Below are 144179 nucleotides of genomic sequence, written 5' to 3'. Positions count from 1 at the left end.
AGTGAGTCTGAAAGTTAGAGGAGTAGTGGACAGGACAAGGTCTGTATTGGCCATGAGAACAGACTGCTCTGTGATTACTTGTTGGAATAGCTATGGTTGTCAGTAAGACCAAAGAGAAGTAGCTAGAAAGGTCAATAACACCGTGTCCCCTCGGGTGGAGTCTACATATGTATCATCGACACCAACGGCCAATGAGAACTGAATGCAAAGAGCAGCACGAGCAGGGACCACACTGGCTGATGAGGTGTGTGGTCCAGACTTGATTCACACAAACCAGGGAAAATGGAACTCCTCCCAGATCAATAAGGCTATACATCTTATTGCAAACCACAACAGACACATTTGATCAGCAGAAGTATCTTCACCAGCAGAGCAGGACATGCAAATACATGGAGATGGAGCAGTTAGATGAAAAATAAGAGCAAAACCTGGAAAATAACAGCACCATGGCAGAAAGAGCCGGACAGTCTAAACTAAAACTAAGTGGACACAGAGGTATTTGATGGACTGCGGCAGCGTGGCAGCATACTTCTGGAGACGTTGTGATTCACATAAGACAATCAGCCCAGCCAGGATGAGCATGGATCCAAGAGGAGATGAGGCAGAGAGAGGGGTCCAAGACTAGGTCTGAAACTGCTTCTTTCCATTTCGGGCTCTAGAAAAACACCTAGCCTTAAAGAAATCGTGCGAATACAGTGAATTGGTTGTGCTCAAATGACCCACTTCAGTGGACCTATATGCCATTCACTCATGTAGGCATAGTTCCTTACCAATTCGTGTTTCTTTGTTTACAGTGGCTAAAGAGATCTTCATTCAGGTGTTAGAATAAAATCAAAGGAATCTTCTGTCCCAGATAAATTTCAAGCCATGATAGTGGTTTCCACCAGAACATTTAATTGTCAGGCTCCAGTTTCACAGACTGCTGCAATTTTGCAGTTACGGGAAGGTAGAATGGGAGGCTGTTGTTCAGATCCAGAAAGGCAATACCACTCTTAGCATTCATTTTTCAGCTGAGCATTGTATGAGCCACAGGCAGGGTAAGAGTTAAGTGTGTCAAACTGTATGCACAAAATAAGAAAGGGGGAGAGAGAAATGTTACCAGCATATTTTAAAACAAAAGACGTGAAAAGGGAGGCTCTTCTAAGTATAAAAAAATTTTCCTTCTCATACATATTGGCAGCCGGGGGGGTTATTATTGAGAATATGGGTAAAGTTACTGCCAGTTTCTGCTGGTACTCATGCTTAAAAAGAAACTATGGAAACCAGGAGAAGGAATATTAATTAAGTTCAAATTTGGAATGTCCTTGCCAGGAGTAGATGAATGAATTCAATGAAGCAACCTGTTGGGTTGTAATTCAGCGTTTTTTTAGCAATTTAATAGAATGCTGAACTTTTCATAAATTAACACTTTGTTTTAATAATCTTATTAAAAGGTTATTTTTTTTTTATAAGATTAGTCCTAGAATGTGATTTTGTTTTACATTTAAAGAACCAGGACATATTTTCTTTCTTTTTTCACCATTTTAAATAACCACATTCTTGGTTATTAACAAAAAATGTTTAATACATTTATATGTTAAAAAGCACAAAATAATGTAGACAAGTAACTGTCTTTCCCATTCCAGATTCTCAGTCTTACCCCACCACTAACTGAAGAAAACCATTACCAATTTCTTGTGTATTTCTTTAGAGATGTTATTTGTACATCTGTTTCATACAAATTCACAGAATCTGTTTTTTTTTAAGACCTCTTATAGCTCTTTTTAAAGGTTCCCTAACATATATATGTATATATGTTTATATATATATTACATGATTTATATATATTTACTACCCTTTGATGATTACATCTTTTGGGTATTATTCATTAAGAACACTTGCCTTTTAAAAGAATATTTTCTAATAGTGAAAGTCATATGAATGTCTGGAGCTGGTAATGCTAATGAGAAAATATAAAATGGGAAAATTATTCACCTGAATAAACCTGGAGAGTTTACAAGTAAAGCTTCACTGGTCACTGCAGGGTTTAAAGTTTCCACTTTACAATGTAAATATGTTGTGGTTGTCTTGGTTCTTAGACTAATTTGCTTCTTTCTGGTGGGGAGGATAGCAACGTTGAGAAAACACTGACTAAACTGAAAACCAGCTCCATTTAAATGTGAAGCTGCATTCGAAACACCAGCATAGCCTGCTGAAGGGCTCTGAACATTAAGCTGCGTGCCTTGCTGAGTTTTATTCCAAATAGACAACAGCAGATGGTAACAATGCACTTCTCATAGATGGTAGGAGGGAGGCAGTCTTGTTTCAAGTAATACTATTTCTGGGCGATAATCCAAAATGCGCAGTAGGCAGAAGTTAAAAGGAAGCGCTTGCTTTTAGGTTTTTAAAATATATCCCTTAATCCTGGGTGATGATTGACAATCATGATTTAGAGTATGAGGGGCCTCTCTTTAATCTGGCAAGTTTGATGTTATTTGCGTATCTAGTAGGGCTTTTATTCAACTAAAACTAAGTAGAAGCCTGTGCAATTGATGCCGCATTTCAGAATTGATTTCTGGCCTGGTGCTCTATTTACAGATTAGTAAGTACACGGGATCCGTCCTCCTCATCATCTTTTTGAAATTTAAAGTCTCTAAAAGGCACATTTACAATTAAAATGTTTCTTGCTGTGTAAGACTATGACCAGGAGATGACGTTTTCCCCTTATAATTTAATTTCTTGAGAAGAGAAGCAGTCTGTAAGATTATATTAATCCTGATTCAATTCTTAAAATATAATACTAGCCATTGGTATTTACAAATGGTCAACATGTTGTCATTATTGGCTTCGTGCAATGTGCTGTAAGCTCTTGGGAGAAATTTTAGGAATTACCTCCAAGCCTCCTGCTCCTATTTAAAGGTTTCTAGCAAAGCCTTTGTAAGGAATACATCCATGTTCTGCTATTGAATTCCTATTGTTTGATCAGTTTTGATAATAAATTGATTTAAAAGCACACAGTATTAAAATATAATTAATCATAAACTCCAAAATCAAAATATAACTAAGAAAAGAAAATGCACAAGGATGAAAGTTAGGTGAATTTTACAACAGTGACAACAGAGCAATTTTCATTAAGGCATTTAAGTCCTAGCATTAATGTCTCTCTCACAGTTGCCTTAAACAAAGCAAAATGGGGCTCATAAGAAGTGAGAGAGAACTAGATATGAAGCTCAAGTGATTTAGTATTTAAAATATCTCATTATGATATTTTAAATTATGACTTGAGGTAAAATTTTAAAGAAATAAATTCATTCATTACCCCAAAAAGTGGAAGGTACAGAAAAGTATATGAAGAAGGTAAATATTGCCTTCAATCCTGGTTTTCAGAGATAGTCACTCTCGTGTATAGTCATATTTTTTTTCCTCATTGTGTTGCAAAGATCCAGATTTAAGGGCTAAAATATACTTCCCGGGAGACATCCTGGCTGCTGGGGGCATGGAGAATTCAAAAAGGGAACCCTGCAGCCTCTGGAGTGGGGTGTCACTGAGTGACACGAAGTGCTGCAGGTTTGGTCTGTGTTTCCTATCTCTATCCGCAGAGCTTTCTTCCCATAGAAACCCCAGTGATGGGATCCTTTGTGTTTAGAATATATTCTAACCTAATAAGTAAATGTTGATAATACTTCTTTTTGTTAACATTTCAAAAGCCTGTTTTTGCTGCAGAATCATGTGTTTGATATTTAAAGGCTAATAAAATAAATCCAAGTGATAGAAAAGTTGTATGAAAACCATATTGGAATATCCATCGCAAACAGTTATTAAACTCAAATTTCCTTTTTGCCCTTGGTCTTGCAGTTTCTTGCCACTAAATGATTGAGTGATTGCAAAAATTTTCTGGAAACACTACTTGCCTACAGCTTTACTCAATTTATTCATAAGAATTGCATACGGTGGGGTGCCTGGGTGGCTCAGTGGGTTAAGCCGCTGCCTTCAGCTCAGGTCATGATCTCAGGGTCCTGGGATCGAGTCCCGCATCCGGCTCTCTGCTCAGCAGGGAGCCTGCTTCCCTCTCTCTCTCTCTGCCTGCCTCTCTGTCTACTTGTGATCTCTCTCTGTCAAATAAACAAATAAAATCTTTTAAAAAAAAAAAAGAAAGAAAAAAAAGAATTGCATAAGGTAACTCATCAAATCTCAATGAGGATTTTCTGAGACATATAGGAGGTAAACGTTAAGTCTGCAGGCTCAAAAATTAAATCTCAACTCCCAGAATGCCAAATCCAGGGGAAAGTTAAGGGCCTTCCTTTCTGGTCAGCGATCAATGGCCGTCATCTCAGAAACCTATCTTGTCACATGGCTTTCCTTCTGCCTGCCATCCTCTTCGCCTCCCTGACTCCCACCCTCACATCACTGGCTACACATTTCCTATGAGATGATGCTCTGATATCTCCTGTGCCATGAAACCAATGCCTGCTGCCCTCAGCAAGGTCACCGTTCCCTCCCTCTGCACTGCCAGGACGCCTCACACACACACACACACACACACACACACACACACACACACACACATACACTGCAGCTCTCATCACTATTTATTTATTGTCTGTTTCCCTTTCCTGTGAGCTCCCACAGCCTAGCACAGCATTAAAGAATGATTTGTTGACTGATTAAATTACTAAATAGATGAATAAACACATGGATGGGTGAATTTGCTCATGAGATAAAGGTGTCTGGCACCACCTCTAGTTCATACCCATAGTAGCCATAATAACAGTCTCTGATACTTATTACTCTTACTGAAGACTTATCAAACATTGTGTTCAGTATTTTAATGAGTTGCTTGTTTGTGGTGACATATCCTTGTTGCACACAGAAGGAAACTCTGGTTGGATGGTGTCAATCACTTGTCCAAAGGCATAGGACCAGCAGCTCACTGGGCAGGGACTCAAGTTCAAGCTGTTTCATTCCAAAGCCTGTGTACTCACCATTGTCACACGCCTTTTTCTCCAACAGGCAGTCAATACAAGTTGAGCAAATGAATAAAGGGGTGAATGCGTGCTCTCCCTGTATGGAAAGAGTTTTAATAAGAAGTAGGAGGTTGTAGTAAGATTTAGCACTAGAAGTGTAGTAAGTTCTCAGTAAACGATAGCATTATTGGCTTTGTTATATAATCATATGATCTACCTGGAAACAACCAACCCAAAGAGCATCAGTGAAAATCTGATATGAAATTAGGGCTGGATTTATATATGGGAGAACTGTGGCTGTCAAACATACTTGTTCAACATCTGTTTAGTGATGTGGGTCAGTACTGGCAAGAATGCTTTCTTTCCTATTCCTTTTTCTTTTCATTTCTTTCCTCTCCCCTGCCCTCTTTCCCCTCCCTTTTTCTCCCCTGCCCTTCCCTCCTCTCTGCTGTCTTCTCCTTTCCTTTTCTCCCCCTTAATTTCTTCTGGAAGGTCATCTACTTCAGTAGAAATGGAACCATGTTGCATTTTACCCTATACGACAGGAGGTACGTATAGAGACCTGAGTTCACTGGCCATATAGTCTGTGGTGTTTTTGACACTTCTTGATATATTGGTACCACAGGTGGTTGTCTGGTTGGGACACCTCACAATCTGTTTTGTATAAAGATCGATGTTGTGACAAGTGCCAAAAGATCTAGGTAATCTATGTGGCTCAGTGATTCTCTCAACCTTGGCTTTGAATCAGCTCATCTGGGGAGTTTGAAAAACCTTCAAATTTCCAGCACCCAATTTCAGTGTTTCCGCTTAAGGAGACCTGGGGAGGGCTATGGCTGACTTATGCATTTTTAGGAAGCTCAGCCCTGTGGATTAGAGTGTGCAGTTTATATTCAGAACTAATGAGACAACATACGTAAAGGCCTCTGCGGTGTCTGCCATATAAATAAAAGCTTTCCTTACCCTGAACTCTCCCAAACAGGATGGCAGACAGAAAAGGGAAGTAAGGGATTATTTCCAAACTTGTCTAAGGAAGAAGGGAATCTGACTGTGAATATGCCAATTGGTTTAACCTAGTTCAGGGGTTCACAAACTTGGCTTTTCTGGGGGAGTTTAAAAAAATAACCTGAGTTCACTAGAGACACATTTCTATAGCATATTTAGAACCCCTAATATGTTGATGTTCTGGGCTTCCACCCCTAGAGACACTGATCTAGTTGGTCGAGAGTGTGGCTTAGGTATCAGGATTTTTTAAAGCTCCCAAGTGAATCTAATGTGCAGAAGGGTTCGAGAACCACTGGTCTGGTTGGAGAGACTAAATCAGATACCGAGTAACTGATTGTCTTCGGCAATGTGCCTCAACAAAGGTCTGCTCTTGTACTGATCCTTCCACCATTCCCCAAGTCTTGACTTTCAGAAAGCAGGTCACTACTTCAAAGACAAGGATAAAAAGAGGCAGTGAGTATGGCTAAAATGTTTTCTAGAATTTCCAGATGGGATCTCAAAAAGTATGTTGTGGAGGCACACTGCCTTATTATGTACTTTTGCTCTACCTTTATTCTAATAAAGCTCTTGACCTTAATTAAATTTTCTAAGCTGAGGCATAGCCTGGACAATGGGAGTAGTCCATTTTGCAATCAAATATCTCAAAAAAGAATGAGTCCATTGGGATTATGACTTGTGTGGTAAATTAGTATGGGCCACCTCTTGAAGGCCCGATCACTCTCAGGTACAATAATAAAACTGAGGTTCAGAGCCCACAAAGCTGAGAGCCAGACCCTGCTTTCTACCAAATTGCCACCCCATGAGATTTGCCCAGAAAGTGACAGCCAGCTTTTATTTTTCTCGTTACAGAAAGACCTGAGAACCACTGCTGCCACATTTACCATGTTAAAGAGATTGGGACCCCTTACGCTAGTTGAATGCTGGGAGTCATGGACAGGTATTTGAATCAAGCCTACAAAAGAAAATAATCTGACAGCATGGAGAAAAAATAGAGATAAATGAAGGGGCTCCGATCGCAGGCAACATGACACCAGTCAAGGGGCGGTTGCTTGAGAGGTGAGCCGTAAGATAGAACAAACGTAAGCCACATACACATTTGAAGGACCCTCCAAAGGCCAATCCCACAAAGCTCACAAGGGAGATGACAACTGTGGGAGGCAGGGAGTGATTTCAACACAAGGGTCTTCTCCTCGTCCTCTAATTCTCCTTCTACTCTGCATTAATCTTAGGGGCTCCCTGAAAATGCCAGTACTAAGTCTGTGTTACAATACAAAATACAAATCTCTGGAAAGGCTTATATAATAAACCTTTCCATTTATGTATATATAGTGATTCTCAACCCTGGTTATATGGAATCAGTTGGAGGTTTTTTTTTAAATAGTGAAGCCAGGGTTCCATGTCAGAAATTCTGATTCAGTTACTCCAGAGTGGAGCCCAGGCATCAGTATACACACATGCACACGTGCATACACACACACACACACACACACACATCAGTATATATATATGTATATACTGATGTATGTATGTATATGTATATATACACACATCAGGTACTGATGTATGTGTGTGAATGTGTGTGTGTGTGTGTGTGTGTGTGTGTGTGTATTTATATTATTTTTAAAAACATGATTTTCGTGTGCAGCCAAAGTTGAGGACCGTTGGTCTAGAGGGTGAAAATTTTGATCATATCCTTTCTGGAGGGCAGATTTTGATTGGGAAGAAAAGAAAACTGAGTCCTTGGGTGAAGGGACGTAGGAAGAAGTACCTGGGGTTTTTAGAGGAAGATGGGGAGAGCAGAGATTAGGAATGAGGAGGTAGAGCTGAAAATAAACTTCTATTTGTCAGTTTTGCCTCAGGCTGGCTCTGACCCAGGACATAAGAGAGATAAGAAGGGAGGAGGAAAATGAGCTGACGGGAGAAAAGCATCTTCATGAATACATATTTTAAAATTGGCTCAATAATCATTCTCAACGTCACTGGCTCTCAGAGGCTGACCACTTCTAAAAGCAGTTTTAGTTCCTGTAGTACTGAGTCTTCCTGGAAAATCCTAAAATAGAAACTATCACAAAATTGAGCATTAAATATGTCTGTGGGAGTAGTGATGAGTGAGAGATCTGTGTCATCTGTCAGGAGATGGCAGATCCCTTAGGATAGCTCACGTCAGAACCTTGAAGTGTGCCCTTAGAGAAATGTCTTATTTTGTTACAGTGAAATCACTGTGTAAATGTCTTTTAACAACAACAACAACATCAATCCAATTTTATCTGGCGTTTGTTTGCTTCTCCATTATTTGCTGGCCAAACGGCTTGCCCCTTGCCTCATTCGCTTCTCACTTTGCTTGGCATGGAGGATTTTAAGTAATCTTGCTGGTTGTCCTCCTGACTTGTTTGGAACACTTTCCAGGGCTGCGGCTGTACCTCTGTTCATGGCCTCTGAGAGGCGCTGTGGCATCATGCCCTGAGCCTGTGTGTTGGTGGTTTGACTCTTAAGTCTTTGAACTTGGGCAAAAGGTACTGATGGCCATTTCCTCATCTGTAAAATGGGAACAATGTGAGTACCCTTGCAGAATTACGAAAATTAAATGACAATATATGTGAAAATTGCTTTGTAAACTATAACATGCTGGGCAAGGGATTTCCATCCTCTTCTCCAGCCCGTCCTACAGGAAAAAGACCTGCTAAACAATTCAGCATAGCATGAAAGAGGGCTGGATTATTTGCGGATATTTTCAATGTATCTGTTCTTGGTTTATGAATCATTTCAGAACAAATGTGCTGAGATCACCCTCTGGTCTGCCTGAGGCCTCGACTTGAGAGTCATTGTCAGCAGCCTCTGGTGATATCACTCACTGAAGGCTCTGCCCTAGAATCTGACATCAGAAAGATTTGTGTGGATTCCTGGGTCTGTGGATCTGACCTTGGGTAGGGCTCCAAATTAAGCCACTATAGTCTGTGATCATCAGAGTGAACTATGTAAGCTTTGAGGATATAGGACCAGTTTCCTCTTAAGCCATCTTAGTGGCTTTGGGTCCACCCATCTCTCAGCCCTTGAAGGGCCCATTTCTTTGTCTGTAATTCCCTGCAGGTGTCTCCCAAGAGTCTCCCAAAACATCAATCCAAGGCAACCTCAGAGCTAGAACTACATTAGTAGGACTTGTGATTGTTCATCCGTATTGTATGATGGAATCTGCCATACAAATACAATTCAATAGGAAGTATAAAGTCTGTGTTCTTTTTATTTAAGATTTTATTTATTTATTTGATAGAGAGAAAGAGAGAGCACAAGCAGGGGGAGCGGCAGGCAGAGGCAGAGGGAGAAGCAGGCTCCCCACTGAGCAGGGAGCCCAAAGCAGGACCCTGAGATCATGACCTGAGCCGAAGACAGACACCTAACTGACTGAACCACCCAGACATGCCTAAAGTCTGTGTTTTAATAAGCAACCCACCTCCCAAACCCCCAATGATTCTGATGCTCACTGAAGTTTGAGAACTACTGGTCTAGAAATCAGCTACCTGGGAAGCTGTGACACCTGTGTTCTCTCCTGGGTACATTACAAGTAGACATGATGATCTTGAGGGGGTTCTCTTAGGTCCCCTCACGGTAGTCACCCAGTGAAGGCGTCGTCATCAATGGCCCTGTGCTCTGAAAGCAGCCTGACTGGCTATCACTGGGCTCTGTACCCAGCTGCTGCCCTCTCAGATCTTCGCTTCATCAACTTCCTCGATTCAGCGGCTTTTACTTTCAGCCCTAACAATTTTGGGAAGAAAGGCCTATGATTTCTCTGCCTGGGTAAATGTGCATTTTGTTATCTGACCTCAAGAAATAGCATGAAATTAACTTATTTTCCCTACCTTTGGTTAAAAGAAACGTAAAATTTTGTTCCATGGCTCTTCACACATCTGGTAATATCTGACCATAAATAGTTTTAGGACTAGAGAGGGTCAAGCAAATAAAACAGCCTTGCCCATAGGCTGGGGGAAAAAAAATTCTGCCCAACAAATTTAAATTGCCTTTCCTTTGATCATAATGCATATTGGTGGCCTGAAGGAGGATAGTACCGGTGTGCTGAAGGCTAAAATTTCCATTTCTATCACTTTTTCTTTACCCTCTAGAGTGGCTATCTGAGACTGTTGGTCATACTCTCTAAGTGAGTTCTGTGTCAGTTTCTGCTTTCAAAATGTGCTGGAAATCAGTGTAAGATGGCACTTTTTACCAATTGCTAATTGTGGTTATTTTCTTGTTTTGCATATGATTGCTATTATGATATTAATATCTTAGTCACATTAGGAAGACACGGGAAAAATATTCTCCTTGTCTTGTTATTGGTCTTGAGCCCTAAAAGGTTGTTTCACAGTTCTGATTGGTAAAGGAAAGAGACATACAGGGAACCACAAATTCAAAGGTGGTTTCTGATAGCTCTTCAACTCCAAGATTCAATGAGAGACTTCCCCCACTAAACAAGATCCCCTCTTCATTTGGTCATGAACTCAGGATTCTACTGTGTAGCAATGAGCTCTTCACCAAAGCTTTATCAATAAAGCTAATACACTAGATTTTTTTCATTTTCTCCCCACCAAGTACTTCAGAAGAGAGCTAGTGATCTCTGACTTCCATCCCATTTTAAGTCGATTTCTGTCATCTCTCTTCATCATAATGTGACGATTGGGGGCTGAAAAAAATAAATGGGCTGAAATACGAGTGACAGTATCACAAGGAAATGGCCCAGGCCGTGGTGTTCACCTAGCTGCTGGGTCCCGGGTGAAAATGAACAATTCAAATCTATCCTTTTCCCAACTTTGGTCGTCACCTGTGGCTGTTTTTCACCCTGGTTTATATTTCAGTGAGGGTGATTCTGGGTCTTGTGGCTGTGTGGGACTGAACAGACAAGGACAGCAATTCCCAAAAGCTCCCGGATAATTACCTCTGTTGCATTGGTGTAATAGTGGGAGATTGGGCTGGGAAGATCTGGGACTATGAGGCTCCGCCCTGCTCTGCTTTCCAGAGTTTCCCCTAAAGCTTCACACCCTCCCCACAGAAGGTTAGAATTTGAGAATGAAGGCTGGAGGAAAACAGAAGTCAGTTGCTAATCTTGGTACATCCAAGCTAATTAGGGTTTCCTGTATTAAGACTATCAGTACACTCAAGGTGAGAAAATATTCAATTTATGTTTGATAAATTGAGTTAAAAATACAGCCAACATACCCTTGGGAGAAAAGGTCAATTTTTATGAAAACTTTTTAAAGAATTATTCTCTATCTTCTACCTCATTTTATTCCTGCAGTTTTCTATTCTTGTAGGTTGGGGCCTCTTTTGTGATCTACATTTTTCGGATGAGGAATGTAGGCACAGAATAGGCAAATGGCCTGTCTGAGATCACATGACTAGAGAGCAGCGGGAGATGGGACCCAAATCACTGCTTGCAATTTCCAGCCCAAATTCTTTTCCACCTCTACTTAAAGCAACATCGGTTTTATAGCAGAAATGCTTCAAACCGTATTCTCTTTTCCCTCGACCAAAAGAGTAATCCAAACAATGGTCTTGCATCAGCAAAACAGAAGCACCTTTGGAGACGGGAGTAGAATGAACAAAATAAGAACTGGACTCAAAGAGGACAAATTTTTATGCATGTGCTCAAGGGTTTGGAGATGGTTTTATTCATAGTCATGAGCCCAGCACATGCTTCATTCACTTCCCAAGCTTTGCTTTCTTCAACATCAGTACTGTATGGTCTTGGGGAGTCCCCTTTTTCATCCTCCTTAAGTTAACAGGTAAAAGCATGTTTCACTTTGTTCATTATGAATGTTTTAGAATTACCTTCTGTGGCTAGAAGAGATTTTAGAGGGGCAGAAACCACTAATTTACAGACCTATCTCATTCTTAGTCAAATGTTATTTAAATGAATAATTTTTTAAAGGTTTTATTTATTTATTTATTTATTTGTCAGAGAGAGAGAGAGCGAGCCAGCGGGAGAACACAAGCAGGCAGAGCTGCAGGCAGAGGCAGAGAGAGAAGCAGGCTCCCCACTGAGCAAGGAGCCCGATGCGGAACTCAATCCCAGAACCCTGGGATCATGACCTGAGCTGAAGGCAGCGGCTTAACCAACTGAGCCACCCAGGCATCCCTAAATGAATAATTTTTTAAAAGATTCTATTTATTTATTTGACAGAGAGAGGTCACAAGTAGGTAGAGAGGCAGGCAGAGAGAGGGGAAGGAAGCAGGCTCCCTGCTGAGCAGAGAGCCCGATGTGGGGCTTGATCCCAGGACCTTGAGATCATGACCTGAGCTGAAAGCAGAGGCTTAACGCACTGAGCCACCCAGGCGCTCCTAAGTGAATAATTATTTAAATTAGTTGGAAGCAGTATTTTTTTCCTTTAAGAAGAAATAAAATTTTATCACTATTTCTTTCCCCAACTCTTCTCTTTACCTCTACATTTTATATTAACCCTCTGAGTTCCTCTTTTCCAGTTATTCTTCATTATTTAAGTCAACCAGGCAAATATGTACTCTTGCTAGTCTGAGAATACGTGAATAAAGAATGATGATTTGGGGGCGCCTGGGTGGCTCAGTGGGTGAAGCCTCTGCCTTTGGCTCAGGTCATGATCCCAGGGTCCTGGGATGGAGTCCCATATCGGGCTCTCTGCTCAGTGGGGAGCCTGCTTCCCCCGCTTCTCTCTCTGCCTGCCTCTCTGCCTACCTGTGATCTTTGTCAAATAAATAAATAAAATCTTAAAAAAAAAAGAATGATGATTTTATTTTATAACTTGCGTACCCCCTGGAGAAAGTAACTGGCAAAAATGTCTTGGTGTTTAAGTTCAAGGTTGAATTTTTCAATGATTTGACTGTGAAATACATGAATTAAAAAATCAGCTATTTGGAACAGTCTGTCCTGAATTCTGGACATCAAATGTGGTGTTTTTATTAGTCTTAGTGTGGACATACTAAAAGGCTTCTTTTTGATGGTAAAATCTATGTTGCAAGCTATTCATATAAGCTCCCCCATATTATTCATCGAGGTCAGGTGTCAGCAAACTTCCTGTAAAAGGCCAGATTGTCAATTTCTCAGGTCTTGCACGGGGAGTGTAATACTATATTTGATCTTTGTCCAGGTTTCTAGCACAGAGCTCCTAAAACCTTTGTCATTTCCTGAATGATGGGATGCTAAGAGCATCTCCAGTTCCAATATTTGATCTTTGACTCAGGTTCCTGACACAACAGCTTCTAGAACCTTTGGAATTCTGGAGTGGTAAGAGGGTCTTTTTGTATGTTAATGAGAGGGCTGGTGCTGGGGCCCCCCCAGATAGTTTCAGGATTGCTGCTGACCACCAGAAAGACCAACCCATGTTTAGAAGCTTGGACCTTTCAGTGACTCCCCCACCCCATTCTCCAGGGATGGAGACTGAGTTCCATGATGCCTGCAGGATGAAACCTCCACAAAAATCTCTAAATGACAGGGTTTGGGGAGCTTCTGGGTTGATGAACACATCCACATACTGAGAGGACAGTGCACCCCAGTTCCATCAGGATAGATGCTCCTTTGCTTGGGGAAACTTCCAGACCTTGCTCTATATACCTTTTCATCTGGCTGTTCACCTGTATCCTTTATAGTAAATTGGTAAAACCTAAGTGTTTCCCTGAGTTCTGTGAGCCATTATAGCAAATTATTGAGCCTAAGGAGGTTACATCCCATTGGTCAAAGGCACAGGTAACAATTTGGGACTTGTGACGGGCATCTTAAGTGGGAGAAGTCTTGAGGGGCTAAGCCCCTAACTTGGAGGTCTGTACTAATCTGGGTAGTCAGTATCAGAATTGAATTGTGGGACACCCAGGTGGGATCTGGAGAGTTGGAGAATTGGTTGGTATGGGGAAAAATACCCACACATTTGGTGTCAGAGTGTTATGAGCAGAAAAGGAAACCGAGTTTTTCCTTTAGTGAGTCATACAATCTCTGTTGCAAGTACAGTTCAGCCATTGTAGTGGGAAAGTAGTGTAGACGGTCTGAACAAATGAGTGTAGCTATGTCCCAATAAAAATTTATTTACAAACACAGGCAGTAGGCTAGATTTTGGCCCAGGGGCTGTGGTGTGATGACCTCTGATCTAGGAACTTCTTCGAATAAATTTGTTATTCTGAACTTTAGGAAATTATATCAGATAAATGTTAAAAAGTCAGCCAATTGTAGGCAAGCAGCTTTATGGTTCTAACGCTTATGATTTAGGTTCCAAAACTTTACCTTTGAAAGAGGGACTTTTTTTCAGGGTGCCTGGGTGGCTCAGTGGTTAAGCATCTGCCTTCAGCTCAGGTCATGATCCCAGGGTCCTGGGATGGAGCCTGATGTTGGTCTCCCTGCATAGTGGGAAGCCTGCTTCTCTCTCTCTGACTCCCCCTGCTTATGTTTCCTTTTTCCCTCTCCCTCTTTCTGTCAAATAATAAATAAAATCTTTTTTTTTAAAGAGCGACTTTTTGTCTTCTCATCAGGAATTAAGAGAACTTAATTTAAGTGCTTCATTTTAAAATACAACTTTTAAGTGTATATTTCTCAGGAAAATATATATGTACATGTTTGCGTATATATATTCATATATATTGTATCTAAGTATCTAATATAGTCATACATGTCTAGTATGCTGTGAAACCCTACAACAACATCTTCAAACTTTATTTTTAGTAGCTACTTTCACAAAGAATAAGACTAGATCCCTCCTTGGTCCTTCTCTGGACTCCAAGTGAAATAATCATCCCAGATCCACCAAATGTCTGTTAGCGATTCCAAGGTTGGTCTATTCCCGATGAGAGCTGTCCATGGGGGCTGGGCACAGATATCTGTGGCTTGAAGGCCACCCCCTGCCAAAGTGATTCTTTGCCAAGTTGTTTGATCAAAGGGATGGTAAAGGGATTGGTAATCACACCCCAGGTCATGAAGACAAAGGCTGGAACTGGCAGGTCAGATAGATGGATAGGAGAGGTTTAGCACACTAAATGGGGGTAAAGAATAGTCAAGAGGACAGTTTGGAGGCAAATTCTATGAACCCTAGGCATCTGCTGGGACATCCCGTCTCAAGGGCAGCCTGGTCCCTTGCTGGCTAGAGGCCAATTTTTACAGGGAACGAACCTGGTGGGTTACTTAGCCACCCATTCTAGGGATCTGTAGGGTCCTGAAGGAACAATTCCCCTTGGACCTCACAGCATAAAGTTGACTGGCCAAAATGAAGGTCAGTAAAACTGTCATCAATCCACCACCAAATCTCCTTTAATTGTTTGTTAGTAGCATTTTCAGCATGACTTAGGGCTTTAGCTATCCTTGGAGGCAGTCAAGGTTAAAAACAAGGTTCTGAAATTCAGCTGTCAGAGTTCAGCCATCAGCTCCACTGCTCATTAGCTTTGTAGTGGTACTGTGTAAAATAACCTAATCTTTCTAAAATGGTTGATGTTTTAAGATCATCTTTTCGTCTTTGTAAGATAGCATATGCTCCTGCCAGCCTCCTCTGCTTCTCCCACCCTGCCCCCCACATACTTTTCTCTGGCTGCCACCAATTGCTGGGTGGAATCATACGAATCCCAAATTGTTTTTAAAATTTGACGTTACTTTGCTGTAAGCCAACTACTTCATAAACTGTGTCAGCTAAAGGTCTCCCCACCAGTTAGTCTGAAGAAGTTTTTGCTGTCATGTCTGTCCTGTTAATTTAAGCAGAAACTGTAATTAGATGTAAGTGGTCCTGTTCCCACAGAAATGAATGGCAGCATCTGTAGAGAGACAACCGTTCCAAACCCTTTTGGCTACCGGGACTCTACAAGTTAGCAGTATGGAGCGAGGCCCAGATCCAGACTTCTGTCGGCCTAATTTTGTATCTGTGGATGCACAACACTAAATCCAATATTTCTAATGCCTTGCTGTGATGGGTGCAAAGCCAAGCACATTCCAGACTTTTGTGCTGGTGACTCCTCCTGAGAAGGACACACTGTGTGTGAGTGTGGGTGTGTGTGTTTTATTTTTCTCAATCACTTAGCACAGATAGGAAAAATAGAGGTTATCTAAGTAGCTATATACAAAACCAGAAAATTAGAAAAAGTAGTAAGTTGTGTTAATAACTGAGCCATGGAATCACATGATATTCTGAAGAAAGATGCTTTGCTCCTTTGTTTACCTCTCTGATAAAGGAATGAACGGCTTGTGTTCTGGAAGGCTGGCCAATTGTAGAGTTAAGTGCCAGAGCCCCCTGTGCATGTGGGGATGTATTAGGGGTTGGAGTATCTATGGGAGACAGTTTTCTATCCAAGCAGTTAAAGAAATCTATATTGAGACAATTCACACTGTACTAAATATTCAGTAGTGCAATAAAACGTAGTTGTTGAATCTTTACCCTTCATCCATACCACACGAGGCACTGTGAGGTATATAAGAACTATGGGAAACATGATTTCTCTTCTTAGTGAACTTGGAATTTGGCTGGGAGTTGAACATAAAAGCTCAATAGTAACACTACCTAAAATTGAGTGTAATAGTAAGTAGAGCAAAACTCTAGCCACGTAGGGTCCAAAAGATGAGATGTAGGATCCAAAAAATTCACTTGCTTAAAACCTGGCATCATATTGCAAAATTAATGAAATGACCAGAGTAAGGTTGCCCAACTAGCCATCTGGGACTTCCAGGGGTCTGTGCCATCTAAATCCATCCTGGTCCTGGCCCCAGTTTGGTGCCACCTGGTGGCAGTTGTCCACTCCAGCTTGAATAGACGTGGATGATTCTGGGCCTTGTGGTTGACGGGACTTGGAGAAAAGAGGTAGTGACTCCAGGAGTCCCCCAGATAGTTGGCTCCCATCTTATTAGCTCAATCCAGGGAAACTGGGACTTGGAGACAACCCTTGGCTTCCCTGCTTCATGATGGGGGTACCTACATAGGTTCCTCTTTCCCTTCCTAGCAGCCTATCTCCCCAGCCACCAGCATCTTTGAAGACAATGCTGGGCAGGCAATGGCAGCCAATCGTTACTTTTATCATATTCAAATTTGCCTTTTCATGTTTAAAAAAAATTGTTATTCTTTTACTTTACAAACTTGAAGGGGAGTTATTCCAGTGTAGCAGCAACGATTTCTTGAAAGTTAGATGGACACCTTAATGAAAATGTGAAATGCAGTTGTCCCAGGTGATCGTGGAGACATTTCAGGAAAGAGAAGCTTCACAATATCAAGTAAAAAAATATCTCCTCTCTGATTTTGCAGCTTCCTAGAAAACATTTACCTGATTTAGCATGTATATGACCAAATAAGATACATAGGGGGTGGGGGAGAGACTTTGAAATCTCTTTGAGTGGTAGTAAGCGACAAAAGTGTATGCTATTCTCTGTTTTCAAAATATTTGAAGGCCTCTAAGCACTTTTGTCGGTAAGGAAAAAGCTTCTTTTCACAGATAGATATGTAGCTCTACTATTGCACAAATTAAAACACCATCAATTGTTACAAGTTTGATGTGAGGATCAACACATGACAGAGAGAGATGGAGATAGGGAGACAGAGACAGTCAGGGAGAGAGAGAGATAAAAAGTGCCCCAATACTCACCTAAGAATTAAGTTACCTTGAATGTTTCTAATTTTAAAAATGGGCCTGCCCATTATATAAACACAGCAGCTTTGCCTGGAAATTTGATTTTAGTTAAGTCTCAATCAGGCAAACTACAGATACTCCAGGGATCGAAGCAGGAAATTTAAGTTTGTATCAATCGTGTAGCTCATTTTTATTGAAGGCTTCCCTTCTGCTTGATTCACTTGTTATTACTTTCCCTTGGTGATTTTCCTATTCCTCCCTATGGTTAATGCTTTGCTTTTTTTTTTTTTTTTTTTTTTTAATGTAGTGCATTTTAATCTTTAAAGTGCCATGCAGGCAAGATTTAATCTCTGGTGGCATTTTTTCCATTTTATTGATGGAAGAGGTAGCAGAGGAGATGTGGATAGATTGTCTGGAACTCCAAAGTGGAATGTTTTCAGAGCTGGGATTTGGTAAGCAGTCCAAGCCCCAGAAATCCTGAGGCAGCACTAACAGATCTGTTTTATCTTGGATTGTAGTTCCTCTTGAACCACATTTATGAATATATGTGTCTCTATGTTGCTAGGGGAAGAGGATGAGAGGTGATCAATGGATAGAGTTAAATCATATGTTTTCAACTGAGCCAATTGTAAAAAACCTACACCCAAACAAGAAAACTGCCGATGGCTTCAGATATAACAGAGCTCTGGGCAATTACTTTATCCTTTTGAGGTTCCATGCCCTTATTATCTATAAAAACAAAACAAAGAAAGAAGTATTTACTGAGCAATTATGCATTACCACAAAGGCCTGATACCAAATTAGGTGTATTCATAATGGTCACTGAATTTCCCAAAGTACAATAGCTTAGAAAAAGGAAACCCGGGGCACCTGGGTGGCTCAGTGGGTTAAGCCGCTGCCTTCAGCTCAGGTCATGATCTCAGAGTCCTGGGATCGAGCCCTGCATTGGGCTCTCTGCTCGGCAGGGAGTCTGCTTCCCTCCCTCTCTCTGTCTGCCTCTCTGCCTACTTGTGATCTCTGTCTGTCAAATAAATAAAATCCTTAAAAAAAAAAAAAGAAAAGAAAAAGGAAACCCAGAGAGATGCCATGACTTGTTCATGATTTGTCTTGGTTCATTGAACTATGAACAGAACAGTCTAGTCCTGGGACATAGGTCTAGTGCTCTTTCTGTCACATTATTGCTACCTCAGGAGCTAGCTGATCTTGCAGGTCCTGGATGGCTCCAATGTAACATGGTCCCATGATGACTGAGAGGGTACAATTCAACAAGTCTGAAGGGAAGATAAGAAATGAGTAAAGAGCTGATCCTCATGGTGATGGCTCATTGAGTCTAGAGCAAATGTTCTCAACCTTGACTTTACATCAGCATCATTTCATGAACTTATAAATAAGTAACCCTAACACTTACGTCTATCTCCACACACATTAAGTTATGGGGGAGGGGTCCGGATATCAGTCTTTTCAAATCATCCCCAGTGATTTCAATGGCCAAGATAGAGTACAGCTCTTTAGACTCAGGAATGAACCTCCTTGTTTGACACCGATACACTCCTTTCTCCTTCTCTCACATCTCATCTCCTTTTGCTCTTGCAAGCCAATGGGAAGGACAGCAACATCCAGCTTTCTTGCTTGTTCTCCTTACCGTTTACAACAGAGCATGATTGCTGTAGGGGAGGGGAAGAGGGAAAATTAATAACAACAGGCATGAACAACAAACATTGGCAACAGGTCTATTCCTGACAAAGACTTAGCAGTGCATAATCATGACATGCCAAAACATTAACAAGGAAACTACTCACCCGTGACTTGCTCGGGTGGCTTTGCCAGCAGATATCAACGGGCTCTTGGGAGTGGCTTCCACCCAGCCCTTCAGATAGAGGGTGTTGTGGCTTTCCTTTAGGGAAGAAACAAAAGTGATACACAATGTCAAAGTATTCCCATGTTCAAAATGACCCAACACCATATGGGATTCTATGAGCTAGAAAATAGTTGATTAAAATTTCAACTCTCCTCAGACCAAAAGGGATTTTATCCCCAAATCTGGCATAAACTGTGGCTGCCTCTAGAGTTGGATTATATCCTCATGAAAATGGGTCTTAACAATTTCCATGGGTTCTTATTCAGAGTCAGGCTCCCTGTTTTGGAATTTGATTTCAAACTCTGACAGATGGAAATCCACGCTTCTTGAAAATAAACATGGCAGAGTTATAGAAAATATCTAGATCACCTAATTAAGTTTAAATATATATATATATATATATATATATGCACATTTCAATAGTAAATTGACAAAAATGGGGCTGGGTAATATTTGATAAAATGTTTCCAAGATTTTCCTAAATTTTAAACATGTGATGAATAGTTTTAAAATGAGTCAATCTCTTTCTGATATTCTCAACTGGTAAGAAAGAGAATGTGAAAACGTAGATGTTTCCAATTTTGGGAGAGGTTTCTCAACTCTCAGATTATCAAAGGGAGTAAATGTACTCTCATTTTTTTCCCAAGCATTTTGAGTTTCAATTATCACTGACCAACACAGTGAAGAAATGCTTTTAATAATTTTTAGCCTTTTTGTTGTGAAACATACACACCCACATCAGAAAATTGCTAGATATATGATGTTTAGCTCTAATGATCTACCACAAATAACATTTGTAGACCTACTACCAGTCCAAGGAATATAGCAAGTCCTTGTGTAGTAAATTTTTCAGGTAGAAAAAGGCCATCATTTTGACATCCTGTCTTTCTTCCTGGAAAAGTAAGAACATAAACATCGGAAGCTGGTTTTGAAAGATTCCTAAGAGGGAGAAAGAAGGAAAGCATGTCAGTGGGCAATGTTAAGTTCATCTGATATGTTGAGGAATCATCTCTACAACAACTGGGATGTCCCCTGTTGCCTAAACATATTTCTGTGCCTCTGCCTCTGCCTCTGCTCTTCCTTCCGTTTAGAGAGCCATAACCCTGTGGAATGTAAAAAGGAGTTGATATGCCTTTCCAACCAGAGGCTTATATAATTATGTGACTTCAATATTAATGAAAGCTGAAGTAGCCTGTCTGTGAGGAGCTCTACTCTTGAGAAGCCCAGCAACCACAAGAAATTAAAGGAATTCTAATTCTTACTTCAATTACTTAAAGAACAGTTGAGAAGGTATATTTCATATGTCCTTCTGACAAACATCCCCTTGCTTCTTCTCACTCCTTCCATAGTTGCCACAGTTCCAGAGTACCACCTCCACCCCAGAAATAATTTCTAGACACCTCATACTGCAGTGTTTTCTCTGTTCTTTACTGTGGGGACCAGTTAGGCCATTCATGCTCCTTTAAAAAAATTTTTTTTCAAAGATTAAATTTTTAAAATTTAATTTAATTAAAAAAATTTTTTTTTAATTTTAAAAATTCTTTTTTTTTTTAAGATTTTATTTATTTATTTGACAGAAAGAGACATGGGGAGAGAGGGAACACAAGCAGGGGGAATGGGAGAGAGAGAGAAGCAGGCTTCCTGCTGAGCAGGGAGCCCGATGCGGGGCTTGATCCTAGGACTCTGAGATCAGGACCTGAACCCAAAGCAGATGCTTAACGACTGAGCCACCTAGGCGCCCCTTAAATTTTAAAAATTCTTTCAAAGCTTTTCCCATCCCCTAAAACAACACAGGAGAGCAATGGAAGCAGCCCTGCTAGAAAGATTCTTTTCCACTCTCTTCTTTCTTTTGTTGTTGTTGTTTTTTGTTTTTTGTTTTGTTTTCTTTTCTTTTCTTTTTACTCATTCCCCAAATTCTGTGCAGCAAAGAGCCCAGACTGGTTTGGCAAAGTCCAAAAATATGCGTTAGAGGTTGCAAAAGTGGGAAGAAGTGCATAGCAATCTTCTAGCTGGTAAGGGTATGGTATGTATGTGTGGATGGGTGGGAGAGTGGGTTTGGAGACTGAAAATGCTCACATTAATAAACATTATCCCAGAAATGACTCATTGACTTGAACTGGATTTTTAAAACAACATAAATTGAATGTGAATGAAGGTTGGGGATATCATACCTTAACCTCATGTAATAAAAAAGGACAGTGTATTAAAAGGTTAAAAAGTTTAAAAAAAAAAAAGGTTAAAAAGTATTGAGAGACCTCCCTGTCCCAGAAAGAAGGACTTTGTCCCTGGGAGATTTCTGAAGATCCATGTGGCAGTGGTTGAGGGTAAGATGGGGAGAGAAGGGTCCGAAAGGAAGGAACAAAGCTAAGTTATCTCTCTGGGTGATGGTTGTCTTCCTCCTGGTTTTTTGCTGAGATTCTCTTCTTTCTCCGCTCAAATCTGCAGGGACCATATGGATATGGTCAAAACCTGCCTCATGCAGGACAAAACCAACAGTCAGTCAGACAAGCAGGACTGAGGTGGTGCAAAGAGTCCGTGTGCAGCCATTACTATCTGGCTGTGACCACCTGTGTGGGGAATATGATGAGAAAAAAAAAGTGACCTGTCAATCATAGAGCTGAGTCAAGGTAGACAGTGGTTACTTCCTTTCTCTAAGGTGTCAGGCAGCCTAAGAGAAAAGTGTAGCCCTCATACAAAATCTGAGGAAATGAAGATGAGGGCCACTGAGTCCCCATAATGTAAGACAATGCCCAGATGTATAGGCTGCATAAGAAAAAAAAGAAGTGATTTTCAGAGAACAGTAACAAAAAGGATCTAAAGAGTTCGTTTAATAAAACTTGCTTCTAAGCAACCCCATGGTATGATTTGGGAATTCTGAAACCATGCCAATGTTTCTGAAATCTCAGTTAAAGAATCACTCTAGGATTGTCCATAGGAGACATACCTGAATTTGATTCCAACCAACAGAGCATCTGTTCACTCCAGTCATGGCGTCATGGCCCATCAGAGACGGTTGTACAAATGATGTCCTCCCAGGGATGATGTCAAGGTCATCCTCCCATTATTCCTGACTGATAGTACTGATTCCGAACTTGCAGTTCCTCAGCTTATGTCTGCAGGTTTATAACTAATTACAACTACTCATGCTCACAAGGCTTTATCACAGGACAGATGGGTTCAAGTTTCCCTCTTCAACTTCCCTCTTTTTGTTGGTGTGACCACAGATTCATATCTTTGTTATCCTTAACATCTCCATTTCCTTTATTCCCCTCATCTGATTTTAGATCTTCCTTTTTAATGTGCTTGGAATCCAGGACTGCCCCTGTCATTCGAGGGACCCAGAGCAAGAGTAAAATAATAGTGTTCCATATACCTTGTGTCTAACATTTAGAAGTTATGAAATTTTGAGCCCACAAACTATTGAATAAGATACGATCCCTTTTGTGTGAATAAACAATACCTTCATAATAACATAATAATATGAGTAAAGCTTTGGTGTATATGTGACTGAAAGTTGGCAAAATGTCAAAGACAACTGAATTTAATTATAATTGCCCATGGCTGGGTCTATCGTTGATGGGCTGGCAATGTTTAGGTGAGTGACAAAATAAAGATACATATAAGTTGTTTTATATATACTCAATAAAATTTATTGTCTTGCCTTTATTTTAGCAAAATCACCAAATATGTTGCTATAATCAAGATTTTTCACTCAATTTGTATTCTACTAATAGAGGTGACCTAATGAATTAGAAAATAAAGTGTAATTGTATTTAAGTGTATGAAATTTGAATAAAAATAAACATTGAAAAATTAATTTGAAAAATTAAAATTACTTCTCAATGCGTTTTCAGAAGAATTATTTTCTTCTAAAATATTTAAATTTATCTATTAAAGGCAAAATACAAAGAGTGAATTTCAATGCTTTAAAGCAAAATTTTTAGATAAAGCTAAGCTTTATATTTAATTTTTAAGATGAATACAGTTTTATTAACTATTCTTTTTTTCTTTTTTGGTGCAAAAAAGGTGATTTGATTAAAGCACAGGGACAGGATCCATGGGCAGAAGGAGCTAACTATTCTTATCAAAATGAAATTATTAGCATTAGTGAGTAGTCCTTATTACATACATGTTATATCTAGATCCTCAAGTTGAAGAGTGATATGAATTGTTTAATACTGCAAAATGTTCTTCAGCTCCCAATGCAATTGTTTTTAATATACATTAATTCATGAGGACTCTGAAACCACAAACTAGGGCACAAAGAGAAGCAAGAAAATGGATACTCAACACTACTAGGAAAGGATTTGTTTTAAGCAAGAATCTGGTGCCGTCATGCTGAGAAGAAGGCTTTTTATAAGTTATTGTATTTTCTTGAACATATGCCTGCTGCTCAAACCCTCCTATACTCCATAGTTCGCCTCCATGTAAGCACTAGGACAACTGACAACCTTCATGGTATTGGACACAGGTGGCGGAACATCACTCCAATTTGTTTCAAGAGCTTAGGGCAAGAAAGGTGGAATAGCATTTCCCTGGGACCTAAGAGGTGTTAGTCAGCAGAGTAGACATTTAGACTTAAGGGTTGTGCTGTACCATCACAGAACATTGAATTCAGAAAGATACGTCCATGTGTTCTTAATGAAATTTAATTTTTTTTTTTAACTTTGTGATATATGGGGCCCTCTACAGCTTGGGATCCCAGTCCTTTTGCCTGGGTCTGAAGGTGGGACTCTTCTATTATGTCTCTTTCTCTCCATTTTTTAGCCCAGTTCTCATTATCTAATGCCTTGATATTTGAAAAGTTCCAACCACTTATGGGCTCTTCTCCTTCCAAGCCATCTGAATCATCTATAAGATGAATTTCCCTACTATTCTGGGGCCTACCATGTCATTTCTTTGTCTTAGAACTTACAGTAGTTACCTGTTGCTTACTGGATCAAGTCCCAAGTGTTAACAGACTATCTCTCGTCATCAAATTAATTTTCTTTGTTTATGAATAAGTACCCTTTGTTTAACCAAGCTGTTCTCTTTGTATCTTCCAGACTTGTAGTTATCTTTCTTCTCTGAGCAAATTTGCTTGCATGCATCCCACTTGTTTATCCATGACATCTTGGCTAAGACAATACCAAGCATCTTCACTTACCCATGTTAAATTCTATTGGATGGTTTGTGGATGTTTTTTCCAGCTGGGTTTTATTATATCTTCCAAATATTAGTAAAAGTAGGGTAATTTTATTCTTCTTTGTTCTTTTAAAACTGTAATCCTATTTTAATTTTGTGAATATTTATTTTTTTAAATAAAAATTTAGAAGTACATGAACTACAATGTGAAACTCTCTCTCTCCATCACTTTCAACTCTCATTCCCCAGGAGAAAGTCCTGTCAATAATTCAGTTTCCAGTTCCAGACCTTTTTCTTTCTACAAATGTTTGCAAACATTTTTGTGTACACTTTTTTATTTTTTTAAAGTTTTAAAAAATTTTATTTAAGTAATCTCTACACCCAGTGTAGGGCTCAAACACACAACCCAAGATCAAGAGTCACAGGCTTCTCTGACTGAGCTAATTAGGCAACCCCATGTATACTTTTTTAAAAAAACAAAAAAAGGTGATCATCCTAAATATTTGATTTTCTTTACTTGCATAACAATAATTATGGACATCTGTCCATGTCAGCACATCAGACTGCATTATTACTTCAAAGCTGGCTATGATGAACATTACATGAATGTGGTATCTCAATTGTAAACAGGTAGAATAATAGCGTGTACTTCAGAGAGTTATGCTGGGGATTTGAAATGTTAAGGGGGGTGCCTGGGTGGTTCTGTCGATTAAGCATCTGACTTTGACTCAGGTTGTGATCTTGGGGTCCTAGGATGGAACCTCACCTTAGACTCTACTTGGTCAACGGGGAGTCTGCTTGTCCCTCCCCCTCTGCCCCTCCCCATGCTCATACTCTTTCTGTCTCTCTCTCAAATAAATAAATACAATATTTTTTTTAAAAACCCTAAGAATCATTTGAAGTGCTAAGAATGGCATGTACCGCATGTAAGAACCAGTAAATTTTACCTACCAATAAAAACAGAGGTTATAATAGTAATAATAATTATTAATTTACTTGCCCATTCCCTGCTGGTAGACATTTATGTTTTCTTAAATTCTCACTTCTACAAATAATACTACAGTGAACTGTCCTTACAAATACTCCTACACTCTAAATCATGCTAATCCACCTTTCCATCAACAGAGTAAAAGAACACAGAGTGTCAATTTTTAAAAATTCATTGTGTTTCTGATTATAAAAGTAATATGTGCTTATTCTAGAGAATTTTGAAATTATCAAAAATGGCAAGAAAATAAACCCCATCATAGCCCTACCATTCAGAGATAAAATCACTATTAACATTTTAATGTAATTTATGAGATCATCTCATTAAATTGATTTTTTTTCATTCAATTTTATAGAGAAAGCACTTGCCAATGACATTAAATGTTTTATCCCAGGAAATTACCATCATTTACTTTACTATTTTCCTATTGCTGGATATTTAAACTATTCCTAATTTTTCACCATATAAACAAGTCTGCAGTTAGCTTTTCAACATATATTTTTATCCATGTTTCAGTTTTACTTAAACATAAAGGATACAAACTTTTGGGGCACCAGGGTGTCTCAGTGGGTTAAGCCTTTGCCTTTGGCTCAGGTCATGATTTCATGGTCTTGGGATCCTTGGGAGCCTGCTTCCTCCTCTCTCTCTGCCTGCCTCTCTGCCTACTTGTGATCTTGCTTTCTCTTGTCAAATAAATAAATAAAATCTTTTTTTAAAAAAGAAGATTTTTTTAAAAAACTTTTGATTGCCAAAGTCCTTTCTAGAGAGGTTGTCAGCGATGTAAGAGAGTGTCTCTTCCAGGAATGGCCTGCAAAGTCAGCTTCCACTTTTCCCATCTGGACCCATCCCCTGGATCCCTACTTCTCCACCTTCTCTGGTACTAGACTGCTCCTGGTGATCTCAGCCACAAGTAACATTCAAGACCCTTGACAGTCCACAGGCTGGGTACCTGCTCTGTATTTAACTTACCTAATAATATCATTTCTTGTTCTTCACAAAATTCCTTTCTAATTCTTTATGGTGACATTCCATCCTCTTTTTGGATATCATTGCAGTAAACCATAGGTGATTGGAATCTCAGCAAATCTAAATTCTATTTTCTGCTCAGGCAGGGACCAGCTGTGTGACATCGGGAAGTGATTTATCCCCCCGGTGTCCGGGTGTCCTAATCAGTAAAATAGAGGTATGTGTCATAGGCCTTTTGGCAATATGATAGTTATGATATTTTTGTAGTGAGCAAAATCACTGCAGAATGGTTTGAAAGCTGACAGTTCACTTGTAAGCATGCCTATAATGACTATCTGTGGCTCATAATTTTGTTGCCCGGTCAATGGAAAAGTCTACTTTGTTGATCAAGCTGGATTTTTGCATTTCTTTTGGCTTGGAAGGAGACAGCTGGCCTGGCCTTTACTCTGTAGTAAAGGCCTCTTATAAGGAGACAGGCAGGGAGAACGGCGTGAAGGCAGAGAGGGGGCTGGCAGGTCATGACGGAAGCTGCTGGAAGCACAGTCTACCTGTCAGGTGTGTTGATAGGTTTGGCCAAGAATTCACATACCGGGAAGTCAGGCACAAATACCACAATTTCTGTAGCCACAGGCAGAGAGTTTGTCAGTCCCCTTCTTCCTGCTTTCATCCATATGCAAGCAAGTGATAACATGTACTAAGTTAAATAATGCATGGTACTTCAACTATTCTTACTTTCTATGCTTTGGTTATTGTAATTACATGTAATTTTGTGACGGATTTTCTATTTTTTAAGAAATCGCACTTTTGTACTTGATCCAGCTAACAGGATTTTCTTACATTACTTCATAAAGAGACCATCTTTTAAACTTCTAATGTTATTTCTTATTCATTAGTACATTTGCCTGTGGGGTATGTTCATAAATGGGTTAAAGTTACAAAGTTATGCTTATAAAAGCTCATGGTAATTTGGAGTATCAGGAGGATTTATTAATTTTGAAATCTTAAAAGAGCAAAAGCTAAAATGAGATTGGATTAAGTATATTCTCGCATGCAGTTATTCTAAACACCCTTAAGGACCAAAGACTAACTTACAGAGGACATTATGCAAATGTGAATATATCTCTAAGTGCCTCGTAGGCTTGCTGATGTAATATTTTACATGGTTAGTTAAGTACATCAAGTAAAAGGTTTGACCTTGATAGAGTAGAAAGGTGCTTATTTCAAAACAACTCAGTGTTTTCCCAGCCATTGCAGAGCCATCAGTGTCAAGTGAATGAATCTAGAATCTCGTCATCAGCCTCTCAGTAGGCTAAACATCTGCTAAGCAGGAAACCAAAGGTTTTCTTGGAAGACACCCCTGTCTTCTTGTTTCGCATCTAAATGTTCCCTGTGCTGAGATGCTTCTTAGGGACCCCACTGTCACAATGTGAAGAAATAGATCCCAGATGTGGCCGATCTCAAGAAAGAAAGTTTAAAAAAAAAAAATAGATCTCCGGTGTCACCAATATTCAGGGTTTTTTCTTTCTTTCTTTTTTTAGGGTGGGCCCAAGAATATTGAGCTTTTTAAAGAAAAGCTTCCCCACATGAACCCAACGGTCTGGTTTAGGAACCAACAGAGGCCTCATAAATTGTAATTTGACAGACTGCTGTGGTATTCTTTTATCCTTCCATATTATCATCTCAGTATGATAAGGAGTAGATACACTTTCTGGGATTTATGGTTTCTATGTTAATATGAGAGGAAGAGAGTGTTAACAAGAGTATCATGACTAGACTCTAGAAACTTGGAACAGAGGGGCCGTTCTGTTCCATTCTGGCTCACCCATTATTAATTGGTGTTTACCTGTGGTGTCTGTATCTAGGGTTGGCTGAAGGTAGGATCTGGGGGAAAATGTTACAAAGAAACCTAGACATGCATTACCTTACTTCTGCTTCAAGTAGAGTTTTTTCCCAAAAAGAACTTAAATCCATTAACTGATCATTAATCACTAATTGATCACTAGTTTAGGTAAACATTCCTTTTAAAAATTTAGTCAACGTTGGAGCGCCTGGGTGGCTCAGTGGATTAAGGCCTCTGCCTTCGGCTTGGATCGTGATCCCGGTGTCCTGGGATTGAGCCCCACGTCGGGCTCTCTGCTCAGCAGGGAGCCTGCTTTCCCCCTCTCGCTCTGCCTGCCTCTCTGCCTACTTGTGATCTCTCTCTGTCAAATAAATAAATAAAATCTTTAAAATAAATAAATAAATAAAAATAAAAATAAAAATTTAGTCAACGAATATTTACTGAGCATGTACAAGGTCTAGAGTTCTGTGCTTTCCAAAGAGCCAGTGTTTGAGGAACTTTCTAAATGTTCTCTGCCTTGTTCATTAGTCACGGGCAGGGGGAAAGTAGAATGTACATCTGATCGACAAATTCATTTTAGAAGAAATTATTCTGAATGTGTGTGGCCCAGGAGGGATGCAAATTCCCATTTTGAACTAAATCTATTCTTTCCCATCTTAATAAGAACGATTCTGTGTGTGTGTGTGTGTGTGTGTGTGTGTGTGTGTTTATTTCTCTCTGATCATTTCTTTGATCATTTTAAGCATCACTAATGCCCCAGCAGACTACAATGGGGACAACTGGCAGGTGGAGAAAACTGATGACGGTACAATCGAAATGTAATTTCTTCCACTATAATTCTCTACAAGCTGTGTAAACTCTCCTCAGTTAAACAAACATTTTTAAAGACAAAGATTTTACATTTTCATCCAAACACTGCTGGTAACAACTGCTCACTTTCACTCTTTTGGAGCCTTCCCAAACAGCCAGGAGATTTGCATTTTCCTTAATAGTCTCAGCAGTATGCTTCCTTCCAAAAAGAGAGAGAAAATGAAAACCCTGCATTTCCCTGAATGCTGAGTAAAATAACACAACTATATTCCAGGTAGCCTAGTGGATAAATATGCAATTATTATTATTATTATTATTGATTGACTTATACAGCAAACATCTTAAGCATTTGAACTTCACACACCACTATTTAAAATGACATCATAGCCTGGATACCAAGAGAAAAGTAGATGGTGTTTCAGTGTCCATATATGAGTGTGCCTTATACTCTATGAGTCCTCAGCATCTAAATTCAAACTAAATCCTGAGCCCATTGTATAAAGATGTAATGAAGAGGAGCCCCTTGTCTGGTTCACAATACATCCCAAAGCAAAGCTCTCTCCTCTTTGGCATATGTTTTTATTTTGCTGATTATTTTTATGTCTGTAAACAATGAATAGTGAGGAAATCTTCAACTTGACTCCATAATACCCAGTGGGAGCTTACTGGAACATCAAATGGCATGTTCACTGTATTTGAAGGGAAATTAAAAGTTAAAAAAAAACAGTTTAGGAAAATTATGGGAATAAGGGGCACACAGCAGAGGGTAATTTGTTCGAGATCGCGATGACAGTCAGGGGCAGAATCTCAATATGGTGGCTCCTAGAGAACAGGCCTTGACCGTGAGCTGTCACCGTTATTTCAAAACAGCGGTTATACTCTTGCACTTAATGGTGATACCCTAAGAAATGACTCAGAGCCCAAATATTCTGAGTAATCAGCAAAGGTCCTCCATGGATGTGCTGTTGTATGTGGCTCTCCTGGCTGTGATGAAAGAGGCCAGGCTGTGATGAAAGAGGCCAGCCTGTGAGTATAGAATGCCAGAAATTCAGAGACCTAATACAAAGACTGTCGACATAACTTTGTGTGGCGTTTGTCTCCCTGGCTTGCAGCTAGAGTTGAAACCTGACCTCCAAATGTTCCACTGATGCTCTCTGCCTACCAGCAAACTGCTTCTGTTCTAGATTCCCAGAGCAGGAGAATTGGATGAAGCCAGGGAGAGCCCCTGATCATAACTCTTCAGTTGTAATAAAAAGAATTCCAACTTCAATTAGATTATCCCCAAAACTCTGCTCGTGTTACCTGGAAGGCAGGGATTGCTAGATCCAGGACCTCAAAGATGAAGCCTGCTCTGGTCTCTCTACGTCTCTTAACAGTGTATTTCTTCTTTTCATGTTTTGGTCTCATTCTTTCCCACTGCCCAGTGCTGGGCATTCAGTGGCACCAATTACTGTCTTTCCTCGGCCAACACAACTTCATGGGTGGATTGCTTCTTTCCTGCAGGCAGACTCCTCCCCTGAGCATCCTGCTAAATGTGAGTGAATGGGGTGAGCTGCACGAGGGAAGCACAGGGCAGGGTTGTTTCCTCCTGGGCAAGTATGGGAATGCTGTTGGCTGAATTCATTGCACAAATTCCATCTTTCAGAATGGACAGTATTCTGGTCTGTGACGAGCAGTAAAGTCAGTCAGCTCCCTTGTCTTTGCATAGGCTGGTTTTGACTCAGAGTGCCGGTCGTTCATTCAGTAATTATTTCTTGAGTTGCTACTGTGTTTCTGGTATTACCGCATATGTTGTTACATTGCTCTTGTCCTCCTGGAGCTTACAGTCTGTTAGAGAGGATAGACATTAACCAATGAATTAACCAAGTTACCTTCTCAATTTTGTTATCATTTCAACTATTGTTCCTTTACCCATTCTCTGTAAAGTAACCAAACTGATCTTTTAACAACCTAAATCATGTCATTCTTTTGGTTGAAATTCTTCAATGACTTTTTTTTTTTCTGGGAATAAAACCTTTGTAATGTAAAATTTTTTCCAGCTTTATTGCCATATAACTGACAAATAACACTGTGCAAGTTTAAGGAGGACAATGCGTTGCTTTGATACATTAGGTATTGCAAAATGTTTATCGCCATAGTGTCAACTAATACTTTACTACATGACATAATTACCATTTCGTTTTGTGGTGAGAACATTTAAGGTCTGTTTTCTCTTGGGGCGCCTGGGTGGCTCAGCCAGTTAGGCGTCTGCCTTCAGCTCAGGTCATGATCCCAGGGTCCTGGGATGGAGCCCGTATTGGGTTCCCTGCTCAGCGGGGAGCCTGCTTCTCCCTCTCCCACCGCTCCTCCCCATGCTCGTGCTCTCATCTCTCTGTCAAATAGGTAAAGAAAATCTTAAAAAAGAGATCTATTCTCTTAGCAACTTTCAAGTATATAATGCAGTATTATTAACCATAATCACTATGCTGTATAGTATAACCCCAGAACTTACTCATTTTATTCCTGGAAGTTTTTACTTTGACCAGCATCTCGCCATTTCTCCCACTCCCTGGCTCCTGGTAACCACCACTGTACTCTGTTTTTATGGGTTCAACTTTTTTAGATTCCACATGTAAATGAGATCATACAGTATTTGTTTTTCTTTGTGGGACTTATTTCACTTGGCATAATGTTCTCAAGGCCCGTCTACGTTGTTGCAAATGGCAGGATGTCCTTCTGTCTCATGGCTGTATATTTATATATATCATACCTTCTTCAACCATTCGTCTGATGTTGGACATTTAAGTCATTTCCATATCTTGGCAGTTGTGAATAGTGCTGCAATGAATATGGGAATGCAGATATCTCTTCAAGATCCCGTTCTCATTCCCTTTGGATGTCTACTCTGAGGAGGGATTGCTGGATCATATGGCAGTTCTATTTTTAATTTTTTTGAGGAACCTCCATACTGTTTTCCACAGTGGCTGCACCAGTTTGCGTTCCCGCCCACCCCGCACAAGGGTTCCCTTTCCTCCACACGCTCGCCAGCACTTGTTATCCCTTGTCTTTTTGGTGATAGCCGTTCTTGATTAAGTGTGAGGTGATATCTCATCATGGTTTTGATCTCTATTTCTTTTTTTTTTTTAAAGATTTTATTTATTTATTTGACAGACAAAGATCACAAGTAGGCAGAGAGGCAGGCAGAGAGAGAGGAGGAAGCAGGCTCCCTGCTGAGCAGAGAGCCTGATGCGGGGCTCGATCCCAGGACCCTGGGATCATGACCTGAGCCAAAGGCAGAGGCTTTAGCCCACTGAGCCACCCAGGCACCCTGATCTCTATTTCTGAGAATAAAATTTACCTAACATTTACCATGGGCTCGATGGCTCTCTGGGACCTGGTTCCAGCTAAGTCCCTCGCTTTGTCCACCTTGCTGTACCCAGCAAGACCTACCTCCCCAATGCTTCTTGCCTCTTCCAGCCTCTTTGGGCCTGGTACTTGCTCTTCCCTTAGCTTTGCATGTGAATAGCTCCTTGTCATCCTTCCTTTTTTAGGTCATAACTTAAACATTACCTCAAAGAGGCCTTCCCTACATCTCTATCATTATTTCCTTCACACCACTTACCACAATCTGCAATTATCTTCTTTGTTCTCTTCTTTAATGTCTGCTCCCTCCTAAGAGAATGAATTCAAGGACCATGTTGGTCTTCTTCAGGGCTTTATCACTGGTCTGAACAATTGGTAAGTTCTCATGTCTGTGGGGGGCCCACCTCCTCCACCATGAAGCCTGCCTTGGGCAGAATTAATTTCCATGTCCATGATGCCACCACTGTACTTCGTGCATAGCTTGGTTACAGCACTTGCTCTGCGAGGCTGTAATTGCTTCTCTCCACACCTGGCTTCTCTGCTAGCACATAGATCAGTGACATCAGGGACTAAGACTTATCTCTGTATACCCAAAGCCTATCAGTGGTACCCAGAACATAGCAGGGGCTCTGCCACTTAGTGGTGGAATGAAAGCAACCCCAATTAATTGGCAGTCCGTATCTGTGTGTCTGTGTATTCATCAGGAAAGGGAGGGGCAGAGAGCTGCAGAAAGGAACTCCATGCTTTCAGCTTTCTTTGCTCTATGGATGGGGAGGGTGGAGAGGGATGAAGGAAAAGCTTTACGAACAGAAGACAGAAACAAGGAAACTCGCAAAGAAAGAAAACATATTGTCAAGCATTTAGATTCAATTAGCAGCCTCGGGTGGGTGAAAAAGAGAGCAGTACTAGGGGAGAACCAGAAGACAGGTACTTGACAGTATTCCTTTAATGCTTTTCCTATTCCTTGATGCATTGTCTTCTGTGCAAGTATCAATATTGTGTGTAGACAGGGGGAAACGCATCATCTTCACACTGTAATGAATCTAAAATGAAAACAAGCCACACAGTTGGCCAATACTGCTTTAAAATTGCACATCAAGAACACTTCCAGGGACAAACACTTTCAAGGCAAACAAACCAAACAGAAATTAAAAAATCTCTGTGGGGTATAAATATGTAATTACACTCACACAGGGAGCATTTTATCAGGTAAACCATCCCACTTTGTTAATTGAAATGCTCCAGCTCTGAGCTTTTTTGACAAAGCGTCTGAATATGTATGTGTAGGGTGTAGACACGCGGCTTCACCTCGCCCTTCCTCGCTGGGGCTAACCGCCTCAAAGCCATTCTCCCCCTGCAGCTGCGAGGTCAGTTCTGAAGCCTTCCTTTTGTTTGTTTGCTTCTGTTTCCATCTAGCTGAACGTCGCCAGGATGCACCCTCGTTCGGAATTCTAAGTATCTGTCCAAAACACAGCCCGTGTGGAAATTAAGATGGATATACTTCACCTCTATATAGCTCATTTGAAATCCATAGATAAGCCATCCTGTTTAGTAATTTAGAAAAGTTAAGGCAAACGAGCAGAGAGCTGTTGGAGGCATCTGCATGTGTGTGGTGATGTGGAAGAATGCCCAGCTAGACTTCCGGCGCCCGAGCTCCACGTGACACGACTGACTCCATATGTGGCCATGGGCCACCAAGACATGGCCGCCTCATTTCTGTCCTCTAAAATAAAGATTGGCCTGTGATTGCTAAAAACTTCCTTTCTACTCCAACAAGGCTTAAAATCCATATCCAAATAGTACTGCCTTTTCTGGAAGGTTTTTTTTGTTTGGGTTTGGGGTTTTTTGTGGGTTTTTTTGGTTGTTGTTATTTTGAGCCATTGAATGATCAGTTCCAAACGTTTGAAAGGTCACCCAAAGAGGCTCTGGAGTATGTGGGGGCTCTGGTCTGTTTTCAGGCCCCAGTTCGGCCAATGCTGGCCCATGGGCGCTGTGGCCACCATGGCGGGTCTCTGCTCCTGGTCCATATCCTCATATCCTCATACCCTGGTTCTGCCACATATACACTGAATGATCACAGGCAAATTAGCTCACCCCTCTCTGACACAATCCCTTCCTTTTTTTTTTTTTAAAGATTTTATTTATTTATTTGATGAGAGAGATCACAAGTAGGCAAAGAGGCAGGCAGAGAGAGTGAGAGGGAAGCAGGCTCCCTGCCGAGCAGAGAGCCCAACGTGGGACTCAATCCCAGGATCCTGAGATCATGACCTGAGCCGAAGGCATCAGCTTAACCCGCTGAGCCACCCAGGTGCCCCTGACACAGTCCCTTCTTATTATATATGGTACATATATACATACATACCTACATATAGTTATACTATATATCAATAGAAGTTAATATATCATTAACCATTGAGCACAATTTTTGGCTCAAAGTAATGCCCAGTATTAGCCACGCTTCACATCCTTATCTCATTTTCACAATCATAAATTTGTCCCTGGGTGTCATCCTCTGGGAGGCTGATCATTGAGGTCCCTGTTTCCTCACCTTTGTTGGCTCTCGGTCAATGCCTCCATTGCCTCCATCTTGGGCTGGCTTTTCCATCCTCCTACCTGGAGACTCTCTGGACCTCCCAGGTGTACAACAATCCTCCCCATATCTGCACTCCTCTAGGGCATTTCTCATGGGGAGCAGAGTTTATGCCATGTGTTGCATCATTAATCTTCAGGCCACATGTGCATTTTTGGCCAAATCCAGAATCAGGGAACATGATCATCGTCAGGTCAAAAAGGAGATCAAACATTGGCGATGATGAACTTAAACCCGTGATACTGAGGTGAATATCAAAGAACAGATAACTGTTTACAATAAATTCAGGTATCTCAAACATTGGAGATAACTGTTTACAATAAATTCAGGTGTCTCAATCTAGATGAATTATATACCAACTGCTCTGTTCTTACGTCATTCCTTTCCTTGCTTTTTCCACCAGAGCACCCTTCCTCCCAGACAGAACTTCCCAGAGACCCTGTATTATTTCCCTCCTTCCCTTCTTCTCTCTCTAGGTTCCTTCCTCATCCTGGCCTCTCCCGCCTCCTCTTGTTTCTTTTTTCACAACTATTTATTGAGCAACTTCTATGGGCAGGGCCCTGGAGACCCAAGGGTAAGCAGAATGAGTAAGACCCCAGTCCTCATGGCACTTTAGCTCAACAGGAAAGACCGCAGTGTGGTTGGACATTGAGAGGAGGTTTGGGAAGACATAGAGTACACGACTGGGCCACTTGCTGTCCCTCTCCAGTGAGGGAGGGATTTCCCAGAAACACCCTTGGGCCCATAGAGAGAACATAAGAAATGAGAAAACTGGAAGCCTAGTAGGTGGAGATAAAAGGAACTTCAAGCCCCTACCCAGTTTCTGTTCTCTTATTCTTTACCTTTCTTTCACAACTTTTAACTACTGGGTACCTGCCATTGACTGATTCAGCAAATACTCAGGGAATGACTGTTGCATGTCAGGTAACACACTGGGAGTAGGGAATAGAGCAGTGAATAAGACAAAGAGTTTCCTGCCCTCAGGTAGCTGATGGTTCTAGCCGAGGCCTCGGGCCAGGCCTGAATTTCGTGATTTATAGGACAGTGTGCGTACTCTAAGAACTTTGCACATACTAAGTAATTTAATCCTCGTATTTGCCCTATGTGGTAGGTACTGTTGTTGTCTTCATTTCATGGATAAGGAGATTGAGGCACAAGGAGGTCAAGTAACTTGCTCAAGGTCCTATAACTAGGTGGCATCTGGCCTCTCCCACTTATTAGTTATGTGACTTTAGCTAAGTGACTTAATCTTTATGCAGCTTTATAAGACAGGGATTATTACTATCGTCCACATCTTATAGGTGAGAAAACTGAGGCACAGAAAGATTAAGTCAGTTAGTCCGTCCAGAACCCTTAGCATGATGCCTAGCAATGGTTGCTATTATTATTATTCCTCAGAGAGAGAAAAAAAAAAAAAGAAGAGATAAGGAAGTTTCAGAAGCCTGGAGATGAGCCAGTATGATTCCAAATTTTCATAATTGTGTCCTTCTACCAACTGTAACGTGATGAGCTGACACGAACCGTGGGTAAGATTCTGTTAAATTTGATGGAAAGAGTTCTTCACGAAGCATTTAAAAGGTGGTGTCTAGCACTTGCCTTCATGAAGAGCAAGTCTCCCCATCTCTCTGTCTCTCATGATGCTTCAGGTTTATTAAGTAGACATGGCTTCACAGCCGCATATGAGGAGGGAAAATGTAGACATGGCAGGTGATTGACAACAGATGACTTCTATTAGTCTGCTGAGGCTGCCGTCACAAAACACCTTAGAGTTGGTGGCTTCAATGGCAGACATTTATTTTTCTCACAGTTTTAGAGGCTAAAAGTCTGTCATCAAGGTATCAGCCAATTCAGTTTCTGGTGAGGTTTCTTTTGCCGGCTTGCAGATGGCCGCCTTCTCACTGCAGCCTCACACTGCTTTTCTCTGAGGCATAGAGAGAGAAGGAGCTAGTCTCTTTTCCTCTTCTCATAAAGATACCAATCCTATCCCATTAGGGCCCCCATGACCTCATTTAACCTTAGTGACCTCTACAAACATAGCTACTTTAGATGTGAGGACTTTAACATATGAATTTTGGAGGGACACCAGTCAGTCCATAACACACAACATTAGTCATCTGTGTGACACAGCTGCAGAAAACACCAGCCTTTGGTGAAGGTATTGGCCCATGATGTGAATAGAAGGAGAGTGTCCCAAACACTGTATTTCATCTTATTTGGTTATGGGTGTCTCACTTGAAGATGAGAAGGGAAAGTCAACATTTATCGGGCATATACTGCATTTGATACTTTATGTAGTCCTATGACAGTCCTGCAAGTTGTTGGTATTATGGTTCTCACTAGAAAAAACCAATAAACAATCTGTTACTTAAAATGATACCAGCTCTCTTACCAAGGTCAGCCAGCTAAGGAGGTGGTAGGGTTTGAACCAGAAGGGAGGTATGGGAATAGGGGGTCTTAAAAAGAGAAACTCTGAAGAAAGATATTATGGATAATTATCCTGAGAAAGGGGAATTTCAGTGTGATTCCACAAGACAGTGTGTAGATGAATTGGTGGAGATCACAGGGAAGAAGGTTTGGAGCAAATGCATGTTAAAAAAAATTAAAGATTTTATGTATTTATTGGAGAAAGAGAGCATGGGAGAGAGAGAGAGCAAGAGAGAGACACCCCGCTGAGGTGGGAGCCTGATGTGGGACTCAGTCCCAAGACCTTGAGATCATGACCTGAGCCGAAGGCAATCACTTAACTAAGACACCCAGGTGCCTTTAATGTATGTAAAAAAATGTTTAAAGCTACAACTCTCCAACATGGAATGGATTATTTTAGAATGGATTATTATTCCTTCACTCACTAGCAGAGGAATTCTAAAACTAGAAAGTCTTGTTGCAGGAGAAAATCAGCTAGAGCCAAGCATCAGATGGAATGAAATGGAGAACAGGCTTAAACGTGCTCCATTACTCCAAGTTTGTTGAGATTTTCTGTTATCATAGAAGGACTTCCCCAAGGGCAAGTTTTGGTATCTGAAATTCTAAATACCTTAACCTCTCAGCACTAAGGTGGTATGAAAAACTTATCTGATGCATAATTTTTGCTCAATATTTTCATATGAAAATGCAGTCAATTCAGTCAGAATCTATTTGAATCAAGTTATTAAAATAAAAACAAGCCATGAGAGCCATTTCCGTTTATGACAGCTGGGAACCATATTCCAAGAATGCCCTTGTAATGGCATTCGGAGTTGCTTACCTAGGGCACATCAAAGAATTAGATGCAAGTCGTCATTGCACTAATGAAATGCTTATCTTTCTCTGTTCATTAGGCTGAAGAGCTTTTAGAAATGGCTGATATTTGGACTCTTTTTCCAATATTAATTAACTGAATGGGCATCGGGGCTCCTAAACTCTATTAAATTAAGGATGACCTAGATTAATTCTTTTCCTGTGTAATAAGTATGTTTGGAAGCTAGCAATTTCCAATATAGTCATAAAATAGACGTAGGTTGGGACACGTCAAGGAACAACACTACTTGCCATCAGAGGTGCCTATTTTGTAAAAAGTAAAAGCAAAGGGGGCCTTGAGACCTTGTTTCATGGGGAACCTGAAATGTAACTTACATCATTGCCCTTACAATAAGTATCTTTTAGAAACCTGAGATTTATTTGGGTCGTCACAACTCTCCAGGTGTATTTGTACTTCATGTTCTAATTCTGTGTGTTTGGGCCTGACAGCTCTTGGTTAAAATGAGTCCTGAGGCAAAAATACTTCTGGCTGCTTTGGCTGTCCTACTCCTCCAAATGTTTCTGGCAAATAAAGCTCAGTGGGCAAACGCTAACATTCCCCAAGAGCTCCTGGCCTGGCGAAGTTTTTGCCAAAACTTTATTTGTCCTTAGTACCAAAACAAATACTGGCTGTAGTAACAAAGATCACAGCAAGCTCTCCCAACTGGAGAGCACTGGGAAATAGAACAAAATTTCCAGCTGAAATGGTTAGACCACTGAAAGACACCCAGATGGAGTAAAACTTAATTATTCACAGGAAATTTTGGCTTCATATGGCCTTTTGGTGTGTCTGAGAGCTAGAGGCCAGCTTTTGCTTTTTTCAGCTCTGCTTTATAATATGCCAGAAAAGTCCAGCCTCCTTTCTCAACTTGTATCTCAAGCCTCCTCTCATCAGTCCTTCTTTTTTTTTTAAAGATTTTATTTATTTATTTGACAGAGATCACAAGTAGGCAGAGAGGCAGGCAGAGAGAGAGGAGGAAGCAGGCTCCCTGCCGAGCAGAGAGCCCGATGTGGGGCTCGGTCCCAGGACTCTGGGATCATGACCTGAGCCGAAGGCAGAGGCTTTAACCCACTGAGCCACCCAGGAGGCCCATTTTTTTTTTTTTTTAATCTAAAAGAAAGCTTCAAGCACCTGGTGTAGGAAAACTCTGTATGAATTGCTCAGCATGGGAACTAATTATTTTAAGTCACATTGTTTGTTGTGTTTTACCTGCTGCGGTGAGCCTCACTTCCCAAGCAAGCTGCCACAGGCCAGCTTTTGCTCAGAACTCAAATGTGTGTTGATTCCACCCTGACCCAAAGACTTAGTGTGGGGAGCACGTTTGTACGTTTTATGCAAACCAAACATGATGTCAGGTTTCAACAGTTTCTTTTGAAGAAGTTAGCCTTTGACTGAACTTAGAGGGAAAGATTTATGCTCAATTGAGTAACTTGATGCTGACTGGAGTGGTAAGAATATCAATGACGTAAATAACTTCAGGGATGCTGGAGGGCTCCCTGTTTCACGTTCAGAGACTCTCAGGTTGGGTCAAGTGTACAGACTGATTACTACCTGGTCAGGAAGTAGTGAAACCTGATATACAAATACACCTGCAATTTGATAGGCTCCAGGCATGATCTTTACAAGCAAATTGCTTCTTCAGAACTGTCGTATGAAATCGCTTTTATCTACTTTTCTTTTGGAATGATGGGCCAAGTGAAGAATCCATAATCATAGAGTTCTCTTTGGATGGCCTGTGGGCCAAGTCTATCAAATAACCTGTTGTGATATTTGAGGGGCTCCGAAACCTTCTTACTGCTCCCCGTTTCCCCAAGACTTCTCCCTTGATAACCCCATGAAGGCCTAAAATATTTTGACTCATAATTCTCAGGGCTGGAATGAGCTGTCTTCCCTGAATGGTCATGTACTTCTACTTTCTTCTCAGTGGAGGGATCTCCTTCACAACAACCTCACTTGGTAACGCACATTTCTTATGCTGCAGTGATTATCTGGAAAAGGACTCATACCTGAGGATGGCAAATATTCTGAGCAACTTTTACCGCTCTCCTCAAATTTGCCCATGACAGACATTACCAATTGATCCTGATCCTCTTTCCAGTCGAGCCAGACACAGGGTTTAGAATCCTTTCTAAGACAGTTTTGTATGCAGCCGCTACCCTGCCTTTGGTGCTGGGACAAGAGAAGAGACCTGTTTCCTGTTCTGGTTTTAGGACATTAAGTCCTTCATTTACGTCCATTCATTAGTCAAATATCTCGTGACCTTAGAGAGAAGCTTCATAGGACATGTGGATTTTCCTTCCAGTAGTTTTCCTGAGTAAGTTTTTGCTTCTTTTTTATGTACTCCTTATAATATATGTGCACATTTTGTATTCTATTTTTTTATTTAACATGAAAGTTTTATTTTAATGTTATTATAAATACTTGATACATATATTAAATGAATGCATAATATTTCATATAATTGGCATGAATATTTACATAACTATGTTGAACATTTAGTTTCCTTCTGATGTTTTGTTACTACAAATAATATGATATATGACAGAATTAGTTTTTACACTTAGAGATCTTTCTATATTTGGGAATATTTTCTTAGGTTACTTTCTCAGAAGTGGGTTATTGGGTCATGAGCATTTTATGATGGTTAATAGATTACTCAACCACTTTCCAAAGGATTTATATCAGTTTACAATCCCACCATGTATTAAACTACCTAACTCAGCTATTCCCTCCCTGCCAATTTTGCATATATATTTAAATTTAGCAGGGCTCATGGCATGTGAGTTGCTTCTTCTGAGTCTCCTGACATCTGCTCTGTGGTTCTGTGGTGCTCACCACTCTGCTGCCATGCTCTGTCATCTGCTAGGGGGCTGTTGAGGTTGCCTAGGTCCCCAGGGGATTTATAGCTTTCCCCAGGTTCCCTAGGCATTGACCTGTGAGTTCCTCTGTTGCATTGGCCAGAGGTTACCATTCTCTTGGCAGTAGTTATAATTAACAGCTTGGTCCTCTGCTCTCCAACTCCTTTATCTTCAACCCTAATAGTAAGAACAGCTACCACTGCTGTTACTATTACCACTTACTGAGTACTGGTTAATCACTGGGCATGATTCTAAGTACTCCACATGTAACATTTTACTAAGTCCTCACCGAAGTGCACTGAGATGGCTGTTATCATCCCCGATTTACAAATGAGTGGGTAATTGAAACTTAGCAAGCTCCATAACTTTGAGAGCACCCAAGTGCTAAGTAGAGTTGCTGAGAAGTAAATGGAGGCTCTATCTTATTTCCTACCCCAGGACTATAAGCATTCTATGTAATGCCTCTATGTCCCCCAGCCACCCCCATCTAGGCTCAGTCCATTTGTTGACTCAGAAACCAATTCAGTTCTGAGTTGGGGGAGATGAAGGAACTCTAGCCCAGCATCTGAAGTCGCTCTTGCTGCAATAACAGCTCCAATCTGTACTTGATTTATGCTAAATGGACTTCTGCTCAGTGATAGAGCTGAGAAGACATAGCGCGGAAAGGAAAGGCTAATGAGAATTTTCACTGAAGTGAGTTTTTGTGAGCACTGAAAGAAGGTCATCTCAAGGTGGTGACATATTTTAGATATTTCCTCCTCTGAATGGTAAAATCTGGCTAACTGCAGCTCCTGCTTTTACCTTCCCTTGTCACCAACTTTCCACTTTGTTCTCAATTCCAGCAACCATACTCTTGCCTCAGTGTTCCATGACTGATTCCTGGGCTTGATAAATTTCGTTAGCTCAGTTTCTATAAGATCTGCAAAGGAATAGTAAGAACTGGCTCTTAGGTACTGGCAGGAAAGGGGAGAGCCCTTGCAGAAAAGATCTCAAGGGTTTTAGACGAGGAGGTGGAATAGAAGTCTAAATTCATTGGTATGGGTATTTTCACCCGTAACTCAGGACTCAGCATACATTCAAAACCCTGGAGTACTTGTAAAGCTAATCTAAAGTTTATTGGGATTGTTCCTTAACATCTGGGTTTGAAACTGGTTTCTGAAACAAAGTGGAGATGCAGAAGTTCCTTGGCATAAAAGAAGGGGTCAGAAGGCTCAAGGATGTGCAAATTTTAGGATATACTTCTGATGCATAAACTCATAACCAGTCACCTGACTATATTCCCTGGGAGAGTCTAAAAGACACTGTCATCATTTTAATAATAAGAAATTCACTGGTGAGGGAGGCACGCATATCTTTGATAAACTTGGTAGTGGCTGTATTGTATAACCACGCTGAGTTCAGTGAGTGGTATACTGCCTTGGAACTGGATTCCCCAAAAGCAGATGGGGTCAGTGGGGTTGAGGAACAGTGAAGATCAGGTGGAAACTTTAAACTATCTGTAGCAGACACTGTGGTGCTCTCCCAGGGCCCTTGTCTGGAGCAAGTACAGCTTGCTGTTGGCAATATTGTTGGCTAACAGCTCAGAGATGTGCCTAATTTGGGGAAATACCTCACCCAAGTTTATGCCCATTTGCTGGGGTTTCCAGAGAGCCCAATGTAAGATACTTGATGCCACAAGAGTCCTAGGAACCAGACTCTAAAATACGTAGATTCTGGAGATGGATGCTCACCAGCCTACAAGCAATAACTCTATCACTGGCAGTATGTAGAGTGTGACTAGCCCCCACATGCAGTCACAGTACAATTGTTAGCACTTTCACCAGTGGTAAGTTGGGTGGGGGGACAAGTTGAAGGGGACGTACTGTCTTGTGCAATGTCTCTATTGTGTAAGGGGCATGGGAGAAAGGATTCTATGAAGACAATGGAATTGTATGGCTTTGTTGAGAGCCACTGATAAGATGAAAGGAGAAAAGATCAGGCTCCAGTCAGTGATCAATACCTAATTTGAGGCAAAACACAGAAGCCAAAGGGCCTGCTTGTTAACATTTCAGTGGACCCTAACGTCTAACAGCCAAAGTGTAGGCAGATGGAGGGCCAGGCTCAGGACTTAATCATAAAGTAGTGGAACTTTACACCAAGGTCCAAGTGGGACCCTGTGATTTGAGATAGAGCTATCTAGGTATATATGTTTGAAAATGGACCTTCCAAATTCCCTGAAGCCAGCAAGCCTATAGAAGGGGGCCTTCCTCCTTGTCAGAATGTAGTGGAACCCCTTGATTGGAGAACATGCAGAAGATTCAACTCATGCAGGTGCCTTGAGAGACCATGTAATCTCCCTCTTATCTCCCTCCCTGCACTCCACCTCCCCTCCTGGTAACCAGACCAATAATCTCAGCATAGACTGGGGATATGCTAGGCTGAGTAAGAAGGACAGACGAAACACAGAAGGCGCTATGGCCAGGTTAGTATGCTTGGGACTGGTTGCTGGAGTTGCTAACTCAAGAGAGTAGAACCTAAAATTAAGTAAGGGAGAGTTTGAAATGAAAGTAATCTCTTGCAAAATTAAAATTTAATAGACCAGAAAGGACCCCAGAGACTGTGCTGATATAGTGCTGGGAGTGCTCCTAGAAGCTTGGGAAAAGGGATGGCCACACTAAGTGGAGAAGTACCAGAACTGGCCTGGCAGGTGGTAGAGGAAAGTTTAAAAAGGCACAAAGAAGTGGGTATGCAAAGATAGATATACTACTTAAATCTTAAAAACTGCTACCAGCCAAATATATTCTATATTCTGCGGGAAGGCAAGGGGCACCAGCATCATTGAGCAGCTTAGTGGTGGCTGTCCTCTTCCCCAGCTTAGGTCAGGGATGATGGTGGAGATGCTGTTACAGAAATGGGCTCTCTGAGAACAAAGAGGGATTATAGTTAGCTGTCTTTAAACATCAGAAGCAAGGTACATACAGTTACCACAACTAGCGACAAGTTCAGGGTGGTGCCAAGGGAGGGCTGTCTGACTTGCAGGACACTATGAGATGGTTAATTATCAGGAGCAGGCAGGGAAGAACATGGTTGGTGTTCAGTATGCCCACTGCTGTATCTCTGGTGCTTCCATGTCCAATTTTAACTATCAATGGACAAGTGCAGGACTAGGGCCTGAGAAGAACATGATAACCAGGGACTCGGGTCCCTTAAGATGAGAGTCTGGATTATCCCATCAGACCAGCCACCTACACCAGCAGAAACTGAACATCAGGAGTGGAGGAAGGGAATGAAGACTACTAGTTAAGGCATCCTAAGTACATTGTGTCCACTCTGCGTGGAGGTATATACGTGGTATGTGCATGGGCTCCTGGTCGTGGCAAATAGTTTGACTGATTAGTGAGGGGCTCTAGAAGGAAGAGAACTGGAAGACTGCTGACAAGGAAGTCTGGGGAAGAAGTAGGTAGAAAGCCTGTGGGTGTGCCACAGAATGTATGCACCCCTGAGTCTGTTGGGACAGACCTCCACAGAAGATGCTTTTTGCAAACAGGTGAAGAATTTGATGCATCCAGTGGATGTTAATCAGCCTTTCTCCTTAGCCGTCCGAGGGTTGCTAAATGACCCAGAATTAGTGATCATAATAGAAGGGATTGAGACTGTACATGGCCCAATGTCATGTGAGTCCCTCTCGTTAAGTCTGAGCTAGCTTAGGCTACTGCTGAGTCCAACCCCACCACCTACAGAGATGAACACTGAAATTTTAACCCGCCACCATTCCTCAGAGAAGCCACATCATGGTCGTTCAGGCACATCTAACCCCTGACACCTGAGAGGGGACAGTAGTTGATCTTACAAGATCCAATGTATACTTTGGGTAAGAGTTTGCCTTGCCTGTTTGCAGTGCCTCTGCTAGCACTACCTTTGACCCATCAACACTGAAGCTCCCACAAATTACCTTGGGCTACGGAGGCCTTTTTTTTTTTTTTTTTTTTTTACCAAAAGAAAGAAAGAACAGTGACAATAGACTCACGACCAAAGTGTTACCATGTACTTTACCCCCGACAGTAGCCTGCCTGATTCAATGGCAGGACAGCCTGTTGAAGGCTCAGCTAAGATGTTGGTTGACTAAGGGCAACCTCTTGCACTGTTGGAGCGCTGGATTCTGGGGAGTGGTAGAGATATTGAACCACTGACTGATGGTGCTAGTTTATCTCTAGGAGCTGGAATATATGGGTCCGTAAAGGTTGAAAGTAAGGGTGTCCTACTGACTATCATACTCAATGACCCACTTGTGAGATTTGTGCATAATCTGTATCTACTACACACAACATATATGGGTACGTATGTGTGTGTACACAGGCACGCACATATGTAATGAATATAATGACCACGCTGTAAAGCATACATTCAAGACCCTGGAGATGGCACACATGCCTTCCATTTAAAGCAGAGTGTTACATCTATGCTGATTTAATCATTAACATTAGTAAGAGGCCAATTATACTGCTCAAGAGTTAAGATGTTTTACGAGAAAATGACAAAAAGATACATGTAATCATTGCAATGCCGGTTTACCATCAGATAGGATGTGCAGTAATCCCTTTAGCAAGCTTAAGCTTTTACATATTAATGGCAATATTGGAGAGCAGGAAGATGCTTTTTACGGCATTGCTGAGGTCCTTACAATAAAGAAACGCCTTTGCTAGTTGGCCCTATTACTAGAATGTATTGGGAGAATAATGCGGGTTTCGTGGGCTCGTCCCTCCCCACTACTGGGGCCTGGAGTGGTTTTTTAAAAGCGATTCCGTATAGCAATTAATAATGAGGAGGGGGAAAATTCATTTAGACGTTTGGCAACATCTTTGTGGCACTCAGTATGGGACTCATATAGAGTAGATTTGCCCTGCAGAGAAATGCTGGCAACGCTTTATTCTTAAACATACGATTTACCAGCAGCCAGAGACAATAGAACATTTAAAACTTCTATTCCAGGGACCAAGTTACCATCTACAAGTCTCAGAGCTACTAAAATGTATTTTAAAATGAGCTGCAGGGCACAATGCGTGTTTCCTCATGGGTAAGACAATGGCCTTGGGTTAGACTATGGCCTCGCCAGTCCCCTCCGGACTATAGAACTTCACAAGGTAAAGGCAAATCAAGCAGCAAAGGAAAGCAACCTGTTGACTTTGTGAGTCAGAAACTAAAGAAAAGAAGTCAATAATAAGTCTAAAGGAAAACGTCTTTCTTGGTTAAACAAGGATAGCTACTCTCATCCATTCTGGAAGATAAGCTGAGGAAATATCTGGACATATTCTTTCCTGGGTATCACAATATACCGGACAAAGTATCTACCTTTTCTTTTGAGCTTAAAAATTGTAGAGATGACACCCCCTGTGTCAATCAAGAATGAAAAGGATAACTAAATGTGGAAGTCTATTCAACAATGACAATGAGCAAGGAACAGCACACGTGCGTCTCATGAATACAACATTGCGAGAAAGAAGGCCACAGAAGAGCACGGACTGCGCTTGTTACAGTTCAGAAACAGGATCACTGGACTCCCTCCATTGCTGAGGATGCAGACACGGGGGGTGGAATCGTGGGGGAGAAATCAGGCCACCAGCAACACACTGCTCAGGATGGAGATGAGCGCTGGGAGGGGGGCGGGAAGCCACCACAGCTGGGAAAGGAAATCCGTGGTGCTCCCCAAGTGCTCTTACATTCTTTTTCTTGACCTGGGTGGCAATCACATGGCATTTGCTTAATAATTGTTTGCAAAACCTTACAGATGTATTTTATGCCCTTTTCTGCACATACATTGTTTCACCATATGAATTACAGAGGAAAACATACTTAAGAACATTGTATGCATTACCTAAAACTATTTGATTTTAACATGCTATCCTTTTAAAAATAAAATACGTGGGACCCGAGAGCTACAAGTAGGATCCCCTTATGTGCTTTCCAATCCCCCTCCCCCGCTCTGAAGCAAAGATGCCACGAACTTGGTGCGTATTCTTCCTGTCCTTGTCTTTATAATTTTCTGCCCATGGGCTTCGTGACTAACACATTTCCTTGTGCATGTTGGAACTTCACATCAATTATTGGATGCATGTATTATTCTGCCAACTTGTTTTTTGCACACAGCCTTGTTTGTAAGATCTGTTCGTGTTGGTACACGTAAAGGGGTTCTGCTTCTCCATGCCCTGTTTCCTCATCAGCAAGTAATGATGATAATAATGGGCTTCATGAGGTTGAAGTGAGTCTAATCTAATTAGTTAATCTAATTTTACCTGCTGCATAGAATGCCATCATTTCTTTGTCCAGCTACTTATCTCTTTGTTGCTGACGGACATTTAGGGATTTCCAACATTTGGAATTATAAGCAAGGCTATGATATAAATAAGTGTATATTCCTGGCTTTTAAGAAACATCCATTTGGCATCTCCTCTAGACTTCATGGGCCAGTGTGTTTTCTGGCTCCAACCTTGGCGGGAGGGAAGCCCTAGAACAGAGCAAGTCTTCACATCTTTGGAATTCAAGGGCAGTTGTGAAAGCCTAGGGTTTTTAGGATGAAATTCAAGAAGAGTTGGGGGAGGAGAGGAATCACTGAGAGCTGGGCTTTTGTATTTTGTCTATGCTATCTCATTGATATAGACAGCAAATAGTCTCTGCATTTTTCAGATGAGGAAACTGAGGCTGAACAGTTGAGGATGAACTAGAATAGAAAGGATCATTGGGTGGACCCTTAAAGCCTGTGTCTTGGAAAAATCCTATCTCACTTGAACTGAGGCCCAGGTAGGCTTTCTCCTTCCAGATGACCTTGATCAGAATCTTTGCCTACCTCTGCCCTTTGCAAAGGCCCAAATGGTCGGGGGTGTTCAGGGAGTGGAGGGGGAGAGGAGACAGGGTGGAAGAATAGAAAGGGATATGCTACAGAGATGATTATGGAAAGTTGACAGCTGCCCAACACACTGTGTCCCTGGCAACACCTGTTGAGTCTGCCACAGTGGTGGAGAGTCAGATGAAGAAAGACAGCTGTACACATGCCAACAGCAGCAGGAAGCTGTGCTGGGCTTGTGCTCCGCCAGCAGAAGACGTGCCAAACTTGCTGGCCCTGATTCAAATGGCTGGGTGTCCAATGGGTTTGCCAGCGACTAAGCCCAGGGAATACATTTGCATTAACACTGCTCACCACCTCCCCCTGCTCCGGCCTCCTTGGTCCCTCCCCCGCCGTCCAGAACAGAGTTCCTCTTCCCAGAATGTCATCTTCAGGCTGCTTTTCAGAACCTGTATTTCAGTGGAACATGAGGTAAGCCAGATGCTGTCCTGAATTGCCTTGAAGGAAGCCAGCATCAGCAATCGAGAGCAAGACAAAAAAAACTCCATTTCAGGTTTTTGGCAGTTGGCTAGAAAAATATGCTGGGTAATTTTAATTTTTGGTGTGCCTGTGAAAAGAAAGAATAGATGGGGTTTTACATTTTATCTCATGCAAACATTAGGCTCACCCAGACCCTTCCTTTATTCGTGCACCTTGAAATTCAGGGGATTCTTGGCTAAGCAGGGAGAGTTTCACAGTTGCAGTGGGATGTTACAGGAAAGTTTGGCTCTGCCTACAAAATTGCTTCTGAAGATGGAGAAGTGTCAGATATGTCTAATTTCTTGTTATCTTTTCTCAAGACTCGAAGGATACCCTTGAGAAATACAAAGTCTCAGATCTGGATGAGGGAATTTTTTTCTCTGCACAGATCCCTGTTTATGATTTAGAAAAGAGATCTATCCTAACTATCTATCTCTTGCTATATTATGGCATGCCATAATTTCATCCACTTCATGCCAGCATGCAGTGGAGGTGGTGGGAGCCGTAAAGCCTTAAGGAAGAGAGAAGCTTTGTGGATTACTGCTTTTGATAGCCTTTCTCCTAGAGGTCTTAATGGGTAACTAGACCTCAAATGATAGAAATTATCCTGACCTTCTGACCTTCTAACATCACACACACACACACACACACACACACACTCGCATGCATGCACACGTGCGCACACACCCCATTTCCTGATCAAGGCTCTCACTTCATTTCTGTGTGGCATTGGGGAAGGAAGATCATTAACACTCCTGATTCCATTCCCTCTTAATGATGATGAATCTTGCTTGAATACCTTTTGGTTGAAATAATAAATCAGGTCACAAATTCTTAGTGAAACAACATGTTTGGAGTCACAAATTTTACTTAGGGATTTATTTCCCAGATATACTTACCTACAGGCATAAAGGCACGGGTCCAGTGATGCTCAATACGGCATTTTTCAAATACTAGCAAAAGGCTGGGAGAACCCATCTGTAGGGCACACCTCATTGATAATACACCTATAAAAAGAACACTCTCAAGTGTTAAGAAGCATGAATGAGTTCGGTAGGCTAACTTGCAAGACACATCAAGGGCAAAAGGCAAGACGTAGAATAATCTGTGTGGTATGCTACCATTTAGATAAACATAGAAAGGAAATACACACATATGCATATATATGTGCCTATCTATACATAGACTCCATCTAGAAGGATAAATAAGAAGCACTTAACAGTGCTTAACTCTGGGAATGAGGGCCAAGTGATCTGGTACACATATTTTATTATGTATTGTTTTGTACTTTTTAAATTTTTTCTGTTATTGTGTACATACACCACATTTTCAGAAGCATAAAAAGTAAAGTAATAAACATTTCTCACTAAGCTCTCAACTTGAGTACTAGATACTTAATTTCTAAGTTCTTTTAAGCTGCAAGTGACGTCACACACAACTACTTTGACCATGATTACAGATTAATAACTCAATGAAATGTAACTGCCTAGTGACTAGTTAGAATATACGAGTCAATGTAGTCAAAAGATCCATTGTAACTATAAATGATGAGGTTCTTTTTCTTCCTCAGTCACATAAGTCAGCTCAGGATAATTGTTGCTCACCATGAAATAAGACTGCTTTTAAGGACTTAATTGCCATCATTGTGTAATAACATTTGAGCCCCCAAACCCTTATACTGCATTTTGAAAGCATTTTGGTGCTTTCAGTTTACATTTATTCTTGTATATACATATTCACATGACTCCATTTATAATAACTAATGGGAGGAACTGGTGAAAAGTTTTCATGGATCCAAGAACATACTTGAAACGTTCATCTACCTTCACAATAGAATGTTGTCTCTCCTCTCTCTTCTATAGATAGTATGTCAAAGAAATAGAGAGGCAATTTTTGCCTAAAGAGCTCATTAGATATATATATTTTTTTCTTTTTTAGAGAGAGTGGGTGAGAAGCAGAGGGAGAAGGAGAGAGAGAACCTTAAGCAGATCCATGCCCAGCACAGAGCCTATCAAGGGCTCGATCTCACGACCCTGAGATCATGACCTAAGCCAAAATCAAGAGTCATTGCTTAACTGACTGAGCCACCCAGGCGCCCTGATCTAAATTTTGATTTTGGCCTTGCATGAAAGCACATTGAGCTTTATTAATTTATTGATTATTGCATCATCATTGATATACAATGTTATATTCATTTTAGGTATGCGACATAGCGGCTCGACAATTCCATACATTGCTCAATGGTCACCACATTAAGTGTAGTCAAGATTTAAATCAGAAGTGGGCTTGTTCTCTGTGGGGAATTTGGAATCAGAAAATCTGAGTTTCTGTCCAATTAGCCTCCAGCCTGTTCTAGTCTCAATACAATAGAAAATAAATGTGATAATACTTATCGCATGGGGATATTTGGAAGAGCAAATGAACTCATAAGTAATGAACGTGCACTTGGAAACTGCATTGCTCAACTAGTTATTTTTGTTAGATATCACACTCATCTGGGGTAAAAATAAAATGGATTCGTTTCAAAGTTCTTTGCTGAGTCTGGTTTCTGTACAATGGTTAGAATAAAAGATGTCAGTATCTTCAGGTTGATCTGCTATCTACCATTGACTAGGGCAGATTCCCCTAAGAGGACCCATGTGGTGGCAGCATCCAATCCGAATGAGGCTACATGAGACACAAAGCACACATTTAGAGTAGGTAACCCTTAAAAAGAACCAGACAACCAGACTGAGCCCATTCTTGTGCTTTTATGTGAGCATAAGAGCAGAATCCTGGAAAACACAAATATGTTTTATGAGATGACAATTTTATGCTTACATAATCTTAAATTCATGCAAAGAATTTTGATTAAGACTCTTTGAATAAGATAGAAGTGCGGTCTCTCGATCACGTTTCTTGTTTCTCAGAAATAAGAGATCAAGAGTTTTGACCTGCTATAAAACTACCCTTTCATTTTGCTTGTTTTGAATGCATCTTCTTTGATACACTAATTCTTTCTCTGTATTTCTTTTCATTGATATATAGCATTTTCTACTGAGAATTCAACTTTAAGTGTAGCAGTTTTAAGTCGAAAGACAACTTTTAAGGCGTTATACCTCATCTTTCAGCACAATAGTTTTCAAACATATGTTATTAAAGTGACAAAAGGTTTTGTTCAAAGGAAATAGTAGACAGATATCCAGAATGTTAAAAAAGGGTGGGGGTGGAGGGAAATGGAGCTAGAGTGACTGAGTGAGAGAGAAAGAGAAGGAGACCGAGTATATGTATGTGTCTGTGTGTGTGTATTAAGCCTATGGAGTCCGACTTACTGAACTGCCCCTTCTCCGATGCTCTCTTATGACAATTTCCATTAGTGGTCAATGAAATCTAATGAGTATTCTCACGATGTGGGATCCGTATGCTGACGCTGACCTATAACAATGATTTAGATCCAGGTTTGCCTCTGTTTCTTGTACACAGAACAAAAAGAGCTAAGTGGAAGTTCAGAGGACAGAAATGGTTCCCCTAGGATTTCTCTCACAGCTATCTGGTTATTATGAGTCATGCTAGGATTACAGTTTAGGATTTGAAGACACTTATAACAGGAAATATAATAAGAGAACTTGTGATGGCTGGGTTGAGAGACATATTCACGGCAAAAAAGCAGGTTGTTTGGTAAAGAAGTTAATTTCTGAACTTCTATGGACAGAGATGAAGTGAAAGTCACTCTGTATTTGAAAAACACCATGATACGTTCACTTTCTCTTGTAGCTCAAATAATCTTTGTGTTGTATATTTCAATTTTTATCTGTGTGTGATTGTATAGGGACATTTCCTTTACCAGCCATGAGTCATCCAACCCCTCACCTTGGCATAAGTTAATAGATATAGCTATTTATCCTAGGATGTATATTAAATTAAGGTTTTGATGGCCACGCTCCTCTGCTCAAATAAATTCAAACGTGTATGGGATGAAAGGCAATTTACATATGGCATTGTTAGCCTCAGATATCTAAGAAAAGCCTTCAAATATTTATTTCTCAAAAAGAAACCAAGAGAGATATTGAAAATCTTTCCCATTTGTTAAAGGAAAAACAGAGTTCACTTTATCACTCTACGAATAGAAGACCATGTATGTCTCTTGGCATATTTAATATGAATAAAAAAAGATCAAGCAGCAACTTTTATTTAATATAGACTAGGTGTTGGGGATTATCTTTTATAAGCTTTTCAGCCTAGGAGCTCAGTTCAAAAATCTTCATTTTTACTAGTTATATCTTGGTTCTAATCATTCTGGTCTTCTCATATTCTTATTATTTTTATATCTAATTATGTTTCACATCTTCTCTTTTCTACTTTTGTTAATGTGTTGCTTCAAAACTTAAGGTGTCTTACATGTGCATATTTTATCTCTACAACTAGACCACAAATTTCATGAGGGCAGACTTCTTCATTGTCCTCAAAGAATACCAATTTCAGGCTTCTGTACCAGATAATCTATGCAGGAAATGTGTGTTTATTGCCACTTTCTACACTCTTACTTCTTAACATGTGGTTGGTTTACACTCAAGGAAAACAAATTGATTTGTAATCTGAATAAGCAATATTCAATACAAAGCTAACTAAGAAGCAAAATTATGTGTAAAAATAAAATAAATCACACATCGAGCAAAATATAAGTGGTTTTTGCATTATCCACCATCTGTGGTCTTTAAACAGAAAACATTATTGTCTGATTAAAATTACATCCATTACAAAGAAGCAATATTTCTAAATAAGTTCCAAACACTCATGACTTTAGACATGTTCAATGGTCTTGCATCATAAGAGAAATTGGTAGATCTTTATGCTTTTCTGTAAAGTACATTAAATTATTATTTTGTGTTTGTGTTCTGGTAAATCCAGAGAGTCTTTAAGTGGCTAGGTGTGGTTTTAGAATAAGCATCATCTGGGGGCCCCTGGGTAGCTCAGTGAGTTAAGTGTCTGCCTTCTGCTCAGGTCATGCTCTTAAGGTCCTGGGATTAAGCCCAGCGTCGGGCTCTCTGCTTGGCAGGGAGTCTGCTTCTCTGTCTCCCTCTGCCTTTCCCCCGCCCACTGGTGCTCTCTCCCTCTCTCTCAAATAAATAAAATCTTTAAAAAAATAATGGGCAATATCTGCATTGTTATTTTCAATTTATGTTTTTGGTATTGTTACATGTGACCATAATATATAAAGGAAGTTGTTCTGGGGTTTAAAATCAAGAGGAGGAATTCTGCTCCAGGGTTGAAGTAGATCACATCTTGCAGTCACCACCAGTCTTCCTCATCCTCCCTCTTAGCAACAAGCATCTACAAGATATACAATGTTCAGGACAGTCAGACCTGACTTTGGATCCCCTGCTACCCTGCTAAGTGAGCACACAACCTTGTGCAAGTTTCTTAACCTCTTCAATCCTCAATTTCTTCATCTATAAAATAAGGACAATAGAGACCATGAAGATAAAATAAGATAATGAAAGTCCAATACTTAGTGCAGCTGCAGGTCCACATTAAGTCCTTGAGAAATATCATCTATTCTGATTACCAGATGCTCCTCTAAGTTGTAATTTGACTCCCAGAAAGGACAACTCTGCTCTCCAAATCCAGGACACTTCTCTGCACACAGGTCATGGAAAGTGTGCTACACAGCAATAGTGGCCATATTTGGTCAAGTCTCCTGTTCTCTTCATGTAGGTGGGAGACCCAACACAGATCAGTAAGGGAATATAAGCCAATGTCGAGGTAGGATGTACTTGCAAAGTTGGACATACTTGGGGAAAAGTAGTTCTTCCAGTGGATTGTGTTTGAGTACCAATGGCATTTAATGAGAAGGTTGTTGCAATGTGATGCTTGGGTCCCAAGCCATGGAAATTTCTTAGAAGTCAGAGCATTTTACACCAATGGGCTTTGATATTTACCCTCTAGGTGGTGTCTGAAGTATACTTTCTTGCTCTGAATACTACACTCTTTTTTCTGAATACTACACTTCTTTTTTCTACTAAGGTCTCCATGATACTTTCAGCTTGTTCCACACCCTCTTGTTTCTCTCCCAATCACAGAAATGCTTCCATTTGGCTGTAAGATGTGTCCAGTCCTTTCCCATGGCATCAAGCAAAACCACATGAACTGAAGCTCTCACAGATGTATCTTCAAATCAGTAGGGTTGAGAAACTCTCTAGCACCACATCTTTTGTTGAAAACACAGATCATTGCAATGGTGGTCCCTCCCCCCACTCTCACATGCATGCTCTCTCTAAAGGGAGAAAGAACGAAAGAAAGAAAGAAAGAAAGAAAGAAAGAAAGAAGAAAATCTTTAAAAAAAAAAAAAAGTAAATGGAATCATATAGTATGTGAACTTTGAGACTGACTTTTTTCTGTTCCATATAAAGCCTTTGAGATCCAGATAGGATGTTTTCTGTATCGTGTGATGGACATTCATTGGTTTCCCTCCTTCTCCTTCCACTAAAAGCACATAAATTTTCTTTAAGAAGATCTTCCTCCATTCTCAATCCACTTGCCCACACCCCCCCCCACACACAAACCCAATCTCCTGGGTGGTCACATGACCAAAACCTGTTCTTAACTGTCTCTCAGAGTGAGGGGCAGGGGCAGGCTTGGAGACAGGTGTTATACCCATTACAGTACACAGTGTTAAGTATTCTTGTAGTGACAGTGTAGAGAAAGAGGGCAAAAATAATAAAATTCTCACAAGGAATTTGGAAAGCCTTCTCAGAGGAGGAGATACTTGGGTTAAATCTTGAAGTCCGAATAATATTTTTCTAGCAGAGTAGGTGGAGAGGGCAATAATAAATCATTATCATTGTCAGTGAAAGATCAAGATAGATACCCACACCCATATGTTGAAAGACAGAAAAATGCATGGAGATTATGTGTACTGTTATCTGAAAATATGTCTGCACGTAAAAAAAAATCTATGAACTAAGCATTTATCACTAGTCAATTTAGAAAGATAATTATTTAACTAAGGCCTCTGCTTTATTAAAGGCTATTGACAAATGAAATTGTGTTTAGATTTGAAAAGTGTGTGCAAATTTTATGAAACATACATAATTATATTAAGAAGTTCAAATTAGAAAAAAGATATTTCATTAAAACATAAAGAATTATTTTAACAAGGGAAAGTATAAAGAGAAGGCTAATTGATGAATTTATCAACTTGTCTTTCTGACCTGTTTGATCTTCAGATATTTTCAGTCCACTGTACTTCTTTCCCTCCATCAATCTTGATACATGAAGAGAAACGCCGTAGAGAGGGATTACAACAATTTCTCGGCAAAATAGTAATAGGAATATCTCAGCACATTGACTGACATTCTTCTATTCAACTGCTGAAGCATAGCTTTGGATTGACCCACTCCACATTCACCCCCTCCCCTGTTTTGTGTGTTTTCTGAATTGCAGAAGCTAGAAAGCTGAAAACTACATTTCCTACACCCCCTTCCCACTAGGTACTCAGATGTACTTTGGTTTTACCGATCAGATGTGTTTGAATTTTATCTATTTATTTACTTATTTAACAAAGACATGAATATAGAACTGGGTTAAGAAGAATTAAAAGGTCTGCTGCTTTGGGCTGTTCTGGAAACTCAGCCTAGAATCTGTTTCTTTGGCAACCACATCCATTCCATAAACCATGCTGTACGATGTAATAAATTCATGGCTGTCTGAGTGAACCAGAGTAGATTCTGTTCTATGTATAACTAAACCCTGACTAATATTGCCACCTTTGGTCAAAGTTTCTGGATTTGATTTTTTTTTAAATATATGAATTATTTAGGTGTGGGTTTATGTACTAAAAGTAGAACTTGGGGGCACCTGGGTGGCTCAGTTTGTTAAGCGGCTGCCTTCGGCATGGGTCATGATCCCAGAGTCCTGGGATCGAGCCCCGCATCAGGCTCCCTGCTCAGTGGGGAGTCTGCTTCTCCCTCTCCCTCTGCCTGGTGCTCTGCCTACTTGTACTCTCTCTCTGTCAAATAAAAATAAATAAATAAATAAATAAATAAATAAATAAATAAAAGTAGAACTTGGTACCAAGCACCCAAAGTTTTTATTTTAAAATAAAATGTATTGCTTTTATCGTTGCTCAAAGTGGATATCGTTTTGTAGCTTTAATTTGGTTTATAAATGAACTGCCCATAAAAAAATATGTTAGATAATAGCGAAAGCAATAAAAATGAAAATAAAAGTTTATTTACAAATCCTTTATCTGAGATAATTTCTATTCTTTTCTGTATTTGGACATATAGCACACAAACTTTAAATCAAGAACATAACAAAAAATTGCTCTTAATATGCTTTTCATATGATATCTTGTGAACATATTTTCATGTATCAAATCTGTATCACTGTTATTAAATTCTCAGAGTTTGTATATATCTTCCACATATTTTTATAAACCATTCCCTGTTTTGAATATCCAGGTTGTTTTAAATTTTCAGTTGTTATGAACAAAGCCAAAATTAACATTTTTTGTTTCCTCTCTACTTATTTCTTCAATGTAAATTTGTAGGAGAGGAATTTCTAAGTCCATTGCAAAGCTTATTGATGTGTATTGTCAGATTGCCCTTATAGAGAATGTATCAATTTTCAAGGTCACCAGCAGCTCTACTAGTGTCTATTACTTTGCATGTCACCAACCCTGGGTGCAAATGGTCTGATCACCCAACAGGGGAAAACCAAATCTCACTTAATTTTGTTGCTTTCATCCTCTCTTCTTTCTTCTCATTAAAAAAAAGGGAGAGAAATCCCCAAACCCTGTATTTTTTAGTTGTATATACATTTTTTCTTCTCCCTATAATCACTCTTTTATTATCTGCTCTTCTGCAGTTCGGAATTATTATCCAGACATGTTTCTTATCGTGATGGTAAATATAGATAGGCATTTAAAAGCTTCAAGTGGGGTGCCTGGGTGGCTCACTCAGTTAAGCTTCTGCCATCAGGTCATGATCACAGGGTCCTGGGATCGAGTCCCGCATTGGGCTCCCTGCTCAGTGGGGAGCCTACTTCTCCCTCTCTCAGTCCCCCTGCTTATGCTCTCTCTCTATCTCTCTGTCAAATAAATAAATAAAATCTTTAAAAAAAATAAAAACTTCAAGTGTTCCGAACTATGGTTTCCAAAGCTAACGCTGAATCAGATGGCATGTTTCATGTCTCATTGGCTACAGTGACACTCTAGGCTGTAGAAGCCCAATGTCACAGCTTTAATCACTCAGGCTTGGAGAGGACAGCCCCCTGGCAATCTGTGTATGGTTCTGTGGTGCAAGCTATCAGAACTCATTTGATTGCTACCTCTGGATACCCGGAGTCTCTCTTCAAACAGCCACAGGGCTCATTGCTATTATTAATCTGTCTCTGTTGCCAGATTCATAGCTTCAGAGTAAGAAAATATTATCTGAGCAAATATTTAAGCAGAATTCTCTACACTGTTATGCTTCATTAAAGAACAGTTTTCCTTCAGTTTGTTCTGGAGTAAAGTGAACTGCTCCGAATCAATACACTCTCCAGTTTGCCCCAGCCTTCCCCCACCCCCCACAGTAGGAAGACAAGGGCTTCTCAGGAAGAAAAGCTTTATGAGGATAAGCCTGTCTCTCCTATTCATGCCCTTTTACTGGAATTCAGTCTGTGGTGGTAAAACACTGTGACGGAAATGGAGAAAATGAAGGGTGTTGGTCTGCCCCCTCCCTCATGGAAAGTGGTTCAATACCACTGACATTCTTCTGCCCATCTGCTGGTTGATGCATGTGTTTTTCATTGGCCCATTCAACATCATCCTCCTATGCGGCTGAAGCTTTCAGGTATGTGGTTGGATTGGAAAGCATAAAAATGTGTCCTCTGTAGGGTATCCTAAAGTAGTATGGTGTCAGGACTCCTATCCTAAGATATTATAGGGTCTTCCTACTCCCTTCTGTTTCAGCTGCCCTCCTCCCCACTCACCACTTGAACATACATGCTATAGAGAGCACCAGCAGAAAGAACACCAAACAGACAAAAAAACAAACAAACAAAAAAATGCTAGACATTGAAATTATAGATTTGGATACGTGGTATTTGTACAACAAACTGGTGTATTTATCAAACACAAACATAAAACCTGGAAAAAGGCATTCCTAAAATTTCTAATCACTAATATTTTTGAGGGTACTGGGGCCCTTGTCTTTTTGGTGTGGTTCACACTGGCATAGATGATTGAGGGAAATTTTTGCTTTCTCTTAAAAGCAGCTATTTGCAGAGCAGTGTCTTTTGGCTGATGGTGCTCATGTCGATAAATACGCATTCATGTTATTGTTGATAATAACCTACGAGTGGGAGAAATGCCCATGAGCTTATAGAACTATGGAGAGACTTGGAAGGGTGAACTTTTCAAATTCTTATTTGGCTCATCTCAGATCAGGAAAATATGGAGCCAATAAACCAGATTCCCTTTTCTTTTCTTTCTTTCTTTCTTTTTTTTTTTTAATGTTTCAAGTTTTTATTTAAATTCTAGTTTGCATTCTCTTTCTCTTAAGAGCTTCCTCCCTTCTGTTTTTATATATAAGCCCACTAAAAAATGGATGGCTGTAGCTCATCCCACCTTATTTTCTATTAAAACTTTGTGGAATAAAGGCTAGAGAGTCGATAATTTCAGTGTCTTCAGGCAGATGAATTGGTTCTATTATTTCATAACTTCAGAAAAGTTGTGGCCATGTCTGTATCATGGATTTCTGGTGAAGCTGTCGGGGTTGGTTTTTATAGATGTTTTTTCAACACCCATCAAGAAAACCACCATTTATTGTTTTGTATCACAAAGTTCTATTTAGAATTATGGACTAAAATATCAAACTTTTATCTTATATTTAAAAATAGCCATTTTATTATATTAAGAAAAAACATCCAGCTCTATCTTGTTATTTCTTTATCACAAAGAAGAGAGAAGTGAAATCCGTATTAAAAGGCTGTGGAACATTGTGCATCTAAAGTACTCAGCAAGTTATTCCCTACAGCACTCCATATGATATGTAAATCTTTTGATCTTTCACAAAATGCATGAATACTATAAAGAATAATGAGTACAAGCCTGGAAAATACAATATTGACTGTCAATGTAGTGCACTTAGCCACAATTATTATTTGCGTGGCTTCAACATCACTGGAGGGGATACTTCTGTGAATATGTTAAGTACATGCCAGTGTCTGCTAAAGAAGATTTAATTTTATAAGAAAGAATTCTTTTTCCCTTTCCCCTTCCGCTGGTTATTCATTTTTTTGAAACCATTTTCTCAAGACAGAAAGAATCTTTGGGAAAGGTGGAATTGACTAGAATTTAAAAAGAGAAGCCCTGCTACCCTGTTGTTATTAATTACCATATGATGGATAAAATAACTTGGCTTTGGAAAGTATCACTCTAGATACCCTGCAGAAAGAATATTTAAGTCATGGTAAGCTGTTCTTTATAGAAATCTTTATTTAAAACTTAGTTTAGTGATGGGAATGCAATTTCTTCAAGTTCAGTTTAGAGAACAGTTTAATTGGAATTTCTGAACATTTTAGAAATTACCAATTCTGTTTGAACTCAGTCAGCAGGATTTATTTGAGACAAACAAATAAGCCACAATCTTTTTTTAAAAAGATTTATTTATTTGGGGGGTGGATGGATGAGAGAAGATGGGGGAGAGAGAGAGAATCTCAAGCATACTCCCTGCTGAGCATGGAGTCTGAGGCAGAGATCTACCTCAGGACCCTGAGATCATGACCTAAGCTGAAATCAAGAGCTGGATGCCCAACCGACTGAGCCATCCGGGCATTCCAAGCCACAATCTTTTTTACGTATCCATTAAAAAATTGATATTTGAACTCACTTGGTTTTAGTCAAAGTATTGAGCTATTGTCCTGTTGTGGCTAGCTGTGTTTGCAATGTGATAGGACCTGGTTAATTAATCCAGCAGAGCTGCTGGCTAAGGACAAATGACTCACTGGTAGAACAAGATTTGGGAGTAGTTTGGGTACAAATGGGAATAAAAATTTATTCCCACAATGAGGTATGTAATCCCAAGATGTTAGTGTCTCAACATACACAGAGACGTGAATGCAAGGAACTCTACTTGGATGCATAGCTGCATTAAACCTTTTAAACTTAAGTTTTTAAGAGCGTATGAATAAATTTTTATTCTAAGATTTGGAAATGCAAAGAACCAACAAAGTCTAATAGGATTTTGATAAAGATGTACAAATTTGGACAAATTTGCTACCTGATTTTGTGACTTACTGTAAAGCTACAATAATCAAGATAATATGGTATTGGCATATGGACACATAAGTAGGCAATAGAACAGAATAGAGAGCCCCATGTTTACAATCATTTGCTAAAGGTACCTAAGTAGTCTAATAGGGAAAGAAAGTCTTTTCAACAAATGCTGCTAGAATAACTGGACAAATGGTGTGGGGTTGGTGGGAGTGATATGGAAGTGAATCCCATATCACGTTATACACAAAATCAATTCAAGATGGACAACACACATAAATGTAAAAGATAGGACTATAAAGATTTGTGAAGAAAGTATAAGATAATATTTTTTGCAACCTGAGGGTAGGGAGAAGCTTCTTAGGACACAGAAAGCTTGCAGATGGCAGACTGTGGGACTTCTTAGTCTCTGTAGTCACGGGAGCCAATTCCTATTATAAATCTCCTTTTGTATGTATCTTATTTCATGCATATGTACAGATGCTTATGTCTTATATGGGTATATATATGTATGTGTGTATATATATATTATACTACATATTTTTTTTAAAGATTTTATTTATTTATTTCACAGAGAGAGATCACAAGTAGACGGAGAGGAAGGCAGAGAGAGAGAGAGAGAGGGAAGCAGGCTTCTTGCTGAGCAGAGAGCCTGATGTGGGACTCGATCCCAGGACCCTGAGATCATGACCTGAGCCGAAGGCAGCGGCTTAACCCACTGAGCCACCCAGGCACCCCTATACTACATATTTTATACTACACACATACATACACACACACAATTCTATGTATATATTCCATTGGTTCTCTTTCTCTGCGGAATCTCGACTAGAGCCACTTTGAGTAATCACCTCTTCAGCAAGCATGTTCATTTGTTCCTTCATTCAATAAACATGCATCAAGTCTGTTATGTGCCAAGTTCTAAAGTAGACCTGATATACAGATGATTGCAAAATAATTCCAATCTTCAAGGAATTTGCAGTCAGCTTGGGGAAACAGAAAATGATGTAAACAAATAATTGCTCTACAGTGAGATCACCCCTATAAAGACAGAAGTGCAAAGCACCAACATGGTGTGAGGCAGGGTGTGACCAACCCTGTCTAGAGAGAGGCAGGTAGGATAGTTGAGAGGAAGAGGCCATGAGCTGGTTCATGGGCCAACAAAGTGGAAGGGACATTCTTGGCAATGCCCATTACATGGGCAATGTCATCCATGCTTGAGATAGAAAGACCTGTAGCTTACTTTATCTGGATCAAGGCTGGAAGCAAGAATGACCCAGGGTTGTTCTTGCTTCCAGGGTCATGGTCAGAGACAAGCACCCAGAAGCATCATGTGCCTTGCTGAGAGCTCTGGGCTTTGCTTGATGGGGAACTCCTAGGTTTTCTGAAGCAGAAGACCATCAGAGTGAGAAGTGTTCATATTAGAAAGATTGCCCTGGTGGAGCGATGAGAGTGAACTAAAGGTGAGATGCTAACAATCCAGGATCCAGAGACTAATTCAGAAACTACAAGTGACTTGATATTTGTGATAAGGGTAGACAAGCAGCCTTAAAGAGGAAGGGACAGAGTTGACACCTAAAAGGTAGAATAAGCAAGAATTCATGAAGGAGGAGATTTAGAGGGAGGGACTGACAGAGAAGGAGGAGTGACAGCTTCTCCCTAGGTTTATGACTTCGGTAGATAATGCTGCTATTGACTAAATAGGAAATAGAGAGGAGGAGCCCTTTTGAAGAGAGTTTTTGAAGCGGAGTTTTGGTTATTTTGACTGAAATTTCTGTGGGAGGTACAGCTGGAAATAGTCAACTGACAGCTGTGTGGGCAGGTTATAAGCATGACTACAACCCCCCAGGGTGAGTGTATAAATTAATAAAAGATTAAAGGTCAGAGTCCTTAGAAACACCAACACGTGAGAGTGGGATAGATGGTGGGAGGTGTAGAAGATGGTCTGATTGCAGAGAAGCTGCTTAGGAAGGAGCAGTGCCCCAGAAACAAGGAGCCTGTTTTCCGACTGAACCTGGGTGGGTGGCTCGATCCTTCTGGAAGTTCCAGCCTTTCAGTCAAATCTAGGAGCACACAGAAACTGGAAATAGGAAGCTTCAAGGCAGAAGCCAAATGACTGGGGTTTAGCTTTAGGTTTAGTTGCCATAATAATGCAAATTCTTTTTTTTTTTTTTTTTTTTAAAGTCCCATCACTAGAGTATGCCGCTGGATCTCATAGCGGCAAAACAAGGTCAGCAGCATACACCAGCCCTTCTAGCGTTCCAGGAGTTCCAGGACAGGAATCCATTTGATTGTGGGGTTGCACCTATACACTGTGTTGGCCCCAAAGTCAGAGAGGAAGAGAGACAATTTAAGGGATATTTGTATCAAATCCCGTGAATACTTAGAAAGATAAAAATGGAGTGGTTGTGGGGCAGCTGGGTGGCTCAATCGGTTCAGCATCCAACATTTGGTTTTGGCTCAGGTCATGATCTCTGGGTCATGGAATCAAGCCGTGCATCAGGCTCCGTGCTCAGCAGGGAATCTTCTTAGATTCTCTCCCTCGCCCTTTGCCCCACCCCACCCCCCGCTCTTACACTCTGTCTAAAATAAATAAATAAGGCTTTTTAAAAAGTGGGTCTATTCGTACAACCTCAAGGCCCAAGAAAACTGTCATGCTGATTTTTTCTGTTTCTTTTTAAAAAACGCCTCATTATTGCAGCAAATGGGCCATCATAAGCTCTTTCTAGTATTAGCAAGATACAGAACACTTTCTTGGAGAGATACGAAGAAATATTATTTCTACAGCTCACAGTGTTTTCAGGAGTCATGTTTCTTTGGCGAAGATGTCTTCTCATTTTGAGTGACAAGTCAGAATTACACCAACAAATACTACTGTTCACTTCAGCAACCAAACAGATGGATACCTAGATCCATCCACTGGAAAATAAAAAAGACCAAGATCCAAATTTCTCTGGTTTTTTTGTTTGTTTATTTTTTATTTTATTATTATTATTATTTGCTGTTGTTGATTACTCTAATGCCATTTGACCCTGAATTTAGAAGTCCTCAACAAAAAAGTGCCTTAAAAAAAATAAAGATTTACTGTTCCTGAATAATTGATCCTATTTTAACTTAACCAATAGCTAAAATGTTATTTAGAAATAATTTTTTTATTCAGATTCTAGTTTGAATGAAAAATCTTTGAAAAAAGATCAAATATTGACAAGCTGAGAGTAAGAGTCATGATTTAGGCTTTGTCAAGGAAACTATTCTGGATGAGTCCATGTTTTGCTTACTCAAACAGAACAATTAAGGAAAAGTGATATTCCAGTTTGAAGGTAGTTATGCTTTGATCTAACCTCATCCTTTCTAATGTATTTAAGAAGTCCAGCCAATTAGACAAGAGTTTTCATTAGGCTAGAGGTTAAGTTGCTTTAACAAAAGAACCTTAAATACAGTATCTTAATGAAGATAGGTTTTTTTTTTTAAGATTTTATTTATTTATATGATAGAGATCGCTTCTTGGCCTTTTGGCTAAGATCAAGTGTTATTTGATAGACAGGGATCACAAGTAAGTAGGCAGAGAGAAAGGCAGAGAGAGAGAAGGAAGCAGGCTTCCTGCTGAGCAGAGAGCCTAATGCGGGGCTCGATCCCAGGACCCTGGGATCCTGACCTGAGCCGAAGGCAGAGGCTTTAACCCACTGAGCCACCCAGGCGCCCCTAGTGAAAGTAGTTCTAAGGAGAATATTCCAAGATGGTGGGAGAGTTCTACACCACATGGCCTTTTAGAAACTTATCCTGTTGGTCTGCCATCCCTTAGAGCACTGTCCTTGTCTATATAATCAAAGCTGGCTTGGATTAATCAAAGCATGGACATGATCACATATATGCCTCAGCTTATGATAATTGGGGAGAGAGGTGCACTGGGACACATGGATTATCTTTAAAGTTGGAGTACCCAGAAGTTGGACACATCCTACTGCCTGACCTTGGTCATGTAGCCACATTCGGTTGCAAATGAGGCTGAAAATGTAGTCGTTAGCTGGGCATCCAATTACCTAGTTTAAACTTTAGTGCTAGGAAAAGGAGGGAGAATAGACTTTGACAGACAATCAGGAGTTTCCTGATCTTTGTGAGACACACTGATAGAAACATGACAATACTAAGCTTGGAAGCTTAGCTTCAAAAGGCAGGACTTAGGGCTCAAACAATGGTTAAATTGTACTAAAGATCATATTGCAGAATAAGGGAAATAGAATGCATTCTATTCCAAATGGATATTTTGGGGAGAAGCAGTAATGCAGAAAGATAGCAAAAGGCCCAGAGCTTAAATAAACACATTTAAATAGGAGGTGATGTGTTGCAAGACAAATGAAAATCAGTTGATTTACCAGGCCTCTATCCAAATGAAAATAAGGTCACCCCTGATTCTGAGAAGTTCATATAGGAAAGGGAAAGAATTCTAATTAGGATTAAGAATATTATCTCTCTCCAAATGTCTGCAAGCATAGAATACTGGTTCTGTCTATGGCTATACCTATAATTTTGCAATATGACTTTTTTTTAAAGGAGGAGACAATTTGGTAAACTGATAACTAATTTAGATAATGCTAATTGTATTGGGTGGAAGATGATTAGGAAAGTTATAAAAGAAACCTCAAGTGTGCTCTGCATGGGATATTATTGAAAACATGAATATTGTGTAAAGCTGTTCTCCCTTCCACAAAAGGGAGATGATTCCTAGATGGGCTTGTATTATACAAAATCAGAAAAGGAGGAGCTGGGGGCAGCAGTAGTTACGCTGATTTTAGTATCCTTTGGAATCCCTCTTTAATTCCCTTCTGTGAATGGTACATGCACATAGGCTCACACATGACTTAACTGTATAACGTTGTTACCTGGCTTTGTAATCACAGACCATACTTCGCGTGTGGATTGCTGGTACACATTTACTTCCCTCTCAGTTAAATGCAAATCACCTTGGTTATTAAGTAAGCCGTCTCTATTTTAGCTGTGCATACAACTTGCTGCCTTAGAACATTGTGGAAATTATATATAGCCCTCCCTACGGAATGGTTGCTATCACCGAATCAGGTTTTGGAGAGTTAGTCAAATATTGGTTTCCCGTTTTAAGTAAACATAGCGTGCTAATCTACATGAGTATGGTGTCCTATAGAAAGCCTGTTTAGTGGTCTTTGGAGTCATCGTATTTTCTTCATGCCATATGCTAGTCAACAGGAAAGATAAGGTAACTATCCCATGAGCACTCGATCAAGCAAAAGGCATGGCCTTTATGAGATGCAACTAACATCCCTCCACTTCTGTAGTACAAGTTCAGGCAACCCCTCTGGTCTTGTTATTTTCTGTTCTTCCCCTCCCCACCTGCTGATTCATTCTCTATTCTTCTTGGCCTTGTTTTGTGCCATGGGAGGATGACCCTTGACGAACACGTCTCCTGAGCTCTCTTGCTGGTGGAATTATGATTAGATTTGGCCAATATTTGGAGATTAGAGGGTGAGTGTAAAGGTTTAGGGTAGTTCTTCCCGGCTTCCTCCTTCCTTCCATGCTCTATTTCAGGCAACATTTGGTTCTCTCCATGACCACAGCTTCCACTGGGTGACTCTTCTTTGCTCTTTTGTCTCTCATTGTGGTCCACTAACCTGATCTCTTCTCCTTTTCCCTTCAGTTTATAGGTAGTAACATCTTCCCACTGAAAGTTAGTTCCTGGATACCTCACTATCTGTTGCTTATTCCCTCAATACAACCCACATCTCCACAAGTAATACTTTCTTAAAGTTCCTTCCTTGGAACCAGTTGGGGTGAATTCTGTTCCCTGCTACAACCATGGCAAGGAAGATAGCTGTTAAGTCTTTGTGTTGATCTACATTCAACAAATTCTGCAGAGAGTTATCCATGCCTACTCTGTTTAATTTCCTTCCTTTACTTTTCTCTTGAGCTCATTCCAACAAGTCATTGCCCTTGTCAAAGTCATCTGTGGTAATAATGATAATCCATGGGTCAGTTCTCAGCCCTCATCTCTTTTGATCTTTCAGTAGCCCTGAATACAGCTGATCATGCTCTCCTCATTGAAATTTTTTCTTCACTTGGCTTCCGGGACATCATGTTCTACCAACTTTTCTAGGATTTCATTAGCCAGTCTTTCTCAGTTTCCTTTATTGGTTCCTCCTTGTGACAGAGCCTGGATGGCAGTTTACCAAACGTGCTTTCTGTTTTTCAAGAGCACTTCATTAGACAGCATTTCTGAATCTCCCTTGTAATTTGGAAAGGCCACGGGTACCAATTCTTGGTGTGATCCTAAAATAATTATGCACCATCTTCCACATTCTTTCCTTTTCTCCTTGAATGATGCAGATGTTCATGATGACCTTAGAAACCATGTGAAGAAGAGGAGCCACAAAATGGAAGGAAAGCCACCACCAGTCAAAACATACATTTTGGACTTTATGTGAGTGAAAAGTATACTTCTATTAAGTTTGAGCCATTATTCATTTCTGGTTTTATTATAGCATGTAGTATTACCTGGACTAATCTCTTTATCTCATTGTTCCCTCAACACCATGCCCAGGGCTCAGCCCTTGGATCTCTTCTCTTTCTATGCTTCCATCTCATGATTTCAATCAATCTCATGCCTTTAAATACCATTCATACTTTTATTAGCTTCATCCTTCCCATTGTTCAGACTAAAAACCCTTCTTGAACCCAACATCTGATCAGTCAATGAATTTTATTGGCTCTACATTCAAAATATACCCAGGGGCATCTAGGTGGCCCAGTCGGTTAAGTGTCCAAGTCATGATTTCGGGTCAGGTCATGATCTTGGGTTGTGAGATCCAGCTCTTCATTGGGTTCTATGCCCAATGGGGAGTCTGCTTGGGATTATCGCTACCTCTCCCTCTACCCCTCAACCTACACCCTAAATAAATAAATAAATGAAATCTTTAAAAAAAAATCTGGTCCCTTTCTCACCATCTCCACAGGCATCATGCTGGTCTACTAGCCGCACCTAGAATGACATAAGATCCTCTTGCTGGTCTCCTTGCTTTCACCCTTGCCCTTTCCAGTCTGTCCTGAACCTAGTCAACAAATTACTCTGTTATGGAACGCCTGGGTGGTTCAGTTGGTTAAGCCGCTGCCTTTGGCTCAGGCCATGATCTCACGGTCCTGGGATTGAGTCCTGCATCGGGCTCCTTGCTTGGCAGGGAGCCTGCTTCTCTCTCTGCCTCTGCCTGCCTGCCACTCTGCCTGCTTGTGTGTGCACTCTCTCTCTATCTCTCTCTCTCTCTGACAAATAAATAAAATCTTTTTTTAAAAAATGACTCTGTTAGAATGGAATTCAGATCATGTCACTCTTCTGCTAAAAACCTTTTGGCTTTCCATCGCCCTCTCCACAACCATAAGAATCTTACAACGGCTTGCAAGTTCTTGCATGAGCTATCTGTTCCTTCTTGGACTTCAGATCCTATAGGTCTCCATCTCCACATTGCCCCCATGCTGGCCTCCTCACTGCCCCCTTGCACAATCCCACCTCAAAGTCTCTTTTCTTCCTGTTTCCTTCCCCAGGTGGTCCCAAGGCCTCCACCCATTGCCTTCTTGACTCAGACGTCCCCTTGTCAGTGAGGTTTCCATGACCACCCATCTAAATCACCCCATCCGCTCAGGCTCACTTCCCTCCTTTCTGGTTCAGTCTTTCGCATTAACAGTGAGCACCCATGCTTCCAATTCATTTGATTAAGGTTTCTATTTCTTGCGGCTTCCCTCCCCAGGATTTAGCTCAATGCAGGCAGGGATTTTTGTTTGTTTTGCTTCATGCTGTATTTCAGCGCCTAGAACTGGCCTGACACACGTTAGAGTGTTTGAGAAATACTGGTGGAATGAATGAATAGGGAATGAATGAATTTTCTGCACTCCTTTCAAACCTCACAGGAATTCCAAGTTTTAAAGTGCTTCTTAAAAAACAGACCATAAATGAAAGAAAGAAAGGACAAAGAAAGCCGGAAAGAGAAAGATAGGGATGGCTTCACACTGTAACAGAAAATACGCTGCACTGTTACCAACCAGCATTTTCCCAGCCGTCAAAATTGAACCCGTCCCAATAATCATGCTGACAGAGCCGTTCGTAGGAGATTGGGGTCTTATGACCAGCATTCCAAGAACCCATGGCAGGCAGGCACTCCAGGCTAGTATTGTTAGGTTTGACGTAACAATGTGCTAAACCAAGTGTGTTTTTATTTTACAGAGTATGACCAAGTGGTTATAATTTTAACACATTTTAAAATGCATTTAGATTTCTCTTTGTAAAAATATCTGGTATGCATAATTTGGAAAATGTAGAAAAGAATAAAGGAAAAAAGAGTGACAGAGAAAGAAGTTGGAAAGGGAGGAACAGCCATAGTCACAGACTTATATAGTTAATGTATTAATGCATGGCTTCCCATCTTTTTTCTGTACTTTTTTTTTAAGTGATCTGACTGGGGGCGCCTGGGTGGCTCAGTCGGTTAAGCATCTGCCTTCTGCTCAGGTCATGATCCCAGGGTCCTGGGATCGAGCCCCACATCAGGCATCCCCCCCGTCTCTGCCTGCCACTCCCCTTGCTGTGCTCCCTCTCTCTCTGTCAAATAAATAAAATCTTTAAATATATATGTATATATATTTTATCTGTCTGTTCAATGTGGGGCTTGAACTCACAACCCCAAGATCAGAGTCACATGCTCTACCGACTGAGCCAGCTAGGTGCTCCTTTTTCTCTTAACATTAAAAAAAAAAAAAAAGAAGTCATCTTTGAATGACCTTAATCAACGGAATCCATGAGCATGAACCTCAGTGCACATAACATGAATCACTTCTCACACGCTGAAGCGGGGCTGCTCCCGTTCCTCGTGGCACACACTTGGCAATCAGCTCACGTGATCGTAATTATCCTGTCATCAGCAGCATTTAGTGGCAGACGGGACCATTCAGACCTCATCAACGGCCCCATGCACGGATTTCAGTCACCCGTTTTCCTCCATGGGAAAGAGCAATTCCATTTCTGTAGCAGTCATGAAACATTTTTTAGTGAGAAAGCAGGAGAGATTAAAAACGGTTGTGGCCTTGCCTGTGAGTAATGATGTCAAATGATGGAGTGGGGTAATTATTGTGAAGACTTAATTCCTGTGTCATCAGGTATTTATAGATATACAAAGCATTCTACTGATTAAACAGCATTCAAGGTGAACTAAACATTCCCTGTGATTGACAGTTTACAGCTCAGACTAAAAAGATTAAATAACATTAGAAAGTGGCAGGTGACTTCTTTCCCCTCGGGGCATTGTGCCCTGTGAGGAAACGAGAGAGACTTCTAATAATATTGCTAACAAGAAAGTTCTGGACTGTTTGCTTGCAGCAGTCATATTCTGAGAAGGAATGCAAATCCTGTTATGCATCTTTTTCATCTTGGGGAGGTTGCGGTGGCTCTAAAAGTTAGATAGAAGGTAAAGGAAAAGTATACCTTCCCTTGAGACTGAAAATACCCTGAAACGTGTCCAACTTCGAGGCGCAGATAATGTTGCAGAGCTGTTGGCCAAGATCAATTTGCTTTCTATTGGACACATTCTTTCTCCAAAATACAGCCAACATGATTCCCAAATTCAGTGATTCAGAATTTCAGGTAACCAGCAAGGCTTCTCTGTAAAGGGACCCCTGTAGCCGGGCCTTCTGTTAGACTACGTGATTCCCAATTACATATCTATGCGTGCCTTACCTCAGCCTCTCTCTCTTTCTTTTCTTTTTTTTCTTTCTAGGAGGTTCAGAAGAAGAGATTTTTTTTTTTAACATCTCCACTTTAAGCTGGGTAATACTACTTCCTACAAAACCATAATCATAAAACCTTACATGTTTGTGCTTCTTTGAACTTTATGAAATGTTTCTTCTTTTTTTCTCTTTTATCTCATGGGAATAATAGTACCCACACACAAGGTTATCATGAGAGCCAGAGGAAAGAGTGCATGTGAGGCGATTAGCACAGTGTTGGCCCACTGCATTTGCCAAAGAATGGTAAACCATTTTAATGAACTCATTTACTATATTGCATCCTCACAATAGCCCCCCAAAGTAGATAAAATAAGCAGCCTTATTTTGGGGTCACGGGTGCCTTTGAATCTGAGATGCAAATGTTGAGTAGCTTTCCTAAATTCAGGAGATTTTTAGGGCCTTGAGTCAAAATTAGAATCCAGACCTACTGGTTTCCAACCTCATACTTGTTTTCCCTGGAGTTTTCTAGAGCACATTATGGATCTGGGCTGAGAGACGGGCCTCAGTCCACCATGTCTTCTCTCTTAGGGCGTCATAACAGTCACTAACGTTCCCAGCTGTGCTCCTCTTGGCTCCTTTAGTGCCCGTCCTATCAATCTTTTATTAACAGCGTTCTGCACTCACGAAGAGCATAAGCTTTGCTTCCTCACAGACTTGAGTTTGAATCCTGGTTCTGCCTCTTAGTAGCTGTGTAGGAAATGAGCACAGATTCGTTGGGAGGATTAAAGAACGTAAGATACTGCCTACGTAGTACCTGGTGCATGGAAATCACTCTCCAAATTCTCGTTATTCTTACGATGGCTAGATGAACTCCAGAGCTACACTGCTGTACCTGCTGTCACAGCCACGTCCCCACACCAGCTGTCTCCTTGGGCTCCAGCCAACCTGGCTCATGGCCTTGCTATTCCACTGAAACTACGGCTCTCCTTGTCAATAAATACCTCCTTCTGACCAATCCAGGGTCTCTCTCTGGCTTGGGGCACCGCGGACTCATCCCTCGCCACTGGACGCTTTGCAGTCTTGGCATCAGCGCCCCCCCCACCCTGGTGATTGTCCTCAGACGTGGCTCCCTCCTCTTCTCATGGCACCACTTCCCTCATCCCACTCATCTGAGCGCTGCCTCTCGCCGCAGGCAAAGGCTCGGACCTACCGTTCTCTTCTTCGTCTGCACCCTACAACAATCATGGTTTTACTTACGTCTCCATATTTTTCACCTTGTGCTCACCATCTCCACAACTAGAATAATTAATTGATTGATTCCCACATCACATATATATAATTGTGTCTATAATAATTTTTTTTCCAGATCTCTCAAGGCTTGGTGAGAACACTTAGAGGAATGGGATGAATTGTGCTAGCAGGAAGCAAAAGGGGAAATGCCTAAACATCATCTGGATCTTCTGAACTACTCTTTACAAACCTTTACAAACTACTCTTTACAAACCTGAACTACTCTTTACAAACCACGAGCAATCGTGGAACCCCCATGAGTCTCATCCCTACTGGGCAGGTGCCCCGTAGCCATATGAGTGAATGGCTCTCCCACAGCCTCCTTCCGTGCAATGTCTTAGCAACGTCTTAAATTGTTAGGGATTTCTGAATAAATAAGGCATACTTCCCAACACTGGTGTCCCACCAGGAGCCTCAGTAAGGTGACAGTTTAAGCTCATAAATGCTCTGGCCCCGTTGGGGGCCCCCGGTAGAAGCGAGACTCCGGCATCCTGTTTGAATAACCGTGTCTGCTGCCACTCTCTCAACACACAGGAAACAGTTACTCTCATGTGCTCTATGCCCTCATATGGTCCTGGAAACCCCTCTAGAGTCCTGTCCCCCCATTCTGGTAGTTTCCTTCACGCCTATGTGCCATGATGTATCCTGCTATGCAATTGTCACCGCTCCAGCATGTGTCATTGACTAGGGTGACAATGATTAAGGCGTTGTTGTTGCCACCCAGGTGTTCTGGACACTTTGTTACAAAGACATGGATACAGCAAAACTATGGCCACCACCCCAGAGTGGTTCTAACGAGGAAGAAATCTGGGGGTAAAGGGTACGACCCACAAAGCCTCTTTCTTCTTCTCCAGTTCGGTGCCTGGAGAGACCCAAAGTATGGTATAGACATGCATGTCAGTGCCCTTTTACATAGAAAATAGGAAATGAATTCTAAACAATACTGGAAACAGCTGACCCTTTTAGCACGATGCTTAAATATGCTAGTGCTGAGCCAAGGCAGCATGTGCAGAGTAAATATTTTAATCCCTAATTAATCACTTTGGTTAGATTGGTAAAACACAAGTCTAATGAAAATAATTTGAAATTTCCTTCATGAATAATTGCCTTGTTCGGGGAATTGTGGGAAGAGTCAACTGACTGACCTTCCATTCTTACTCAGCTGTACTGCTCTGAGACTTAATTTGTGTCCTTCAACCTCTTCCAGTCACCGTCATGAGATTAGAAATACCTTCCGTGCAGTTTAGCAGCAACTATGCAATATGACAGTCAAGTCAGCAGAGAGGTAGAGACCCAAGTGACTCCTTGCTTCCTTGCCGCGGAGCTTGCCCTACCCTGTAGAGAGGCGAGTGTCTTCACAGCCCTGCGTTCTTTTATTAGGCTGTGGACATGATGGATGGCTTCAGGTTATTGAACTGTTCATGTTCCTTTTTAATTAAAAACTTGAATAATAAAGTGCCCAGGGTTGGGCATTTACAAAGGGGAGAGAAAGAATTTTCCAACTCTGAGTGCTGATGAATGGTGTTCTGATTAGGTCTGTGCCACCAGATTTAATTACTTCTTTGAGTAAATCGAATTTTTCTTATGAAGCAATGTTCCTGGGTGTGCAAAGACCAAAGGTTAAGCCACCTTGCTAGTTACCTGTTCAGACATGTTGGAACCTGTTAGATGTGGGTGGGGAGCACACTCTATCCCATCCTTCTTCTATCTTGCCTGCCTGTTCTCCTTAACTTCCTCCCCGGTGTCCCTCAACCCCCTTCCAGCAATGAACTATTGCTTATCTGGTTGGAATGTCACTAGGAGCGATGACTGGCAACGTGCCCCATGGCTGGTGCACTCTGGCTCACACTGCAATCATTGCTAAAAATTGCCTGGTCCACCAGTCGGTTTGGCCAGTTCTGTGGACTGTCACGGTCCACCTGCTGGACCATCTGCCACTTCTCCCTGGAGGTTCCTCCTCTCTTTTGTTTTCCAGTCTGGTCCTCCTCCTCGATCTTGCTCCTTTATTTGGGAGATTCAAATATTTGGGGGAATTTTTCTTTTGCTTCTAAGCAAGTCGGGGGGACATGATGTTCTTGGGTTGCTGAAATGCATTTGGAGAAGAGCACCTTAACTGCTTGCTGTTCCACAATTGCCTCACAAAATGGCCAATGACTGGCTTAAGAAACTTGGTTATAAAGCGGGAAAAATGCCATTCGGATGGAGAGGCATGGAGGCAGGGGCCTTGTAACCCAGGTGATAATTGAACCAAATTTTGGGGGCAGATTTGGTATCTCTATTCAAAATGGAATTAACCATGTTGTATGCCAAAAGGGCCATAGAAGCCCTCCCATTTTGCAGGATCCGAAGCATCGAGACTTGGAAGCCAAATCACTGGTTTCCAATATGTTTTCACCCACTGTGGTATGTGGTGGCATCACTGTGCATCCAACAGCGTGACATATAGACAAACCTGACTGGTTGAATATGCCGTTGTCCTGATGACCGTCTTTAAAAATAGCTCTGAAGAGTTCCTCCCCAGGGCTCCTGCTGCCAGACCTCTGAATCAAGGAGCTGCCAGCAACAAGTCTAATGCAGGGGGAAATGGCAGAAAGAGGACGCTGGACTGCAAAAGCACACTTTGACCATTCTCTGTCATTGTGCCCATGCTGGGTCCTGCAGATGACACCTAGAGAGCACTTGCTCTTCCTCACCAGGAAATGTGTGCTAAGAAAGGAGCAAGATGGCTCACTCTTCCAGAGCTCACCTCTGGGCCTGATCACCCTTCATTCTGGCCACATGACCCCTGTGTGGAAGTTCTCCATAAAGCAGACCCAGAGCTGGTTCTGGAATTGGCTGGCCACACTTTGGCTTTTCTGACTTAAGTAAGTCAGGTTGGAGCACCTCTAGACTCCCCCAGTATGAATACAAAAATGTGCCTTGGAGTTGTCTGACTCTGTACTTCCGGAGTCATTGGATAAGATTTGAACTATGATAGTGCCCCCCTTGCCACTTAATCCTACATGGAACACGTTCTTTACGTTACCTGGGAGTCTTCGTTTATGAGCGTTCATTTGGTGATGTTAAGTGAGCACCCACAAGTACAGTGCTGGGCACCGCCCTAATTAAATGTAGCCTCTACCCTATTTAAATTGTTCCTAATACCACAATTTAATTCCCTCTTCCTGACTCTTCTGTTGTTTTGAGGTCTACCATTCAGTTACCATTCATTTGGCCATTCATACATTTCTGCTTTTCCTCCAACACTGCTTGCTTTAGTCTTAAAGACCTCTGATGGCTGAAGCGGGAAACAGTGAAACTGAGACTACATTGGGCCACTTTGCAGGGGTGGGTATGGATATGTGTGTAGATGGATGGATGGATGGATATAAATAGATAGCTGTAGATATATCTTTTGGAGTGAGCTGTTATGTAACACAGAAGCTTTACACTGGAAGAAACGTAAGAGGCCCAAAGCCCTTCTCTCCTAGAAGTTCCCAGGTTTAAGTGACTTGCTCAAGGTCACAGCTAACTGTTTTTTAGAGTTGAGACTAGAAAACTGGCTTCTGACTCCTACTCTTTCCTTGAGTAGTATCTTTATCCTTATAAACCATATATATGTATCCCATATAATTCAGGGTCTATACTCTAATTACTTCTGCCATCCAATCAGTAAGAAATGGATAAACTATCAAGAAGATTAAAAAATTTCACAATAATGTATGAAGCTTACCGATTTCAGCAGACCCAAATAAATTCACAAAATGGTGGAACTTTCCACTGTTCTTCTCTTGGGACACCTAATCCTGCCAATATCCCAGAACTTCACTGAGACCAACACTGGAGAGATTTCAGACCTTCCTGTCTCTTTTGCCACCCTGTTTGAATTACTTTGGTGGTGCTCCTTCATCAGCTGAGTCCAGTGCCAGAGCTGCCTACTGGACTAGATAAACTGTGGGTCAGAATTTAGAGGCCGAGAGGGGAGTCTCCCTTGTTGTCCCCTCACCTTCTCATGATGACATTTCCAGAAAGAACACAGACCTTTCTTTTTTGATAAAGATTCCTAATACATTGGAAAAGAGGGGGGTGGGAGGAATGGGGTGGCTGGGTGATGGACATTGGGGAGAGTGTGGGCAGTGGAGAGTGCTGTGAATTGTATAAGACTGATCATTCAAAGACCTGTACCCCTGAAACAAATAATACATTATATGTTAATAGAAAATAAAAAAGTAAAATAAAACAAATAAAAAGATTCCTAATACAGTTTCCAGAAATGAACCCATCAAACCTAAAGCAAACAAGACTTGCTTTTGGGGGGCAGAGATCTCATTCACAAAAGATTCCTTTTCTTTATTCAGATCTTAAAAGACAGCTCCTTATTGATGTGCTGCTTACTTTTTGTCAACACTTTATTGATAAAAATCAATATTTTGTTTTATTAATTTTTTTAAAATACAATCACAAGTTCTGGAAAGAATCACATATTGAAAAACCTCAAATGGTATGGGTCTGTGAGATCCTGCTGCCAGGAACAAAATGAAGCACACAGCTCAGACACTTAAGTCAGACACCCCAGTATTCTTTGTTTTTTTGTTTGTTTGGTTTTGGTTTTTTTGAGTCATTGTGAGAAGCCATAATGGGCGGGGCAGTGAGGGGAGTGCGGCCAGGGAAGGAATGGTCAAAGTCAGGGGAATTTAGAGTATGGACTGCAGAATAAGGGGCAGATCGGATGGCAGGGGGTTTGGGGAGGTTGAAGAACTCTTCTTCAAAGTTGGGCTCCCCCGGCTATGTCATTGCTATGGAAAATGGTTAAACTCAGCTTCCTTATCCTCAGAGTCACTGCCTGTGGGCTTTCCTATCCTGGGCCCCTACGTTATCCTCTCTGGCCCACAACAATATCCTTGAGAATATAATTTCACTTGGAAAGTTCTCAGGAGGGAGGGGAAAGCTGCACCCCTGCACTCGTCTTACCCTCAATGCAAATTGCCCTTCCAGGGAGGCAGGCTTGCGCTCAATACGAGTAAGAACATTTTAACAATTAGTGAAGATCAGTCAGCTGAGGCGTACAATGAGCTCGCTGGCATTGGAAGTAAGAGGCTTACCGACTATCTTTCAAGGATTCGGAAAGGGGGTTCCTGTTTTGAATGGGAAGTTGGATTAGGAGACTGAAAATGCATATAACCAAAAGGGTTGTGACTCTCTGAATATTTTCACTTGCACATAACTCCATGTCACAGGTTTATGAGTATTACTTAATTCCATTTCTAAATTGGCTCATTAGTGTACACAAAGGCTGGTGGCAAGGCCAGAATAGGCCATGGCTTTTGGGGTTGGGTTTCAGGGATCCCCAGGAAGGCTCCATTGATTAGGGACACACACAATAACGGCCTCACTCCTTTGCTGAAGGCTATGTCCCCTGGTCAAAAACAATCCATCTGGGAGAAACAATGAGACACGTTGAGGTAAAATGATTGTAGAGGTGTCTGATTAAGAGAACAAGCTTGGCGATGAGACTACCTGGGTGGGAATCCCTGTGTGAATGTCAGCAACCCCTCAGCCTCGTCTGTAGAACAGAAATAAGAATAATGCCTATCTGTGAGGTTGCCATGAAAATGAAGGGTTCGTACACATAAAATGCTTAGACCAGTGCATGGCAGAAAGTCAAAGATCAGGAAATGCTAGCTATTCTGTGCTCTTTGGTTGGAAGGGTTTGATCAGACTCCTTTGGAAAGTACGTTCGGCTCTGCGTGGCCCAAAGGCAAGAAAGGATTTTTGCAGGAGGAAAGGCGACTCTTGAAGGGCTAGAGTTGGGAACCAAGGGGGAAGAAGATTAAAGACAGCTGAAATGGAGAGCACAGGAGAAACACCTTTGCAGTGTTGCCCCAGACGCCCAGCCTTGCCTGACTAGCTGAGTTCCCGGTTTGATTCATAAAGCCCAGATAAAAAGTTTTGAGAACTCAGTTGCCTATCAACCCATCAGACTTGAAATGCTTAGGAGATCCACCAGTCTTTTCAGTCTGTAAGCTTTTCCCCTCCTAAGTAAAAAAAGTCTGGAGAGAATCAAAGGCCCCCAACCTTGACCATATTGACCGTGAGGGCTTAATATACTTCCTGAAAAATAGTCCACAGATTTTAATTAAGTTCTTCTAAACACCAATGAACCTAGAGGGTTCCAAACAGAGTGGGAGAAGCGGCCTGTCCGGAGGCAGATCTTTCCCCAGCTTCTCAGAGGGAAGTCAAGGTGAGCATTGTGACTCTAGTCTCCCTCTTATCTGGGATCATGTCCTGGTGTGGATGAGGTTCTTGAAGCCTCCTTCTGGAGTTGTTTTAACAACACGGGATAGACTCGCTGTTCCTTACCCACCCCCCACCCCACCCCACACCACCCTGCCATGTGCGGTTTAAAAATTAATTTAGAATACATGAGATCAGCAAGACAAGGGCATTAGGCAGTGTCCCCTAGAAATGGACCTCTTGTACTCCGAAAATGTTCTTAGAAACACATGTGAGTTTCTTTGCTCTCAAATTAAGGGGGATTAAAGCAGCCAGACAGTTGTTGCTCAGTTCCTTCGGATCATGTGGTCAAGGCTGAAAGCCTTAAGTTGCTGGCATGAGCCTAAGTCAGTTGCCTGATCTCCAAATTAATTTTTGAATTAAATGATTGTCCCCCCCTCCTCTTTTCCCTTCTAATTGAGACTTCCATTGAAAAATGCTTAGCAAACAGTTGGAAAACCCCAGAACAAAAGGCTGTTGTGAACTAATGAAATGGAGGTCATTGGAAACAGTTTTAGGTTAGCACGGGGGATGCAATTAAATCTTTTTTAATCATGTTTTTATTAACTATAAAAATGTTTAAAAATAAATTATAAGCACTGCAGTTAGAACCTAAAGAATGGTTGGAAAGAGCTTAGGTCACTTAGGCCACTTTGCTTGTGTGAGCTTCACCCAGTCGGACAAAGTAAATTCATGTTTAATTTTAAAACAATGATGTTATCTTATAGATCTTAAAGAATGTTCTAATGACTGAACACTTGTCAAGTGTTTCTGTAAGGTAAAATAAAAGGAAAGATAACTTTATGATCCAAAAATGAAAAAAGATTCACAGTGAAGACAGACAAGTGCTTGAAAAAGGAAGTGGTATTTTAAAGGAAAGTTTTATTTAAAAAAAAAAAAAAAGACAAAATGCTAACTTTCAGGCTGTGCAAAAATTTCAGTTGTGCCCAAGGCTTAGATTCCCATGGAAATATCCTGTGGAAACTTTGCCGTGAAAAATATATATACAGTGTTGTGTACTTAGGCACATTTCAAAATCTTAGAAAGTCAACTTGATCAATAAAAGCAGCCTGAATGCCAATAATTATTGGCTGACAGTGAACTAAGATTTACCCAATCAAATTTATTTAGATTAGCCATCTCTCCTCAGACCCATGATAAGACTGTCTGTGTGTGGAGAGTTTGGGGCTTTACGGTTCTATATCCCTGAAGACTTCTTTATGGATTGAGGAAAGGTTAAGGAATCAGCATGAACAAACTCTGTTTCCGACTTAAGCGCTGGAAGGCTTTACTGTGACTCAGTGAGTCGTAAGAAACTTTTCAGAGCTCTTCGAATATGGTTCTTATCCCCATGTAGGGGTGAATGGTAGCATCTTTATTAAAGTAGGGGTGGGGAAGGGACAAGTCCTTGGAACAGCAATTAAAAACCAGTTGCTACCTAGACAGGCCTCTTTCAAATGTCTTTCATCTTGGGTTTTAAAATGTTGACGACAGACTTCTTTGTGATTAACTTGTTTGCAAACTCTAATAGATCCTTAATGGTTAACCATATTGAAGTTCTGCCTTTGCTAGTCTGAAGGCAGGCAGTATTCTCTACCTACTCTCCCTGCTTGCAGAGGACAATGCAAGAGAACTTCAGATGGCTGAAGACATGGTAGGAGAGTAGTCAGTGCTCCAAATGAGTTTGCTAGGGACTTGACCTTCATTTGTTCATTCAGAAAATATTTACTGTGTGCCTATTATTTGCCCAGCACTGTTCTAGATGCTCCCCAGCATACGTTAGTGAACAAAGCAGACAGAAATCCTGCCCTCCTGGAGTTTACATTCTAGTGGAAGAAGGGAGAACAGACAATAAGCCAATAATTACATCACCAGATGGTAAGTGCTGTGGAGAAGAGTAAAGCAGAGAAGGGCCAGAGGTGGGGAGGGAGAGGCAATTTTGAAGAAGAAAGTCAGAGAACGCTCACTGAGAAGTGAATCTTCAGCAAAGGAGTGTGGGGGGCATCTCTGTAGACATCTGGGGTGAGAGCTGTCCCGACAGAGGGAAAGACCTGTGCAAAAACCCTGCAGTGGGTCTGCCAACTGTCCCCAGGATGGAGGCGGGGGTGGGGGGCCAGGGAGGGGAGTGGCAAGAAGGAATCAGAATCCAAAGATGGATGTCTCATGGACCAACCCAAGCAAGATGGAATTTAACAGGAGCGGACAAGGGGGGAAAGGGTGGTAGATGAAGTTAGAGAGGGGTTCATTTGTAGAAGGTCTTATGGGCCACTGCTGGGCCATTTTCAGGACTCCATGGGAAAGACCAAAGATTGCTCAACCATTATTGCCTATCTAAGAGATAAAATAAAAAATGGAAGAGGAGTGAAAAACCTAGAGATGGGAAATGTCTTACATTTAGAAGGTAGAAGCAGTTGGATTCTGTTAATTATAAACTCCAACGTTTAAAGTGAAGGATCAAAAAGTAAATAACTTCGACTTTTAGGCCATCTGGTTTTGTCACAACAGCTCTACTCTGCCCCTTGTTACATGAAAGGAACCACAGACAATACATAAATGAATATGTGTTCAATAAAATTTTATTTATAATAACAGACATCAGGCAGATTTGGCCTATATATAGGCTGTAGTTTGCCAACCTGTGCATATAGCCCAATGACTTGTAAAGAGTCAGGTAAGAAAGCAAAGGATCACTAAGAATAAGATGGTATACTTGTCTTCTTTTTTTATTTTCTGGGACTATCAGTCTATTTGGAGACATCAAGTAGGGTCAAGATTATGGATCTGGATTTCACCAGGACACCTGACAAATTCTTTATTTTCTTGTGACCAAGATGGAGAATTGTCTTGGGTTCAAGAACATTCCATTAGTGACTAGTTAAACAGCCCCACACATAGGGGGGCTATACCATAATCCTCAATACAGTTTTGTAAGTAAAAAATAAAAGAGCGGGGAGCTAGAACAGCTGGGGCCTGTGTAAACTCCAATCCATTTCTTGCCCTTCTGCTTGCACATGCTTATAACACAGAGACTCTGTTTCCCAAGCTCCTGTGTCAGCTGGCTTCCAGCTGAGTTAGACCAATGACAGGAAGGAAGACGTTAGGTACTTCTCCCCCACCTCTGTGACTTGGGTGGCAGCTCTGACAGTGGCTGCATCTCCCCGCTGAGCCCACCTTTCACTGCTGTGTGTCTTCCCCCACCCCCTCACCCCCCAGGTAGCCCGCCTATGAGTGACAATGGCCGCCTGCTATTGCTACACTTGTTTGCTTCATTGTTCCCTGATGGACTTCTCTTGTCTGTGGAACAGCTCCCTGTATTAAATTCTCTCTCTCTTAGATACTCAGGGTGGTTTTGGTTTTCCTGCTTGGACCCTAATGGACACGGGGGCTACTCTATGGCCGTCACTCGAGAGAGTGGTTTGGACTCTGGCGCTGCCGGGCTCTCCTCTTTCTCTCACCGGTTTTATCAATAACTCGGATGATGATGAAGCAGATATGCTAATCACATTTGCAAATGGCCTGGAGCTGGCTGGAAAAGCTGTTTGCTGGATGGCAGCCTCGGAATCTAAAAATACCCCAGTGGGCCAAACCTAACAAAAAGGAATGTGATAAGGAAAATGTAAAGTCTTGCACTTGGGTGCAAAGATCAAGTATGGGATGGGGAGAAGCTGTGATGTTAGAGTACCAGAGTTTCAGGGGTTTGGACTGATATCAAAATGAGGCAAAATTCACAAAAAAAAAAAAGAAAGAAAGAAAGAAAGAAAGAGAGAAAGAAAGAAAAAGAAAAGGAAAAACCATGCAGCACTGGTTCCATTAATGCTTCTGTACAGAGAAAAAGGGAATTAACTGGTTAACTGGACTGTTCCATTGGCTGTTGGGCAGACCACTCTCAGAGCATGGCATTCAGTGTGGGCCACAGCATTTAAGATACTTCTGCTAAAGTAGTTTGAGACACAGGAGACTGACAGACTATTAAAAGAAGGTGTTTGTGGGGCAACTGGGTGCCTTAGGCTCAGGTCATGATCTCAGGGTCCTGGGATCGAGTCCCTCATCAGGCTCCCTGCTCAGCGGGGAGCCTGCTTCTCCCTCTGCCTCTGCCTTTTCCCCTACTGTGCTCTCCTGTTCTCTCTCTGTCAAGTAAATATCTTAAATAAATACATAAATAGGTCAATAAATAAATAAATAAATAAAAGAAGTTGTTCGTTACTGAAGGAAACAAGAAAAAAAGCAGAGAGGTGAATAGGGAGAAAAACATTTCATGTCTGAAAGGATGCCAGGCCAACCGTGGTTATGTGGGATGAACTCATTTGTTGGTGCCTCTTTTTTCCCAAAGGCAGAGGTTACACCCTCCCCTTCCGGGGCATAGTGAGCCACCTTCCATATTCATATTAGGAAACTTTTCCTTACATCTATCCTGAAATTATCTTGCTCTAGTGAGAGTCCTGCCGCAGTCATGGTTGAAACGAGAGCTTAATTTTGCCCATCATTGGTGGCTCAGGAATCAGACTGACTCCAGTTCCAGGCACGGATTCCTTGCGGACCCTGGATCCCGCACTCCTTCACTGCTCACGTTTCCTCACCAAGAAAGAAGCTGCCAAGGAGGAGGCTCTGTTGCACGTTTAGCACATACCTGGCTTCCAGAGTGTACTGAAGTTTTGGGTTTTGTGTTTGTTCCTTCTCCTGCTTCTTACTGTGTACGTGTTTTGCAGGAAGCAGAAGTACCAGCGCTCCAGGATTTCTGTGCAGATGTGACGAGAAGAAATGAATAATACAGACTAGGATGAAGTAAAGAATGGCTGCTTTGGTAGTCCCTCCAGGAATTGAGCCCAGTCCCCTGAGAAATATGGTCTTTGTCATTAGGTCTCCAGAGGGCTGTCATGGCGTTTCTTGCCCTTTCCTGGGTGGGGAGATGGTTCCTGTAAACTGGAGTCTTCGGTCTGCATTGTCCTCTAACAGAAACGTAATGCAATTCTGAACACCAAGCTGTTTTTCCTCTCTCGTCGGGTTCTTAGCTGTGGGATGCCTTCAGTCTTGCCTGCTTACCTAGTGACTGTGTCCTGCTCTTGCTTTGGGGGGAAGAAATTAAGAAATTGACTGACACCTTTGCTGCACAGGACAAATTTGCTTAGGACAAATAACTTAGAGTCAGGAATCAGCATTTCCTGATGTCGCCTAATAACGCTGAACTCATTAGCCCACTGAATGTCTTGGTGCGTTTAATATGGGCAGGTTAAAAGAAAAATGTTTAATAATGCTTAGCCTGGTATTTTGTCTTATGTTGATGGACTTGGGAAAAACCATGGGTGCTGTGACATGCCATCCTCGTTTGTGTCTTAGACGTATTGTGAGCTACTAAGTTTTCTTTGTGATACAGTTGTCATGCGTAAATTCTAAAGCAATCAACATAGCTCTGTGATAAGAACGCCACGCTTGTATAGCACACACCATATCTAGCTTCAAAGGTGTTATAACCAGAGGAGGTCTTAGTGATCATGCAATTTCTGTTTCAGACAAGGAAACTGAGGCTCAGAGAGGTGAGCAAGTCTCCCGTCGGAGCCCCGAACTCCTTTCTAGCTGACCAGTGCTCTTCCCACTGCACTGTCCCGCAAAGCTCTCCTGCCTCCTGCGAAGCAAGCTCTGAGCTCAGAGTGGAAAGAACGTTCTAAGGCCCTAGGACAATCAGCTTCAACTTGGACTTACCTAGAACTCTGTGCTAGTGAACAGAAAGTAGACATAGGCTTGTAGACAGCTCCAATATTACTTGCACTGAGGTGCCCTCAAATGTAAGTTGCATCCTTATAAAATTTCTTTTTTTACTGAAAAAACTCTTTTAGATTTACTTAGACACCGATTTCTAGACTATTTTACCCTGTGTATCACTAAAAAGAAGACATAAGCAAATCTACGGATATTTCTAAGACACCTTTACGTGCAGAGTTCTTTTGGGCTTGTAGTTGGTGCTATGCGTATCTTTCCGCCCAGCGTTCTTTGCGCCATTGAGAATGCCAGTCACGCGTTTTTTCTGAAAAGAGTGCTCTGTTGTGGTCTCAGGTGTTTCCTGAGCCACGGGCATTCATTCTGAAGCTCTGATCCACGTGTCCAGGTAAAGACAACTATGTCTTAACTGCCACCTGGTGACAGCAAATTTAATTTCATAGATGTTAAAGTGCTGAAAAAAGTGAAAGGAGGAAAGGAAAGGAAAGGTAAGATAAGGAAAGGAAAGGAAAGGAAAGGAAAGGAAAGGAAAGGGGGCAGAGGAGGGGAGGGGAGGGAAGGGAAGGGAAAGGAAAGGAAGGAGGGAAGGAGGAAAGGAAGATGGAAGGGGTCTTAGAATGGATAAGATTGAGTATGTCATTGGTGTTCCACTTCTCTATTCAGTGTGTAGAATGTTTGTGTGTATGAGTTTGGGAATCCCTGGCAGCCAAGTCCTTTGAGGAAGGACATTTGCAAAACAAGAGAATTAACAAGACCCATAGATAGTGGAAGGAAAATCTGAAAGACAAAATTTGGATGACATTTGCCTCTGGATTCAGCCATACCTGAAGGTAGTCTTGCACTTCTCATTTAAGTGTTCCAATCAAACACCTTTCAAGGCTTACACTAGCTTGATCTGGCTCTCTTTCAGTAGCACCCCAAAGAGTCTTGCTTAATATGTGGGACAACTCAATGCACATTCAAGGAATGTTCTATAGGTTTAAATATTTATATAACAATAAAAAAAATAAAAAAGAATCTTAAGCCTGGCTGCAACGTCAGATAATCATCTTCGTGAGCATGGACGGAAAAGAACATTGGGAAAAGAGAAAAAGACCAAGACAAATGACAAAGCTTATTAGCTGAACTTTTGAAATTTAGTCTGGAAACTACACCCCAAAACACAAGAGTGTTTACTACTAGAACAACTCTCTGGACGTGTTCAGCTTCCTCCTTCCGCAGACACTGTCCACGCAGTGGGTCGGTTGTGGCATCTGTGCGCCTGCGCGTCGGTAAGGGCTCGTGGTCTTCCACGTGGTCCCACAGATGCTCGTGGTCCCACAGCGTCCCACAGACGCTGCTTGTGGGAGATTTCACAGAACTGACACCTATTTCCCATCCCTGGCTGTCACATAGGAGGTAGCTAGGAAAGGCTAGCTTGCTTGCTTTCTTACGCTCCAGTCATCGCAGAGGAAAGTTCGGATTTCGGTGATTTCAGAGGAAAGTTCAGAATCTAGCTCCACCTTCCAGAGAAACTTAATGTACACCCTTGCTTGGGACGGCATAACTTTTAGGACCGCTCAGGAGTTTGGCTAATGGTTGCATGTACGTGCCTGTCCTTACCCAACAGCTAGGGTAGCTACAAAATTAACCTCTAAACAAGGACATGTATGAGGCTTGGCCACCTTCAGGAGACTGAGCAGAGATGAGTAGTCACCCAGAGCAGAGGACATATTAATAAGTCCAGATTTCTGACTCATTCACGAGTATACCCAGCCACGAGCTTCCTGCCTGGTTGCTGCATGGACATGGGAGTGACTTATAAACGGTTACAGCTGACAGAGGGAAGGAGATGACGTGAGGCAGGTAGTTGCTCTGAGACCTGCAGGCTCCTATCTCCAGGTTCTTGTGTGAGCTGGGGGATGGGGTCTGCTTTCTGTGAGGAGGGGGTGCCTGACTCCCCCCACCCAAGTGTTACGAGTCAGGATGGGGAAAAGCCTAGGTGTTCAGGCAACATTGGTTTAAAGCAGAGCTACCTTCCCCTCTCCATCCTCCCTAAGTGGTATCTTTCTTCATGGAAAGAAACCAGAACCTCAGAATCAGGAATCCTGGGTTTCAGAGACATACACACAAGGCGAGAAGGAACAAGAGAAGTGTTGCCAAAGGAGGGACAAGAGAAGTGTCACTGACTCATTCGTGTCACTGTACCTGGTAGGGAGGGACTTGGGCTACGCCCTGGGTATCCCCTTCCCTCCCACCCCACCTTCCTTCAAAGTCCCCCCACCTTCCTTCAAAGTCCTTACCTAAGTCTGGGTTGGAGGGGCTCTGAATTACTTACTACTCTAGCAAAGTTAACTTTATATTCTCTTCTTTCTTCTCCTTTTCTCTTTGCTTTCCTTCCCTAAGGCGGTGGAAAGATGAAGTAGAAAGGAGCAGGAATAGAAAATGTGGTGGAAGTTTTGTGAAGGTCGAATTCTGACCCAGCCTGGCTCACAGATGGTTAGGGATTCTTGCCGAAGTCCACTGGGGCTGGGTCTTGACAGGGTTTCCCCTGAGTGGTGGTGTGGCCAGGAGAAGGAGGCGCCGACTAGGACGCCCTCTGCCTCTCAGCAGAGAGAGCGTGACAGGTGACCAGACTGAACCAGGGAGTGAGCCCTAGAGGGCCAGGATGGGGGCCACACACACACAGGAGACCCTAGAACTGAAGGGACCGGCAAAGCCTGCTTTGGTGAAGACCTGCACAGAGGGGCTGGAGAGGGTTGGGAAAAAGGGAGGAGCGGGCCTAGATCATGGCACCAAGATTTCCCAGCCTGTGAAAACGGGCCTGAGGCACTCACAGGAGGCTGACTTTGTTGGAGCCAGAGGGTGTGGGTCTTGGACCTGCTTTGTGATTTTCCTCTTTGGGCCAGGAGGACAGCTCAGCTGATTTCCAAGCCAGCACGGAACAGACACTGTTGGGAAGGTTGGGGGTAGGAGAGGAAGTGGGGGCACACTTCAGAAGGAGGTGATGTTCTTTCTTGAAGCCCTCACCTCTGCGTTTGGAGATCCTTTTATAATATTTCTATGTTCATTACTATGGGCGCCCTGGCTATGGAGGATGCCTGGGTCCTACCCAGGCCAGCCTGCTGGGTGGGGGCACTTGCCCACAGCTCATCTCTCGTCCTGCCTCTCCTCCCTCCCCTTCAGCCAGTGTCAACCTGCTGTGTGGCAAAAGTATAAAGTTATTCATGGACTGTTCCATGTTTATAACTTACTAACATAACAGCTCTTGGAACATAAAGACACTTGGTCCCGAAAATGATAGGAGTATTGGAATCAGGTGCACCTGGGTTCAAGTCCCTACACTTGCTGCATGGCCTTGAGCACATTATCTAATCTTTCAGAGTCTACATCCATGCAACTGGGAAACCAGTGTTTCTTCACTCAGGATTGTATTTAATTGCTTAGCCTAATGCCTGACACTCAAGCAGAAGCCAAGTAATTCTCCCTGCCTTTGCTCCTTACAAATTCCTCAAAATCATAGAGCAGGATTCCCCATTTAATGACCAGTACATAGTCTGTTTTCATTTGCTGGAGTCCAAGGTCAAGCAACCTTAAACATCAGATTTGGTTTTTAAATGAACATATTGGCAATTCTGCTTCAAATGATGTCATTTTGCTTACTTGGAGTAAGATAATAGTTAATATTTAGGCTTCCACTTCTAGAATGAAACATGGACGATCTTATCTGCTTCTAATAATTTTTTGTAGTAAAAGCACTAATTAACTCTGTCCCATCATGACAGAAGGGCCATCTGGCTGCTCAGCCACAAAGGCAACTAAGAAAACAAGGACAGCAGTCGATTTCTAGGGTCTTGTGCTTTATGGAAAGGAAGTAGATCCTAAAAGGTTGTGGTTCACCACGGAAGACTGTTAGAAAATTAGAGAAAGGAATAAAAAGAGAATTGGATGGAAGTAGTTTAAAGGTACAGACTTCCGGTGAGAAGATAAGGAAGTCCTGGGGAGGTGACATACAGAGTGGGGACTGTGATGAGCTCAGCCATGTGGCATATTTGAAAGTCGTCAAGAGAGTAGATCCTAAGGGTTCTTTCACAAGGGGGGGAAAATACATTTTTTTATTTTTCCTTTCCCCACCCCCTGTATCTGAAGGAGACGATAGACGTTAACTGATCACAGCAATCATTTATTTCACCAATTATTTTAGTCAAATCATTGTCCTATAGCCTTAAACTCATACAGGGCTGCTTGTCAATTATATCTCAATGAAACTGGGGGGGGAAAAGACATTTTCAGGTATTTATTTATGAATGGGAAACCGACGTTCTTTAGACACATGGTAACAAACAGAATGAGGGTGATCTGCGGGCCAAGGGCAGCTTCCTGGTAGGGCTTGGAAGAAGGTGATTTTTGTCTGTGTTCTTTTCTGTAGACTAAGGACTCCATATCAATACGTACATAAAATCACTGAAGTGACAAGAACCGAAGTGAATAATCACTCTTCTGGAGAATTGTACAGTTCCTTTTTTTGGGTTCTTATCTGAGAGCTGAAGGAATACAGGGGCAGAAAGGTTGTGGAAAGGGTCTAGCAGGGTTGTGAGGGAGAAGGCTTTTCTCTCGCCTTCCGGCAGCAGCCCTCCCCAGATGGGGAGCAGAGCAGAGCCAATTCAGTGATGAGGAAATGTTTAATGAAGTTCTCAGAGTCTCCCCACCACTGCCTGAATTAACCAAATGTGCACCAGGCTGATAATAGAGAACCTCCCGGTTCCTGCCCCTCTCACATAAAACAGTTTCTTTTCCCCATAACACAATTTCTCTCCCGAGAATGTTTTCAGTGGGAGATAATATGCAGAAGGTGTACAATACCACTGGTTATCAAAGAAAAGAAGCTGGGGTCCCTTCTAGTGGGTGGTAGGTAAGAATTACTAATCCAATCTGCTTGAGTTAACTCAAAACAAGGATTAGTGTAAAGTTCCAGAATATGTTAATCTTCCTTTATAGAAGTAAACTTCAGCACAGCCACCAACCCCATGGTTTATAGTTCCTGGGAACAATGAGCCAATTAAACTTGAGAGGGAAAAGGGATCTTGCCCAAGTTTGCTGATTGTTACCTAATACTCTGAGTTGCTTTGATTCTTGATTGTTTGGCTTAGCATCTGTGACACAGGAAGTAAAACATCATATATCATTCATTAGAATGTTCCAAAGTACAGTATACCTTCCTAATTAAACACGTATTATTGTGCACTGGTATTTTTCATCTCCTGTTTTATTAAAGAGGCTGTTTAAAATGGCTTTTGTAACAGCTGATATTGCTTGGCCGAATATGTCCGTCAATACTAATACACTCTTTTCAAAAACATACTTAGAGCTTACATGATGAATGAAGGGAACAAACTGTAAGTTATTTGGATTCAAACCTACTTGGACGACATTTCCAAGTGGAAAACAGATTCTTACTTTCAGAGTAAAAACATTATAGGAAAGACTAGAAAAATGTCTCCCCTTTTTCCTGCCCATCTGGCATTTTTATTGGGGGGGGGGTGGAATTTTTGCACCTAAAACCGATGACATGAATTTCATTTTAAGAAGGTTTTGAGACCTGAAAACATTTTCAAGTTATTTGCTTTATTTACATATTTGTATTCCGTAAGTCAGATTGGCTTATTTTACTGAACGACTGGATCAGGAATAGAAGCGATAAGAGTATCAGGTACTTTGATCAGTAATCTGATATTTATTAGAAACCACTCTAATCACTAACCACAAACAACATTTGCTAAACCCTAGGTATAAGGCAGTTTACATATGTATTTTCCTTACTTTAAGTTATTTAAACCAATTTTAAGGCTTAAGATTACTTTGGAATTTGTGCTGCATCAAATGGGTGGGGACATACTTGTGTAACATACCAAGTGATCCTGATGAAGATGATGTGGTAATATATTTTTTATAGTGATTTTTTTAAAGGGCTTGATGGCAAGCTAATTTTTTTTAGAAATTTGCAAGCTGATAAGTAGATTTTGGAATTTTGTACCTTTCAAAAATATTTTTATCTAAATATTATCTAAATTTTAGGTGCCAGAATCATTTAAAACTGGCTGCATTTTTTAACCTTAAATATATTATTCAGGTTAAGTAATGACTTGGTAACATCATGTGTATTTTATTTTTCTATAACCAGTTTCCATGTTCTGTTTTGTTTTAATTTTCAGCATCAGAAAGTTAGACACATGAAAATTGAAAAGGTCACTCATTTAAGTGTAAAAAATCTAGGTTCTCTTTTCTCACCGGTGCCCATGTGTAAACCCCCCATACATTAAGGGGAGCAGAGTCTCCCACAAATAGGCTTACGTGCATGTGTTTCAAGAATGTGGGCTGTGGTATAGGTAGCCTAGCAATATTCTCACGAACTAGAAATCGCTTACATTCCAAGTATGTGAAAATGTGGGTGTGTGGTGTGTTTTTGGTTTGCTTTTGGATTTTATTTGCAGTATCAATATGCTAATGTATTTATTATAAATTGAATCTCATTGAAATGAAAATGAAAAGGCAATACTATTTCTTCACTATGGTTCACTAACCCTGTTCACACTGGTTACTTATGCTCAGTAGGGGTTGGCTAGAACCAGTTCTACTCAACCCTTGATGATTACGGAGGATTTAATTATAATTGAAAATGTAAAAAAAAAAAAAAAAGAAAGAAAAAGAAAGCATAAAGAAGAAAGAAAAGAGAAAGATGAAACCTAATCCAAAAATCAATCTTGCACAGAATTTAATAACAGATAAAAGCTCAAAAGTCTGTAACTAACAAATGAAAGATATCAGCACCAGGAAGTAAAACTAATTCCCAGCATCAGTCCAACACCTGTGTGGATGCTTCCTTACCTGGCTTCTTTCATCAACTTCATGACAAAGGGATTGGTCTCACACTGAGGCATGGTAAATACATTATGAAGTCAAGACAGGCGTTCTAAACAATACAAACCATGCGAAACAAAGGCAAAAACAGGGCTGCGAACAGACATGGTTTCTTCCTCGTTTATCCTGAAGCAGAGATGTCTTCACACCCCAGTTTCTTGTTGCTAGATTCCTCTTCCTGGGCCTCCAGGGGCTTTCCATCATGTTCAAACAGCCCAGTGATACCTTCTCTCTGTCTTAGATGGTTCTTCTATATTTGCCATGCAGGCCAACCGAAAAACCACAGGAAAGAGAACGCAAAGCTTCCTCCATGTCCTTATTTGCTTGGATGCCAGAAGGAGGAGCTTAGGAGCCGACAGTAAAAAGTTAGCAAATATTGTTTCAAGTGTGACATACATTTCTATTCTGTTTTCTTGATGCAATTATCCATGCTCCGAGAAAGTGGATTTGGGGGGTTGGTTTTTCCAAACATGAACACAGATAAAATACAGCGGTTTATGAAATGCTCTCCATTTAAGCCAAATCAAAACCCACTGCTCAAATTACAAAGGAGGGGCATCCAAATAGCAGGTGAATCTTACGTCTCAAGCCCAGTTTTGCCATTAGGCATCCACTGGGATTTTGTTATTAAACAACTTGAATGTTCCCCAGCCAGGCCCCCTCGTTAGGTCCTGCTGCAAATAAATAAACAGTCCCCTCCCTGGGGTCCTGACCATCCCCAGGAGAGGGGCCATGGTCGGTGGCCCACCACCCCCGATGGCAGACTCGAACTTGGGGTAAGACTAGTCATAATGTAACTGTATTTTGGTGCTAGGCTGAGGGGAGTAGGGGATCATTTGTTTGAAAACATGCCCTTTTAATTTAAACAAAAGGCTTGAAAAAATTAAAGTGGGACTTAAATGCAGTTTAATCAGTCAGGCGAGAGATGTCTAAGGAAGCTGTCAGACAGATCTGGAGCCAGGCTGTCACTTCGGCCTTCGTGTTTACAGCTCCGGGAGTGAGATTAGCACCTTGTGAAGGCACAACCTCCGTCAGAGTTCTCCGTGTTTGGGAAGGCTGTAAATTCTGACAATTTGACAAATTATTTTGTTGCGGTGATGACGATCTGGAAAACCTGACATGTAAGAGTTTTAGTTCCTTGAGGACTCGCTGGACAGAGAGAGTGGTTTATCAATGCAGCAAAGGTAACAACCTTTGTAAAAATAATTAATTAATTAATTAAAAAATTAAAATAAAAATTAAAAAAATGAAAAGGGCACGTGTGTGTCTGTTAAAAACCAAAACATTGGTAAATGGGCTTCATTTTCATTGCATCTTATTCCACCCAATACTTGCAGGGGAAAATTGCCATTTGGGTCCCTACTTCAGCCAAAAGTTCTTCCTGAAGATTTTTGTTGCTGTTGAGGGGAAAGTCACCCAGGTGTCAGTGTGGCGATATCAGGTCATCAAGAGGTTCTCCCAGAATTTGAATTTCCACTGCATTGTGCCAATCCCACCAGGGAAGATCCGAGTGTAAGTTTCAAAAAGTCCATCTTCTGTGGGAGGCATTTCCTGAATGCTGGAGAGTCTCCTGGGCCGCTGTTCTTCCTGAGCCCGGTTCCCCATGCCAAGTCTGAATTTTCTTTTGAAGCAAATGCTCACCGAGTATTTGGTTGAAAACCTGCAGTGGAAAGGGGTGTCAGGAAACTCAAAGAGGATATAAACTTTTTTTATTATTGTTTTTCAGGCATATCTTTTAAAAACAGAAAATTAAAAGAAAAGGAATTATCAACCTGGCGGGGTTGGGGGTGGGAACCATGGTTGAGTTTCCTTTCTTCACTTGCCACATTTATTTGCTACAAATGGCAAGCAGTTGTGCATAAACACGAATATTATTCACTTTGTTCCCTCTTAATAATCTAGGGAAGCCTTAGCTTAATCTCCCACTCATTTCATGCCGAAAGCACAAATGTATTGCTTTTGTTTTACTACATGTTTCATTCCATCTGTTGGAAGCCTAGTAAGTCAGTATTTATCACATTTATAAATTCCGAATCACTGGCAGGGGGCGGGGCGGGAGGAGGAGATCACATTGGGGAAAAGCATGCATGTTACTCTGTTGTTGTTTTTTTTTAACTATTATAAAGTTTAAAAATATTGTCTCTGCAGTATTAATTTAGCTCTTTGGAGCCAAAATAATGCAGCTTGCGTGATTTTTTTTTAATTAAAAAAATATTTTAAACTGAGTGTTCTTGAAGTTTCTCATTTCCCCCAAACCTTTCTATAATTGCCTTGTCATGATTATCATTTTCCTTTCACTGTTGCTTTCTACGGAAGCCCCAGGAAAGAGTTCCTAAAAATTAAATTTCATGCTTGCATGTGTTTCTGTGATCTGCAGCGTGTATGATCTCTGAGTGGAAAACTTCTCTAAAAATAAATGGATTACCCTTTTTACTACACTGTCTGATGTCTCTTCAACAGATAGCACTGCTTCCCTGTGATCTCTAACCCACCACAATTGAAATGACAAGCGTTGAAATGGGAGCCTCACGGTGGCGCCCTCTACCTTTGCCGGCCCCTTCTGCAGCGTGGAGCTGTTCCCCGGGGGCCCAGCACCAGTTCTCAAACTTGAATAAAGCCCGGACCCCTTCTAGAAGGTTAGATTAATCTTTACCCAACCCACAAATCACCCGTGGAGTCCAGTTGGGGAAACACTGGCTTCAAAATTAAGATCTCATTCTATTAGCTATGTCTTTCCATTCACGAGTACAACTGCAAAGAACAGTTCTGTCTTTTTAACTGCTAAAAGGTGGAATGTTGAAATCTTTATTCTATTGTTGAAACAAAGCGATTAAAAAATATTTTACATGTCCTAAAAGTCTTGGAATCCTGAAAACATGTCCATGAACTCCCAGTTTGAAAAACCTGCTCTCCCTTTTGCAGGGAGAGGCATCACTCCTTGGCAAAGGACGTGCATTTGACCTTTTATAAACTGCTCGGTAAATATCATCGTTGCTTAGTTTGTGAAAGACTAATGTGTTTCCACTAACAAAACTGTCTTTCCAGGGTTGCTGCTCTCTAGAATAATGCTTGTTTTCCTACTGGGCTTTCTATCACTGGCGTTTTTTAAAGGCAACTAAATTTGTCTAAGGGATTGCACTTTGAGGCAATCCAAGGAATTTTAATCAAGAACCAATGAGAAAGTCAAAGTTTCTAATGGGGGGGGGGGGGAATGTGACAAAGTAGCAGACCTCAAAAACTACTAACCAAGTAGATTTTATAATATTTGGCACTTGAGAGACAAACTGTTTTCTAAAACCTATTTTTAAGCAAATGTTAAAAATGGTTATTTTTTTTTTCTCGGATGATTGCTCTTATGTTAGGTAATAAATATCATCAAACAGTAGAGCTGGCTTTTCTCTCCTCATAGTAATTGACAAGCTGGGCTTTCTTACACCAGAACAAATATCTCTGAAGAATCCATTCTCTCAACAAGGGTGAATTACAAGGGAACGGTGCAGAGACCAAGTTGAGAACATTGGCATTCCTGTAACATGCTGTCTGCTCTTGTTTATAATAGAGGAAGCAGAAAAACTAATTAATAGTCGTGTTAATAAATGAGCTTTGACTTAAAGTCTTTGGCTAGGAAAATTGGGCCATGTTGCTCTAAGGTGCTAGGGCTACCTTCAATCTTTTACGGTTCTGGGAATTCTAACAAGCTTACAGCCAACCACAGGTGAGGCTGGCTGAGTTGTCTCTGCCTGAGCCAACTCACACACCTCAAAGACAAATATATATAGTTACTCATGTGCCACCATGGGAACGTACCATAAAACCAACAGAAAGGAAAATAATAAACATGTCATCCAGTAGGCACATGCTATGATGAGAAGCTTCAGGGTTTCAATGGCTGAGCTTTATTATGATAACCACAACACGAAGAGCTTTGGGAAACAGAACAGTAAGGTCAACATGTAGGCCAAAAGCATCTATCACTCAAACGGTCTTCTTTTCAAAACACAGCTATCTGTGCCGAGCTAGAGTGAAGTACTTGGCACCAAAAGATTCTGGTCATCCCAGTAGCTTCAAAGATAAAAATAAAGCTGGTAAGCATGACTTGAAACTAATTTTTGAGAGGTTATCGAAGTTATGTAAGGAAATTCTTTGTTATCAATCTCAGAAAATATTCTACTTTAACTTGATAGGTAATCAGGCTCTATGTTCTAGAAGACCCCAGGTAATCTGTCGTAAGAGCTTAAAAATCAGAAAAATCTGCATTTCCTGAGAGTCTCAGGATGTCTCATATGTAAGGATAGATAGTGATTCCTTTATGTGAGTATTATAGGGTGGGCTTAAAATACTGTATAAGAAAATATTTTAATTCTTTATATAAAAGGATAATTCTATCTTCAATTTACCATGGTGTGATTCTTAATTTTAAATATACGACAATTCTCCAGAAAAAAATTAACCCCTAAGCAATTTCTTCTCATTCAGAAATATAACGCCATTGTGCAAATGTGGTTATTTATTAAACCAGAATGTGGAAGCTGAGGACAGGGATTTTGTTTTCTGTTCTCACATTTCCTCAACCCCTACATCAGTGCCTAGCATTGTGGGTACTTGATAAATATTTGTTGAGTGAATGAGTGAAATTTATGCTAAGCCTAGAAAAGCTGTATATTATAGTTATATATGATTGTGATTATGGTTATCTCAGTAAAAACAGAGTTTGCCTTTTGATGTTTGCATTTCCCTACATATGAACAGGGACCATCCAGTCCTTTTTAATATTGATTGTTGTCCCAAATAGGACTGGTTCTTCTCCCGCCTGGAAAACTCTCTGCTTCCATAAAGGATCTTAGTGAAATGAATGCTCATCAGGAAATGTCCAAGTACGTAAATCATGAAGAATTTACTTAGTTCATGCAGTCGCTGCTTTGGATCTTTCCCATAATATATTTGTTTGTGTGCAAAATAGGGAACTTTTTTTTGTTGTTGTTTTTACCCCACCTACAGAATTAAAGTGCCATATGTGTTTGGTGTGTGATAGCCCCTGCTTGGATGTGATGTGTTATCTACCTGACCTTAGGCTGTAGTCCGTGCCAAAGTTTGCTGGCCAGAAATAAAGGCGCTACTTAACTTCTAGAGGTATCAAGTCTTGGTTCTTTCGGAAATTCACTCTTTTACAAAATCCTAGCACTCAAGTATTTCTAATTTTTTTTTCCTATGAAGTAGAAAAACATACGTACTAGGGGCAAAAGAATTATTGGCAGCCATTAAAATATTGGGCTGTGCAATCCAGGCAGAGGAGAGAAATTTCATCGATGAGAATTTTTAAGCATCCATGGTGCCCAGACCTATATAAGGCACTTGGGGAATTCAAAACGGAAAGAAATAAAGGATCCAACTGAGGGGACCTGTAGTCCATTGAAGGAGTAAGCCTCCACACGCACGTGTGCGTGCACACACGCACACATACACACACACAAATTAATAAGAGAATAATTAAAAACAACACATGAATTATAATAATTGCAAGATGGCAAGATTAAAAGCTTATATAGAAATCCATGAGTACAAAGTGCCTTCTGAGAGTGGGATTCATCAGGAAAAGCCCTCTGAAGTAGTGGGATTTGAGCGGCGCTTATTAAATGTAATATTTTACGTTGCCTTTCATTCCACAAACGTTTGTGAAGGGCCTCTGTGGGCTGGGCCCTGGGTTAGCTAAAGTCTGAGGGATCAAGTTGAATGAGACAAGGTTGTGTTCCCAAGCCTCGTGGTTTATTTTGCCCCTAGCACAGACTGTGTTTGGGATCATGTTAGAATTTTCACGTAACTGTTCCTAGGTCTAGGCGTTGATGTTGGCTTTCTGATCGCGGCCAGAGCAGGGAAAATCCATAGAGCAATAGAGGCTATTATCGCAGACATCTCTCAGCGCTAACATGCACCAGGTACCCCAAAACTCTGGACTAAGGGGAGTTTAACTAAGGTCTCCGGCACACACACACTTCTTAGAATCATCTGGGGTTTGGTTTCTTCTCTCAAAAAGTATTCTAGTCAGCTTTGTGACATTTCACTTACCAAAAGTTACTGTATTGAACTTTTTTTTTCCACTTTTATTTTATTTATTTATTTATCAGAGAGAGGGAGCACTCCCACAAACGGGGGAAGGGGCAGGCAGAGAGGCAGGCTCCCTGCTGAGCAGGGAGGAAGATGCCGGGCTCGATCCCTGGGATCATGACCTGAACCGAAGGCAGCCGCTTAACTGACTGAGCCACCCAGGCGTCACCATGTTGAACTTTTCCACTAGTGGGGAGCTGTTACAGAGATTAGGTTTAAAATCTCTCTTCCTATTTCCACCGGTGCTTTCAATCTGTAATATTTATGATATTGTATTGAAAGGTTAAAACATTTTTTTATGGTTTTTTTTTTTTAGCCTTTCTTTCTTTCTTTCTTTCTTTCTTTCTTTCTTTCTTTCTTTCTTTCTTTCTTTCTTTCTTTCTTCCTTCCTTTCTTTCTTTCTTTCAAGATTTATTTATTTATTTGAGAAAGAGAGAGAGCACAAGCGGGAGGGGCCGAGGAAGACAGAGAGAGGGAATCTCCAGTAGACTCCTTGCTGGGGCCGGATCCCCAGCGGGGCTCTGATCCCACGGGAGGTCAGATCTGAGCTGAACCTGGAGTGGAAGCTCGACCGGCTGCTCTACCCAGGCGCCTCTTAGGATTCTAAGGAATTGTTAGCTTTTTAAATTGCTAACTTTTACAAAAAAAAAAAAAAAAAAAAGGTGACAGCAGCCGGCCTTGGTCGCCCGTGTGAAGTCCCGCTCTGCTCCGGCCACTGCTCCCGGCGACCTCCGCCTGTGTCTCCCAGCGCGCGCCCTGGCAGCCACCTCGCCCGTCTGGTCCGCTTGGGTTGACCTGATGCTGTGCTTACTCACAGGCCTGTGCCCACTTCCGCAAACCCGCACGGCACTGGCCCACGTCTCAGATCCGTGTATCCCATTTGGATTTCACTATCTCCTCTCCCAAACAGGCTTCCTCTCCCGCTCACACCGTCTTGGCCCATGTTCCCGTTCCCAGCCTCCCCGCGCAACAGGCCATGCTTTCCCAACTTGATTCCTTCCTCGGGCTCGTCTTTCTCCATCTCTCCTGTGGGTTCTTCTGCCACTGGTGCCCTAAACACGAGTGTTCTCCAGGTTCCTCCTGGCTTCTCCTTTCTGTAACCCCACATGGTCTTCCGTGTGAGCTGCTTCAAACTTAGGTCTCCAGCCCCGATCCCCATCTCTGTGTGCCCGAGACGGTATTGTCGTTTCTCCCCAACTATCCTCTGTCCTCGCTCAGCGCATGCTCCCCTGTCTTCAGGCAACCACGTGCACCTGTCGCCCATCGGCTTCTACAATCTGGGGATCACCCTTCACTCTTTCCTCCACCCCACCCCACCCCACCACCAAATCAGTCAATCCTGTTACTTTGTCCTCCTTAATGTTTCCGGGCTTAGACTCACCCTATGTCCGCCGCATTATCATTGCCCTCTTTCCAGCCCTTGTTATTTCTCAGCTGCATTTCCGAGCCACCATCATAGTTAATACTCATAACAGAAGCAAAAATTAAAGTTTGGTTAGATGAAGTACGTGCAGCGTGGGATGACATTGGTTAGTACCAGGATTTGAGCCACAGATGGTGTTGTTTCTTTGCTACTCACAACATCACCTCACCTGGGACCTTGCTAGGAATGCTGAATCTCAGCCTGCCCCAGGCCCCGGGACTCAGAATCTGCATTCACCAACATGCCCAGCCAAGCCATGTGGTGGAGCAGCCCTGTTGCAGCTGGCTGCCGGGGGTAACTGTGTGCAGGTAATTAAACCCAATACTTCCTTCACGTCCCTGTTCTTTGCCTCCCTCCCCAATGGACTCCTCTGAGGTTTGAGGTGAGAATTTTTCTCTTGAGACAGCAGCACTTCTAACCAATGCTAATGCGTCTTTCTGACACAACTCAAGAAAGCTTTGGGGACACGTGGACACATGAGAAGAGAAGTGGGGGACTTGGGTCACAGCTCTGTTAGCTGAAGACTGTCCCTCTGGGGAGCCGACTCCTTACCTGGCCAGGCCCTGTACTGGTTTCTACCCATACCAACAGGAAAAGGTATCCTCAAAAAGGTACTTCTGAGAGGCCAGCGAATGTGGAGGGCAAAAAGAGCCCTTCCCATCAGTTTCTTACACGAGTTGGTGGCCGAGTTATATTCATACATAGTCATGAGAAACCACACTGAAGAATCCCTAGGGCCCAAGCACACAGTGAGTTGGAACAGACGCAATCCCAAGACCCAGGACTGCCTAGCTCTCTCATTCCCTGACTTCAGCAATGGGACCACACACGTGAAATCATCCTTTGTGCTGATTACTGAGTCCTCCTTTACAAAAATCTTGCACTGGGTACTTGTCTCCATTTCTGAGGCCATGTGCGTAGAAGAATCGTGAATGCCACCTCCTCTGCTGGGGTTGGGGGGTTGGGGGGCATATTCTTTCTGCATTTGCAGTGACCTCAACAGTATATGTTCCCTTCTGTGATGTCCCAGAACTATATCAGAAGATCGCTCCTGCCTTACCACTTATATAAGAAAATCCTTATCTTGGCTTTGCAATTAACACAGGAGGGCTCAGTGACAGTATTGATGAGTCTGGAGAGAGAACCAAAGGTCTGGGGGAAATGTGTAGGAATTTCCTTTTTAATTTTTTTTTAAAGCGGACAGTAACATTGATAGCACTGAATCCAATCTCATTAAAATGGGTTGTAAAAAAATAAAGTTTCCATGCTGCTAAGCTGCTTTTATGTGACAGTGGCGTCTCTGCGTGCAGGGTCCCGGTTTGTGATGATGCTTTGGTTCCAAATCAAGCCGGCGCCAAGGTAGACCTCGGCTCTGCCGCCTTCATGTCCCAGTCTTCCGAGAGGGAGAGACGCCCGTCAACTCAATCTCTCTCTGACTAAGAGACACTGGAGCCTTCAGGTGGGAAAAAGGGAAAGTTTAATCCAGCACAGTTTCCTAAATATGTGTGACTCATTGTGAAGTCCTCGCCGTAGAAAACCGCCAGCAGGAGCACATGATGCTGACCTAGTTTGCCAGAAGAGGATTTACTTTTTTGGTGGTTGTGAATTTTTCTTATTAAGGGAGAGGAATTTAATGAACATGAGTTCTTAAGGACACGGGAGGCAGATAAACAGAGAGCGGAGCTGAGTTCCCTTTCTCCATCTTCCCCGCCTAGCCCAGCCACAGGACCTCAACCGCCACCTTGGAAACCCTTCTCTGTCCGCTGATGTGGCAGACATCTTTAACCTTTGACCACAATTGTGCTGGAAGCTTCCTCTGGAGGAAGGAAAGTTCTGAACAGTGAGCCATTAAAGACTTCAAAAGCCCCTGGATAGCTGGCCCGTTCTTTAGTAAGAATCTCAGTGCCCTTGTCTTTGACCAGCCCAGAAAGTGGGACCGGCCAGTCCCAATCCAAGAAGTTGATATTCGAGGTGAAGAATTGCCATGAGGAGGAGGGTATTTATGTTGTTGGTTGGTTTGGTTTCTTATTTCTACTCACAGGATAATTGCGAAGATAGCTTAAGACTTTCATTTCTGCCTCCCTGAAAACACCCTGGAGGCTTTTTATAAAAGTAAGTCCTGTTGGTATTTTAGGGTCCAAACTTGAAAAGTCCCAAAGTGAGACTATCTCGTGATCTTTTTAGAACAGGGTGCATTTGAAGCAACAATGGCTGTCTTAATGGACCGGCCTCTACACTCCCAACGAAATTCACGAGGGATTTGCCCTTCACCATAAACACACCCGGATGAGGATATGCCTCAAAGAGAATATTGGAAGGGCAGAGTAAGTCTGAGAGGATTAACAGCAAAATAAAACCCAGATTAAATCAAATAACCAGAGGAAAATTAGTAGAACAAGAAAGATTTTAATGTTTGTAACGGGGAAACGCCGACCTCGGTGCGCTGAAAACCGAGGGAGACCTGACCGACCTAAATCAAAGTCCAAAACTAACTTTGATTTATATTTGAAATTCTTCTGACTTGTTCTTTAAAAAAAATAATTTACATTAGTTTTATTTGTCCTGTCAGTTAAAGTAACTGAGGCTGCCAAAACACTGTCATTTCTTATAACTGATTACTCTCCCTTCCCATGGCTGTCATATGTGTCTCAAGTGCATTTGTCTTTGGAATGTTGTTCCTTTATTGCCTTTTGTGGGACCTGTCTTACTCTGGCATTTTTACTGTGGTAGACACATTGCTATATTACAGTAGGCCAAAGGTCACCTACACAGCTATCAAGTCTAAGAATGATTTTTTGGTTAATAAAACTAATTTTCTTAGCCGAGGGCTGCTTGCTGTGAGAAGGAGTTATATTCGCCAGCTTGTGTTTTCTAGAAAGTGATAGAATGCCAGTCATTAAACTGTCATCCATGGTGCTGCCATAGTTGGTCAAAACCAAAATTTTCCTTTTTTAACATGTGGATTTTAAGTCCAATAGGAAATCTGAGGTTCTGTGTTAAGTGATGTGATGAAGTCAGTATATGTTTTGGGAGAATGTGTAACAAGTGTGATTTTTCCCCTTCCCACCCCCCCCTCAGAAGGCATGTAGACAAAACAGAGGTGGAGCGCTGATTAACAGCCAGGATTTGCAGCCACAGAGATGTGGACTACATACCTGCTTTTGCCATCTGTTAGAGACCTTAGACAACTTCATTAACTTCTCTTGGCCTTGGCTTTTTCATCCATAAAATGGACATGACGGTAGTCCTTGCCTCCTAGATGAATTTGGAGGATGAAATAGGATATGCATAAAATGCTTAACTCCATGAAGCATATCAGTCTGTCTAGGCTGTTTATGCCATGGAACAGACTGCCTCATATTCTCCTGGGCCTAAAATAATGACATATTTCTAATTTATGCTACACGCCCATGTAGGCTGGCAGCAGGGAGGGTCTGCTCATGATAGCCATTCAGGGATCCAGCTGATGGAGCAGCTGCCATCTTGGACCTCGCTGGTCACATGAAGAGGGGAGAAGTTCTCTAGGGATTCCATGCCAGCAGTTCGAGGCTCAACCTAGAAGTGACACATATCAAGTCTCATCAAACTATTGGCCAGAACCAGCCATATGACCCCACCTATTCCGAAGGACACATGCTCAGTTGAAATACTACAAAATGGTGTGTATACACACATGTGTATATGTGTACGAATATATATATGCACATACAGATGTGCACATGTTGTGTGCGTGTGTGTATGAGAACACCGATTCACTCTCTTTCCACAGAGGAAGCAGGGACAATTCCTCCAGAAAGTAATTATACACCGGAATCACATCCAGGACAACCAGACAAGCTGCCGGTGGGAGGAGCTGCTCTCCTGAGTGCACAGGCAATGTGAGGAAAGAGAGGAACGCAAATGGCAACTTTTTTTTTCCCCAAGTTTTTATTTATTTATTTGAGAGAGAGAGAGAAAGAGCGGGGGGGAGCAACAGAGGGAGAAGCAGGGTCCCCTCTGAGCAGGAAGCCCAATGAGGGGCTCAATGCGCAGATCAATCCAAGGACCCCGGGGTCATGACCTGAGTGGAAGGCAGACGCTTAACCCCTGAGCCACCCAGGTGTCCCTCAAATGGAAACTTAACGTACCTGGGCCCCTTTTCAAGGGAAGAGCTTCCCTGACTCCACAGGGAAGCAGCCCTTCCAGTATTCTTATTAGACATTTAGGGGAACAGTATTATTTGAAATAATCTTTTCTTCCAGTAAGTCTATGCAGAATGTATGAAGTAATTGAGAAGACTGTGAGGAGTTAGTATGGGTGACCTTATCCCTCAGACCAGATGCCACATAGGACGGCAGCTTTTAGGTTGTAGGATACTCAGCTGCGGTCAGAACACCGTGGGGCAAAATCCACGCCTGGTGTGACTCTTTTTTCTTTCTTTTTTTTTTTTTTTAAAGACTTTATTTATTTATTTATTTGTTGTCGGGGAGGTGTGTGGGAACACAATCAGAGTGGGAGAGTGAGAAGCAGGATCCTTGAGGAGCGAGCCCAACAGAGGACCCTGGGATCATGACCCAAGCCAAAGGCGGATGCCTAACCGACTGAGCCACCCAGGCACCCCACACACCTGATGTGACTCTTGGCGAGACTCTCTTCAACTCTGGCCTTCTCAGTGTCATCACATGTGAGGCAGGGATAAGATGTAGCTTGGCAGGAGGTCGGGTCACAGTGCACATGAGATGACTGGAACTGCAAAGCACATGGCAGAGCCACTGTCCACAGTAGGCACCCAGGAGTGTTCTGTCTGTCCATCCTTCAGGGATCACAGGTCATTTCCTGTGCTCCTTAGGAAGTGCAAAGCTTCTCTCGGTTCTATTATTAAAATCATTTTCAGAAGTGGAGTTTCCACATAAACTTGCCCTGGTGATGGGCACAGAATGGTACAAATACTGAGGATCTCACCGACAGGTGCAGAGATCTGAGCTATCAAGAGTATCCCTAGGTTCGGGCGCCTGGGTGGCTCAGTGGGTTAAGCCTCTGCCTTCAGCTCGGGTCATGATCTCAGGGTCCTGGGATTGAGCCCCGCATCGGGCTCTCTGCTTAGTGGGGAGCCTGCTTCCCCCCTTCTCTCTCTGCCTGTCTCCTGCCTACTTGTGATCTCTCTGTCAAATTAAAAAAAAAAAAAACTTAAAAAAAAAAAGATATTTAAAGAGTATCCCTAGGCTCTTCCCCACAGCTCAGAGTTACCTCTCCGCCCCAGCTGGTGGGTCAGAACTAGTCAGAGGAGGCCCTGGCTGACTGGCAAGGTGCCAACTTAACCCACTCCACTGTCTTCCCTTGGGCCTGAGCCCTAGTACCTATCTCGGCATAGCCATTCTCCTGGTGAGACCCAGAACCTCCTGGAATGCAGAGGTCGGCAGAAAGAGCCTTGGGCTGAAGTTGGCAGGACATGGGTTCCGATCCTGACTCTGCGGCTGCGCAACCTCATTCAACCCACTTCACCTCTCTCTCTCTCTCTTTTTTTTTTAAGATTTTATTTATTTACTTGACACAGAGAGAGGGAGATCACAAGTAGGCAGAGAAGCAGGCAGGGAGAGAGCCGGAAGCAGGCTCTCTGCGAGGGGACTCAATCCTGGGACTCGATCCCAGGACCCCAGGATCACGACCTGAACCGAAGACAGAGGCTTAACCCATTGAGCCACCCAAGCGCCCCAGAAACACTTGTATTTTTATTTTTTCATTGTTTCCATCACTTTTCTCTCATTGTCTTTTTTTTTTTTCCTTTTTTTTGGGGGGGGGTGCCTCTCTTCATCTTCTCAATTTAATCTCTGCTTGGGAGAAAATTAACACAAGAAAAACAGTGTACAGAAAAATACGGAATTTCTGTTTCATTTCTGATTTTGTCATCTGCGTCTGCTCATGGGCTTTCCTCTCTTAAACCCACCTTTGGCTTTCCAATACCGATAGAGGAAAGTCCAGCCCCCTCGATCGTGGTTTCTGAAATCTTTACAATCTGGTACAATCTCATCCTTTGGTGATTTATTTGGCTGCTATCACATGGCCAAGGACAGCACCAGCATTCCAAACACAACCTTGCCTTCATGTTTTTGTGTCTTTGCTCATCCTGTTCCTTGTGCCTGAAATTTCCTTTCCTTGTTCATTTGTTGATTCTATATCTATCGAGCTCCTCCTCTGGGCCAGGCTCTGGGGCTACAGAGGGGAATAAATCCCGGTCTCTGACCTCAACCGGCTTACAGTCCAGGGGAACAGCCAGAAATGGAACAGGAAATTGTAATACAGTGGGGGTGGGTGCCTGGTGACAGCTCGCTAAGGAGGGCTAACAGATTTTGGGGTGGGGAGGGAGGTACAAGGAATGATAATTCATGTCAAGAGCCTTTTCACAGGAGACAACGCCTGAGTTCGGACTTGAAGAATGTTCCCAGATGTGCAAGAAGGAATGAGAGAACTGGTGAATATGGGAAAATAATTTGAAACTTTCAAGAGTGGATGAAGTGAGAATAAGTGGAAGGAGTGACAAATGTGGCCGGGAGGGGCTTTTGGGTCTTGGAAAGGATTTTGGACTTGTAACTTGAAAAAAATGGACAGCTACTGAGGGATTTCTCTACTTAAGCAGGGAAACAACAATCATATTTGCAGCTTTGGTTAAATCAATTTGAAAAGAATTTAAGGAAGATGCCAGAAACCTAAATATTTCCAAGACTTGAGTAAAGCTGGTCAAAAGTAAGAAAACACATGAGAAAGCTCATCATATCCTCAAAGAAATATATTTCCTCCCATTTTCTTGAAGTCGTGGCCCTACTCATTTATCTTTCATTTTTTTTTGTCATTTTTCTTTCGTTTTTTTGTTTTTTTAATAGATACAATAAAAATATACAGTATAGATTCAATAGATAAAATAAATGAAAGAAACATTTTAGTCTCCTCTCAGCTGTACAAGTTACTAACAGTAAATACTTTGATGAGTGGCAATGTTGTGATTTCTTGCCTCAGCAGGGGAGACCATGGGGCAAGGGTACCGTGAACTCTGGTAAACAGGCCCCATCCAAGAGGTTCAGCCACCATTCAGCTCCAGCTGACTTGCCATGCAAGTGTATGGGACAGCTCTAGACCTCTGCTTTCGCAAAGAAATCTTGAGATCAAAATTGTAATGTAAAAATATGCCAATTTTACATTAAAAAAGAAAAGCCTGCTGGCCAAACTAGGATTAGCAAACAGGATGTACAAGATGAAGCAAACAGGAACACAAGACACTCTGTTAAATTTGAATTTCAGACCATCAATGCATGAGTTTCAGTAAAAAATACAACCAATGATTGCATGAGAAATACTTAGAATAAAGTTTGATTTGTTGTTTATCTCAAATCAGATTTAGTGGGTGGCAAACAAAGCACACACATGGGTCTCATTAGGCACCTCCCAGCTATCAGCTGGGAACCTGTAGCATCCCACTGTGGTTCTGGACTGTCCCTGAGGATTACCACCTTTTCATAGCAAATAGTTCATGTCAGGATCTTCATTACGCTGAAATAATGCTCATAGATGATACGATCTATCTACATGTAGTATTTTTTTTTAATCAACATAAAGCCCTAATTATCAGATAAAGAAGAAATAACAAGAAAATTGTTTCTACAGGAAATTGCTTTGACAGCACAGTCTTGACCGTCTGGCAAGACTTTCGAGGGACGTGTGGCCACCTCAGGTACTGCAGGCTGTCTAGCTTCTTGGGACCCTGACAATGAAATGGTTGCACTACCTCACAACCTTTGTATACCAAAAAAACAAAAAGTACCCCCCCCTGCCCCCGCCACGGTCACCTTTCCCAAATTCCCCCTAGGTGGGGTGCTGTCCCCAGTAATGAACACCAGTTAGAGAAAGGATTGGCAGTTGTGGAGGGGAGAGGCAGGGAATGACTTGAGGTTGGGAGCACAGGGAGGAAGTGGATGTTTTTATCTAAGGGAGAAATGGCTGGGGAAGCAACTGGAAGTTGGGGGAGGGGAGGAAAGAAGGAGTCAAGTGAAACCATTCAAATAGACAGGGAATACAGGAGTAGGATTTTACTTCAGAATCCATGAATTCCACTTATTGAGCTTAAGATTTTTGTAGATCTAAGAAGTACTGTCTGGTAGGCTGTGGAAGTATGTGTGTGATATTCCCAAGGTTGAAGGTGGACCCAAGAGTTTGGGAATGAACAGCATATCATCTACAAATTATAGAAGTCATAGAACTGGGTGAGATCACTCACGGGGAGACTGCAGAGTAAGAGGTGTTATGGTCTGCAGTTACAGTCCTAGAAGACACCAACTTTTATGAGATGCCCAGCATCCATCATGGAGGGGTAAAGAAGTTTCCAGAAAGAAAAGGGGAATCCAGGAGAAAGTGGTATAATAAAAGGTATGGGAGAGAGGTGTGGGGGCCAACTCTGCAAAGACAAGCTTTACAGAGAGAAATTCTACAGAGAGGACAAACAAGATAAGAGATGAACAAATAAAGGTCCAATCAGAAGATCCCTTGTGGCCTGACTGACCACAGTTTCACTGTAGTGCTAGGTGTGGAAGCCTACTTAGCATTGATGAGGAAATGCAAACAAGGTGTGCAAGGTGTGCTGACCATTCTCTCAAGGGTCATGGCTGTGAAGGAGTGTAAGACCCTATTCACCTTTTTTTTTTTTTAATTTTTTTAAGTAATCTCTATATATAATATGGGGTTTAAATTGACAACCCCAAGATCAAAAGCTCTATGCTCCACCAAGCGAGTTACCCAATCCTATTCATCTTTAAGGCCCTCCTCATATGAGGTCTCTGACGTTCCTCTTCCCTTTTGTATTTCTCAGGCTGCTCTTGTAGGTAGGTAACAGAAAGTTGAACTCAAACTTGTTTAAAAAGGGTAGTGGCCTAAAGGCTACTGAAAAAATTTCAGTATGGACTTCAGGCATAGTTTGATCAGGGCTTTGGATCCAATTCTCAGTTCTTTCCTTTTGTGACTTTCCTATTTTATTTATTTACTTAAAAATATGCATTGGGACTGGGGCTCCTGAGTGTTTCAGTCAATTGAGCCTCCAGCTCTTGATTTCTACTGAGGTCATGATCTCAGGGTCCTGAGATTGAGCCCTGCATTGGGCTCTGCTCAATGAGGAGTGCTTAATGAGGAGTCTACTGGAGAAATCTCTCTTTCCCTCTCCCTCTGCCCTTCCCCCAACCTTCACACACACACACTCTCTCTCTCACTCTAAATAAATAGACCTTTTTAAAAAATGTACTTATTGGACACCCGCAACATTCCATGAACTTTTTCCATTCTTGGGATACAACAGTAAGCAAAACTAATTAAAGATCCCTGCCCTTGTGGAGCATACATTTACATGGGAGAAGATACATATATTTTTTAATGTATATATATTTTTATATTTATATATTTATTTGTATTATATATATATGAATTTCACACATATATAAATCATATAACATGTTAAATGATGAAGGCTGTGGAGAAAGGAAACCATAGTGCAGGCTGAAGAGGATTGGGAGTGTAAGAAGGAGTAGATTGTAGTTTATGTAGGTGATCATAGAACGTTCATCAAGAAAATAGCATCTGAGCAAAAGGCATGAGGTTGTAAGAGAGAAATGTGGATGGCTTAGGGAAGGGTGTTCCAGACAGAAGAAACAACCAGCACAAAGGTCCTGAGCAGGAATATTCCCAGCATGTTTAAATAGCATCTAGAGGCCAGGACAGCTGGAGTGGAATAAGTAAGGGATTAGCAGTTGGATATTAAATCATGGAAGTAACAGAGGGCCAAGTCATATGGGCCACTATAAGGGCTAGGGCTTTTCATCTGCAGGGCTTTGAGTCAAAGAGTAAATGATCCATCACAAGTTTAAGAGGATCTCTGCAGCTGTTGTGTTGAAAGTAGACTGTGGGGAAGTGAGGACGGAATCTAGGAAACCAGTTAGTAGACTCAAAGAGTCACAAAGAGTAAGAACTGAGAGAATTGGATCCAAAGTCCTGATCAAACTATGCCCAAAGTATATGCTGAACTTTGAGAGTCTATTAAACTAATCCAGGCAAGAGACAATATGGCTGGACCAAGGTGGTAGCAGGGGAAGTGAGGAGACATGGTGGGATTCTGGAAAGAGTCTGAATATATGTAGGGCTAATAGGATTTCCTGACAGATAGGATGTGAGAGATGATGGAAGAGTCAAAAATGTCTTCAAGATTTTTGGCCTAGGTAGATTTGGGAAGGAAGATCCAGGCTTAGGTTTTGGACATACAGTATTTTAGAAGGCTGTTGGACACCCAGGTAAAGATGTTGAGTAGGCAGAGGGATCTGAGTCTACATTTGGGACAGAAGTCTAGACTGGCAAGACACATTTCAGAATTGTTGGCATACAGATAATATTTAAAGCCATACAACTGGATGAATCACCAAGGAAGCCAAAGTAGGTAGAGAAGAGAAGACCAAATGGAGCCATAGGACCCTCAAAACCAAGAGTCTGAGAGAAAAAGGGAAGAGCAAAGGAGAGTCATGATGGAAAGAAAATGGAAGGAAAGATAGAATTTTCAAACCAAAGTCCTAGTTTTCCTTCTGAGTGGATCAGTTTAGGTTCCTTGAACAGGTCCCTACAGCCAATGAAAATAATAGAGCCCATTTTTTAGCAAATCACTTGAAAGGGTTCTTGGAGTGGGTTCAGCTTGTGAAGACTCATCCCTGGCACCAAAGCGGGGGACAATCCTTTACAATCCCACCCAAAGGAACTCATAAATATTTGGAAGCAGCCAACAACATGAATCTAGGACCTTTCCACACATTCTCCAGGAGGAATTGATCATTTGCTCTCACGTACTCTCAGAGCCTTTCATTTATAGTGATAATTTTAGAGTTATTATATTGTTACACAGTGGGCTATCTTATCTACCAGTTTCTTCTCAGATCGTTAACTCCTTGAAGAGGAACCATGCGGTATTCATCTTTGGACCTCAGGGCATAGCCCAAGTGAACTTGTGTTGAAGGGAGTTAACTGTAAACATGTAAAGGTATGTAGATTTTTGGTCTTTCTGTGAGGTCTCCTGGGTGATCTGAAGCCTTAAAAGGAAAAAATTTAAACTTAGAATAGCTTGATACGTCTGTTACATTACCATGTGGAACTTCACCTGGTAAAACTGCTTCTATGAAGCTATTTCTTAATGAATATATCTGCAAGAACAATTAGTTCGTAAATAGCTTTGCAACAAAGACATCTAAAAGAAATTTTTGGTAATTGAGTACACAGAGCTAAAGGCTGAGAGTTCATGAAAAGTGGCTAAAAGACCAATAAATTCATTTTATGTCTATACATATATATATATATAGAGAGAGAGTTTATGAGTACTGATTAACTCTCAAATAATAATGTATTTGGCCAAAGACCGTATAATACACAAAGAAAGCAAAATCCTTAGAAGGAAATCAAGCAGATAGGCATATGCTCTGCTATATAAGGTTTTTTCTCTATGCAGTTATGATTTATTGTTGGATGTGATTTGTCCCATAGCATATCTGAATCTATACAGTGAACTGTATTTTTACAGAATTCTAATGAATTCTGGGCTTGGCCACAGTAAAGCAACGTAAACTTTCTTAGAAGAGAATAAGTAAGCCAAAATATTTTTCTGCCCAGTATTTGAGTTTAAAAAAAAAAAAAAAAAGGGAGGACAAAATGTAAATATCCAAAATCTTACAAAGTATATTATATTCATTCAATCTATTGTGGACTTTACACTTTTTTGGAAAGGTTTTCCATTGTTACCTCCTCCCATAGACATATCAGGATACATTTGACTATGTGGGCTTTTTCAGAAATTTAGGCATGAATAGAACTTCTTTAAATTATAAAAGATTCCAAAGGTTTACTTGTTTGCTTGTTTGTTTTTAGAAGATAATGGGAGGATACTGAAACAGTCCCTTTGAATAATGAAGGCATTTGATGCAACAAAATATTTGATCCTTATCAAATAAATTGTCAGTGTTTAAAATTTCCTTTTGAAGGCAAATTCTTTAGTTCTTACGAAAAGCATTGATCATAAGGATTAAGGCAAAGAAATGCCAGTCACTGCTACGGAATCTGTCAGCTCAACCTGTACGGGGTGCACAACAGTTCTTGGAATTATGGAGCAAGTTACCAGTTTTGTTAGGTTAGACTCTCTTCGCAGTGAAAGAAAAAAGCGGGCGCATCTGAAAAACCAGATAGTGTGATGAATAAGACATTTGGTAAATAAGAGCAATTAAAAATCAAAAACAGCTCACATCTGAAAAAACAGATAATAGAGCAGGTAAGACATTCGGTAAATATAACCAATAATGGTGTTGTGAACCTCAACCCGAATCAGCTACCCTGCGTGCAACTCTCCGTTGAGTGATTCCCCCGCTTTACTAGGTCCATCTAGATTCTTGAAAAAGTGAGTAAACTCCAAAGGTCCCGATGAAGTTGCCTTGCAGTGTTCTTCTGACTGGAGTGAAACGAGAAATACAGCGAGATGAGCAGGCATGTGTACTTCTGGGTTCGTGTCATAGGTAAGCAGACGGACCTCCCCTCAGCCCCACCGAGGTGGGGTCCCGGTAACGCAGAAATGAGCTGGCCAGGAGTTGCAGTGGGAAGAGGGCCAGGCAGGTGCAATGGGAAAGCTTGCCTTCTCCCATGCAGTACGCTGTCTCCCTGTTTGGTGGTGGCGATGGGGGCTCTGCCGAACGTTGTTACTCTCTGCTCACTGGAGCACTATCAGATCTCTTCCTTTTTTGCCCTTGAAAAATGGCCTTAAATGATTCTACGCGTGTGCCTTTGAGAAAGCCGGCGCAATATCTGATTAATCCGCTGGGCCACTTCAACAACTGGAAAATGATCAGAGCGTGGCTGATGACCGCGTTGGTCATTCTGAGAGAGTTTTACAGAAGGCCATGGGAGTCATTCCATTTAAGGGATCTTCCCTTCTGTGGTCACCCAGACTTCCTCTGCCCAACAGCCCAGCGGCCTCCCTGTGGCCCATTGTGGCCGTCCTTCCAGGACACGGGGTCAGTTCCGGGGGAGATCGTTGTCTTCTTCTCCCTCCAGGGAGCAACTTCTCTTCGTAAGGATTCTTTTTCCCAGCAAGCAAAGATGACCTGGAAATTTGATAGTGCCAGAGTTACAAACTAGACTTTCTCCAGAGAGAAATATTACCTTATAGAAACTAGCTTTTATCCTGCTGAGAAACTGTACTGTGCTGTGGGGATTGTCTCTTATTAGAGCCGCAAGAGCTGAGGGAAGCATGGAGAGCTTTCTTCCACACACCAAAAACCTCCTGGAATCGCGGATGACCCTGAGAAGAAACTGCAGTGTTACTTAGGGGGGAGGCGGGGAAAGGCAAAAATGTCAACGTAAGCCAGTATGTTCCTAGTCAGGTTGAGCTTGAACACTCTTAAACACACCAGGAGAAAAGTTCTCAAGGTTTCGAAACTCCTAGGTGATGGTGGAGTTCTTGGCTAACTTCCTCGGGCATTATTTGGCATTATAAATGTCTTTCAAGTCCACCCACTCCCATAAGAACAAAAAAGTGGTTATGGGGATTTTAGTATTTGAGCTGCAGGGGAACTAAAGCCTTTATTTATCACAATGAAAACAAACTTTTATCATCTAGAATATGTTAGAGGAGATTGAGAAATAATTTCATAACAAAAAGGTATTCAGTCCATTTAATAAATTTCATTGAGCACTTCGCATGCTCCGGGCACTGTAGACTGAGTGGGATTAGGTAGTGACTCCAAGCATGCTCTCTACCCTCTGGACACTTACGCTCTAGTGGGCAGGAAGGAAGGGTGCAGAGAGTGTGATGAGCTAGCCTTGCCTAACAAATGTCAGTTTAGAGTTTAGAGTTTCCCAACTCAAAGGTAACTGAGGACATCTCTCTGTAGGACTGAGTATAGTAGAAAGAATGCTTCCTTAAAAAGACTTTACAATTCTTCTTTCTTACCAAACAGCCCTTTGGACATCTAAGTAGTAGAATGACCTTTATTTCCTCTTGGAGAAGCTAAAGGTCTCAGTCATTCTTATGCAATACCTTACAGCGAACTTGGGCTATGTCTAAAGAGGCTGTTGTTTTCTGTTTTGGCTTTTCAGACATATTTATTCCCACCTCTTCCCCAAATCTGTTTTTTTTTTTTTTTAAGTTTTTGGGTTTTTTTTTTATAATTTATTTAAGTAATCTCTACACCCAGCATGGGGCTCAAACTCACAATCCTGAGACCAAGAGTTGCATGCTCTCCCTACTGAGCCAAATCTGTTTTTACTCTATGACTTTCTTTGTCTTTTTTGAAAAATATGTCTAAAAATATGCAGGGTATACTAGGAATTCTCAAATGTCTGATTGTGACAGCCAGAGAAATAAGCTCTAAATTTCTAAGTAATGATAAATGTTCATATTGGCAAACTCGGGCAATGTATATTTGTACCAAAACTATGAGCAGAAACATGTTTTTCTTCAGCTGAAAATCTGATTTTTAGAGTTTTATCTTTTCATTTTAATTACAGTTATTTTCAAATATACTTAAAAGTGGAGAGGACAGTCTACAAACACCAGCACATTCATCACTGAGCCTAAAAAATTTCATCAATTTTATTTCATCAATAAAATGATATATTTTTATTTTTATTTTTTAATTTTTAATTATATTTTTTCCCACCATACACAGATTTTTTTTTTCCTTCCTGGAGTGTTTATTTATTTATTTATTTATTTTAATGTAATCTCTACACTTGATGTGGGGCTCGAACTCACAACCCTGAGATCAAAAGTCACATGCTCTACTGACCGCCAGGCACCCTCGGTTCTGGAGTATTTAAAATCAAATTTCAGACATTACATAATGTTACAAATTGCTACATCTAACAGATAAGGATACTTTAAATGTCACATACCATTTTTTAAAAAAATATTTTATTTATTTATTTGACAGAGGTCACAAGTAGGCAGAGAGGCAGGCAGAGAGAGGGGGGGAAACAGGCTCCCTGCTGATCAGAGAGCCCAATTCGGGGCTCGATTCCCGGACCCTGAGATCATGACCTGAGCCAAAGGCAGAGGCTTTAACCTACTGAGCCACCCAGGCACCCCCTCACATACCACTTCTACAACTGACAAAATTAACAACAATCCTTTGGTATCAGGTCACACAATCCATAATCAAGTTCCCCTTGACTGATCTAAAAAATGTCTTTTTATTGTTTGTTCAAATCAGGATCCAAAAATGACCATACATCATACTTTGTTGTTCTATTTCTCAATTTTCTTTACGTCTATAAAGCATTCCTTCCTCTTTTAGGTTTACCACTTAGATTTTGAAAGGACCAGATCATTTAACCTGCTGATTTTCCCACATTCTGGATTTGACTATTAGAATTCTTCCGGGCATTGTTCAACTTTTTCTTCTATCCCCCTGTAACTTCTATAAAGAGGTAAGTGTATAAACTCAATTAGAATGACGTTCATCCTTTCTTCTCTTCCTCTCTTCCTCCCTCTCCTTTCTTCCTTCTCCCCCTCCCTCCCCTTCCCTCCCCTCTCCTTCCTTCCTTCCTTCCTTCCATCCTCTCTTCCCTCCTTCCTTTCCTGGGCAAGAATATTTATGGGTGGTGCTAGGTACCTCCTATTTCTCCACATCATGAAATACTTCATATCTAGTTGTCCCCCTTTTTGTGATGCTAAGCTTAATCTGAGAGTTCCAGTTTTCTCAGACAGATAGGTCTGTCTTTTTCTTTTTTTTTAAAGATTTTATTTATTTATTTGACAGACAGAGATCACAAGCAGCAGAGAAGCAGGCAGAGAGAGAGGTGAAAGCAGGCTCCCTGCTGAGCAGAGAGCCCTATGCAGGGCTCGATCCCAGGACCCTGGGATCATGACCTGAGCCGAAGGCAGAGGCTTTAACCCACTGAGCCACCCAGGTACCCCGAAGGGTCTGTCTTTATAAAGCTTTAGAATTAAAGTTATATTAGCATCATGAGACAAATTGGAGGGATTCTTATCTTTTATTATGATCTTGAATAGTGAAAATGATGTCATTTTAGAGATTGGGTTGAACTCAGCTATGAAACATGTGAATTTTTTTTTTTTAATTATAGAGCTTCAGCTGTAAATTCACCTGACAGTTTTTTTTTTTAAACTAGTAGATTTTCAGTTACCTTTGTAATCTTATGGTGATTATTCTTTTCAAGTTTTTCATTACTTCTTGGGTCAGTTTTAGAATTTATTTTGTCAGTAAATCATTCATTTCTTCCAGGTTATCAAACTGTCGTCATAGGGTTGAAAGAAATGTACATTCATATAATTATTTTCATCTCTTTTATATTTGTGATTATGAACTTAATCTTACATGTTTCTGCTCTCATTTTTTATTTCAGTAATCATTTATTGATTTTATTCTTGTTTTCATAACATCATTATTTTCTTTTATCCTTCTATTTTTGTGTTTTCTATTTTATCAATTTTATGCCTTGTCTTTTTAAATCCCTACTGCATACTTCCTTTGATTTGTTTTATTTCTCTTTTACTAATTATTTAGATGAATATATTAATTTGCTAGGGCTGCTGTGACAAAATACCATAGAATGGGTGGCTTAACCAGCAGGAAGGTACTTTCTTACTTTCTCAATTCTGGAGGCTTGAAGTCCAAGGTCAAGGTGTTGGCAGGTTTGATTTCTTCTGAGTCCTCTCTACTTGGCTTTTCTCCAAGGCCTCATGAGGTCTTTTTCTGTGTCCATGGCTCCCTTGAGTCTCTTTGTATGTCCAATTTTCTTCTTCTTATAAGGACACCAGTTACATTGGATTAGAGCCCACCCATAGAACCTCGGTGTACCCTAATGACCTCTCTAAAGGCACTATCCAAATATAGTCACATTCTGAAGAACTGCATTTAGGACTACAATAAGTGAATTTTGGTTGTAATTCCAGCCATAACAATGAGTTTAAATTATTTTATTTTCAATTTTCTTCAAACATGAAGGAATTTGAGGATGTACTTTTTTCTCTGAACACAGTTCAGCTGTTTTAATATAAAGTATTTAATATGAATTATTCTTTTTCCCATGCTTTCTAGATCACATGTAATGTCATTTGTAAATTTCTTTGATTCAGAGGTTATTTAAGGAAGTGTTTCTTAACTTCCAAAATATTAAGATGATTTTAGTCATTAGTTTGTTACTTATTTGTAATGTTCTTATAGTCTGTGAGTACTCTGCCTGACTTTTAAGGATTTTTTCTAGTCAAATATATCTCCAATTTTTGCACTTTTTATAGTCATAAAAAATGCACAGTCTGTTATGGTACCAGTGTAATGTAATTTTATTAGTCTGCTTTATTGCTTATATTACTTCCTTTCTCTATGTCCTTACTTATCCTTTCCTGTATCTTTCTACTTCTAAAAGTGACAGTTTTTTAAATTGCAACTGTAACAGTGAAATGTTACTCAACCTTGGAAGGAAATTCTGGCATATGTTACCACATGGATGAACTGTAAAGACATTGTGCTGAGTGAAATAAGTCTGGAGAAGGAGGAGAAGGGGAGGAGGGAGGGGAAGGAAGAGGAAGATTTTTTAGCAGGTTCCCACAATGCTAAGCTTTCTATTAAAGGGACTATGCCCAAATTTCAGAACTCATTTATGCTCTGAATAACATTGGTAGTTATTTGCCTTCTTGTTCATGTGTGTATCTGGCTGTGACTTTAGATAAAGAAATGGATTGCCCACATAATGAAGGGCAATAAGAAGAACATTATTAAAAAGTCCAAGAGAGCAGTCTAGATTTTGTTTTCTCTTTAAGAGTCGCATATTTTACCAAGAACCTAAAATTAAACACATTAGCTTTCTGCATGAGAGCCTAAATGGAATATTGAATTTTTTTTTAATCTTAGAGCTTTAAAATATCTGTTAAAAATACTGGTTTTCCCATTGCTGGAAAAATTATATTATTAAAAATTATTTGGAAAGAATCTCTCGGACTTTGTGCAATTTTAAGGTAATGAATAGAAAATTAAATATAATTTTGCACTGCAACTGACTTTGACAATGAATAAGTTATCTGTTACCCCGTAATATGTGTACTGAGTTTTTAATTTCTGTTTCTTGTACTGATTAACTAGTCTTTCAATTTTGAGGGAATTTAATACTTAAAGAAATATATGGATATACTTTGTCTTTAGATTATATTCCTTGAAAAAATATGTATGGTAGAATTTAGAAATCTAGAGGAGATAATGCCAGTAGCAGGTCATTTTTTAATTCATATGTTTTCAGACTTTATGTGGCTCCTAAGAATTTGGGAAAGCTTAAAGCAAGCCAGCATTAAGAAACAGGTGTTAGATTGTGCACTATAGGGACGTATATTGTCTGGCATATTGGGAAATGCTTTGCTACTAGTATCGTGTTTAAACAAACATTTATTTCAGAAAAGATTTAGATTGGGGTTGGCAAACTCTTCTATAAAGAGCAGAACAGCACATACTTTAGGCTCTGTAGGGCCATATGATCTTTGTTGCAACTACTGAACTACATCGATGTGGTGGCAAAGCACCCTATCATAAATAAATGAGCATGGCTGTGTTCCAGTAAAACTTTATTTATAGAAACTGGGGACAGACCCAATTTGCTCGCCACCCCATAGTTTGCTAATCCCCGGAAGTGGTGATCATTGATCAATGACTAAAATCAAAGAAGGCAATTTTTGTAGTTCTTTCTCCTACCAGGGAAATTTTAATGACCTTTCAGCAGCCATGTAAAAAAGTACTGACTCTGGTCTTAAAATGTTTGGATATGTATACAAAAGTTTTACTGTGGCTAATTCGAAATTCTCCAAATGCTGACATGGCAGGACACAAGCATTGCTTCTTTCTCTAAGGGCTGAGTTTTATCTCCAGAAGGCCCCACTTTTAAGTGTCTATGCTTTATTAATTCCAAACTCTTCCTTTTGTTTCCCCAGGCCTAGAGCTGGTGCCTGCTTCCGGCAGCTGCTACATCCGTGAGAGCATACAGTTCTCTCCCTCTCTCTCTCTTAGCCTGTTTAGTTATCAAATTAATAATTTTGTATAGCTAACAATTGTTTGAATTAAATTCTCCCTGTTCAAATACTGATGTGGTTTGTCTCCAAAGTGGACCCTGACTGATACATTGAACTGAAATTCAATTCAGTTACTAGAAAATTATTAAGTATTTTTGGAACAAGTTGGGTATATGAATCTACTCTTTCAACTCTAAATTTTGTGAAGGCTAACTACAGTTCAAATATTTCCGATTCAATTAGTGTCCATATTGAGGTATGTTATAAGTGTGAAAAGAATGTAAAATACATCCTCAATAGTTTTTATAGTGATTACATGTTAAAATGACAAAATTTTAAATATATTAGGTTAAATAAAATATACTGCTAAAATTGCTTTCATCTGTTTCTTTTTACTTTTTTAAACATGACTACTGGAAAATCTTAAATTACATATTTGGCTTTCTTATATTTCAATTGGACAGTGCTGTTCAAGACTTTTTTTCTACATTATCATCAGGTTTTACATGAGGATGAGAATCCAAGGGAGGGCAAAAGGACTGCCAGAAGATTGAGAGAGGAAGAAAGGGAAATTTTTTATCTTCATTTTTAAATACACCTTCAGGTCAAAATGCTCAAGCCTGGTTTTCAAGAATAAATTACATTTCAACATATTGCAGGGGGCCATCCAAATTTTCCTTTTGTACAATAATTTAATTCTATTTGATATTGTTTGCAATATCTGAGCCATTGGCTAGTGTTCCCTTAAATATTTTTCAATTAAATAGATTAATTCAGCATTAGGATTAGACTGTATAGGCCTTTGGGGGGAAAATTGCTCAACGTTTTCAAAAAGTATATTCTGGTTTATAAAAAAAAAAAAAAGATAACTAGCCTTCGTAGTGAACTTTCAACATAATAAACCCAAATGTATAAATGGTATAGTACTATGATTAGGTTGGATTCATTACTATTCATTCCACTGGAAAAATGAACTTACATTTTTTTTTAACATTTTATTTATTTATTTGACAGAGAGAGAGAGCGATCACAAGTAGGCAGAGAGGCAGGTGGAGAGAGAGGAGGAAGCAGGCTCCCTGCGGAGGAGAGAGCCCAGTGCAGGGCTTGATCCCAGGACTCTGGGATCATGACCTGAGCCGAAGGCAGAGGCCTTAACCCACTGAGCCACCCAGGCACCCCTGAACTTACATTTTAAATAGAATTTCAATAGCTCTTGAACATAGAAGTCAGTGGGGACAAATGTAATCAATGAGCATCAGGTGGTATGTTACCTCACATGTGAAAAGTCTGACCCTGAAAATGGGTAATGAAAACTGGAACTCAGCATTTTCTCCCAGAATTTGGCACTGAAACGTAGCCGTTCAGTCTCAGGTATGAAACCAACATGAGCTGAGCTGAACACTGTCCTCAACAGGAATGATTCTTGGTACCCCACAGCCCTTCCTTCTATTGGGAACTGCTCCTGCTCTCTGGCTTGTGGTTCTGGAGGCCGAGTTACCAGTTACGATACAGAATGCCCAGCTACCTTTGAATTTCAGCTAAGCAATGAATATTAAATAAATGGAGCAATTCCATTTGCCAATCAGAGTGTCCATCTGGCTTCCTATAGGTGGTTACATGACCCAGGACTGTCCAATCATAGCATCCCTATTCCTTTGTTTACATTGATTGGTCTGGTGCATTAGTGTTGTCCCAACTAGGGCCAATCGGAACTTTCCATGTGATTTGCTATAGGGAGGCTGGGGAAGGGATGGTCTCCTTTCCATTTTGGTTGCATGCCACACTGATGGGAGACTTATGGACAGCAGCCGTGTTTCCTGCCATCTGGACAGAAGCTGCCTGTAGTAAGAGAAAGAAGGGTAATAGGAAGAATCAAAAGATAAAGACAGATGTGCTGTGCTCTGACGATTTCTTCTGTTTGGAGGTATTCTTGGTATTGTATGCCAAGGTTTGATAGTGATTAAGTGCTCCTTCCCTACCTATATTAAACTCCCCAATTGCAATACGCATGCAATACGGTACAATACGCATGGAATTCAGCCAGCATCTTGGCCACATTGCCAGTATAAACATTTATCTTCTTATCTGTTCTGCCTCCTTTTCCTAGAGTTCTCCAGGCCAGGTGGGGGAGTCCAGGTACGGGATAGATTGGGACACTTATTCTTTGACAGTAAATGTATGTTGCTGTTGCCGTGAACGATCTGAAGGCATTGACCCGCATTTCCCTTCCTTGTAGGAGTACTTAAAAGAAGGCAGCGTCAGTGTTTTTTATTTCCAGTTCCAACTCTGATATCCTTCCATTCATTTTCCTAGGTGGTCCTGTCATTGGGCAGGGCTTATAAACGTTCATGTGTGGCCCTTTGTTTCTAGGATCCTTAAGACAGGAGGCTTCTAGTGCTGCCTTCAGAGAAGAAAGTGGCCCCCTCCCTCTGGCCTTCATATCATAGTCCATGGAAGTGCATTGTGGTGGGAAAAGGTTAGAAGGCAGGACCGACCGCTTAATCTGTGGGACTCGGATACAAATATATATCTTCTTCAAAGATGCTTAAGAATTTCGAGATGGCAACAGCAGGGCACTAAACCAACCCTGAGTCCTTCTAAGCACAAGGTCAAAGACCCATGGAGGCAGACTGACCTGAAGGTCATATTTAATCTTTTGATGCCTTAATTTCCCTATCCGTAGAACGAGAGGCAAAACTAACTTGATAACATAACAGATATGAAATGAGTTATTTGTGAAACTTGTGAAGCTCTAGGCACAGAGTGGGTTCTCGGTAAGCAAGGTAGCTGCCGTCTGACTGCGTTAGATGTGGTAGCCAAAAGTGCGGGCTCTGGAATCAGCCAGACTTGGTCTCAAAACTGGGTTCTACCGCTTCCTGTGGCCAATTACCTGATTGTCTCTAAAGCTCAGATTCCTTACCTTCAAAGAGGAGATAATATATGTAAATTATTTTGAAATAAGTTAGGAAAGGTGATTTTGAAGATTAGGTGAAATAATGCATTTAAAAGCATTCAGCAGGGGCTTCTGGGTGGCTCAGTAGGTTAAGAATCTGTCTATGTCTCAGGTCATGATCCCGGGATCCTGGGATCAAGGCCCGCTTTGGGCTCCTTGCTTGGCAGGGAGCTTGCTTCTCCCTCTGCCTCTGCCTGTTGCTCCCCTGGCTTGTGCTCACTCTCTTTCTCTCTAATAAATAAAATCTTAAAAATAAAGCTCTTAGCAGCTCTGCTACACACAGGGCTCCCTAAGATGCTCCCTAAGATGCTAGCTTTTGTAGCTGCTTGCCAGGCCCTCTGCTGAATGTTATGCTTCTACTATCTCATTTCATCCTTACAACCCCTGGAAACTCACATATCATTTCCTTTGGTAAATTTAAACTTGGAAGGTCAAGCACGTTGCCAGCTGTCCCATTGTTACTGGGGGGTGGGGGCAGAGTTGAGACCCCGGGTCTCTCTGATTCTTCAGGATATGCTTTTAACCACTGTGCGTACTGCCTTTAGCTGTACAGTCTTCCTTCTCACTATTCGTCCTTAAATCCTTAATGCCTTCCTGGAATGACTAGAGATGAAGGGCGTAGCACCCATGAGGCATTTTTAAAAAATTAATATATTTGAGGGGCACCTGGGTGGCTCAGTGGGTTAAAGCCTCTGCCTTAGGCTTAGGTCATGATCCTAGGGTCCTGGGATCCAGCCCCACATCGGGCTCTCTGTTCAGCGGGGAGCCTGCTTCCTCCTCTCTCTCTCTCTCTGCCTGCCTCTCTGTCTACTTGTGATCTCTGTCTATCAAATAAATAAATAAAATTTTTTAAAAAAATTAATATATTTGAATGGCCATGGTAAAATTCCCCTCTACGCATTTGTCAGCCTGAGTGTCTACCTGTCTGTCTTATGGGAAGCAAAGAAGTGCTGGCCACAAAAACAATGACAGGCTTACAGAGACATGAATTCTTGGTCATTGGTTTGAGACTTAGAGATGTTTATCAAACTTCAGCCAGAGCTGGGTTTGTTTACCCCTAATTACATGTTCTGCATTAGGGTGTTTCTGAAACAACGCTATGAAGGGCCTTTTATGTTGTTGTTGTCTTCCACTGAGCAATTATCATTTTTCTTTTGAATGGATGCTGCTAATTTCTTATGCAAGACAAGGGAGCGCCAGCCACACCCCTGCATAGGGTGCCCAGAGAAAAGCAGCTAAAATTGCACTGGAGCTAGGATTAGCCTCTGCTTGTTCACAGGTCTCTAACGAGCAGGGGTGTCGCTGTTTTAATTTTTTTTGTCCTGGTGTTGGAGTTTGGCCTTACATTCTTGGAGCCCAAACAAAGTGCGCGGGCGCAGAGATGCACGTTTGCCTTGGTTTCCAGGCTCTGGAACACTGGGACGATTTTTGTAGCCCTGAAAACAAAATCTAGGCCTGCTTTGAAATGTCCAGATAATCAGCACTTTCTAGGACTTCTTCTAGATTAGGATCTTTCTCTTGCTCTGAAGTGGGCTAAAAATATAAGGCAACAGCGTGTGCAGGAAAAGTTGAAATAAGCTTGTCATTTGCACTTTTAGTTAATTAAGTAGCAGTCTTTTTTGTTAAATGCCTGCTGTGAGCCTGGCACTGTACTAGGATTGGAGAGAAAGCTGTGCCTAAATGTCTCGTTGGTAAATTAAACAGAATCGTGAAATAGGCAAAGTTACCTTTGTTCATTTCTCTCTTGCCCCTTCTAGTGCTTCCTGCCCCCCGCTTTTCTTCCTCCTAATATTCTCAAAGTGTATATTCCGAGAGGTGTGACAGATGACTTGTCTATAAAGGCTCAGGTTAGTAAGTTTAGAAAAAGCTGCATTAATAATAAAAAGTTTTCCTCGGGGCACCTGGCTGGCTCAGTCAGTAGAACATGTGACCCTTGATCTCAGGGTTGTAAGTTTGAGCCCCACATGGGGTATACAGATTAGTTAAAATCCTTAAACAACTGGGGCGCCTGGGTGGCTCAATGGGTTAAGCCTCTGCCTTCAGCTCAGGTCATGATCTCAGGGTCCTGGGATTGAGCCCTGCATCAGGCTCTCTGCCTGCCTCTCTGCCTACTTATGATCTCTCTCTCTGTGTCAAATAAATAAATAAAATCTTTTTAAAAAAATCTTTAAACAACAATAACAGTTTTTATTGACTGCTTCTATGTGCTGCTTAAGTCCTAGGTGCTTTATATTCATTACTTCATTTATCCTCCTGATAAACCTATGAGTTAGGGGCTCTATGGTCCGCAACGTGTTTGAGTTACGCAACCTGTGGGTGGCAGAATCCTTGTACTTCCCCAGTTTCCTTAATGCCTAAGCCATGCTCAGCCAAACCCAACCTGAAAGGGTTTCTTCAGTGCAGGAGTTCTCAGAGCCTGCTGTGTGCTGCGGGGCTCACGGGTCTCCAAGGTAAGAAGACAGTACACTACGGCTCTCTATTTGTCTCCCTCTCTTATTTTTGGGGGGCAGGATCTTGAGAGATCAACATTCTGTAGAACACATTTTGAGAAATATTGCCTAAGATATTTGTATTTTAATTAAGAACAGGGAAGAAGAAAACAACTTTGGGAACCATTCTAATGGTTTTTCCAAGACCCACAAAATAAGGAAGAGCGATGTGTGAATAGGAGGGCTTCCAGGAGCCTCTGAAATCACGCTGTGTGTGTTCTCAATAGTTCTTCCCACTTAGAAGGCTGGTGGGCTTTTTGAACTGTGTTTTTCTGTTTTTAAAGAAAATAAACATAACAGCAGTACTCTAAGCATGAGTTAAGTTGTGTGCTAGAAAACGCATAAAAGGTTTGAAGGCGAAAAATTTTTAGACACAGTCATGAATTTCAACCAAGTTGCTGAGTCCCTACTCTGTGTTAAACAATGGGCTCTGCTGGGACACCTATAGAGCCAAGTTAAGATACAGAGCCTGTTCTCGAAGCTCTTTTGTTTGCTTTTAACAGTTAACATTAACAAACTCACTCAAGCTAGTACAAATAAAGGGCAGCGTATTGTAAAGATCTGGTTCTTGCAGAATCCAAGGACAGGAAATAAGGCTAAGTTGGTATTTTAGCTCCTGGTAGGTCCTCAGGAATGAAGTCTGTTCTGTCTCTCCTGGGGCTGCGGGATCTCTTGCCTTTATTTCTCTCTGATATCTTCTCTGTCTGCCTCCCCCCACTCTACCCCCACCCACTGACTGCCCAGCAGTATCTATTCATCTCATATGTCACCAAACATGCCCACCATGCCCATGTCCACATGGCCTCCCAGCTGACAACTACTCTTCATCTCTTGACTCAGATTCACAAGATTAAAAAATGTGACTGGCTCTCCTTGGTTAGATGTCTAGCCCTGGTCATCAGCTGTGGCCATGAGGTAGGCCCTTCCAAGCAAGGACCATGGCAGGAAAGGCAACAGTAGATATGTCTGCTATAAGTGCTTAAAGAAAAGACAGTGAGACTGACAATTATTGAGCAATAAGTCCAATTTTTCTCATTTGATTATGTGTTTATGGGTCTTCATAGGAGACAGCATTTCAGGACATCTAAAAGTATGTCATAAATATGGTTATTCTGTTAAATGAAAGATAAAGCTTCATAAAATTAGCAATTATTTATCACTCTGGGACCGTCAAGACACAATCTACACCTGAGATTCAGAGCTTAATTAGTTTAGTTTTGTTTTTTAAGTAAATATCTATACTGGAGTTAAGTCTAATCCCTAACTCAAACATAAGTGTGTCTCTTTGGATTCTTCCACTAAAGCTCAGAAGTCTAGAGTATTGGAAGGAATTTAAGAAATACCAAACTAAGGGACAACTGGATGGCTCAGTCGGTTAAGTGTCCGACTCTTGAATTCAGCTTAGGGTCATGAGATCGAGCCCTGCATCTGGTATAGCACTTGGTGGGAAGTCTGCTCGAGATTCTGTCTCTCCCTCTCCCTCTGCCCCTTCCCCTTGTGCTCTCTCTCTAAAATAAATAAATAAGTGGTGCCTGGGTGGCTCAGTTGGTTAAGCAACTGCCTTCATCTCAGTCATGATCCTGGAGTCCAGGGATCGAGTCCCACATTGGGCTCCCTGCTCAGCGGGGAGTCTGCTTCTCCCTCTGACCCTTCCCCTTCTCATGCTTTTATCTCTCTCATTCTCTCTCTCTCAAATAAATAAATAAAATCTTTAAAAATAAAATAAAATAAATAAGTAAATAAATATTTTTTTTAGAAAGGAACATTTGTTAAGAACTACCCAAATAAATATGTATACTACATTTTTAAAAAATACAAAATTAAACTGGTCTTCTAAGGACCATATCTTTAAGGATGGTCATATGACAAGGTGTTTTCTGGAAGTTGTTGGTAAATGTTCAGAGGAGTCAAAAGGACTAATGGCCCAAGATCTTCTAAGCCTCCCAGAACAAGAGGTGTGATAGCAGCAGCTTAAGCCTATTTGTAACCAACTAGTCTACCCTGTATTCCCATATACTATAATGGAAGCAAACACTGAGTGATTTAACTTTTGGTAAATGCTGGCTGTGTCTTTTTCCCCCACTAATGTAATGCAAATCATTATTAACAAAAAGTCTGTAAAGAAGTAGATAGCATTTTACTGCTGGATAGCATCTTTGATTCTAGTTCTTTTGTTATATCTAAGCAGGTCACTCCAGAGAGGAGAAGGCAAAAACCATGGTAAGTCTCTGTTTTAGTGTTCTAGAGAAGAGAGTATTCAAAATAGCTCTATTTGAAATGGATTTAAGCAGTTTCCTCCACTGGGTAAGAGTTGTTTCCTGTTCAGCATTGGGTGGAGTTGATAGGCTAAGAGAAAGAAGCCTAGCATTGTATGGAATGTGTATGGCCAAAGCAGATGTAACAGAGGACATTTTTTTTTTCCTGTTAGGGCAACAAACTTCTGTATTATAACTGAACATTGAACTATTCACAGAGGGAGTCAGTAAAACCCCATAACCTCAGGACAACTACAGGCAGTGCCCCAGCAGGAGATGTCACCTGCTCGCCTAGGACAGCAAGGTAGCTAAGAAGAGGACAGCTCAGGTCAGGACAGAAAAGGACAAAGCAGATGAGAACTGTGCAGTAGGACTCAGTTGTGTGTGGCTATAGGTTAACTCTCTAGGGAAGGAGAATTCTTATTGAAATAAGACCATTGTCCGTCTAAGTTAACTGTGAGTAATTCTGTATATAAATTCCTCTATAGGGTTATTCATATATTTTCCAGTAGTTTATTTGTAAAGGAACCATATACAGATTTCATTGCAGAGGACATCTGGACTGGGTAACCTTAATTGCACCACTCAGGCATGGCTTAAAGAGGGCATCCTATGCAAGATGAAATTTTAGTGCAAATTGCTCTCCTGCTTACTGGAAGGACTACAACTCTGAGGCATAGATAGGGACAATCATCACAGAAGGTAAGATTGGCCATGTGTGCAACAAAAGAATACATGGTAGGGGTGCCTGGCTGACTCCCTCAGTAGAACTCACAACTCTTGATCTCAGGGTTGTGAGCTCAGGCCCCATGTTGGGTGTAGAGATTACTTTTTTAAAATGCATGGTATAAGAGTGTTAAATAATCAGTTCTGATTCCAAGGATATGCATACTACTTACTTAATAAACATTTCGAGATCATTTATTATATGTCAGGCCCTTTATAAAATGTATAAGTTTACTTATTTCTTACAACAACCCTATGAGTTAGGTGCTCTTATTATCATATTTTAGACTGGATTAAAAGGCTAAAGCAAAAAGTGACTCAGTAATTTCTCTAAGTTTGTCTCGGTAGTAAATGGTGGAGCCAGGACTCAAATCTAAGTGGTCTGACTCCAGAGCACACAATCTTCTGTGTCTCATTTCAGTTGAAAGGCCAGTCTCTATTTTCCATGAGATCTCTCTCCAGATTTTAGGTGCTTGAGGAAAGCTACCAGAATCCATCATAGACAAGTAGCCAAGAGTCAAGATGAGGGAAAAAGGTGAGAACACCCTTCTCATGGAGTTTACATACTAGTGGGGGAAATAGACCATGAGCAAATAAACAAGTGAATATGTAATATGTTGGTCATGATGCGTGCTGGGAAGAAAAATAAAATATGATAAGAAACTAAGGCTGATGGACAGTTGGTACTGCATTAGACAGAGTGGTGAGGGAAGGCCTCTCTGCCGACATTTGAGCAGAAACTTTAATGACACATCCTCTCAGCTGAGGACCAGTTCCTTTAAGAGACCATATCTTTTATATTTTTTTTTCCATATCTTTTATATTTTGAAACAGACCTAAGCACTTGTCAGGTTCTTAAAAAATATGTAAAGAGCTAGTAAATAGGCACACTGCCTATAGAGATATCATAGACTACTACCAAGGATAATAAGGACACTACCAAAAAAAAAAAAAAGAGAGAGAGAAAGAATGGATCTGTAGCCCCCATAAACATAGAACAAATATTCTTAACAAAATATTAGTAAATAATTTCAACAATATATTTAAAATTTAATACATTATGACCCAGATAGGTTTATCCCAGAACTAACTACAAAGTAGTTTTAATATATAAATCAAGCATATAAACAGAATCACCTTATTAATATAAAGGAAAAAAGCTATGTAATAATTTATATAGAGTCAGAAAAAGCTTTTGACATGATTTAATATCAATTTATGGTTTTTAAAAACTCAGCAAAATAGAAAAAGGGAAAATTCTTCAATGTGACAAGGGGTATCCATGAAAATCCTATAGCTAATATACCTAATGGTGAGGAATTGAATGCTTTCCCCCAAGACTGGGATCATTGCATAGATGCTTGCTCTCACCACTTCTACTCAATTCCGTATGGGAGCAAGGGAGGTCCTAGCCATTGCAATAAGGCAAGACAAATAAAAGTCATAAATATTGGATAGGAAAAAAACAAAATGTTTCTTTGCTGGAGAAATGACTATTTATATAGAAAATCCTAAAGAATCTAAAATACAACTATGAGAATTAATAAGTAAATTTACTAAAATCATAAGATAAAAATTTTAATATAATAAAATCAATTCTATATTTATATACTGGCCACAGCAACTGGAAAATTAAATTTTAAAAGTCAGTCCTGCATGGCTCAGTCAGTTAAGCATCCAACTCTTGATTTTGGCTCAATCATGACCTCAGTGTTATGAGATCAAGCCCTAGAGAGTATCTTTCTCTCAGGCCCTCCCCCCACATTCGTGCTCTCTCTCTCTCTCTCTCTAAAATAAATACTTTTAAAAATAAAAAATAAAGTTTTTTTTTAAAAATATAAATTTCATTTACAATAGCATCCAAAACCAAAAACTATTTACAAATAAAATCCTCAGACCTCTACACTAAAAAGACCTCTACATTAAAAATTGCAGAACATTACTAAGGGAAAATTTTAAAGTCCTTAGGAAGTGAAAACATATACCATGGTCATGAATTGAAAGACTTTGTATTCTTCAGATGTCAATTATCCCCAAAGTGATTAATAGACTGAAAATAATATCAATCAAAATCTCAGTAGGCAATCTTATAGAAACTGGCAAACTGATTTAAAAGGATAAGAAAATGCAAGTATTTTGGAATAGCTTAAGCAATTTTTTATTAAAGACCAAAATGGGAGGATATCCCTATCTGGTTTCAACTTACTATAAAATTATAAAGATCAATACCATCAGTGTGGTATTGATGAAGGATACATACATAGATGTGCAGAGTAAAGAGTCAGAAATAGACCCACATGTATTTGGTTAATGTTTCAACAAAGTTGCCAAGAAAATCTAATAGGGAAAGGAAAAGTCTTTTTCAAAAAATGGGACTAGAATTGGATATATGTACAGGGGAAAGAAACATTGACTTTTATCTTACATCGTACACTAAGATTAACCCAAAGTGGAACACAGACCTAAAGGGCAAAACTGTAAAACTTATAAAACAATATGCAGGAGAAAAAAAAAATCTTTACAAACTTGTAATAGGCAAATATTTCTTAAAGAGCCACAAAAAGGCACACAACTATAAAAGAGAGCATTAATAAATTGGACTTTATAAAAATTAAAAACTTTTGTTCTGGGGCTCCTGGGTGGCTCAGTGGGTTAAGCCTCTGCCTTCGGCTCAGGTCATGGTCTCAGGGTACTGAGATGGAGCCGGGCTCCGCAGGGAGCTTACTTCCCCACCTCTGCCTGCCTCTCTGCCTACTTGTGTTCTCTTCTCTGTCAAATAAATAAATAAAGTCTTTTAAAAAAATTTTTTTTTGTTCTGCAAAATACACCATTAGGTAAACAAAAAAGCAAGCCACAGAATGGGAGAAAATAGTCAATAGATAGATCAATCTGACCAAAAAAACTCATATCCCGGATAGATAAAAAACTCTTGCAAGTCAATATTATCAATTTTTTTTTTCTTAAATGGGCAAAAAATTTGAAAAAACACTTCACAAAATAAGATATGAGAATGGTTGGGGTGCCTGGCTGGCTCAGTTGATAGAACATAGGATTCTTGATCTCAGGGTCGTGAGTTCAAGCCCCACCTTAGGAGTAACTTTTACTTAAAAATAAAATTAAATTCAAACTAAAAATAAACGATAGAAGAATGGTGAGTAAGCATCTCATTCACGTAAGGAAATGCAAATTAAAGCCACAAACAGACACTACTACGTACCTGTTATAATGGCTAACATTAAAAAGGCTGACCATATCATGTCCTGGAGAAGATGTGGTGTAACTGGAACTCTCTCACTCTATTGGTGAGACTATAAATGGTACAATCACTTTAAAAAACTTTTGGGAGTTTTTAAAAAGTTAAGCATACACCTACCATACGACCCAGTCATTTCATTACTAGACGTTTCCCAAAAGTAATGAAAACATGTGTCTGCAGAAAGACTTTTATGTGGATGTTCATTGCATCTTTAATCACAACAGCCCAAAACTGGAAACAACCCAAATGTCCATTGATTGAAGAATGGAAAAATAAAATGTGGTATCCAAACAGTGATAATAAAAACAAATGCCCTTTTGATATGCACAAGAAAGTGGGTGCATCTCAAAATCATTATGCTGAGTCAAAGAAGCCAGACCCCAAAATGTTTATGATGTATGATTTCATTTATATAAAATTCTAGAAGATGTAAGTTATAGCAACAAAGACCCAATCAGTGGCTGCCTGAGGCAGGGGTGGAAGAAGGGATCAGTTGCAAAGGGACATCCGGAAACATTTGAGTTGATGGAACGTTCTGTATCTTGCTTGTGAGAGTTTCACTGCATATATGTCAAAATTCACTGATTTGTATACTTTAAATGAGTGCAATGTATTGTCTGTAAAGTATTCCTCAATAAATTTTTAAAAAAGTACTATTTGGTTCTTTTCCAACCTGCTTTATCATTTTTGATAGTCTCTTATTGTTGACTCATTTTAGCAATTCCAACTTTAATTTTTAAAAATATTTCATACCTATTAATTTTGTTTTCTGTATCTGATAAATTCTGAACATTTAATCCTACGAGATCTAATGCTGTTCATTTTCCACTGGCGTTCACTTATAGAGGATTATTTTCTTGTGTCATTGGTGGTCTTTGACTGGAAGTTTCTGTGTCATTCAACTTAATCCCTTGAAAACCTGGGGGTCTAATGTGATGACGCTTTGCAGTGGATAGGATCTGGGTTTGCTTTTACAAGGAACCAGAGGTTCTCCTGAAGCTGAAAGCCCCCCAGCTTTCCGGTGTGTCCAGCTTAACAGTGGGACTCAAGTTCAGCCACCAACCTTGTCTCCAGCCCAAAATGGAGCCCATCTCACCCTGCCCTTGGAGAAAACTCACAGGCTCTTTCTCCTCAAATGCTCCAGTTCAGACTCATGAATTTCTCGCCTCCTTAACACCCAGAGGCTTCTCTTGCTCCCTGGGAACTCAGCTATATGACAGAAATATGGCACATGGGGATTTACAGCAGAAGGAAGCCTCAGTGAATCTGTTATGTTGTTGGAAGGGCATGGCCTTTTTGCACTGGTCTTTTGGAGCCTCTGAGAAAAGGGGAGTGAGCCCTAACTGTGTAAAATGATAGCCTTGCCTTTTAAGGGTTTTGGACTAAAACTGGTGTGATCAGGGGTGCCTGGGTGGCTCAGTGGGTTGAGCCTCTGCCTTTGGCGCAGGTCAAGATCTGAAGGTCCTGGGATTGAGCCCTACATCGGGCTCTCTGCTCAGTGAGGAGCCTGCTTCCCCCCACCCCCGCCTGCCTCTCTGCCTACTTGTGATCTCTGTCTCTCCCTCTGTCAAATAAATAAATAAAATCTTAAAAAAAAAATGGGTGTGATCATATGCATCATATCCCCAAACCCAGGATCTTTCTCTAAATCTGATTATGGGCAGCGAAGCTAAGTGCTGGTTATATAGAGCTGTCTGTTTCGTGCTGAGGTGGAAGATAGAAACGTTCAGGGCAGAGAGGACAGAACAATTCTACAAAGAACATCCCAGAGAACCACCTAATCATGTAAACAACCAGAGCATCACGTTTAACCTACCCAAAATTACTTAGAAAGAGGCCGACTGTGGCTTTTCACAATTGTCAACATTTCTTTCTTTTACCCTCTGAATTTTTACCCAGACTATATTTTATTTATCCTTAGGGATCAAATTATAGTAATTTTAATTACTTGGATATTGAAGGTTCGCTCTATTTTGAATGTAATAGACTACTTAAAAAGACCAGCTCACAGCCCCTGACCCTGGGTTTTGTGAGGTTGATAGTGGTGGAGAGCTGTGTCTAATTTGAGATTCCAGTTCCCGTCTCTCTTTACATAAGAAATGGAGGAAAAGTTCATTGAATGTTTTAATTAGCATGCAAGCTGAGTCTTAAATCTGAAGGAGACCCTAATACTACTTTTAACGGCGTCTAGCACAAGGTGAGGGAAGAACACGACACCGGACCAGTTTAGGGTGAAACATCATGATGGCTACTTGCGACGACAGTATGATCATTTATTTAGGGTCCATCGTGTGCTAGGAGCTGAAGCAACATTGTCTCTTTTTCTGATTAGCACACTGCCACGGTGGAGGATTGCAGCCGTTTATTGTTCTGGTTTATGATCTTGGTCTGAATTCAGAATAAAGCAGCCCAGTGTCAGTTTCAGCCCCTTCGTGTGCTCGCCTTATAACCTGGGGGGATTCACAGGGACGTAGGTCCATATTTTTTCCCCCTTGGAAGTGGGTAACTAACCTGCTCAAAAACATTGCTTGGGTTAGCCAATCAGGAGACAGAAATTAAGGGCATGCCTCGTCCTGCTCTATTTTACTGAATGAACTTGACTGAATCACTTGGAGACCAAATTCTTCCTCTTGACGGTCTGCCTCACATCCAAATATTATCTGGTGGGTCTCCTCGGATGGGGAATCAGGGGTGGCTAATGACGAGAGGCATATCCAAATCCCAGCAAGCCGCCTCGGGCTTTGAACTAAACTTTGGGATGTGGCAGGACCTGGCAAATATGGAAATACCTTCCCCGACATTTTTGCTCATGTTTTCTAAATTCACTTTCTGATAAGGGCAGTGAGTTTGCTCGAGTGGGAAGTGCTGACAGACAAAGTGTAGTCTCCGACAAAATTCTTCCTAGCACTCTAATTATCCTTTCCTTCTCGACTTCAGTATCACATGTAGCCATGTGTAGAATCATAAAATAATTATGCAGTGTACAAGCTTTCTGGGAGCATGTACCACTGTTTTCCTAATTCTTTATCTCTCCCATTGATCGTGGCGTGTGTGCATTGATCCAAGTCGGCCATCTGGTTAGGCAAGATAAGCGTGCTAGTGTCTTTGCATTGCACTGTCACTAGGGGAGGGGGCACATTTTGGCTGTAGGGAATTACGGGGGCAGGATTAGCCCTCTTCCTATGAGGAAACTGAATTTTAAATGCAATGTTGCAGCTGCATGGACCATGTTGCTAACTTCTGTTTTTGCCATGAACTGGGTAGATTTTTCTTCTTGTTCATATTGTCTCCAAAGGTAGAGTGATGCCTTGTATTAAATGGGGAGGGGTGGGGGTGGGCGTGGGGAGAAGATTCATTTTTAGCCCATGTTAGACTTGGAAGTGACGGATACATTCCAGGATTTCTAAATGGTAAAACTGCTTTCAAATGACTACAAAAGGCTGCTGGATAAAAAGCGTTTTAAACTGAGACTCGTTGCCTCCTTCCCCCGAACAAAATTATTTCAGAGGGGGAAGAAATATTTGTATCAGTCCACACAAAGGAAAAATAAAAAGGAAACCAGAAAAAAAAAAAAAAAGATGGGTGTATCATAGCAGAAGGAATTACCGCATGAGGCTCAGAGCGGGCCGTGGGGTTCCCTCTCGGTTTGTCTCTCTCTCTCTCTCTCTCATGTATTGAAATTAATGTTTGCCCCAAGTTTATGACCACCGGGACTGACTGAATGTGCTGTTTAATTCAAAGAGACTTCTTTTTCCAGCCCCGTTGGCCACTGTTGTTTTTAAAATTTGATTGCAGCCATTGTTGTCTCATATTCTGCAAATGTGTGGAAGACTCAAAAGCTTTTCCTCCAAAATTGAACAATTCTGTCAAAAAAGATTAGTTCTATTTTGTCTGCTGGGTGCTGACTATTCATGAATGTAAAGAGAGAGGGCTTGGGTGTCATACTAAGTTGCTAAGGTGGCTGGATTTCAGCTATTGACTTGAAGATCCCAAAACGCACTCTACAAAGGAACAGCCAGAAGGAGAGGGGAGAGCTGGCCTGCCATGTGTTTGAGCTATACCTTCTTTAGCTGCCCATTTATTTCTTTTGTTGCCAGAACTTTTATTGTCATACAGTTGAAAAAAATGTTAGACACAAGCTTCAGGCAGCACCAAGCAGAAAAAAGGATTAGCATATCACTAGGATCATCTTACACTGAACCAAATTCTTTTCAGGATGTATAATTAGCGAGAATACAGTCTTTTTTTTTTTTTTTTTTTTTGGAGCCTATGGACAGAAAAAAAAAATGAGCTCAGATCTTTGGCTAGAATATGAGAGGAAATAAAAGACAGTTGCCAATTTCAGAGAGATGTATACATATTAACTGTTTCTTTGCAGAGCCTTTGCAATTCCCTCAAGAAATGTCTGGTTGAATGGGGGGAACTTACTACGGACTCCCTGTCATTGTCTCAGGTTTTCTAAGAGGGAAATACTGTGTCTTTGAACACGTTCAGAATTTTAGACTGATGAAATCAGATTCGGGATTAAATGAATGTAGGACTTTTCTGAACGGGGGGGGGGCAGTGGGGGGAGGGTGGGCGTGGGGGGTGCTAAAAGGAAATGTGTGGTTTTCACATGATGACATTTTACTCTGTGGAAGATACTGGGTAATTAAAGATGTGATTGGGCAATTGAAGGCAGTAAAATGTGCGTTTGGGGTCTATTAGTGAATAATTCTATGGGGCTTGCTTCAAGCTGTCTAAAACTTCCCTTGGAATCAGTAGGTGTTAAATATGTTTATCTGCAAGTAGGAAAACGGAAGTCTTGGATCCCTTCCCTTTATCTGCCTTTCTCTCCCCCTTCTCTTCCGAGTTGTTCATTTAAGCAGTGTACATTCGGCATGTAGGTCAAGGCAGATTTGTGTAATCAACTCATTTTTCACCGGATGGATATCTACTCGTATTTCCAGATATGCAGGCTCTTAGAGAAGCCCGGGTAGCGGGGAGGAGGAAAAAAGAATGTTTTTTTTTTTTTCCACAAAAGTGTATTTTTGAGAATTAACAGAATATTCACTAAATGTAGAAGTGCTTTATCTGAAGGTATCTCTGTTTGAATTTCCTGAGATAGCTGCTGATGTTTTGTTTAACTGATGAGATTTGTTATGCCAATCTGGGTTCTTCCCGATTCTTGGTTTTGAATCCTTAAGACTTACCTTCCTTTTATTCCCTCTGCTGTGGATAGCCTCTCCCTGTCCTGCGGTCCTTCCCCTGCAAAATACTCTCCCATCCCCAGCGATGCTTCTGACTCCACTTCATTTCGTATTTTCTGAGGACACTCTTAGCTTCTCTTTGTGGCAATCATTTTAAAAACTTGCGAACTTTCTATTAACAAGAGGCAGTGGACGGTTAGGTCTGTAGGAAGCTGTTAATTCAAGTTCCACAGCCCTTAAGATACTGGAGGAAGTGTTCATTGAGCTTTTCCTTGGAATTAGAGAACTCAGCTCTGGCTCTTTATTTTCATATTTCTTCTGGTTTGAAGTTTTTGATCAAATGGCTCCCTGTTGGGTAGAAATCAACTGTGAACCTAATTTTCTTTATTTAGGAAAGAATACTTTAGTTTAAATTGGTTAGGTCTCCATAGAAGACTATGTGTGCATATAGCAACATGGCAATGAAGAAAGAATAAAAATTAAAGTATTGTAAAAATTATGAATTAGAGATAACGTTCTTTATTTTCCTCCATTACCTTAACAACTTTTTTTTTTCAAGATCATGCTTTGCTGCCCAAATCCTTGTAATTTCTATAATTAATAATTTCTGTAATTTTTACTTTTGGACAGAAATGTCAGTGCCTGCAAAAAAAAAACTAGCTTTGTATGCAGTTTCCCATGACTTAAGGGTCTCAGGTCACTAACAGTTCTGCTAATTTTCTAGGGACAGAGTCTAATCAAGCTTGTGTATTGTTGTCCCCAAATCATTGGCTATTTGATTATTCACAAAAGGTTTTTTTTTAAAGATTTTATTTATTTATTTGACACAGTGATCTTAAGTAAACAGAGAAGCAGGAAGCAGGCTCCCTGCTGAACAGAAAGCCTGATGTGGGGCTCCATCCCAGGACCCCAAGATCATGATCTGAGCCAAAAGCAGAGGCTTAACCCCCTGAGCCACCCAGGTGCCGCTATTCACAGAAGTTTTATGGTCGTCCTCCTACTCAGGGCATACCACCAAGATCCTTCTCAAGCACACATACTTTTCTACCCACCCACACACATTGGAGATCTGGACATCCCTTCAGGGGACAAAACTTGGAAGCATGGCTCTCCATGGTGGAGGGAATAAGAGAACAATACTTAAATCTCGAGCTCAAATTGTTGAATTTAGAGAAAGGTAATGTCAAGCAAACACAGAATATCCACTGCTGGGTAACCTGAAGGGGGGTTCAGGAGTTTTGCTTAAGGACTTGAGCGCAGTGGCACTGAGATGCGGGGACGGGGATGGGGCACCCTGTAAGGTAAAGTTTAGGGACTTGGGAATTTGGGACCCTAGGGCGGCATGACGTCAGCGGACAGTGAACAGAAGGGCGTGGCCCAGAGAGAAAACACAGCATGGGACAGAGAATTCACAGAGGTAATGACGTGCTGGGAAGAGGGGGAAGAGTGGGTGACAAGGACACACTTTCTATTTTAGGTGTTGGGAAGATCAAACACAGAGAAACAGCACGAATATCTTTCTAAAGATCAGGTGTGAGCTTTAAAGAAAAGTAATTTGTGATCAATCAAAATGTCAGCTGCTAATCTTTCCGGGATCTTTAATATTTTTAGCTGCTCCCGGTATGGCTAACAATGTGATATTTTTATACAGAATACCATGTGTATGTTTTACATTGTGTATGCGGTGTGAGCGTGTTGCTCAGGTTAACCTACCTGATCTTTCTATGCCATTAATAGTGTCCCATCTAAAGTTTAACCACCATAATGGCAGGGGCTGTTTAATAAAACATGTCATCAAGTCAGGGCCACACATTCATTAAATACCACTAGCAAAAGAATTTTCGATTACTATTATTAGGTAGGCCTTCAAAGACAAAGAGAAGATTCTCCAAAATATGGGTATTTAAATATGACTCTAACCTAACAAAACTTGAGACTCTTACTAAGGAAGAACAAAGAGACTTGGCATTTTAAATTTATAATTATAGCATAGTTCCTATTTTTTAGTATTTGTTCATTTTAATGTATACAACTGGGATGTTTTAAACTACTTTTTGTAGATAGACCCAGTATAATTTTTTTTTTCTTAAATAGATCATTACCTCTATATGCCTGAATCAGCTGGCTTTTTGACACTATACATGTACTCTACTATTAAGAAAAGAGGATACTGTGCTCTTAGAAGTAGAAATTGCTATGATAAAGATAAGATAAGCACGTATAAATGTTTTGTAATGTGATAAATCATACCTCCCTATCAAGGATAGCTCTACAGGCAAGTGTTATAGCTAATGTTCAAAATAAAAATTTAAAAGGATAATATCATGGACCATTTCTGTCTAGCATGTTCTTGTATGTTTTACTGATTAATCTATAATGTGAAAAGAAGGGCTATTTCATTTTATTATTCTAAAAAAATGTTTTTAAGTAAACTCTCTGCCCAATGTAGAGCCCGAACCCACAACACCAAGATCAAGAGTCGTATGTTCTACTGACTGAGCCAGCCAGGGGTCCATAAAGAGCTATTTTTTTTTTTTTTTTACTTTTTTTAAAAAAATTTTTATTTATTTACTTGACAGACAGAGATCACAAGTAGTCAGAGAGGCAGGCAGAGAGAGGGGGGAAAGCAGGCTCCCTGCTGAGCAGAGAGCCCAATGCGGGGCTCGATCCCAGGACCCTGAGATCATGACCTGAGCCAAAGGCAGAGGCTTAACCCACTGAACCACCCAGGCGCCCCAAGAGCTATTTTTATTTTAATGGCTAATATTTTTTGAGTCCTAACCAAGGTGTAGGCACTGTTCTGAGGGCTTTACAACAATGATCTCATTTAGTCTTTGTAACCTTATGAAACGCTATTATGATTATTGCCTCCTTGTAGATGAGGCAACTGAGATTCAGGGAGGTCAAGTAACATGCTCAAGGTCAAGCAGCTGGTAAGTGAGGAAACTGGATTCAAAACCAGGTAATCTGACTAGAGTTCCTTTGAAGCACATGACACTAGCGCCTTTCACACATTTGATAGAACTGAAAATATCCTTAAGTCCAGGCCTGCAGGGTTTTTACAGCGTTTAGCATATGCCCAGAGAAACAGAGGAAGCTCTAGATGCAGTCCATAGGACCCACGATAGACAGCAATTGTCATAAGCCCTTACCATCCTTGTGGGGAGTTTTAATCCAGATGTCTACATAGGATGAGAGAACTGGGAAGCAGTTAATAGTTTATGAAATAGGCTAATGCTTTTGTTTTCCAAATGGGGGAACCAAGGCTCAGACAGATAAAATGACTGATGCTGTCAGAGGCTAAACTGGGACAGTCTGCAACTAGAGCTTTTCCAGTATTCAAAAATCAATAAGCGACTTCAGGATTCTTGGGGAGCAAGCAAAGGGGGCAAAAAGGTATGTATGCAGATGTGGCCTGCTCCTGCTGGTAGACACAGACACCGGGAAACTGTGAAAAGGAAGTGTCTGTAAGGTTGAACTGATAACAAAGTTAACATGAAAATAAAGGAGAAGGGGTCAAAGATTCAGATTCAAGGAATTGGTGAAACTGGGAGGGGAGACAAGAACAGAAAATAAGTTGTTGATGGGGGGCGCCTGGGTGGCTCAGTGGGTTGAGCCTCTGCCTTGGGCTCAGGTCATGATCTGAGAACCCCGCATTGGGTTCTCTGTTCAGCAAGGAGCCTGCTTCCCCCTCTCTCTCTGCCTGCCTCTCTGCCTACTTGTGATCTCTCTCTCTCTGTCAAATAAATAAAATCTTTTAAAAAAAAAAAAAAAAGAAAGAAAGAAAAGAAAAGAAGTTGTTGAGTATTAGCATACTTGCTTTTAATTGGAAACAGAATTTCCAAGGGCAGGTGCCATATTGCCATTAAGAAGCTTGGAAATGCAAAAGGGAAAAATGTTCTAGGCCAAGGATGCAGAAGGGAGAGTCAATGCAACACGAGAACTGGCATCAAGAGGTCCAATAAATCTTTATGCATGTGTGCGTGTGGGCACGCGTGGCCCCTCTCCCTCACACACCCCTTCATGTTTGTTTCTTATTTTATTTCTTGCCTCAAGATATCTTTTAGGGATAGGAAGTTATCACCTTTAGGAATGAGGTTCCAACTCATGGAAGTAAATCTGGTCTGGAAAAATCTCCACAGTCCTTCAGCTACAACAGATAAGGAAATGATACATGGAATAACAGAAGACAGAACTTTAGAGAAGGACTCATATGTTTTCTTTTTCCATTTTATAAGTTCTCATCACCACTGCTCAAGATCACATTTTTTGGTTCAGAGTGTTGTAGGATATTTATTTAAGAGCTGTTTTGGACTGGTATTTATAAAACCTTTAGTTCTACACTCGTTGCCACTAAATTAGATCTTATTCAAATAAAGAAGGTTAATTGCACATGTTCCCTCATGTTGTCTATTTTAATTATTACAAAGCTTTCTCAAGGCTGACCACTGTGTGGTACTTTTTGCAAAAGATACATGTGAATTATGAAATGGCTGAATCAAGCCCTCATCCGTGTGTGTATGTGGCTTCAAACCCCAACCACTTTCAGGTTAGTTCAGCAACCCAAGTTAGCATTTGCAGAGCAGGAAAGTGGGTTGGTCACCAAAGAAGGGAGTTCTGTTTTTACTGCAGGGAGAATGTAGTCTTAATTAGGTAAACAAAGAGGTTTTTCATTACACTGTAAACACATTTCACAAAAAGACCCATTTAAGTTTCTTTTTAAAGAAACTGGAAAATATTAAGTAAGTTAATTGGAGGGCACTCAAATGACAATTAACAAACAGGCACAATTATCTTCTGACTAGTGTGTGGCTTAGGGATTTTTTTTATCTTTTATTTATGGCACTATTTTAAAATGTGGGAATGTGGGAACCTAAGTAGAGGCAGGCACAGTATTAAAGGACACATTTCTCTATTTATATTTAAATAACCATCTGCATGAAATTATGCACAAATCATGGAATAATTCCTAGCAGAAATTACTGTTTAGAAAATTAAAAAAAAAAATCTGAGATATGGTGTGCTTTTCATATTAAATTGCCCATTTCCAGAACATCACACACATTCGCACAATGTCGAGATGCTGCCTTGCAGGCCAGTACAAATTGCTCACAATGTTAATGAAGATGGATGGGGAAGGCTGAAAAACATTCATTTACAAGCAAGGGAGGAAAAGAGAGCAGCAGTGTTCACAATCTCTACCTTAATTTTTTTGCCTTGATAATATCCAACCGAATGATGGTAACTTTAATAATACAGCTCTTGGGAAGGTTTTATGATGAATTTTCCTTTTCAGTTTTGAATGTGGCCTATTTTTTCCCATTTGGGGTGAAAATTGTGCATATGAAGTTTGGAGGCTTACAGCTGAGCTAGGAAAAGGAATCTCACTCCTTGAAGAATGATGAACAGAGTAGGCTGACTACAAAATTTAAATAACCTTTAAAATTGAAAAGAAAAAAAACATAATTCCTCATCCTGAAGGGACTCCCTTTCCAACTGAGCCTGGATCCTGAGCCCCCAATCCCCACCCCACCCCAGAAAAACCTTCTGCTCTTCCTGAAGCTCCTTGGCCGAGGGGTAGCTACAGTTGAGTCTGCAAAGAACAGGACGTGCTCTAAGGACAGGGAAATCTAAGACTATAGAATCAGGACCCCCCTCAGCTCATTACAACCCATCACAGCCCATCATCCTAGACTATAAGAGGTTGGGAACAGACATACATGGAGGATCCAGAGGGGAGGATGTGACCTTTACCAAAGAGTAAAGGAAGATGAGTTAGGGATTTCAGGTTCACCTGGCTTAGCCTCCACCAATTTCCCCCAACTCCTTGCTACCACCCCCACATCCATTCCTCAGGCCGTCAGGACTCCTTGATAGCTCTGGCCAACTATAGGAGATTCCTTTGCTTTGAAGGTAGAATCGACATTTTGCAACATCCCTCAGGAGAGTGAAATAAAGACACGGAGCCAGCCACTCAATCAAATATATTAAAAGGCAGCCATTCCTCTGGTTTCAAGATGATTCATTCTTCTGGAGTTCTCCATATTCAACAACCCATATTTGCTTTGTTGAGTCACTGTTTTCGACAAGTGTTTATTGAGGTCAGTCTTATGCTGGATACCAGGAATATCACTGTGGACAAGAAAAGTATAATCCCTGCCATCCAAAGCAGACAGACCAATGAGTGACAGGGCATGCTAAACATGAACATGCAAGTGACACATGACCCAAATGAAGGAGAGCTCTCTAGAGGAACAAATATTGGAGCTGAGACTTGAACTGGTTGAGTACCTACTTTATGCAAGAAACTGTACCAGACTCTGTGGGGTGAAAACAATTATGAGTGAGTCTCACCAGCTGGTAGAAAGGAGGCAAATAATAACAAGAAGATATAATTAATGCTGCGAAGTAGAAACAGAAGGCTCTTAGGGGGAGGGATAAATTCCACTTTGGAGTATAAAGAAAACTTTGCAAACAAAATGGCATTGGGATTAAGTCTCAAAGAATGATTGGACATGAACTCATAAGTAGAATCAGTAGCCAGGTAGTTCAAGCAAAGGGATATGAGCAGGACCACAGAGGTGAGAAATCCTGAAGAACATTAGTGGCTGCACTGGCTGAGCTGGAGGAGGAGCAAGAGGACTCATGATGAAGGACCTTGGAAAAACGGACCATGGCTGTTGGAGGACTGGCTGAGGGAGACAATGGCAGGCCCCGCCTTTTAGTGATGCTCCACTAGCCCTCCCTCTCTGATGTTCCTGGAAGGGAAATGAGGTATGTGTGCCCAGGGAACCCATGGGGTTAAGGCCCCAATATCCCTGCAGCTAAGGAGCAACTTGGGGCTGGATCACTTGGGTCACTCACAAGATCCCTGCCCAGGAACCAAAGGTCCTCTTTAAGCCCTGAAGTCCATACTTTACAAGATCTCTGCAGAAAAGCTGGAACAACACATTGGGAACCGATTGTGTTCCAGCCTCTGTATGGAGATGAACAGACACACACATAGACCCCACCCTCAGGGAGTTAATGTTCAGTGAGGGGAGAGCTGTGACCTGTAAGAAATTATTTACAACACAATATAAAAATTGCTTAAAGGAGAGTTTTATAAGGTATGAAGGGAACAAGGAAGGTGATGTCCATGAGTAGAATCACAAGGGTAAATGTTGAGGGGAATCAAGAACAGGGGAATAACATAAGTGCTGCAACTTGAGGTTGAAGAAAAGTTGCTAGAGTCTGTTACTCCTGACAGAGAAACAACATACCATGGAGATATGCCAGAATATCACATGCTCACAAAATACGTGCATGCACGCATACATACATACATACATACAGACAGACAGACATAGATTGCACTCTCTTCAGAATGGTTGTTATAGAATGTGTGGCGAGGTGATACTCAACAGAACATCAGAAGCCAATCTTAAAGCTCCTTATATGTTAGGACATTTGGATTTCACACAATGAGAGCCACTGAAAATTCCTAAACAGGCAGTAATGTGATAGAAGATGTGGGAGAAGACAGAGGCAGGGAGATCTGCGGTTATGGTAATCCATCACTAGTCTAATTCCTCATGGGGCTATCAACTTGATAAATATCAGGCAGTAGCCATTCAATAAATAGTTGATGAATTGAACTGAACTTAATTGCTCTAGTGTAATGGAAAATCAAGATGGAGAGGAAGAGAAAGATGAAAAAGCTATTTAAAGATAGAATGGACAAGACTTTGGATTTAGATGCATGAGCAAGGAAGGGAAAGAAGAAATTCTAAGATCATCCCCAGATGTCCAGCTCTATGTGGATGGGGGTCGCAGCTCAAGATGGCGACTGAAAGAGGAGAAATGGATGGCACGAGGAAGAGTGCAGTCTTGAACATGTTGCATTTGAGGTGAACAAGTGGAATAAAGATTGGGAGCTCAGAAGAAGACCTGACTTGGGAGACTGATTTGGAAGTTACTGACTTACAGTGTTGGTTGAAGCGGTGGAGGTGCTTGAAATAGCCCAGAGAAAGTGGGTAATGTCCAACCACTGTTAAGACAGAACCCTGGACAGCATCAATGTTTCCTGGGTGACTTCTGAGAAGGAGCAGCCTAGTCTTAGCGTTGGGGGACCCTGCAGGGACTGGAGATAACTGTAACAATGGAGATAACTTCTGGTTCTAGCAATAAGACTCATGGTTGACATTTACAAGACGTTTAGACATACAGTAGTGTTATCTAGGTAAGACCGTAGACCTCAGAATAATCAATATCTTCCCCCCAAATTAAAAGAGATGAAATATGGAAATAAGTCACAACTACATTTCATAGACTTACAGACTTCTCTAAGTTGAGAGTTAAGATTCTACTTACTCTTGGCCGCATTAATCTCTAGTCACACCAAGCAGCTTACAGTATCTGAATAATACACTGTATCTGTGGGCTTTGGCATGCGGGTTTTTGTTTTGTTGTTGTTGTTGTTATCCTGGGACACCCCTCTCCTCGTTGTACCTTGCGTCCCTGCAGCGTCCCACGCCCATGTGCTTAGTGGTTGCCTCGTATCTTTCAGGGCCCATCTAAAACACCCTCTCCTCTAGAGTCAGGTTCTCAAAGCACCTTAACTCTCTGGCTAATAACAACTGATTTTCTGGTCTGCTTCCCATCCCACACTACATCCCACACTGCAGATCAGTAAATACATCTTGTCGTCCCTGTAACCCCAGCCCCTAGTACATACAGCATACAGTGTCTGACATAGAGTAGGTATTTCTAAACGCCGTTGAAAGGTTAAAGAAATATATCACTCCCTCACTTCCCTTGCTCTCTTTCTGCCTCTTACTTTGTATGCTTTTTAATTTGACAGAGATTGAGAAAGAAGTTTCAAAATTCCCTACCAGCTATGTCAACTTCTCCATGTATGGACTTCCTCCCTACCCTCTTTGTTTACAAGTCCAACCTCAGCCTGACAGAATACCACACTCCTAATGTAACCCCTTTCTATTCAGCAGCCCTGGACAGCACGCATGAGAGAGCCTGAAAGCCGTGTGTGTGATATTTCAGAGGGAAGTGGTAGGTTCAGGGAAAGAACTAGTGTTATCGTGGGCCAAGTAGGAGACGAGAGCTCACATTAAAAAGATCACGATGTGAAAGAGCCTGCAAAGTGGAGCCGGGATCCCTTGGGGAATCTCCTTAATCCTAGAATCATATGAAGTTCCGGAGGCAGAGAATACTCTCCTTTGTTATTGTTTGTAAGTCCTGGGTGGGCAGTGGGGGTGATGGGGAGAAAGCAAAGGGGTGGGGAGTGGGAAAAAGAAGTCACAGAAGCAAAGCTGTTGGCTGTTGCTTATAGCGTTACGTGGCCCTTACAAAATACTAGCTGGGAGATAATAGGACAGATTTAGTGATGAAAACATTGAAAAGGAACCTTCAAAATGAAGTCAGACATTTATTTGTTTATTTGTTTGTTTTTAATATTTTATTTTTAAGTAATCTCTACACCCAACGTGGAGCTCGAACTCACAACCCCGAGATCAAGAGTTGCATGCTTCCCCAACATGAGCCAGCCAGGTGCCCTGCAGTTAGATATTTAAAGAGAAGAATGAACTACTTCTGGTGAATTTTATGCTTTGACACCCCTGGTGGAATCATTCCTATCAGTGAGGAGGGCCATTCATGCACATTTATTTCTGCTCTCTGGGCACAGGAGACTAGAATAGAGGTCAAGAAATCCCTACTCCTACCCAAGGGACATGTCCCACCAGAGACTGAGTGGGGTTCTCTGCAAAGATATTCAGTGAGGGCAAACGCCCCCATTTTCCAGTTTCTACCAAAGCTTGTTCTTCTAAAAAACAATAGCGTGTGTTAGCCTCGTGATCATGGGGGTCCTCAGGGGCCAATGAGAGGACAAGGACGTTAGCAAAAGGCATCTAATCAGCACAGGACAAGGCAGTGGGAGAGAGATGCATTTTCAATAAAAGTAGAGGGGCAGCAAGGAGGCAACTGGGGCATGGCCAAGTTGCACAACATTGGAAGACAAAATGGCTTGAGGCTTAGTCATTGTTTAAAAGCCATTCCTCAAATTCCTTGTTTACTGTCAGCACCGTGAGTTGTGGACTCTGTGACTTTAGCTGTTAATGGGACTAAACACTTCTGCCCACAGATTA

The 144179-nt window shown here is 41.1% G+C and overlaps 1 long non-coding RNA gene across 1 annotated transcript; it reads left to right on the top strand.

Annotated features, from left to right (window-relative positions):
* The first annotated feature begins 26567 nt into the window (after nucleotides 1-26567).
* LOC125105577 (uncharacterized) lies at nucleotides 26568-71924 on the top strand. The gene is made up of 3 exons (XR_007128949.1): nucleotides 26568-26639; nucleotides 67068-67161; nucleotides 71812-71924. It is a non-coding gene; the product is annotated as an uncharacterized LOC125105577 (long non-coding RNA).
* Nucleotides 71925-144179: the final 72255 nt, after the last annotated feature.

Source organism: Lutra lutra, chromosome 7 (assembly GCF_902655055.1).
Source record: "Lutra lutra chromosome 7, mLutLut1.2, whole genome shotgun sequence".
NCBI classification, from domain to species: Eukaryota; Metazoa; Chordata; class Mammalia; order Carnivora; family Mustelidae; genus Lutra; species Lutra lutra.
Note: the sequence above shows the minus strand (reverse complement) of the source record. Positions and strands in the feature narration are given on the sequence as shown.